General features: G+C 41.3%; 2 protein-coding genes across 2 annotated transcripts in view; one reads left to right on the top strand and one right to left on the bottom strand.

Moving 5' to 3' along the window:
- The first annotated feature begins 40,882 nt into the window (after positions 1-40,882).
- sash3 (SAM and SH3 domain containing 3) lies at positions 40,883-111,287 on the top strand. Its single transcript, XM_072595072.1, has 8 exons — positions 40,883-41,015; positions 84,115-84,213; positions 84,757-84,903; positions 91,230-91,371; positions 97,094-97,251; positions 99,068-99,274; positions 108,126-108,276; positions 110,364-111,287. Exons 1-8 carry the CDS (start codon positions 40,959-40,961, stop codon positions 110,543-110,545), a joined length of 1,143 nt encoding a protein of 380 aa, XP_072451173.1. The 5' UTR covers positions 40,883-40,958; the 3' UTR covers positions 110,546-111,287.
- Positions 111,288-125,241: 13,954 nt separating this feature from the next.
- zdhhc9 (zDHHC palmitoyltransferase 9) overlaps positions 125,242-141,063 on the bottom strand; it is a 115,261-nt gene continuing 99,439 nt past the window's right edge. Inside the window, exons 8-9 of the mRNA XM_072595071.1 lie at positions 140,735-140,822; positions 125,242-138,091 (exon numbers count right to left, since the gene is read on the bottom strand). Of these exons, the coding sequence (XP_072451172.1) occupies positions 137,867-138,091; positions 140,735-140,822 (313 nt within the window). The 3' untranslated portion in view covers positions 125,242-137,866. The remainder of the gene's footprint in view (positions 138,092-140,734; positions 140,823-141,063) is intronic.

The raw sequence follows: 141,063 nt of genomic DNA, 5'->3' as shown, positions 1-141,063 counted from the left end.
GGAGATTCTTCAGCCCATCAAGCCTATGCCAGATAAAAACAAGTACCTAACTTATAATACAATTTTCCAGCACTTGGCTAATAGCCTTGCATGCTTTGGCCTTACTTGTGCACATCTAAATACTTTTTATATGTTATGAGGGTGTCTGCCTCTACCAAGCAGGCAGTGAGTTCCAGATTCCTATCAGTCTCTGGGTGAAATAAAATTTGTTCACATTCCCTCTGAACCATGTGGACCTTACCTCAAATCTCGACCCCTGGTCATTTTATCCCTCCACCAAGGCAAAAAGGCTATCCTCCTCATAACTTTATACATGTCGTCCTCAGTCACCTGTACTCCAAAAAACAAAAAAACAGGCTTTCCACTACAAACAGAAATTGTTGGTGAAACTCAATAGATCTGGAAGCATCAGTAGGAAGAAAACAGAGTTAATGTTTTGAATCAGGTAACTCTTCATCAGCCCATGTGACGACAATGCCTGGGGTCGGGGTTTTGGGGTAAAGATATGGGAAAAGATGCTCAGATCCGAAAATTATTGAACTTCATATTGAGTCCTGAGGCCTGCACTGCCCTCAAGCAGAAAATGAGGTGCTGTTCTTCTAGCTTGTGCTGAGCTTTGCTGGAGCACTGCAGGGAGCCTGAGACAGAGGTGTTGGTCAGGGAACACGGTGGTGTGTTAAAGTGGCAGGCAACAGGAAGCTCAGGGTCATTTTTGTGGTCAGAACATAGATGTTCTGCAAATCAATCACCCAGCCTGTGTTTCATCTCCCCAGTGTAGACAAAATGTGGTCAGTATAGACGACTTGGACAGAAGGGTCTGTTTCTGTGTTGTCTGACTCTATGATTCTATGACCAATTTTCCCAAACTAAACTAGCATTTGGTCTATAACTTTCCTGTTTATGAAACTGTCCAAATGTCTTTTAAATGTTGTTACTGTACCTGCATCTATCACTTTCTCTGGCACTTCATTCCACATATGCTCAATTCTCTGTGTGAAAAAGTTTAAATTGTTCTCCTCTAACCTTAATAATATGATGCTAGTTTTGAATTCCCCTACTCTGGAGAAAGGATCTTTGCCATTCACCTTATCTATGCCCCTCATGGTTTTATAAATCTTTATGAGATCAACCTTCAACCTTCTACACTCTCGTGAGAAAAATCTCAGCCTATCCAGCCTCTCTGTATAACTCAAACCCTCCAGTCTCAGCAACATCCTGGTAAACCTTATTGAACCCTCTCCAATTTAATAAGAGCTTTCCCATTGCAGGACGATCAGAATTGTACACTGTACTCCAAAAGTGGCCTCATCAACATCCTCTACAACCTCAACATGACATCCCAACTCCTATAATCAATTGTCTGAGCCATGCAGGCAAGTGTGCCAAATGCCTTCCTAATTAACCTGTCTACCAGTGACGCTACTTTCAAAGAACCATATATCTGAACCCTGAGGTGTCTCTGTTCAACAGCACTATCCAGGGCACTACCATTAACTGTATAAGACCTGCCTTTATTTGTTTTACCAAAATGCAATAGTTTTCGTTTATCCAAAACAAACTCTATCTGCCACTCCTCAGCCCATTGGCCCAAATACTTCCACTAGAAGACCTCCTCATCCATCACAACTAAATAAAATGTAGCTTTTGTAGCACCAAAATGATGCAAGAACCGATCCTTTTTATGAAGGCTTCTCCTGTTGATCATATATTTTCTCCTCCCTGACACCTTCTCAAGGTTCTTGTTTGCTTTGATATTTCCATCTGTTAAAATGAATGGCAGGAATGGCAGGCTGCTAATTTGCATACGCAGAGAGCAGCAGCCCTCACTCAGGCAGTGGCACATCAATATGGGAGAAAATTTCCTCAACACCACACAGTGAGATTGCTGCCATAAACCAGCCGTCATTGAAACAGTGATGTCCATTAAAAACCAAATCTGTTGGACTAAAATCACATTATTGTTATATCTTTAAGAATTAGTATTTATTCATGTTATGAATAAATAACAGAATATTAGGTAAGATTTATTTTCCTGTTCCTAATGCTGACTGACTGCTAATAACAATGATTTCTTGGATCTGCTCATAATCAGTTGGTTCACTGTTTCCAAATGTTTTCATAGAAAACTGCATTTTCAAGCAACAAATTGCATGATAAATTTCCTCTGCAGAAATGTTTGGTTGTTGTTATACATTAACACATGTTACAAATAGATTTGACCTATTCATGAGTAGCTTCATTTCTGTGAGGTATCTGATTAACATATCTAGATAATTTATACCTCACATTGAGGTTTACCTCTCCATGGCCAAGATCTTTAAGGTCTTGAAATTTCAATTTCAAGCCCCTGAGGATGGTGAACACATTGTTGCTTATACTGGCTGCTCCACAGCCATTTCACACTCCAAGACATCTTCATTGGCTGGAGATGGGAGTTCAGGCCCTCATGCACAAGGAAGACCCACCTCAGAGAGCTATTGGCCAAAGAGATTGTCGCCCTCTTGTCAGCGAACCAGGTCAGGTGTCAGATGTCGCAGTGGAAGAGCATTTCGGCGATAGTGATCACAACTTCCTGACCTTTACTATAGTCATGGAGAGGGATAGGAGCAGACCTTATGGGAAAGTATTTAATTGGGTGAGGGAGAATTACAATGCGATTAGGCGGGAACTGTGGAGCATAACTTGGGAACAAATATTCTCAAAGAAGTGCACAATAGATATGTGGAAGTTGTTTTGGGAGCACTTGTTGCGAGTGCTGGATAGGTTTGTCCCACTGAGGCAAGGAAAGGGTGGTAGGATGAAGGAACCTTGGGTGACAAGAGATGTAGAACAACTAGTCAAGAGGAAGAAGGAAGCTTGCTTAAGGTTGAGGAAGCAAAGATCAGGCAGGGTTCGAGAGGGTTACAAGGTAGCCAGGAAAGAACTGAAGAACAGACTTAAGGGGGCATGAAAAAGCCTTGGCGGGTAGATTTAAGGAAAACCCCAATGTGTTCTACATTTGTAAGGAACAAGAGGATGGCCAAAGTGAGGGTAGGGCCGATAAGGGATAGTGATGGGAACTTGTGCCTGGAGTCGAAGGAGGTCGGGAAGATCCTTAATGAATACCTTGCTTCAGTATTCACCAGTGGGAGGGACCTTGTCATTTGTGAGGACAGCGTGAAACAGACTGATATGCTGAAACAAGTTGATGTTAGGGAGGAGGATGTGCTGGAAAATTTGAAAATCATGAGGAAGATAAGTCCTCTGGGCCAGATGGGATATACCCAGGGTTTCTATGGGATGCAGAAGAAGAGATTGCTGCACTTTTGACGTTGATCTTTGCATCCTCACCGTCCACTGGAGTAGTACTTGATGATTGGAGGTTGGCAAAGGTTATTCCCTTGTTCAAGAAAGGGAGTTGGGATAACCCTGGGAATTACAGACCAGTCAGTCTTACGTTCATGGGAAAAATATTGGAGAGGATTCTGAGAGACAGGATTTATAATTATTTGGAAAAGCATAGCTTGAATAGAGATAGTTAGCATGGCTCTGTGAGGGGCAGATCATGCCTCACAAATCTTACTGAATTCTTTGAGGATGTAACAAAGCATATTAATGAAAGTAGAGCAAAAGATTTGGTGTACTTGGATTTTAGCAAGGTACTTGATAATGTTCCCCATAGTAGGCTCGTTCAGAAAGTAAGGAGGCATAGGATAGAGGGAAATCTAGCTGTCTGGATATAGAATTGGCTGGCCCACAGAAGGCAGAAGGTGGAAAGTATTCAGGCTGTAGCTCGGTGACCTGTGGAATTCTACAGGGAACAATTAGAGTCATAGAGATGTACAGGATGGAAACACACCCTTTAGTCTAACCTGTCCATGCCGACCAGATATCCCAACCCAATCTAGTCCCACCTGCCAGCACCCGGCCCATATCCCTCCAAACCCTTCCTTTTCATATACCCATCCATATGCCTCTTAAATGTTGCAATTGTACCAGCCTCCACCACTTCATCTGGTAGCTCATTCCATACCTGTACCACCTCTGAGTGAAAACGTTGCCCCTTAGGTCTCTTTTATATCTTTCCCCTCTCACCCTAAACCTATGCCCTCTAGTTCTGGACTCCCTGACCCCAGGGAAAAGATTTTGCCTATTTATCCTATCCATGCCCCTCATAATTTTGTAAACTCTATAAGGTCACCCCTCAGCCTCTGATGCTCCAGGGAAAACAGTCCCAGTCTGTACAGCCTCTCCCTACAGCTCAAATCCTCCAACCCTGGCAACATCCTTGTAAATCTTTTAGAACATAGAACATAGAACATAGAACAATACAGCACAGAACAGGCCCTTCGGCCCACGATGTTGTGCCAAACTTCTATCCTAGATTAAGCACCCATCCATGTACCTATCCAAATGCCGCTTAAAGGTCGCCAATGATTCTGACTCTACCACTCCCACGGGCAGCGCATTCCATGCCCTCACCACTCTCTGGGTAAAGAACCCACCCCTGACATCTCCCCTATACCTTCCACCCTTCACCTTAAATTTATGTCCCCTTGTAACACTCTGTTGTACCCGGGGAAAAAGTTTCTGACTGTCTACTCTATCTACTCCTCTGATCATCTTATAAACCTCTATCAAGTCACCCCTCATCCTTCGCCGTTCCAACGAGAAAAGGCCGAGAACTCTCAACCTATCCTCGTACGACCTATTCTCCATTCCAGGCAACATCCTGGTAAATCTTCTCTGCACCCTCTCCAAAGCTTCCACATCTTTCCTAAAGTGAGGCGACCAGAACTGCACACAGTACTCCAAATGTGGCCTAACCAAAGTCCTGTACAGCTGTAACATCACTTCATGACTCTTGAATTCAATCCCTCTGCTAATGAACGATAATACACCATAGGACTTCTTACAAACTCTATCCACCTGAGTGGCAACTTTCAAAGATCTATGTACATAGACCCCAAGATCCCTCTGTTCCTCCACCTGACTAAGAACCCTACCATTAACCCTGTATTCCGCATTCTTATTCTTTTCTGAACCCTTTCAAATTTCACAACATCTTTCCGATAGGAAGGAGGCCAGAATTGCATGCAATATTCCAACAGTGGCCTAACCAATGTCCTGTACAGCCGCAACATGACCTCCCAACTCCTGTACTCAATACTCTGACCAATAAAGGAAGGCATACCAAATGCCTTCTTCACTATCCTATCTACCTGCAACTCCACTTTCACGGAGCTATGAACCTCACTCCAAGTCTCTTTGTTCAGCAACACTCCCTAGGACCTTACCATTAAGTGTATAAGTCCTGCTAAGATTTGCTTTCCCAAAATACAGCACCTCGCATTTATCTAAATTAAACTCCATCTGCCACTTCTCAGCCCATTCGCCCATCTGGTCAAGATCCTGTTGTAATCTGAGGTAACCCTCTTTGCCATCCACTACACCTCCAATTTTGGTGTCATCTGCAAACTTACTAACTGTACCTCTTATGATCACATCTAAATTAATTATGTAAATGGCAAAAAGTAGTGGACCCAGCACCAATCCTTGTGGCACTCCACTGGTCACAGGCCTCCAGTCTGAAAAACAACCCTCCACCACCACCCTCTGTCTTCTATCTTTGAGCCAGTTCTGTATTCAAATGGCTAGTTCTCCCTGTATTCCGTGAGATCTAACCTTGCTAACCAGTGTCCCATGGGGAACCTTGTCGAATGCCTTACTGAAATCCATACAGATCACATCTATCATTCTGCCCTCATCAGTCCTCTTTGTTACTTCCTCAAAAAACTCAATCAAGTTTGTGAGACATGATTTCCCACGCACAAAGCCATGTTGACTATTCCTAATTAGTTCTTGCTTTTCCAAATACATGTACATCCTGTCCCTCAGGATTCCCTCCAACAACTTGCCCACCACCGACATCAGGCTCACTAATCTATAGTTCCCTGGCTTGTCCTTACCACCTTTCTTAAACAGTGGCACCACATTTGCCAACCTCCAGTCTTCTGGCACCTTACCTGTGACTATCGATGTTACAAATATCTCAGCAAGAGGCCCAGCAATCACTTCTCTAGCTTCCCACAGAGGTTTTTGGGTATACCCGATCAGGTCCTGGGGATTGTTTGGAACTTAGGAAAATTCTGGGACCTCTGTGTTTTGTGATTTTTGTAAATGATTTAGATGAGGAAATGTAAGGGTGAGTTATTAAGTTTGTCAATGTCACAAAGATTGGTGAAGTTGTGAATAATGTGGAGGGCTGTTGTAGGTTGCAACAGGACATTGACAGGATGCAGAATTGGGTTGATAAGTGACAGGTGGAGTTCAACCTAGAAAAGTGTGAAGTGATTCAATTTGGAAGGTTGAATTTGAATGCAGAATACAGAGTTAAAGACAGGATTCTTGGCAGTATGGAGGAACAGAGGGATCTTGGGGTTCACGTCCATGGATCCCTCAAAGATGCCACCCAAGTTGATAGGGTCGTTAAGTAGTCTTATGGTGTGTTGGCTTTCATTGGCAGAGGGATTGAATTTCAGAGCCGTGTGGTTATGCTGCAGCCCTGTTTCGACCATACTTGGAACATTGTGTTCAATCTTAGTTGCCTCATTGCAGGAAGGATGTGTAAGCTTTAGAGAGAGTGCAGAGGAGATTTACCAGGATGCTGCCTGGACTGGAGGGCATGTTGTATGAAGAAAGGTTGAGGGAGCTAGGGCTTCTCTCATTGGAGTGAAGAAGGATGGGAGGTGACTTGATAGAGGTATACAAGATGATGGGAGGTATAGATAGAGTGGATAGCCAGAGACATTTTCCCAGGGTAGAACTGGATATCATGAAGGAGCCTAATTTTAAGGTAATTGGAAGAAGGTTTTTAGGGGAGATGTCAGAGGTAGATTCTTTACACAGGGAATGGTGGGTGCGTGGAATGCACTGCCAGCAGTGGTAGTACAGTTAGAAACATTAGGGACATTTAAGTGACTCTTGGATGGACATATGGATGATCATGAAGGGTATGTAGGTTAATTTGATCTTAGAGTAGGATAAAAGGTCGGCACAGCATTGAGGGCTGAAGGGCCTGTAGTGTGCTGTACTTTTCTGTGTTCCAATTGTATCAGAAGCTATAGTGGATATTATTGGGACTGCAGAGTCTAAGTCCAGGACCAGGCCAATGTAGGAATCTCAGTAGAGGAAGGTTTGCCAAAGCATGGAAGAGGGGGTCAGATAGAAGTTGCTGGAAGTGTTTGGTGGTCTGTTTGGGGAGGGGTGGTGGGACTTGTCTTGAGACCAAAATTGGGGACATTTTCAATGTTGAAAGAGGCTGTTATTGGAGACCCCTTTCCTATTCCTGCCGAAGGCCTCAGTAGGGTCACTTGCCAATTTTTCCACCTGCTTCTGTACTTCTGCAAGCCTGAAGATTGGCACCAGATGGAAACACCCTTCCAGTCATCCTTAATTGGTCACTTGAGGGCCTCAATTGGGGCATGGCTGGGCAGGTCAACCTAGTCCTCACACGTCCCACTTTAACACTTTGGAGAGTTCAATGTAAGGGAGGTGAGAAGACCATCTGAGACATTTCACAGGCCATATCCACCTGCGAACCTGAGAGTAAGAGAACATAGTCAACAAGTGTGGCGCTGGGAAAGCACAGCAGGTCAGGCAGCATCTGAGGAGCAGGAGAGTCGACTTTTCGAGCATAAGCTCTTCATCAGGAATTCCTGATGAAATATAGTTGCAAATGTTTATGGTTTACTAAAGTAAAAGAGGTGAAATACATTGAGATCTAGTGGTTTTAATTGTCTGGAGGAGGAAGAGAAAAGTGAGAGAGGTAAGCAGCACACTTCCTCCTTATACTGAAATCGTTACAATGTACGCTATTAATATCCTGATGTACAGGATCTCAGAGACAAGAAAAAGCTGCAGATGCTGGAATCCATGGTAGATAGGCAGGAGGCTGGGAGATCACAGCAAGCCAGGCAGCATCAGGAGGTGGAGAAGTTGACATTTTGGGTGTAACTTTTCTTCAGTCTTGAAGGGTTACACCCCAAACGTCGACTTCTCTACCTCCTGACACTGCCTGGCTTGCTGTGTTCTTCCAGCCTCCTGCCTGTCTACCTTGGATTCCAGCATCTGCAGTATTTTCGTCTCTGAGATCTTGTACAGCAGAATATTAATAGCATACATTGTAACGACTTCAGTACTACGAGGAAGTGTGCTGTTTACCTCTCTCATTTTTCTCTTCCTCCTGCAGACATTTAAAACCACTATATCTTAATGTATTTCACCTCTTTTACTCTAGCAAACTATAAACATTTGCAATTATATTTCACAATAAAAGAAAATTCCCTTAATGTCCATAAACAGAAAAAAAGGTTTGCAATCCAACTGAATAATTTAGTTAGTAATAACTAAATGTCTTAGGAGACATCACTGTTTTAAACTGAAGGAATTAATTCCACTGAAGTTTAATAGGAAGTACACAACAGCTGTTCCTCATGTCAAGAATAATCTCAACGTCATTTTTCACACCCTTTGATTTTTTTTAACACTATTAAAGGAAATTAAAATAGTTCCTGCCTAAGATAAGTTGATTTCTATATTGGGGATTGTCACTTTATGAAGTTTGTATTTTCATAGTTCTCACAGATCAATATGTCAGAACACTGCATCTTCGTGTGGAACCTGAAACAAAGGTATAATACGCAGGGGGTCCATTCGTTCTGAAGCCCACTGAGACTTTGCGTTGTATGATCAATCCCTCTTCAACAGAGGCACATTCAGTTGCAACTGGGTGTGGCTGTGAATTACAATGACTAAATGGAGTGGTTTCCTTAATACCATGCTCATGAGTGATACATGTTGGTGAAAGTTCAATGCTGTCTTTAACCAACGCATAATTTTTATCAGGTTGCAAGAATATCCCAAAGGTCCCCAACTCCACTATCTGCAGAAAGCCACAATGGTAGATCGAGTCTATGATCGTTAAAATCACAGTACCACAGAATTGTTACAGAATTGAAGGAGGCCATTCAGCCCATCATGTCTGCATTGGATTTCTGAGCACTATGATTTGTTGCTACTTTCCAGCCTTTTATTCATTCACTTTCATAACATTTCTGTTTAAATAATCATCCAATGCCATCTTGAATGCCTCAATTGACACTGCCTCCTCTACACTTCTTGGAAGAGTATTCCAAACCTGAACAACTCATTTTATGAAAAAATATATTCTTTGCAACACACTTGCAATGCTCACAAGTCACTTTAAATCTATGGCCTCTTGCTTTCTGTCTTTTTACAAACAGGGTTCTCGCTATCATATCTACAACTCTCTTCATTTTGAAAACTTTTATCAGATCTCCTCTTAGCCTTCTTCCCTTCAAGGAGAACAGTCTCAACTTCGCCAGTCTAACATCATTATTTACATTTCTCATCCCTGAAACCATTTTTTGTAAATTTCTTCTATACTGTCTGCAATGTGTCATAAGATTTCCTTGTGCCTACTGCCAGCAGTCAGACCTCATGCTGAATTGCTGCTATCTGAAATTCTTTACTGAACTGTAATGTAAATCCTTTAACTTTATTAAAACTATCTTATTTCTAACTTATTTTTTAGACACTCTAAGTAATGCTACTACTTTTCTTTTTAATCCACGATTTGTACCCAGGTACTTGCACCTAAGATGGTGCCATTAAAAGCAGCAATTGTAAAAACTTTTCACTGTACTCCTGTACTTCTCTATTGGAGTACATGTGACAATAAAGGATATTCTATTCTATTCTATAAATTTTGTGTCCAGAACTGTACACAATGCACCAGCTAGGATCTAATGAGTAGCTTGCATATATTCTGTATCATCTCCTTGCTTATATACTCTATTCCCCTATTAGTAAAGCCCAGGAGACTACACGTTGTGTTAAATATATGCTCAACTGTCCTGCGATCTATAAATATATACACTCAGATCACTCTGCTCCTGCATCACATAAAGAATGATACCCCTATTTTATATTATCTACCCATATTCTTCCTATTAAAATGCATCATCTTGCTTTTCTCCGCATTGAACTTCATCTGCCACCTATCTGTATGACCACCAACCTGTCTATAGCCTTTTTGACTTCTACACTACCTTCCAAACAGTTTACAATACTTCTAAATGAGTTTTGAGAAGATTTGTAGCTCAGGTTGAGGTTTTGGATGTAGGTTTGCTCGCTGAGCTGGGAGGTTCATTTTCAGACGTTTCATCACCATACTCGGTAACATCTTCAGTGGGCCTCAGGAGAAGCAGTGTACACGATTCCTGCTTTCTATTTATATGTTTGGGTTTCTTTGGGTTGTTGATGTCATTTCCTGTTCTTTTTCTCAGGGGGTGGTAGATGGGGCCTAATTCGATGTGTTTGTTGATAGAGTTCCAGTTGGAATGCCATGCTTCTAGGAATTCTTGTGCATGTCTCTGTTTGGTTTGACCTAAGATGGATTGAAAAAGATTGAAAAAGCAAATGCACTACTTATCTTACTTAGATATCAACACTCACCAACAAGTGGTGATAGATCCAACCCCACAACTAGAGAACCAAATCACAGCCTTACTCAAAAGACTTCAGAAATCTGGAGAAATAAATAAGACCGTCTTCCAAAAAATGAAACCAGATGGATCCAACACACCATACTTCTACGGATTACCCAAAATTCACAAACCAGGAGCCCCCTCAGACCCATAGTCTTGCTACCTGGAACACCAACTTACAGATTAGCCAAAGAGCTACACCAAAGACTAAAACACTCAGTAGAAGACTCTAGCCATTCCATTCACTCCACCCAAGAATTCCTGAAGACCATCAAAGATACTCAGATAGAAGAGGATGAAATAATGGTCTCCTTTAATGAAATAGTCCTGTTTACATGAATCAACATTAACCTGGCCACGGAAACACTGACTACACTATTAGAAGACCCAAATACACATACACCAAACACCACCAACTTCATCAGTAAGGACAGTATCATTAAGCTAGTGGACCTATGCCTTACCACACGCTTCACCTTCAGCAATAAAACCTACAGACAATACTAAAGGAACACCCATGGGATCTCCGATATCAGGGTTCTGAGCAGAGGCAGTAATGCAGAGACTCAAACAAACAGCTCTGCCAACCATCCAACCCAAACTCTGGGTCTGCTATGTGGATGATATCTTTGTAATCACTAAACAAAACAAATTAGAGGAAACCTTCAAGATCATCAATAATCCCCTTACTGGCATAAAATTCACTAAAGAGGAGGAAAACAACAACAAACTGCCATTCCTCGATGTCACAGTAGAGCGAACAGCCAATGGGGAACTTCAAACCGGCGTCTATAGGAAAACAGCACATACGGACCAAATATTGAACTATAGAAACAATCATCCCAACATCCACAAACGAAGCTGCATCAGAACATTATTTCAATGAGCCACAACACACTGCCGCACAGAAGAACTACGCAGAGCAGAGGTAAAGAAAACACCTATACCGTGTATGCAAAAAGAATTGGTACCCATTGAACACAGTCCACCTATTTCTCAGCAACAAACTCAAACAAGCAGAAACCCTAGCCACTCTCCCCTCCATCAAAGACACCTTGGAAATGACTGCCTGACTACTCAGACCCCTTGGCATCATGGTAGCCCACAAACCCACCAACACACTAAAACAGCAGCTAATGAACTTGAACAACAAGCAAAACTAATGTTATCTACAAAATACCGTGCAAGAACTGTAACAAACACTATATTGGACAAACAGGCAGAAGACTAGCCACCAGGATACATGAACATCAACTAGCCACAAAACGACATGACCCTCTCTCACTAGTATCCTTACATACGGATAAGGAAGGACACTACTTCAAATGGGACAACACATCCATCTTAGGACAAACCAAACAAAGGCACGCAGAAGAATTCCTAGAAGCATGGCATTCCAACCGGAACTCTATCAACAAACACATTGAGTTAGACCCCATCTACCACCCCCGAGAAAAAGAATAGGAAATGACACCACCACAGGAAATGACATCACCACAGGAAATTACATCACCAACCCAAAGAAACCCAAATATATGAATAGAAAGCAGGAATCATGCACACTGCTTTGCCTGAGGCCCACTGAAGATGTTACCTAGTAGGGTGACAAAATGTTTGGAAATGAACCTCCCAGCTCAGCAAGCAAACCTACATCCATACTTCTAAATGTCATATTATCCACAAATTTTGAAAAACGTATCAATAAAACCAAGCATCGTAATCCTGACCCTTGGGGAACTCCAATCTAAATCACCTTCCAGTTCAAAATTGACCATTACTTTCTGTTTTCTATTTCTCAGCCAATTTCATGTCCACATCACTGCTGCCCTTTTAATTCCATGATCATAATTCCTTTCTCCCAAGTCTGTTTGACACTATATTGAAGACCTTTTGAAAGTCCATGTCCCCCAGATCAACAGCATTACCCTCACTGGCCCTTTCTGTACCTCTTTAAATAAACTCCAGTAAGTTAGTCAAACACAAGTTTCCCTTTAGAAATCAACGCTGACTCTTCCTAATCAACACACTTTTTTTTCCAGGCAACTACAAACTCAATCCCAAATAATGATTTTTTGACATTTCCCCAAGTTAAATTGACAGTTCTGTAATTGCTAGGCTTATCCTTACAAGCTCTTTGAACAAGGGCATAATATTTGCAATTCTCCAGTCTTCTTGCACCTACTCTGAATCCAGGGAAGACTGGAAGATTATGATGAATGTCCCTGAAATTTCTACTCACTTCTTTCAACATCTAGATCACATCAGGTCCCACTTCCTTGTCAACTTTAAGTATCCAACAATTCCTTCTTATCAATGTTTGCCCCTCTGCTAACAGCTTCCTCCTCTATTTCCTCAGTAAACACATGCAAAATATTCATTCAATATCTCAGTCCTGCCTCTTGCCTTCATGTATAAATCCCCTTGCTGGTCCTGAATCAACTCGATTCTTTTCATCACCTTTTTCCTTTAGATGTGCCCACAGAAGATTTTGAGTTTCCCTTTAAACATCTCTAAGATGTTGGAGTAGGATTCTTGAGCCAGCACTTATCCACCCCACACATTTTATTTTTTTTCTGTCACTTCTTGCATTCCTTTTTATTTTACCTCCTGTGCTCAGGTAGCATCAGACATGGCCAGAATTAATGCCAGCAGGTACTCCTGTCCCCAGCAAGGACTCGATCACCCGTCCGCAGTGTGGACACGATCGGCTGACACCGGCATGGACTCGATCACCCATCCCTGGTGTGACACCCATTCCCGTCCCCGGTGCGGACATGCATTCCCATCCCCGGCGTGTACACGCACTCCCGTCCCCGGTGTGGACACACATTCCCGTCCCCGGTGCGGACACGCACTCCCGTCCCCGGCATGGACACACCCTCCCATCCCCGGCGTGTACACGCACTCCCATCCCCGGCGTGGACACACATTCCTGTTCCCAGCGTGGACACACATTCCCTTCCCCGGCCTGGACAAGCACACATGACCCCGGCCTGGACACGCATTCCTGTCCCCGGCGTGGTGACGCATTCCCGTCCTCGGTGTGGACACACAATCCTGTCCCCGGTGTGGACACGCATTCCCATCCCTGGCCTGGACATGCATTCCCGTCCCCGGAGTGGTCTCCCACTCCCGTCCCCGGCATGGACACACACTCCTGTCCCCGGCATGGACACACACTCCCGTCCCCGGCATGGACACACCCTCCCATTCCCGGTGCGGACATGCACTCCTGTCCCCGGTGTGGACACACATTCCCGTCCCTGGCGTGGACACACACTCCCGTCCCCGGTGTAGACACGCATTCCCATCCCTGGTGTGGACACGCATTCCCATCCCTGGTGTGGACACACATTCCCGTCCCCGGTGTGGACACGCATTCCAATCCCCGGCATGGACACGCACTCGCATCCCGGCGTTGAGTCGCACTCCCGGTCCCGGTGTGGACACACATTCCCGTCACCGGTTTAGACACACACTCACATTCCCAGTGTGGACACAGATTCCCGTCCCCGGCGTGGACACGCACACCCGTCCCCGGCGTGGACATGCACTCCCGTCCCCGGTGTGGACACGCATTCCAATCCCCGGTGTGGACACACATTCCCGTCACCGGTGTAGACACACAGTCCCGGCCCCAGTGCATGAACACAGATTCCCGTCCCCGGCGTGAACACACACTCACGTTCCCAGTATGGACACAGATTCCTGTCCCCGCTGTGGACAAGCACACCCATCCCCGGTGTGGACACAGATTCCTGTCCCCAGCGTGGACACGCACTCCCATCCCCGGTGTCGACACGCATTCCCGTCCCCGGTATGGACACATATTTCTGTCCCCTGCCTGGTCACACATTCCCGTCCCTGGCGTGGACATGCATTCCTGTCCCCGGTGTGGACACACATTCCCGTCCCCGGCGTGGACACACAATCCTGTCCCCAGTGTGGACACACATTCCCCTCCTCGGTGTGGACACACACTCCCATCCCCGGTGTGGTCATGCACTCCCGTCCCCGGCATGGACACCCATTCCCGTCCCCGGTGTGGACACACATTCCCGTCACCGCTGTGGACACCCATTCCCATCCCCGGTGTGGACCCGCACTCCCGTCCCCGGTGTGGACACCCATTGCTGTCCCCGGTGTGGACACGCATTCCCGTCTCCGGTGCGGACACACACTCCTGTCCCCGGTGCGGACACACACTCCCGTCCCCAGTACGGACACACATTCCTGTCCCCGGTGTGGACACGCCTTCCTGTCCCCGGCCTGGACACACATTCCCGTCCCCGGCGTGGACACGCACTCCTGTCCCCGGTGTGGACACCCATTGCCGTCCCCGGTGTGGACACACACTCCAGTCCCCGGTGCGGACACACACTCCCGTCCCCAGTGTGGTCACACATTCCCGTCCTCGGCGTGGACACCCACTCTCGTCCCCAGCATGGACACCCATTCCCGTCCCCGGTGTGGACACCCATTCCCGTCCCAGGTGTGGACACGCATTCCCGTCCCTGGTGTGGACACCCATTCCCGTCCCAGGTGTGGACACGCATTCCCGTCCCTGGTGTGGACACGCATTCCCGTCTCCGGTGTGGACACCCATTCCCGTCCCAGGTGTGGACACGCATTCCCGTCCCTGGTGTGGACACGCATTCCCGTCCCCGGTGTGGACACCCATTCCCGTCCCCGGTGTGGACACCCATTCCCGTCCCAGGTGTGGACACGCATTCCCGTCCCTGGTGTGGACACGCATTCCCGTCCCTGGTGTGGACACACATTCCCGTCACTGGCATGGACATGCACTCCCATCCCCGGCGTTGACACCCACTCTCGTCCCAGGTGTGGACACACATTCCCATCCCCGGTGTGGACCCGCACTCCCGTCCCCGATGTGGACACCCATTCCCGTCCCCGGCGTGGACACACATTCCCATCCCCGGTGTGGACCCGCACTCCCGTCCCCGGTGTGGACACCCATTGCTGTCCCCGGTGTGGACACGCATTCCCGTCTCCGGTGCGGACACACACTCCAGTCCCCAGTGTGGACACACATTCCCATCCCTGGCGTGGACATGCATTCCCGTCCCCGGAGTGGTCTCCCACTCCCGTCCCCGGCATGGACACACACTCCTGTCCCCGGCATGGACACACACTCCTGACCCCGGCATGGACACACCCTCCCATTCCCGGTGCGGGCATGCACTCCCATCCCCGGTGTGGACACACATTCCTGTTCCCAGCGTGGACACACATTCCCTTCCCCGGCCTGGACAAGCACACATGACCCCGGCCTGGACACGCATTCCTGTCCCCGGCGTGGTGACGCATTCCCGTCCTCGGTGTGGACACACAATCCCGTCCCCGGCGTGGACACGCATTCCCTTCCCCGGCCTGGACAAGCACACATGACCCCGGCCTGGACACGCATTCCTGTCCCCGGCGTGGTGACGCATTCCCGTCCTCGGTGTGGACACACAATCCCGTCCCCGGCATGGACACGCATTCCCATCCCTGGTGTGGACACAGATTCCCGTCCCCGGCCTGGACATAGATTCCCGTCCCCGGTGTGGACACACAATCCTGTCCCCGGTGTGGACACGCATTCCCATCCCTGGCGTGGACATGCATTCCCGTCCCCGGAGTGGTCTCCCACTCCCGTCCCCGGCATGGACACACACTCCTGTCCCCGGCATGGACATACACTCCTGTCCCCGGCATGGACACACCCTCCCATTCCCGGTGCGGACATGCACTCCTGTCCCCGGTGTGGACACACATTCCCGTCCCTGGCGTGGACACACACTCCCGTCCCCGGTGTGGACACGCATTCCCATCCCTGGTGTGGACACACATTCCCGTCCCCGGTGTGGACACACATTCCAATCCCCGGCGTGGACACGCACTCGCATCCCCGGCGTTGAGTCGCACTCCCGGCCCCGGTGTGGACACAAATTCCCGTCACCGGTGTAGACACACACTCACATTCCCAGTGTGGACACAGATTCCCGTCCCCGGCGTGGACACGCACACCCGTCCCCGGCGTGGACATGCACTCCCGTCCCCGGTGTGGACACGCATTCCAATCCCTGGTGTGGACACACATTCCCGTCACCGGTGTAGACACACAGTCCCGGCCCCAAGGCATGAACACAGATTCCCGTCCCCGGCGTGAACACACACTCACGTTCCCAGTATGGACACAGATTCCTGTCCCCGCTGTGGACAAGCACACCCGTCCCCGGTGTGGACACAGATTCCTGTCCCCAGCGTGGACACGCACTCCCATCCCCGGTGTCGACACGCATTCCCGTCCCCGGTATGGACACATATTTCTGTCCCCTGCCTGGTCACACATTCCCGTCCCTGCATGGACATGCATTCCTGTCCCCGGTGTGGACACACATTCCCGTCCCCGGCGTGGACACACATTCCCGTCCCCGGCGTGGACACACATTCCTGTCCCCGGCATGGACACACAATCCTGTCCCCGGTGTGGACACACATTCCCGTCCCCGGCGTGGACACACACTCCCATCCCCGGTGTGGTCATGCACTCCCGTCCTCGGCATGGACACCCATTCCTGTCCCCAGTGTGGACACACATTCCCCTCCTCGGTGTGGACACACACTCCCGTCCCCGGTGCGGACACACATTCCCGTCACCGGTGTGGACACCCATTCCCATCCCCGGTGTGGACCCGCACTCCCGTCCCCGGTGTGGACACCCATTGCTGTCCCCGGTGTGGACACGCATTCCCGTCTCCGGTGCGGGCACACATTCCTGTCCCCGGTGTGGACACGCCTTCCTGTCCCCGGCCTGGACACACATTCCCATCCCCGGTGTGGACATGCACTCCTGTCCCCGGCATGGACACACCCTCCCATTCCCGGTGCGGGCATGCACTCCCATCCCCGGTGTGGACACACATTCCCGTCCCTGGCGTGGACATGCATTCCCGTCCCCGGAGTGGTCTCCCACTCCCGTCCCCGGTGTGGACACACACTCCTGTCCCCGGCATGGACACACACTCCTGTCCCCGGCATGGACACACCCTCCCATTCCCGGTGCGGGCATGCACTCCCATCCCCGGTGTGGACACACATTCCCGTCCCTGGCGTGGACATGCATTCCCGTCCCCGGAGTGGTCTCCCACTCCCGTCCCCGGCATGGACACACACTCCTGTCCCCGGCATGGACACACACTCCTGTCCCCGGCATGGACACACCCTCCCATTCCCGGTGCGGGCATGCACTCCCATCCCCGGTGTGGACACACATTCCTGTTCCCAGCGTGGACACACATTCCCTTCCCCGGCCTGGACAAGCACACATGACCCCGGCCTGGACACGCATTCCTGTCCCCGGCGTGGTGACGCATTCCCGTCCTCGGTGTGGACACACAATCCCGTCCCCGGCATGGACACGCATTCCCATCCCTGGTGTGGACACAGATTCCCGTCCCCGGCCTGGACATAGATTCCCGTCCCCGGTGTGGACACACACTCCTGTCCCCGGCATGGACACACACTCCCGTCCCCGGCATGGACACACACTCCCGTCCCCGGCATGGACACACCCTCCCATTCCCGGTGCGGACATGCACTCCTGTCCCCGGTGTGGACACACATTCCCGTCCCTGGCGTGGACACACACTCCCGTCCCCGGTGCGGATACACATTCCCGTCCCCGGTGTGGACACGCACTCCCGTCGACACCCATTGCCGTCCCCGGCATGGACACACATTCCCATCCCTGGTGTGGACACGCACTCCCGCCCCCAGCATGGCCATGCACTCCCGTCCCCGTTGTGGACACCCATTGCCGTCCCCGGCATGGACACACGTTCCCATCCCTGGTGTGGACACGCACTCCCGTCCCCAGCGTGGACACGCACTCCTGTCCCCGGCGTGGTCACACATTCCCGTCCCCGGTGTGGACACACATTCCCGCCCCCAGTACGGACACACATTCCTGTCCCCGGTGTGGTCACGCATTCCCGTCCCCGGCATGGACACGCCTTTCTGTCCCCGGCATGGACACACATACCTGTCCCCGACCTGGACACACATTCCCGTCCCCAGTGTGGACACGCACAACCGTCCCGGCATGGACACACATTCCCGTCCCTGACGAGGACACGCACTCCCATCCCCGGCGTGGAAACGCACTCCTGTCCCCGGTGTGGACACGCATTCCCGTCTCCGGTGTGGACATGCACTCCCGTCCCCGGTGTGGACACACATTCCTGTCCCCGGTGCGGACACACACGCCCGTCCCCGGCATGAATACACATTCCCATTCCCGGTGTGGACATGCACAATCCTCCCCGCCGTGGACACCCATTCCCGTCCCCGGTGCGAACACCCATTCCCGTCCCCGACATGGACACACACTCCAGACCCCAGTCTGGACACGCACTCCCGTCCCCGACGTGGACACGCACTCCCATCCCTGGTGTGGTCACACATTCCCGTCCCCGGCATGAACACGCATTCCCGTCCCCAATGTGGACATGCACTCCTGTCCCCGGTGTGGACACGCACCCCCGTCCCCGGTGTGGACACGCACGCCCGTCCCCGGTGTGGACACGCACTCCCGTCCCCGGTGTGGACACCCATTCCCGTCCCTGGCATGGACACCCCTTCCCGTCCCCCGCGTGGACACAGATACTCGTCCCCGGCTTGGACACACATTCCCGTCCCTGGTGTGGACACACATTCCCAGCCCCGGCGTGGACACTCATTCCCATCCCTGTTGTGGACACGCATTCCCGTCCCAGGTGTGGACACGCATTCCCGTCCCCGGTGTTAACATGCATTCCTGTCCCCGGAGTGGACACACATTCCCATCCCCGGTGCGGATACGCATGCCCGTCTCCGGTGTGGACACGCACTCCCGTCCCCGGTGTGGACACGCATTCCCGTCCCCGGTGTGGACACGCACTCCCGTCTCCGGTGTGGACACGCATTCCCGTCCCCCGCGTGGACACGCACTCGCGTCCCCGGTGTGGACACGCAATCCCGTCTCCGGTGTGGACACGCATTCCCGTCTCCGGTGTGGACACGCATACCCATCCCCGGCGTGGTCACGCACTCCCGTCACCGGCAGACACACATTCCCGTCCCCGGTATGGACACACACTCCTGTCCCCGGCGTGGACGCGCATTCCCGTCCCCGGTGTGGACACACATTCCCGTCCCCGGTGTGGACACGCATTCCCATCCCCGGCGTGGTCACGCACTCCCTTCCCCGGCGTGGACACACATTCCCATTCCCGGTGTGGACACACATTCCCGTCCCCGGTGTGGACAGTCATTCCCGTCCCCGGTGTGGACAGTCATTCCCGTCCCCAACATGGACACACATTCCCGTCCCCGGTATGGACACGCACTGCCGTCCCCAGTGTCGACACACATTCCAGTCCCCGGTGTGGACACACATTCCCGTCCCGGCTGTGGATACACATTCCCGTCCCCGGTGCGGATACGCACTCCCGTCCCCGGCCTGGACACGCACTCCCGTCCCCAACGTGGACACGCACTCCCATCCCTGGTGTGGTCACACATTCCCGTCCCCGGCATGAACACGCATTCCCATCCCCGGTACGGATACGCACTCCCGTCCCCAATGTGGACACGCACCCCCGTCCCCTGTGTGGACACGCACCCCCGTCCCCGGTGTGGACACGCACGCCCGTCCCCGGTGTGGACACGCACGCTCATCCCCAGTGAAGACACGCACTCCCGTCCCCGGTGTGGACACCCATTCCCGTCCCTGGCATGGACACCCCTTCCCGTCCCCCGCGTGGACACAGATACTCGTCCCCGGCTTGGACACTCATTCCCGTCCCTGGTGTGGACACACATTCCCAGCCCCGGCGTGGACACTCATTCCCATCCCTGGTGTGGACACGCATTCCCGTCCCAGGTGTGGACACGCATTCCCGTCCCCGGTGTTAACATGCATTCCTGTCCCCGGAGTGGACACACATTCCCATCCCCGGTGCGGATACGCATGCCCGTCCCCGGCGTGGACACGCATTCCTGTCCCCGAAGTGGACACACATTCCCGTCCCCGGTGTGGACACCCATTGCCGTCCCCGGTGTGGACACGCACTCGCGTCCCCGGCGTGGACACGCACTCCCGTACCCGGCGTGGACGCGCATACCCGTCTCCGGTGTGGACACGCACTCCCGTCCCCCGCGTGGACACGCACTCGCGTTCCCGATGTGGACATCCATTGCCGTCCCCGGTGTGGACACGCACTCCCGTCCCCCGCGTGGACACGCACTCCCGTCCCCGGCGTGGACACGCACTCCCGTCCCCGGTGTGGACACGCACTCCCGTCCCCCGCGTGGACATGCACTCCCGTCCCCGGCGTGGACACGCACTCCCGTCCCCGGTGTGGACATCCATTGCCGTCCCCGGCGTGGACACGCACTCCCGTCCCCCGCGTGGACACGCACTCCCGTCCCCGGCGTGGACACCCATTCCTGTCCCCGGTGCGAACACCCATTCCCGTCCCCGACGTGGACACACACTCCCGTCCCCGGTGTGGTCACACATTCCCGTCCTCGGCGTGGACACACACTCCTGTTCCCGGCGTGGGCACGCACACCCGTCCCCGGCGTGGTCACGCACTCCCGTCCCCAGCGTGGACACACATTCCCGTCCCCGGTATGGACACACATTCCCGTCCCCGGTGTGGACACGCACTCCCGTCCCCAGCGTGGACACACATTCCCGTCCCCGGTATGGACACACACTCCTGTCCCCGGCGTGGACGCGCATTCCTGTTCCCGGTGTGGACACACATTCCCGTCCCCGGTGTGGACACACATTCCCGTCCCCAGTGTGGACACACATTCCCGTCCCCGGTGTGGACACACATTCCCGTCCCCGGTGTGGACACACATTCCCGTCCCCGGTGTGGACACGCATTCCCATCCCCGGCGTGGACACGCATTCCCATCCCCGGCGTGGACACGCACTCGCATCCCCGGTGTGGACACACATTCCCGTCCCCAGTGTGGACACACATTCCCGTCCCCGGTGTGGACACACATTCCCGTCCCCAGTGTGGACACACATTCCCGTCCCCGGTGTGGACACGCATTCCCATCCCCGGCGTGGACACGCATTCCCATCCCCGGCGTGGACACGCACTCGCATCCCCGGTGTGGACACGCACTCCCGTCCCCGGTGTGGACACGCATTCCCGTCCCCGGCGTGGACACGCACTCGCATCCCCGGTGTGGACACGCACTCCCGTCCCCGGTGTGGACACGCATTCCCGTCCCCGATGTGGACACGCAATCCCGTCCCCGATGTGGACACGCAATCCCGTCCCCGGTGTGGACACGCACTCCAGTCCCCGTTGTAGGACACACATTCCCATCCCTGGTGTGGACACACATTCCTGTCCCTGGTGTGGACTCGAGCTCCCGTCCCCGGTGTGGACACACACTCCGGTCCCCAGCATGGACACGCACTCCCATCCCCGGCGTGAACATGCATTCCTGTCCTCGGCGTGGACACGCACTCCTGTTCCCGGTGTGGACACGCACTTCTGTTCCCGGTGTGGGCACGCACTCCCATCCCGGGCATGGACACGCATTCTCGTCCACAGTGTGGACACACACTCCCGTCCCCGGCGTGGACACGCATTCCCGTCTCCGGTGTGGACACGCATTCCCGTCCCTGGTGTGAACACACATTCCCGTCCCCGGTGTGGACACGCATTACCATCCCCGGTGTGGTCACGCACTCCCGTCCCCGGCGTGGACACACATTCCCGTCCCCGGTGTGGACAAACACTCCCGTCCCCGGTGTGGACACACACGCCCGTCCCCGGTGTGGACACACATTCCCGTCACTCGTGTGGACACACATTCACAGTGGGCAGACTGAATTAAAACATGTTCAGTAAAGTTGGACTGCACAAGTCAAGTGAAAACCTTATGCTAACCATTAACGTGCTTCTGTTTAAAGGCCCAGCTTGGAGCTGAGATGCATTGACCAAGTGTTGTTCTTGTAGACTTTGTGCAAGTGCCTTTGTAGGTATTTGGCTGAGTTGCAGGATTTGGACAGAACGTTGAACAAGGAGGTGTTCATAGAGTTCTGCCAAATCCTTCAAAAGGACAAGCAGACTTGGAACAGGGCAAAGATCAGCCTGCAAGTAGCTACCAAAGTCGTCATCACTGCCACCTTATAACAACTGGATCTTTCCAGGCAGGAGCAATCAATATCACAAAAATATCCCATTTACTGTCCATCTCTGCATTCAAGAAGTGACAAAGGATCCATGCACCAGCAGAATTCATTATACCCTCTTTAAATAGAGAGAGGAAGAATGGACAGAAACATGGCTTTGTCAGCCTTGTGGGATACCCAAAAATGGAGAGAAGAACTGTCTAAATGCATTTAGATCTTGTCAACTCCACACACAAATGGGGAGAGGGTTGGGATCCACGAAGTGTTCAACTCTACTACTGTATAGTTGCTGTGCAAAATGCCCATATAATTGTGTTGTTTAATACCGTTTCTATGTCGTGAGATCATAACTGTGTTATAGAGAGAGGTGAGCCTGTCATCAAAATGGTGAATTAATAATTTTTATTAATAATTTACACTATATACACATGTGGGTGGGTGAGTGTATCCTTAAAGTCTTAGCTCAATTCTCGTTCCGAGTCTGTCTCTATGTCAGTGGGCATCATTGATGGCATATATTATTTATGAAATAATAGGAACAGGCCATTATTCTACATTTTCACGAGGTGTTTCATTTGATCCCTTTAAATATTATCCTTTAACCACTAACATATCACATTCCCTCTCATTTTCCCCTGTCCAGATCTTATTTTGCTCTGGCCTCTGCCCATCTTGAGGCAGGATGGAGCTTTGGTGGTTCACTTTCTGCTGGTTAGGAAGGTAGAATCTTCAGCTGGCCAAAGGTGTGATCTGGCACCATCCCTGGTACGTGGAGCTCCCTACCATAACATCCTGAATGTAACTTCATTGAAGAGGGATAAGTGAAGGGAGGTTCAGCAGGCAAACTGTCAACACCTGGAAAGATGATGCAGCTTTGACATTGCAGAATGTAGGAGGCCCTGTATGAGCCCAGTAATGTGTTACCTTCGGGAGAACATCACCAGAGCCTGAAGGATGTGGACCTTCTGTGAACCTTTCAACAGATGTATGATCTGAGTATGTCTTTTGTGCAGATCCCAGAATTGGAGATTGCAAGAGAAGCACTAAGATGTTTTTTAAAAAATCAAAATGGAGCACCTCTGTTGGTGTGTCTAGAGATTCTAGGCTTTCTTCAAGTCAATGGAAATCCAGGAAAAATATTAAAAAAGAGAAAAGGTATCAGCACAATGGGACTCCATAGCATTATAATCTGCTAACATATTTGAAGATAAAGATGGTTTCAGGTGGAACTATTGCTACAGTCCTCTAAGCTTGTAGAGGTAAGGAATTCTGTGGGGTTTCTTTTTGGAAAACCATTGGGGTATCCTAATAAGAGGCATAAGAAACACTGCTCTGTCCTCAAGCACATGGTAAGTGAGAGTTGCAGATTGGTATCGATCATGAGCACCTCCCATGATTAGAAAAGACTGTTAACTATAAACCAGCCAGGCTGCATAGAAATTGAAAACAATGGAAGAGGCTACAATATTAGCCATAGCTTTTTGTTTGTGAGGTGGTTAAAAAAAATTACCCATCGATGGGAAAATTGCACAGTCGTTGATGCAGTGTGCCATCCACTGTTCTGGTTACAGGAAGGAAGTCAAGTGGGACGTCTCTCGAGTCAAGAGGAGTGTAGTATCTGATTGTGGTTGCATGACAGTAGAATGCTCAGTTAGACTGTGAAACAAAGTTTTAGCTGTAACCGTGTAGTCGACAAAAAAACACACTGGTCAAAAGAGACAATAGTGACTGCCAGATGACGAGTGCTCTTTGAGCTGTACCGTGGAAGAGAGGGTGGATGGAGGATCTCCTCCACCAGCGAAACAACAACAATAGTGGCATCTTCCTTTATGCTTGTTCTGTCAACAAAGAGCCAGCACAGATCAAACATGACATCCCATAGCTGGTTTCCATCATGCCCAGTACACTCATATTTTGTTGCATTTATCCTTTCCTGAAAGAGGAATGAAAAAGTTTTTAAAATTCACTTGTGATCACTTATTAGAAGTGTCATTAAGGAAGGATAGGTCATAGTCATCTGCTGTTGCATTTTGGAAGTTCAGGACAAGACAAGCTTCCCCATTCAGTAAAAATGCTGTTGATTAGAAATAATATGCAGACTGTCCATAAACCCATGTCCTAATTGCCTGGTAGAAGATGGTGGCCTCTTGAACCTCACAAATCAGACATTAGAGAGTTGAAGAAGTTGAGGCTTGGACCATACTACAGCACTGAAAAGAATAGACATACCAGCCCCAGTATCCAATTTCAGGTAAGTCTTCCTGTTGCTGACCAGAGGTCTATAGCTTATCCCAGAAGAAAAAAAAATCATAATCTTCACTAACATCTATGCCTCGTTTAGAAATCTGGTGTTGCTGGGGTCTGTTCTGTTGCTTTGGCAGACAAGTCTGAAATGGTTTACTTTGTTTCAGGCATGGCACACTGCATCAATGACTGTGCAATTTTCCCATCGATGGGTAATTTTTTTTAACCACCTCACAAACAAAAAGCTATGGCTAATATTGTAGCCTCTTCCATTGTTTTCAATTTCTATGCAGCCTGGCTGGTTTATAGTTAACAAACCGAACAGATTCAGCTGTAGAATTCCAGGTAAAGTCTTGTCCCTCTGGAAAGGAATTTGCTTCAGATTTCAGCCCACTGGGTCATTTGAACGCTGTTATATAGTAACTCTTGTGGCCTATAAAATACCAGGTGGAGTCTGATCGAGAACAAGAAAAGTCATATGGTCTTAGATAACCTTGTATCACTGGGTCCAATAATCAAAGTGATCTTCCAAATGATACAGGTCTTTGAGAATCTATATTCCTAGCTGTGCCAATTAAAACTAACATAATCAGTATTTGTGTTCCAATTTAGATTGAAGGTGCCATTTCTTCCTCGACCATGAGTTGGGTGAGCATCATTTCAGCAACATCACTAATGGCACATAAAAACACATATCTTTATCAGATTTAGGAGCAAGGCCTGAGGCTGTATTCTACTGGTTAAATTGTTGGTACCAACTTATCCACCAAGAGGCATGGTATGGGCCTAGCCTTTGATCCAAAATCTCAGGTAGGGCTAGGTACTTATCCATTACTAAAGACTCTGCAGTCAAGTGAGCATGTGAACTAATTTTTTTTGTGTTTAATTACCAAGTAGAATCTTTCAACTAATTGCTTGCTTGCGACAGACTGTGGCCAAGACTGCAAAGACTTTTAGCAATTTTCCTGCTGCAAACCTTCTGCTGTTCACTGACTACCAAACTGATTGATTCCAGAATTCATCTCCATCCACAGAATTGATTAAGCTTTTGCTTCAGAACCTCCCCAAGCATTCATGCTGTGTTCCTGACTACTTCAAGTGTTCCTACCATCAATCATGTAAATTGGGAAATTTCACTGAGCAAGTGATCCAAGCATTGCCATCATGCAGTGAGATCAAACTGACGTTGTAGTAGTGTATGGCAAATCTGTCCTCATTCTGAGGGACAACAACCTCTATTAATGAGTTAGATTATATAGATAAGGGTAACAGAGGAAGTTTTCTTAGAATCTTGATGGGTCAGTTCTAGTTCCAATTGTGTCTCTACTTCAGCAGGCATATTGAAGATGTAATCTACTTATTAGCATAAGATGCATGTCATTATCCTGCACTATCCTAGAAATAGCCACAATACCTTTGTTCTGGGGATGTAGAACATAGGACATAGAAAAGTACAGCACAGAACAGGGCCTTTGGACCATGATGTTGAGCCGAGAATTAATCCTAATGTAAATTAAAATAATTTAACCTATGCGCACCTCAATTCACTGCTATCCATGTGCCTGTCCAGCAGTTGCTTAAATGTCCCTAATGACTCTGCTTCACCCACCACCGCTGGCAACGCATTCCATGCATTACAACTCTCTGCGTAAAGAACCTTTCTCTGATGTCCCCTCTATACCTTTCTTCTAATATCTTAAAACTTATGACCCCTTGTGCCAGTCAATCCAGCCCCGGGGAAAAGTCTCTGAGCTATGTTTGCTATTCCAACAGTTTTTGAGCTATTGTGTAAAATACTGAGAATGGCCACTTGAAAATTATGGACACTCTCTGTACACGTAGCTGATGACTTTCTTCCATGTGAGAACAGCGGGCTGAAAATAATAACCATGCTGCCATCAGGAACATCTTGAATTGGTCCATGGACATTCTCAAATAAGGCTCTGCTTCCTGGATGACTGTAGAGGTAATTTTACAACATTCAACAGAGCAAATCTTCAAGTTCACCGTGTGTTCTTCACAATCCTGTCGTCATGACAATGCAGCCATTGTCATCAGGCATATGGATGGTTACCTCAGATGGATGAAGAAGAGGAAGCGGGTTTTGAGAAGATTTGTAGCTCAGGTTGAGGTTTCGGATGTAGGTTTGCTCGCTGAGCTGGAAGGTTCATTTCCAGATGTTTTGTTACCCTACTAGGTAACATCTTCAGTGGGCCTCAGGTGAAGCAATGCTGAAAATTCCTGCTTTCTGTTTATATGTTTGGGTTTCTTTGGGTTGGTGATGTCATTTCCTGTGGTGATTTTATTTCCTGTGGTGAAGTCATTTCCTGTTCCTTTTTTCACAGGGGTGGTGGATGGGGTCTAACTCGATGTGTTTGTTGATAGAGTTTTAGTTTTCTGCCTGTTTGTCCAATGTCGTGTTTGTTACAGTCCTTGCATGGTATTTTGTAAAGGTACCGTGTATTCAAAAAGAATGGGTACCCAATGAACACAGTCCGCTGATTTCTCATCAACAAACCCAAACAAGCAGACAAAACGTCCAGAAACCCTAGCCACTCTCCCCTACATCAAAGACATCTCAGAAATGACTGCCAGACTACTCAGACCCCTTGGCATCATGGTAGCCCACAAACTGCAGCTAATGAACTTGAAAGACCCAAATAGACAATGAGCAAAACTAACGTCATTTACAAAATACCATGCAAGAATTGTAACAAAGACTACATCGGACAAACAGGTAGAAAACTAGTCACCAGGATACATGAACACCAACTATCCACAAAAAGAAAATGACCCTCTCTCACTAGTATCCTCACATACAGATGAGAAAGGACACCACTTCGACTGGGACAACACATCCATCTTAGGACAACCAAATAAAGACATGCACGAGAATTCCTAGAAGCATAGCATTCCAACTGGAACTCTATCAACAAACACATCGAATTAGACCCCATCTACCATCCCCTGAGGAAGTGGCTTCACCACAGGAAATAACATCACCACAGTAAATGACATCACCAACCTAAAGAAACCCAAACATATAATTAGAAAGCAGGAATTTTCAGCATTGCTTCACATGAGGTCCACTGAAGATGTTACCTAGTAGAGTAACAAAACGTCTGGAAATGAACCTTGCAACTCAGCGAGCAAACCTACATCCAGAAGAAGAGGCAGGAAGAAAGATGACATCAGTGACACCTTCACTCTCAACAAGTATCCTTGAGCATATAATGGCTACAGTCTCTTTAGGATGACATCCCTTCACCAGCCTGTCACTCCTTAAATCCCCAACTTCTCATCTGACTTCCCATCACAACAAATCCTGCAATAAAAGCCACCCACAAACATATTTTCATAGCAGCTTTAGCAACAATACATCCAATAATTCAAAAACATTGAACTCTTCCTCTTTGAGCCTGAAATGTGGGTGCCTTTGTACCACTTAGAGCTCCCCTGCATGGACACACCAGTGGCAGCAGCATGGCAGAAGGAAGGCTCCTTTCTTTCATAGAGTCATAGATACCTACAGCACAGAAATAGACTGTTTGGCCCAACTCATCCTAATCTGATCTAGTCCCATTTGCCAGCATTTGGCCCATATCCCTCTAAACCATTCCTATCCATAGATCCATCCAGATGCCTTTTAAATGTTGTAATTGTACCAATCTCCACCACTTCCTCTGGCAACTCATTCCATACACACACCACCCTCTGCATGAAAGAAATTGCCCCTCAAGTACTTGTAAATTTTTCTCCTCTAATCTTAAACCTATGCCCACTAGTTCTGGTCTCCCCTTATTCTGGAAAAAGACCTTAGCCATTCACTTTATCTGTCTTTACTAATTAGCTTCTGTATCACTGACTTTAAAGACAATGTCAATAATTGCTGGCTTGTTGACTCAAAAATTACTGAAAGAGAATAAGTTGCAGCTTTTCATCTTGCATTTATCAAATTCTCTAGGACACTCGCGCCAACCAACCCCATCGTCCCGTGGCTGAACACTTCAACTCCCCCTCCCACTCCGCTGAGGACATGCATGTCCTTGGCCTCCTCCATTGCCACTCCCTTACCACCTGACACCTGGAGGAAGAATGCCTCATCTTCCGCCTCGGGACCCTCCAACCCCAGGGCATCAATGTGGATTTCACCAGTTTCCTCATTTCCCCTCGCTCCGTCTTATCCCAGTTCCAAACTTGCAGTTCAGCACCACCTTCATGACCTGTCCCGCCTGTCCATCTTCTTTTTCACCTGTCCACTCCACCCTCCCCTCCAACCTATTACCTTTACCCCCTCCTCCATCCACTATTGCACTCTCAGCTACCTTCCCCCTAGCCCCACCCCCCCTCCCATTTATCTCTCCATCCCCGCGACTCCCAGCCTCATTCCTGATGAAGGGCTTTTGCCCAAAATGTCAATTTTCCTGATCCTCGTATGCTACCTGACATGCTGTGCTGTTCCAGCACCACACTCTTGACTCTCATCTTCAGCATCTGCAGTCCTCATTTTCGCTTACTTTACATTAACAATGAGTCAGCCAAGAGGAATACAATGGAAGATTCCAATGAGTATAAACTAAATTCAGAACAATCTGAACTGGATTTCTTGGTGGGAGTTCACAACACTACACTGCAGATAAATATCAGGATATCTGTACAGATCACCAAGAAAGTCAGCTAAGAAACAGTAGCACAAAAACAAAAACAGAAAAGGTTGCCCGATCACAGCTAACAAAGGAAATTAGGGATAGGATTAGATCAAAGGAAGGCACATATAACTTGGCCACAATAAAGCAAAACACCCAAGATTTGGGAGCAGTTTAGAATTCAAAGAAAGAAAACAAAGCTACTAATTAAGAGGGGGAAAACAGACTTATTCTAAAACAAACAAAACGATTTCAAATGCATAGGAAGTAAAAAAGATCAGTGGAGACAAATGTAGGTTCCTTATAAATCCTGTTTTGATTGTAATGAGGAACAAAGAGAGAGCAGATCAATTAAATACACACTTAGTTCTGTCTTCACAAAGGATGACATAAATAATGTCCCAAAAATGCTCAGGAACACAGGGTGTAAGATTTGCGGTTTTGAGAAGAATATGTGCGAGGTTTCAGTCCTTTGAGATCCTAAACCATTTTGCTCACAAGTCCATATATCATCCAAGCACTTATTACATCCCTCAGAATCAATCCGTTCTAATTCCTAAAAAAACTCTTCCAAGCATTTTTTTTTCCTCCATCATTATACATTTGTGAATATAGTTACCAATACTCAATCTTCCCCAGTTCTCTGGATTTTTCTTCTTAAGGTCAACGAGGCATGAGCTATAAATGCTGACCCAGGCAGTTCTACCACATCTCATGAATGAAGTTTTTAAAAATTCAGGTGTTCTAGAGATTTCACTGTTCTTCCAGAATACATTCTGCTTAGAAGACTGAAATAACTCCCGATGCTGTAAATCAGAAACAAAAACAGAAGTTGCTAGAAAATCTCAGCAGGTCTGGTAGTATCTGTGAAGAGAAATCAGAGTTAATCATTCCTCAGAGTTTAGAAGACTGGCAGTTTGGGAGGGGGCATGTCATTGACTTTGATTCTCTTTCAAAAAGAATGGGATTTGTAGATTCTTACACGCTCAAGTCCCCCAATGTGGAGCTCATATTTTCTAACCAATCATTCAGACATGTTATGACCCATATCTGGGACAGGTCAGACTTGAACCCAGGTTTTCTGGCCTACAGGTACAGACATTGTGCCACAACATCTCACTGTTTCCCATCATATTCATCCCAATTACTCAGTGCTGGATGATTAACTCTGCTTTAAATAAGGTCCCTGCCATTCCTTCCTGTAGCAGAACAAATAATACTCAATCTGTGCTAACATTTGGCATCTTGAATGATTATGCCTTTTCTGTTCTAATCTTTGATCCACAGTTGTTGCTCTATCCTAAATATGACAACTGTCCTGTAGAATATGGTCTGTTGCACTGAGTAGGACTGCTCTTCATTGTAAACCCTTCAATCTCCCTGTAAGTGTAAATATAGAGTCAATGTCTTTGGTAGAGTGGTGGGCTAAGTCTTCAGTTTCCTACTGAAAATCTGTAGCTCTGAATGTTGTGATGGGTGTATAATTTAGCAATACCATGTCGAAGTCTGTATTCTCCTTCAAGAGTGACTTAAATATCCCAATCCCACAATAGGCTTCCCGATTCATGACATGCTTGTGACATATTCAAATCTAGGATTGGCTACATAAGAACTCATTAGCAAACTGTGGCTCATTTTTTGAAACTATTACATCAGGCATCTGTGGTTGTGGTATCCAACCTCTTAAACACTCTCCTTGGCAGAAATACTCAACGACAATAACCTGTGTGATGACAGATGGATAATTTATACACAGTAATATCATTTTTGAAAGGTAAATTTTAACAGAGAAACAGATAAATGTGCTTCATTCCCCAGCGCCAATTCCAAGCTATTTAAGAATCAAGACCCTGACTCCTATAAGCAGAGCAAATCAATTTTTATTAAGGTATTTTACCACAAAATTGCATAACTGACAAATCAAAACTTGAGAATGATTGCCCATTGTCACAAACTAATGAATTGAACGTAAGCAAAGTTTCACAAACCAAAAAGGATAGATTGGAAGGATTTTAGTGTAGCATATATTATGATCGTATGTTGGATTTTGTGATCACTGCAAAATGAGATCCATAAAGTAGCTAAGTGCATATTTTGTAGTTAGTGATTCAAAACAGAACAGATTTCTGATTTGTCAAAGAATTACCTTGGAAACAGGGCACTATTTTATTGGTCTTTTGAGGATAAATTCTTTGCCTTCATTCATCCAAAATGTTAACCTGACCCATGAAGCAGTTTATATTCTGTTAGGTTACGGATGTTGTTACAGATATTTCTATTAGTCTTATATAGTTCCTTAATAGCATATGAAATCTCATCAGCCAATTTCCATACCATCAGTCAAATCTCAATCAATAGTAAATAGTAATGCTCTGTCTTATCACTTGTACAATAGCATGCTCACCAATGCTCCATTCATTACAGTCGTATTTCTACATAGACAATAACAAACAGATATTAACAAACAGGGAAGACTGTCTGCCCTTAACAAAGCAACATTTAACTTAGTGTGCCTTCAAAGAACCTTAACTCTTAATAAAATTGAAATAAACAGAACGCAACAGGAATGTTCTCTGCCTGTTGAAGTTGCATCTCACTGGTTGTGGTCATTGAAGACTAATCAATCCAGCTCCAGGGTATCATGGCAGGAGTTCCTCAGAGTAGTGCCTATGCTTTAACCACTTTCATCAGCCTCACCTTCCCTCTATCATCATATCAGAATTTGGGGATCTTGCTAACAATTGCAAAGGGTTCCATTTAATCACAATTCCTCAGATGCTGAAGCAATATATTCCTGCATGCAGAAACATGGACAAGATTCAACTTGGGCTTGTCAATAACAAGTAATATTTATGCCAGACAATGACCAACCCCAACAGAAGAGAACGTAACTACTGCCTTTGATGTTCAGTAGTATTACTATTGCTGATTCCACTATTGAAGGAATGCCACAATGTTAGTAATCCAGGATTCAAACTAATAGTCTAGGGACCTAGATTTAAATTTCACTGTGGTGAGTGCTTAACATTGTCATGTTTCTTAATTCCAAAAGCAGATACCCTAATTTGATGATCAAAGTGTGAACAGAATGGATTTCAAATGCAATTTTATTTTTTCTTCATTTCCTATTAATCCAGTTGCTTCAGTTCTCATGTTCTTTTTACATCACTGAGAATTTTCTTTTGATCCTCTCAATAGGAGATATCTGCAATCTGTTTTCTGTGACCCCTTTACTCTTCTAGTTGAAAAATTCTTAATCAGTCTTTTTCCTTGGTAAATTGTAATGCCAGATATCCTTTAATATAATTCCCCGTACCATGAAGTTACTTTAATCTTTTAGTTCAGCAGCAATGATCTGAGAAAAGATAAATTTATTTAATTCCCAATTAGTGTCATTCAATTAATGCATTTTTCTGTTATTCTGTTGGAGTCAAAGATCTGTTATTATTTTCTAGAACACCAGCATCTAGGTAGGTGTGAATGTCTTTTTCAATCAGCTTGCAAAACATTTCAAAACAAATTGAATTCCTAACTGTTAGCACAGCAAGTGAAGTTGGTTTGTTTGGAGCTGCTCAACTATGTTACAATGTGAGCCTATATCTTCAGAGGATGGGGAATAGTATTGGTAAGAGAAAAAATTGTGATGGCAAAAAGAACAATGTGCGAGACCACAGTTATATGTAAATTTATTCAGAAAGACGTGATTATTATGCTGTCTATAATCTACAAGTGTGCGATTTTTGTGCTGTTCTGCTGAATGAGAGAGATGAGTAAAGCTTGAATATATGATCTGAGCATTTACACTTCATTGCCATCAATCCTTTACAGCATGTAATAACTGAGAAAACATACAACAGCACGTTAGTATTAAGTTTTCTAAGAATATGGAATCATACAAGTGACATTACGTTGTTTTAGTAAAGTAATTACAGTAGAATGCAATATCAGGTACATTATTTGTATCGTGTCACTACAAAGTTTCATGCAGTAAGCCATGACTGGGTCAAAGTCATTTGTCTAAAATAGCTGAGAAATTCTATCATTAAAAATAAGAGAAATAAGAAAGGGATGATTACCTTATTGGGATTGTATTATAGACCCCCTAATAGTCAGAGGGAAATTGAGAAACAAATTTGCAAGGAGATCTCTCAGCGGAGCAGGTAACGGCTGTCTGATGGTGTTTTTTCTAAGTCACGGTATAGTCCAGTTATTGATTTTTAAACGGCTAAAATTTAAAGTTTTTTTAAGCGCCTAGCGGACCCGGAAGCTGGTGTCGCGCTAGCTTACCTGGGAAGGTTTTTTTTCTTATAAAAGCGTGTAGGCGAGGAACCCAAGGCACTACAGGGGTAGAGCCCCCCACCCGCCCTCCTCCTCTAACCTAATAATAAGACCCATTGTGACAAGCAGGTAAGTGCTGCATTTTGCTTGTTTGTTTCTTTAGATCTAGTTTTTAGAGTTTCTCTTTTAGAGGGATGGCAGCGAAGGCAGTGCAATGTTCCTCTTGCAACATGTATGAGGTGAGGGAAGCCATTAGCGTCCCTCCTGATTACACTTGCAAGAAGTGCACCCATCTCCAGCTCCTCCAAGACCGTGTTAGGGAACTAGAGCTGGAGTTGGATGAACTGCGGATCGTTCGGGAGGCAGAGGTGGTCATAGATCAGAGCTTTAGGGATGTAGTTACTCCGAAAGTTATAGAGAGATGGGTGACAGTGAGGGGGAGTGGGAGGAAGCAGCCAGTGCAGGGACCCCCTGCGGTCATTCCCCTCAAGAACAAGTATACCGTTTTGGATACTTGTGGGGGGGATGACTTACCAGGGGTAAGCAACGAGGTTCAGGCCTCTGGCACGGAGCCTGTCCCCGTTGCTCAGAAGGGAAGGGTGGAGAAAGGTAGAGCGATAGTTATTGGGGACTCAATAGTGAGGGGCACAGATAGGAGGTTTTGCGGGGGCAACAGAGACTCACGATTGGTATGTTGCCTCCCAGGTGCAAGGGTACGTGATGTCTCTGATCGTGTTTTCTGGGTCCTCAAGGGGGAGGGGGAGCAGCCCCAGATCGTGGTCCACGTTGGCACCAACGACATAGGTAGGAAGAGGGGTGAGGATGTTAGACAGGCTTTCAGGGAGCTAGGTTGGAAGGTCAGAGCTAGAACGAAAAGAGTCGTTGTCTCTGGTTTGTTACCCATGCCACGTGATAGAGAGTCGAGGAATAGGGAGAGAGAAGAGTTAAATGCGTGGCTACAGGAATGGTGCAATAGGGAGGGATTCCGGTTTCTGGACAACTGGGGTTCTTTTGGGGAAGGTGGGACCTCTATAAACAGGATGGTCTACACCTGAACCTGAGGGGCCCCAGAATATTTGGGGGGAGGTTTGCTAGTGCTCCTTGGGAGGGTTTAAACTAACTCTGCAGGGGCATGGGAACCTGGACTGTAGCTTTAAGGTACAGGACCTTGAGTGTAGGGAGGTTAGGAACATGGCATCGATCTCGAAGGAGGGTGCCTGTAAACAGGAAGGTGGCTTGAAGTGTGTATACTTCAATGCCAGAAGTATAAGAAATAAGGTAGGTGAGCTTGCAGCATGGGTTGGTACCTGGGACTTTGATGTTGTGGCCATTACAGAGACGAGGGTGGAACAGGGACAGGAATGGCTGTTGCAGGTTCTAGGGTTTAAATGTTTTAGTAGGGTCAGAGATGGGGGTAAAAGAGGGGGAGGTGTGGCATTGCTTGTCAAGGATAGTATTACAGCAGTAGAAAGGGTGATGGAGGAAGACTTGCCATCTGAGGAAGTGTGGGTGGAGGTTAGAAATAGGAAAGGTGAGGTCACCCTGTTAGGAGTTTTCTACAGGCCTCCTAATAGTCCGAGAGAAGTAGAGGAAAGTATTGCGAGGATGATTCAGGAGAAGAGTGAATGTAGCAGGGTGGTTGTTATGGGGGACTTTAACTTCCCAGATATTGACTGGGAAAGCTATAGCTCGAGTTCGTTAGATGGGTCGGTGTTTGTCCAATGTGTGCAGGAGGGTTTCCTGACACAATATGTAGACAGGCCAACAAGAGGTGAGGCTATACTGGATTTGGTTCTAGGTAATGAACCAGGCCAGGTGTTAGACTTGGAGGTAGGTGAGCACTTCGGGGGCAGTCACCACAACTCGGTGACTTTTACTCTAGTGATGGAGAGGGATAAGTGTGCACTGCAGGGCAAGAGTTATAGCTGGGGGCAGGGAAATTATGGTGCGGTGAGGCATGACTTAGGATGCGTGGATTGGAAAAATAGGCTTCAAAGGAAGAACACAAATGATATGTGGAGATTGTTCAAGGAACAGCTAATGGGTGTCCTTGATAAGTATGTACCAGTCAGGCAGGGAGTAAAGGGTCTTGTGAGGGAGCCATGGTTTAATAAGGAATTGGAATCCCTTGTGAAAGGGAAGAGGGCGGCCTATGTAAAGATGAGGCATGAAGGTTCAGTTGAGGCGATTGAGAGTTATAAGGTAGCCAGGAAGGATCTAAAGAGAGAGCTAAGAGCAGCGAGAAGGGGACATGAAAAGTCCTTAGTTGGTAGGATTAAGGAAAACGTAAAGGCTTTCTATAGGTATGTCAGGAATAAAAGGATGACTCGGGTAGGTATCGGTCCAGTCAAGGATAATAGTGAGAAGTTGTGTGTGGAGGCAGAGGAGATTGGTGAGACACTAAATCAATACTTTTCGTCAGTATTCACTCAGGAACAGGACACTGTTGCTGATGTGAATATTGAGTCACAAGTGATTAGAATGGATGGCCTTGAGGTACGTAGGGAAGAGGTCTGGGGAATACTGGAAAGGATGAAAATAGATAAGTCCCCTGGGCCTGATGGCATTTATCCTAGGATCCTCTGGGAAGCTAGGGAGGAGATAGCGGAGCCATTGGCCTTGATTTTTATGTCGTCGCTGTCTACGGGAATAGTGCCAGAAGACTGGAGGATAGCGAATGTGGTCCCCTTGTTCAAGAAGGGGAGCAGGGATAGCCCGAGTAACTATAGGCCAGTGAGTCTCACTTCTGTTGTGGGCAAAGTCTTAGAGAGAATTGTAAGGTATAGGATTTATGAACATCTGAATAGGAATAATGTGATCAAGGATAGTCAGCATGGTTTTGTGAAGGGCAGGTCGTGCCTCACAAACCTTATTGAATTCTTTGAGAAGGTAACCAAGGAAGTGGACAAGGGTAAAGCAGTAGATGTGGTGTATATGGATTTTAGCAAGGCGTTCGATAAGGTACCCCATGGCAGGCTAATGCAAAAACTACGGAGGTATGGCATTGAGGGTGCATTAGAGGTTTGGATTAGGAATTGGCTGGCTGGAAGGAGACAGAGGGTAGTAGTTGATGGTATAGGTTCATCTTGGAGCGCAGTTACTAGCGGTGCTCTGCAAGGATCTGTTTTGGGACCATTGCTGTTTGTCATTTTTATAAATGATCTGGAGGAGGGGCTTGAAGGCTGGGTGAGCAAGTTTGCGGATGACACAAAAGTCGGTGGAGTTGTGGACAGTGAAGAAGGATGTGGCGGGTTACAGCGCGATATAGATAAGTTGCAGAGCTGGGCAGGAAGGTGGCAAATGGAATTCAATGTAGCTAAGTGTGAAGTCATTCACTTTGGTAGGAGTAACAAGAAGATGGATTACTGGGCTAATGGTAGACTACTTGGTAGTGTGGATGAGCAGAGGGATCTTGGTTTCCATGTACACAGATCTTTGAAAGTTGCCACCCAGGTAAATAGTGCTGTGAAGAAGGCATATGGCGTACTGGGCTTTATTGGTAGAGGAATTGAGTTCCGGAGTCCTGAGGTCATGTTGCAGTTGTATAAGACTCTGGTGCAGCCTCATCTGGAGTATTGTGTACAGTTCTGGTCGCCATACTATAGAAAGGATGTGGAGGCATTGGAACGAGTGCAGAGGAGGTTTACCAGGATGTTGCCTGGCATGGTAGGAAGATCGTATGATGAAAGGCTGAGGCACTTGGGACTTTTCTCATTGGAGAAAAGAAGATTTAGGGGAGATTTGATAGAGGTGTACAAGATGATTAGAGGTTTAGATAGGGTTGACAGTGAGAACCTTTTTCCGTGTATGGAATCAGCTGTTACTAGGCGACACAGCTTTAAATTAAGGGGTGGTAGGTATAGGAGAGATGTTAGGGGTAGATTTTTTACTCAGCGGGTTGGGAGTTCATGGAATGCCCTGCCAGTAGCGGTAGTGGACTCTCCCTCTTTATGGTCATTTAAGCGGGCATTGGACAAGCATATGGAGGTTATTGGGCTAGTGTAGGTTAGGTAGGCTTCGGTCGGCGCAACATCGAGGGCTGAAGGGCCTGTACTGCACTGTATTTTTCTATGTTCTATCTCAACTATCTGTAAGAATAATAGGGTAGTTATGGTAGGAGCTTTTAACATTCCAAACATAGACTGGGACTGCCATAGTGTTAAGGGTTCAGATGGAGAGGAATTTGTTACATGTGTACAAAAAACTTTCTGATTCAGTATGTGGATGTATCTACTAGAGAAGGTGCAAAACTTGACCTACACTTGGGAAATAAGACAGGGCAGGTGACTGAATTGCAGTGGGGGAGCACTTTGAGGTCAGTGACCGTAATTCTATTAGATTTAAAATAGTGATGGAAAAGGATAGACCAGATCTAAAAGTTGAAGTTCTAAATTGGAGAAAGGACAATTTTAACGGTATTAGGCAAGACCTTTCAAAAGCTGATTGGGGGCAAATGTTCACAGGTAAAGGGACGGCTGGAAAATGGGAAGCCTTCAGAAATGAGATAACGAGAGTCCAGAGTAAGTATATTCCTGTTAGGGTGAAAGGAAAGACTGGTAGATATTGGGAATGCTGGATGACTAAAGAATTTGAGAGTTTGGTTTTCTAAAAGAAGGAAGCATATGTCAGGTATAGATCGAGTGAATCCTTAGAAGGGTATAAAGGCAGTAGGAGTATACTTAAGAGGGAAATCATGAGGGCAAAAAGGGGACATGAGATAGCTTTGCCTAATAGTTAAGGTGAATCCAAGGGGTTTTTACAAATACATTAAGGACAAAAGGGTAACTAGGGAGAGAATCAGCCCCTCAAAATTCAGCAAGGCGGCCTTTGTGTGAAGCCATAGAAAATGGGGAAGATATTAAATGAATATTTTGCATCAGTATTGACTGTGGAAAAGGACATGGAAGATATAAGATGTAGGGAAATAGTTGATGACATCTTGAAAATGTCCATATTACAGAGGAGGAAGTGCTTGATGTCTTGAAATGGATAAAGGTGGATAAATCCTCAGGATCTGATCAGGTGTACCCAAGAACTCTGTGGGAAGCTAGAGAAGTGATTGCTGGGCCTCTTGCTGAGATATTTGTATCATCGATAGTCACAGGTGAGGTGCCGGAAGACTGGAGGTTGGCTAATGTGGTGCCACTGTTTAAGAAAGGTGGTAAGGACAAGCCAGGGAACTATAGACCAGTAAGCCTGACCTCAGTGGTGGGCAAGTTGTTGGAGGGAATTCTGAGGGACAGGACTTACATGTATTTGGAAAGGCAAGGACTGATTAGGGATAATCAACATGGCTTTGTGCGTGGGAAATCATGTCTCGCAAACTTGATTGAGTTTTTTGAAGAAGTAACAAAGAGAATTGATGAGGGAAGAGCAGTAGATGTGATTATTATGGACTTCAGTAAGGCATTCAACAAGGTTCCCAATGGGATTCTGGTTAGAAGATTAGATCTCACGGACTAAAGGGAGAATTAGCCACTTGGATACAGAACTGGCTCAATGGTAGAAGACAGAGGGTGGTGGTGGAGGGTTGTTTTTCAGATGGAGGCCTGTGACCAGGGGAGTGCCACAAGGATCAGTGCTGGGTCCACTACTTTTCATAATTTATATAAATGATTTGGATGTGAGCATGAAAGGTGTAGTTAGTTAGTTTGCAGATGACACCAAAATTGGACGTGTAGTGGACAGCGAAGAAGGTTACCTTACATTACAACAGGATCTTGATCAATGGGCGAATGGGCTGAGAAGTGGCAGATGGAATTTAATTTAGATAAATGTGAGGTGCTGTATTTTGGGAAAGCAAATCTTAGCAGGACTTATATACTTAATGGTAAGGTCCTGGGGAGTGTTGCTGAACAAAGAGACCTTGGAGAGCAGACTCATAGCTCCTTGAAAGTAGAATCATAGGTAGATAGGATAGTGAAGAAGGCGTTTGGTATGCTTTCCTTTATCGGTCAGAGTATTGAGTACAGGAATTGGGAGGTCATGTTGTGGCTGTACAGGACATTGCTTAGGCCACTGTTGGAATATTGCGTGCAATTCTGGTCTCCTTCTTATCAGAAAGATGTTGTGACATGAAAGGGCTCAGGGAAGATTTACAAGGATGTTGCCAGGGTTGGAGGATTTGAGCTATATGGAGAGGTTGAATAGGCTGGGGCTGTATTCCCTGGAACGTCAGAGAGTGATGGGTGACTTTATAGAGGTTTACAAAATTATGAGGGCCATGGGTAGGATAAATAGACAAAGTCTTTTCCTTGGGGTGGGTGAGTCCAGAACGAGAGAACATAGGTTTAGAGTGAGAAGGGAAAGATATAAAAGAGACCTACGGGGCAACATTTTCACACAGAGGGTGGTGTGTGTATGGAATGAGTTGCCAGAGGAAGTGCTGGAGGCCGGTACAATTGCAACATTTAAAAGGCATTTGGATGGGTATATGAATAGGATGGATTTGAAGGGATATGGGCCGGGTGTTGGCAGGAGGGACTAGATTGGGTTGGAATATCTGGTCGGCATGGATGGGTTGGACCGAAGGGTTTGTTTCCTTGCTGTTTATCTCTATGACTCTAAAAATAAATTTCCCAATTTTGTTTTGACAATTATGATTGATATGCAATTATTTTTGTGGATCTTTGACTTATCCATTACATACATAAAGTATGCAACTATATAACATATAATTTAACATACATTTTTAATATATTTAATTGGCTGCGATATATAATGCAATGTATTTTTAAAAATAATTGCAACATTCAAAGCTAAAACATTTGTTTTAATATTAATAACTTTGTCATTTTTAACATCTTGATTCTGTTGCTGTGCAAGTGAGCATAGCCCTCAGTAAAACTTGTTATTTCCTTCCTGGTAGAGTTTGAAGACTGACGTCCGAGTTGCAGCCAACACCATTTTGTTGCGGTAAAAATGTGCCATGTGACTCCCCTTCCTGTGACTCAGATTCCTTCAGTTAAGCATAACATCTCTAATATATAACCTTTTCTTATTTTCATTCTCTGAACAAAAAAAATGCTCCGAAGAAAACCATCCAATGCATCAGAGAAGGAACAAAATCGAAAACCAAAGGTAAGGGCATTTAATTAACTAACATTTATGGTGACATTAATTACAATCAACTGAAGATGTTTTACAGTTTGAGGATGAGCTATGTGGTGCTGCACGACTACATTTTGGGCAATCTTTTAGTCACACCACGCAATAACTGTCTACATCACAGATGTTAACAGTGTTTCAACAGTATAGTTGTAAAAAATTCCGATTAGTTCAAGTTATTCATTCACAGTTCAGAGTGGTCTGTGTTCATTGCCTAGTACAAATATCGGTTCCACATGTTGATTGCACATTAACTAAAGTATGCTTTACACATTGGTTGTTTAGCTATTAGACAAATGAGTAGTCGTTGAAGTAGGTTTTTTTTCTGACTTAAGTTAAACCTGTATTGATGTTATTATCGAATTAAGTTTTATAAGATACTTTTATATGATCAAAGTGGTGTATACATTAAATCTGCAGAAAGAACTATTTTCTACTTAAGGCACTCACTGTCAGAAGTGGTCCAACATTCTGTCCTTTGTATCTCAAATCAAGCAACCGTGTAATTTTCCTAAACGTAAAACAATCTCAAGTGCTAACCTATATTATGAATTATGGTAGCAGGGTTGAAACCATAATGTTCTGAGTCAGAGATAAGTATCACTGATAATTGCAAAGAAAAAGCATTTCATATAATGCAAATCTTTCACAGTAACTGAGTTCTGAATTCAAGTTTTGTTTAAACGGGAAAGCACTTGTTACTGAATTACTCGGCTTAAAATGAGGTGTTGCACCAAATGGAAATCACCTGCTGCAGGCTTTTCAAAAACAAGCAACAAATCATCCGTTAACCTTCCTGACTCAATATTAACTTATGATTTAAGATTGATAACTTCTCTTAAAGTATGAGACACATCTGAATATTAAAGACTTAAATACTTGTAGTTATCTAGTATCTTTTAAAGCCACTGTAGGTCTCAAACCACTTTACCACTAATGAAGTACTGAAATATAGTCACAGTTATAATGTAGGAAATGCAGCAGCCAAATTATATACTGTAAGTTCCAACAAACAGGATTGTGATCATGACCAGATAATATGTTTTTGTGATGTTGATTGAGGGATAACACGGGAGAAAATTCCCCTGGTATTCTTTGAAATAATGCAAGGGGATCTTTTATGTCCACCGGAGGGAGCAGGACCTTGGTTTAGTCATATCCAAAAAACAGAACCTCCAAAAACATAGGAACCCCTCAGACTCTTGTTTTGAACACTCAAGAAAATGACCAGCAGAAGAGCTGTGGGACTTTAGTAAATATGCAAAACACGCCCTGATGACATCAGTTCGCCCTATACTCAGAGGCCTGAGTTTATGGAAGTACTATAATCGCTTTCCTGAGAAGTCAAGGCTGCCAGAAGAAGGATTGTGATTCAGAAGGTAATTTTTGACTTTCTTTTGGACCAAGTATAAATAGTACAGCTCTAGTCTCCACCAGAAAACCTTAGCCTCCCTTACCCTGAAGTTTCACAGAAAGTGCAATGGAAGGCCATGCAATAAAATAGTTAATTTCTGCAGGAAGTCTCTGTATCATCTACTAATGTATGTGGATGATCCATAGTATTCCTGATGAAAAATGTGTACATTCAGGACATTTTTTGAGACTTTCCACATACCTCTATGAAAATTAAGAGAACTCACACAGATATCTGTGCCCCGAGTCTGAAATTTCACACTTACTGAGGAGAACTGACTAATTGCATTGATAAAATTAATGCGATTTCATAAAGCTTATGAAAGAGAAAAGGCTTGAAGTTTGAATGTGAGTGAAAAAAGCAATAGATGGCTGTGGTGACCAGGCAAGTTCAGGGGCCCAGAGAAGGCTGCCAACAACAGTGTACTTTCTGAAATGGGGTATTGTCAAGGCTTCATTGATTAGAAGAGGGGAAATGGAGGGAGTGCGACAGAAGCATGGACTTGCCCTGTTTGGTACTGCTTCCCCTTGGCCTCATAAGGAGAGTTTTTAAAAACTTTCCTCAGATGACTATGCTGGCTTTCCAATGCCTTCTCCTGGAGAAAGTGTCACCAGACTACCATGCACATCATTTTGAAGAGGTTGGACATATTATAGGGCTCCCACTAGTTTTAGCACAAGCTTCATCTGCAGCCTAAACTAATGACATGAAAATGAAAAATCCATGAGAATGGAGTGGGAAATTAAGTTACTCCATTTTAACTCAGCTCCCACTACTTTCCTGCTGTCTGGGGAGTGTTAATTTCCCCCACGTTGTTCTGTGTTTTGTTTAAGATTGAGAGATCTTAAAATTTCATAGTTGTACTATGTATATTAAAATCATAGTTTAAAAAAATGTCCCCATGAATCTTCCTCATTGTGTCTTGGTATTAATGCGTCCTTCCATACTACATCAATTTCCAGATAGCGATTTGGTTTGATAGCAGCCATCCTTTAAGTCACAGTTCCTTGGAATTATGGTATGGAGCCTATGAAATCATTCAGTTAAAGAAGATGAACAAAATTAACTTCACAAAAGTGTTTCCAATGTTTGGAGACTATTTTCCTTTTGTCATAAAAGTTTCAAGTTATTTTTGCAAAGTGACAGCATAAATCAGTTTTACAAATGCAGACACAGTACAGAATATCAGAAACTTGGAAAATGTGGCCAATATTTCCAAATATGTTCTCCACATGGATGATTTTTCCTGATACCAATACCATTTCATAAATGTCCACCTTTTTGTGTTCTATTTACTTTCTAACCTATGTATGAGATACACATTAGACAAAGGCAGAAATATAATTACAGAGAATGGATTACTGTGAATTATCATAGTAATCTGAATGAAGAGAATCTCACCTGATCAGTCTATCCAGTGGATTCAAATTCACATCTCAGAATAATAAGAATTGTTTTGTATTTCATTCCTATTTCAACATTTCTTTGGATGAGGTCAGTAATCTCATTGAGAGATCACAAGAAGAGTGAATTACTTTTGCCAAAAAAAAGCACCTCACTTTCATTCTCTTTAACTAATCTGGATTGGAATCGTCCTTCCTCTGAAACGGATACTCTGTGAATTGGAGATCAACCCCTATTCCACATCTATATTCTTCCTTTCCCTGACATTCCCAGGCTGGCCAGGGCTTACCAGCCTTGCCCCAGAAAGAGCCCAGATTTACCTTTGAATCAGGGTTCCATCAGAGCCTCTTCTTACAATCCCCAGTCAGCACTTCTGGTGGTGCAGCTGGACAAGGGAGTTTCCAGCACTCTTCTTGGCCAGCTGCTCTCAGCAGTGAGACTTCCTCTTCAAAAAGGTTTGAAGAGGGCTGGAAACCTGCCTCAAGTCAATTAAGGACGCAACAATTGCTAAATTACCTCAGCAAAGCAGAGACTGGCACACCACTAACTTTTATGTTGTCGTATCCAGACCATACACCCAATGGAAAATTCGATCCTGAAAGGGCTGTTTCCCTTGGGCTGTCTAAATGTTCCTTGTGTTGACCATCCATTTCATGAAGAAGTACCTCAGCAAATTGATCCAAGATTTTGCCCTTTAGAATCTCAATCTGTGCTTCATTATTCTACAAAGTTCTCTTGAAGTAGCTTTCAGATTTGCCTTTTCTGTAGTTTTTACGATTATCCCCTCCAAGTTGCATGAGTGCACATCTGCAAAACATTCAGAAATTAAGCGTTATGCAGAGAATATTTAGTGCACAAGCAACATTCTCTTTAAAATGCCCATGTATGTGGCTGTGCTTCATACAGCACAAAAAGCTAGTTGTACACAACCAACAAAATTTGAACGATAATTTCCACACGCTACTTCATTTTAACTACCCCTAGTTCTCATCTATATGCTGCACTTATAATATGCTGGTATCATCATCCAAAAATGCAGCATTAGTTTTCCATATGTATATTCACAGTCTCTGGTTCTACTCCCCTTCCACCACCCAATCAGATAGCTTGTCCAACATCTAGTGAAGGCCATATTGAATTCTGTCCAATTAAACATCAAAAGACAACGTAGTCTTCTGTTTTCAAAGACTTTGTTCCATCTCTGTTGACTCAATCCTCTTTCTGCTAATTCTCTGAAGCTGAACCAGGTTGTTTGAAACATTTACAGGTGGCATCAAGGGAAGTTTCCTAACATTGCTAAAATCATTATCCATGCTTTTGTTAGCTCCAGACTTGACCTCTAGGTGACCTCCAATGACCTTGGCAAATTTGAGGTTATTAAAGCCTCAGCTGTCCATTTTTGAACTCACACCAAATCCTACAGTCCCATCAGCATACCACCTTGAAAGCTTTCATTCTTAATTTCAAGTCCATCCATAGTCTCACTCCTCCATATCTCTGTGACCTACTCCAGCCTTACAGTACCACTGCTGCAGCTACAGCTCCATCTCCACTCCCACCACCACCATTGAAATTTCAATGCTTCATGAATTCTGGCCTTTTGAGCATTCCCAAATCCACTCACCTCACTTTTGGTGGTTGTGAAGAAAAATAAAAACATTCTATTTATTTCTCTCACCTTTTCCCTTTTGGTTACCCTTTGAAAAGAATGTTGCAACGTCAGCCAACTACACCCAACTCAACTCTCAGCCTACATAACAACCTTCACTGGATGCCAATGGTTTGGATTCCGTCAAAAATCACATGAATTCATGTCCATATCTTTGAGTTTTCAATCATCTTAAATCAACTTTTCCATCTTTTTATTTGATTGTGTGTGTGTGTCTGTCTGTCTGTCTGACTGACTGACTGAATGGTGAAAATCATCCCTGGATACTTGAGTAAATCATACCTTGGAGATAGTGAGGACTGCAAATGCTGGAAAATCAGTCGATAAAATGCAGAACTGGAAAAAGCACAGCAGGTCAAGCAGCATTAGAGGAGTCGGACTGTCAACATTTCAGGCAGAACCCTTCATCAGAACTGGGAAGCGGGAAGGGGCTGAGAAATAAATCAGGGGAGTGGGGTGGCTTGTGAAAAAGGTAGGTGAGATGGCGATAGGTGAATGCAGGTAGTAGCTGCTAGAGATTGTCAGTGGGAAGGGTGGGGCAGATAGGTGGGAAGGAAGATGACAGGTTAGGTCAGGTCAGGGGAGGCTGGGTAGAGAGGGAGGGCTGGACCTGGGACGAGGTGGGGGTGGAGACATTTGCAAGCTGGTGAATTCTATGTTGAGGCCTTAAATTTTTAACTTTAATGCTGAACAGAGTTTGTTGTGTGTCATGTAAAAATTGAACATGACAGAATTTGTGAGAACACATACCACAGCCTAATTTGAAAAGAAAATGAAGGAAGAAAAATTTTAAAATTTAAAAGCATCTAAGCTACCGGACAGAAGAGGAGAAAAATTTTAAAAGTTGAGTTTATTTCTCTCCCCTTTTCCATAACACTGACTCTTCACCTATGATTTGTTCTTTAAGACACTACTTAACATGGCTTCAGTCAAGTGTGGTTTGTGTGGTTTGGAATCAAAATTTTGTTTCATAATTGGGATTTCGTAAACCAATTTGGCAGGTGGGTCGCAACCAGGAGAATTATCAAGGGACACAGAATATTGAAAAAAAAAGATAATGCAAGAACAGGCAATGGTAAATTATTAGGTGGGTTCAGAGTAAGGGAGGAAGTAATAATGTTTAAATTACGATTAATGTGCATCTGTGTGAATGCTCAAAATCTGGCAAATAACATTGGTGAGTTGCGGCAGATTGCTGTGTGGAAACTGGCTGTAAAGATAACCTGACTCAAAGAAGGCTATAAAAACAGAAATTGCTGGAGGAACCCACCAACTCTGGCAGCATCTGTGCAGGGAAAGCAGACTTAACATTTTAAGTCCTGTAAGACTGCTTCAGAACACAGAATCACAGATTTGAAATGTTAACCCTGCTGCCAAACCTACTGAGTTTCTCCAGAAATTTCTGTTTTGTTTCATGTTTCCCACATCTGCAGTCCTTTGCTTTATCTTAAAAGAGCAGCCTGAGTATCAATATTCCTGGACTGAAGTTATTCAGGAAAGATAGAAAAAGAAGGAAGAGGGAAAGACTTAGCAGAGTGATTACATAGAGATTATCATGCTGGCCTAGAGGGGTCAAGGATTGAATCTTTGGCTAGAGCCAAGGAACAAAAAAATGCAATTCCATTCTTTGGTATAGTGTACAGGCTATGAACTAGTACAAGGAAATTACACAAAGTTGCATGAATTGTAATGTGGTAGTTTACTTACATGAATATAGACTGGGATAATAGTAATGTAAAGGGCAGAGAGAGGCAAGAATCTCTATTGTGTGACCAAAAGAATTCAGGACTTTTCACTAATTCAGGAATCGGTGATTTTTTTAAAGACTCATTGGTTTCACTATCAGCAGTGACTCTCCCTAGCTTTCTTTCACTGAAAAGAAACTAAGTGAATTTAACTACATAGACATTTCAATTTGTTCACAAGTATTTCATTTGCACAGGTCTGCAACATCAGTTTATGGTTTTTAGCTTGCATTTAAATAACCTGATTAGGTGCAGTATGCATGCATAAATATTGGCTGCAGGATACAATCTGAATCGACCACAATATGTAGCATTAACATTTCTAATGTGAAAAATAAAAGAGAATTTAATGTTTATTTTTGATGGAACTCAATACCTACAAATGATTTATATTTACCTTTGAAAGTTGCCCATCAAGAGATGCTCTTAACTTGAACTCTTAATACATCTGATTTACCACATTGTTTTACACAAAACAATCCGACAGAAGACTAAGGGAAACGGGAGGAAATCTGAATAACTGTTTAGCTTTAGTACCAATAAAAATGATTTGTATTTGCATTGTATTCAGAGAAGGAGACAGAAAAGAGATTGTTTATTTGAAATTATTTGGCAGCTGAAGGGACTCAGAGGACAGGAGAACAGGTGTGCCAGCCTCTGCAGTTGTCCAACAGGTTGGAGGTTCTCTTTGTTTGGAGGAGAGCAGAGGAGTGGATTGAATGTGCTGAATGATCATGTGATAGAGGGAACCATACAATGGGGGGAACCAGAAGTAGTGGTAGTAGGGGACAGCATAGTCACGGGATTGACACTTCTTTGCAGCAAAGAGTCCAGCCAGCTGTGTTGTTTGCCTGGTGCCAAGATTCTCGTTATCTCCTCTAGACTGAAGAACTTGCAGTGGGAAGCCAAAGATCCAGTTGTTGTGGTCCATATCGGCACAATGACATAGGTGGAACTAGGAAAGAGGTTCTGCATAGCCAGTATGAGGAGTTAGGCAGCAAATCATGAAGCAGAACTTCAGAGGGAATAATCTCTAGTTTATTACCTGAGCCAAATGTAACATGGCATAGAGGAAACAAGGTTAGAGATATGAATGCCTGGCTGAAAGACTAGTCTGGGGGGAGCTGGGTAATAGTTCATGGGGCCCTTGGCGCCAATAGTGGAGAAAGTGAGATCTATACTATTGGGAGGGTCTATACCTGAACCATACTGGGACTGGTGTTCTTGCAAATAGCATAACCAAGGAAGTAGAGTAGATTTTTAACGAAATAGTGGGTGCAAGGGCCAAAATTTGGAAAGTTGTAAAGGGATGTAACTAATCAATATGTGGGGAAAAGGCAACAGAGGAAGGAATTAATGAGGGAAATGATAAACAGACAATGACAAGAAAGGACAGAGTATACAGATCTAAAAACAATTCAGCAAATAAGTCCAGAGGTTACAAAAATAATATATGGGCAAAACTTAAGGCACTGTATTTGAATGCATTCAAATGTACTTTAACATTCAAAACACAACCGATGAACTAGTAATATAAATTGAGATAAATAAACATGATTTAATGGCCATAACTGAAACATGGCTGCAGGATGACTGAGATTGAGACCTGAATATTAAAGGATGTGTAACATTTAGGAAACATAGGAAGCTAGGAAAGGGTGCAAGAGTGATTCTATTAACTAAAGACAATATTACCACAATATAGAAGGATAACCTAAATTCAGGAAACCAGGACAGAGAAGCAGTCTGGGTAGAGATGAGGAATGATAAAGGCAAGAGGTCACCTGTGGGAGTTATCTCCTCATCGTAACCACGTAGTGGAACATGTTATCGAGAGAGGAATAAAGAGGCTTGTCAAAACGGTACTGCCATTATCTTGAGGGATTTTAACTTACATATAGACTGGTAAAAATCAGATGGGAAAAGGTAGTCTAGATTAGGATCCATTGAATGTTTTCACTACAGTTTCTTAGACCTGCATGTTATGGCACCAAATGGAGAACAGGATTTTCTAGACCTGGCTTTGACCAACAAGGTAGAATTAATTGCTGACCTCATAGTAAAAGCACCCCCATGTAGAAGGTGACCAGTTCACTAGGTTTGTATCATATATAGATAGCTTTATGCCGAAACTGTTTCTGAAGCTTGGCTGCTATGAACTGTTGTTCTGAGGTTTGCTCTTCTGTAAATGTACACAGAAATAAACTAAATTTAGTCTAAAAGATCCACCTGTAAAATATACTAACTGTCTAGACTGAGCACCAAATGGCAGTAGTCTTTGTTGTTTTGCATATTGTTATTTTTCTCTCTCAGAATTGGTCGCAGAACCACGTCACAATGAGAAGTCTTTCAGGACAGAAGGGGGATAAAATTTAAAAAGAGAGATTTTCAGCACTAAATGTTTTCACGTCTTATATCAGCAATAAGTTTTCTCTCAAAATCACATCCTAGTCAGATCTTGGCCTTGCCTGGAAGTAGTGCTGTTTCACATCTGAGAGCAGAATTCCTCCTTTGTGTTATTGCAACAGCTCTGTAGTTGAGATTGGAAGGTAATATTAACCTGTTCTATATCATATCACAGGAACTTTCTCTTCAGAATAAAAACTTAAAATTGTGAGTTTTACCCAAAAACAACTCAACAAGATAGCCATTTATCAATATTATAATACTTGCTTTGAGCTTCTTGCACAAACAACGTACATTATTAGTATGAGTAAGAAGCTTCTACTCTCGTATTTGCTCATGATTCATATGCAAAAATATCACTGCTCCAACTGTCAGAACACTGCAACCCTATGAGTGACAACACTTGTTTTTCCCCAATTCAAGTCACATTAAAGGAAGTAAGGCAAGTCAGGAATCTGTTAGACCATAGTTAACTATCAATAAAACAAGCTTCTATTTCAATTGCATTTTATTAAAATTTATATCATTGAAAATTAAAGAAATTATGAAGCAGTTACTGTGAAAATTGAAAATAGGGCGTCTGGCAGGAAGTGGTTAACCTCTTCATCAGACAATTATACTTCTGCCTGCAAGCTTCTTTGCTAAAGTGAAGTGTGAATCAAAGTACTGCGAGTTACACTTGCATCAATAAAAACTTGCACATATACTTAAATAAAATGTCTCCAAATGTCCATACTGGAATTAATTTCTCGATTCAACTAAGGTTCTTTAAATGCTAATTTCAGAGATGATTTTGTGCAGATGATTTGAATTGAAATAAAGAACAAACTGGAAAAACAGAAATTGCATGTATGTCATCATACTTCTAAAGCTATGTGCATTCAAACTGCAGTTCACTGCTTGTACAAAATTAGGATTCTCTGTAAAAAGAGTAAATCAGTTGATTAAGCAGCTTCTTTAACATTAATATGTTCCAGTTAAACCATGATAATAAGCTGTTATAATGTCCATAACTGTTTATAGAGACATTTTCCAACCTCAGGTGGGCTGTGGGCGGGAAGAGATCAAAATAGAGAGGAAAATAGAAATGGAGATCAAATCCACAATGAGGGAAGGTATAACAAAGGGCAAGTGAAACTATCTTTCTCACAATTGGAATAAGTAATGTCGAGATGCCGGTGTTGGATTGGGGTGTACAAAGTTAAAAATCACACAACACCAGGTTATAGTCCAACAGGTTTATTTGGAAGCTCTAGCTTTTGGAATGCTGCTCCTTCGTAAGGTGGTTGTTTTGGGCAGGAGTGCTGAAATAGATATTCTGTGCAGCCTCTTAGTTAAAAGGTAAAGTATTACACAAAAGAGATGAGAAGAAAATGAAATCTGCCAGTTTTTCCAACCACTAATCTGCTACTGGGACATTATATGATGTCTTAATAGAGAAATTAATAGGTCATAACACTACTGTCTGGTTCAGGCAGTCAACTTTTCCATCAGTTGGTGTCTTGCTTGATCATGAACTGTTACCAACACTTGACACTTGATGAGTTGCCTCACCCCTCACCTTGTCATGAATCGGCTGATGGAGGACTCCATCCTGCTCCTTGAATCTCTTCCAGCAACCCAGCAGTTTCAGTGTCTGTTTGGACACTGACTCGATGGTGTGCAGATGATGGATGTTGGGCTGATACCCACATAAATTAATTGAGATAAATGGTAATAGTGACATTACACCTGGCTTTACTTGTTGAACATATTTTGACTCTCACTCATAAGTGTATTGGTGCAGTCCACTGACTCATAGTCTGAATGTCACAGGGAATCAGGGTCAGAATGCTGCCTTTGACTGAAGCATGGCATCAGCTATAATCCTTTCAGTTGAACAAAGGTAAATTCTCTGTTATGGTCAGCCTTCAAATTAAGGGCATCAGCGTTTACATTACTTTTGCCTAACGTGTATTAGATCAGGAATCAAAACTATGCTAGTTCAGTGGCCTATTGGGCCTGTTTTGCTCCTATTTTAGTAGACATTTGAAAGTAGCTAAGTGGGTTGTTGTCTGTAAACACTTCAAATTCTGGACTGGTCAGAATGTCTTTGAACTTCCGGGAAATAGCTTACTTCAAAGCTGGTAGTTCGTGTTTCAAATTGAAGTAATTCTCCATATAAAGACATATGATAAGACATGCTTCTGCTTGAGGGTGAACATGTTGAAGTCTAATTTACTGTGATGCTCAATGGCATATGATGCCTCGTAAACCTTTTCCTAACCATTGCTTCAGCATTCCTTAGCAAATTGTAGAGTGGGGTGACCACCTGTGCATAGCCTTGAACAACCCACTGAACCAGGAAACCATATAGTTTCCTTCCCATCTGCGGTTCAGACCACCCCTCCACCTTTTGGATTTCTCATCATCAAGAGTAATGCCTTCTTTAAGTATCAAAGTGCCCAAGATACTGTACTTTTATCTGAAAGAAGTTGACACTTCTCTGGTTTGACTTCCATGTTAAACTGAATCAAGCTTGCTCACGTGTTGAGTCTTGCAACGGTCTCCTTAAATGTTGAATTGAAGATAATTAATATAGAGATATATAACAAGGGACTGAAAATTAAGGTGCCAAAAGGTTTATCCATCTCACGCATGAAGGTGACAGGGACTTTGCACAGCCCAAACTGCATTCTTCAGCATTGTAAAGTTCAAAATTCACCTTTTCAATGTCTTGTTTAGTGATTAGTAGCTGGTTATAATCATGAGCCAAATCAAGATTACAGAAATACTTCATGTATTTGAGAAGTTGCAACACTTTCTCAATCCTAAGCAAGGGTAAACATCCTGATAGACTTTTGCATTGAGGTGACAGTAATCAAGACAGCTATTCAGTTTTTCAACTTTCTTCCTCACAAGGACTGTGGGGGAGGTATGCAGACTTTATGACCGTCAGATGTCACTTTACACCAAAGAATTCTGCAGTTAGTCCTGGACCTCTTCCCAGCAATGCTGTTGGACATGGCAGTAAGGAATCTTTACTGGATGGTCATCTGCAGTCACAATCCTGAGGTTTACCAGGTCACATTATCTATGCCATTATTGCCTTTACTGGAAGTTGCCCATACTTTATGAGAATACAAACAAGCTGCCTCCTTAGGGTCGCCTCCAACTCGCCAACATCCATCCTTGAAATGAGATTCAAGATAACTCCTCCAGTAAGGCCACATCAATGATAGTGGCAGCTTTAAAGGACATCTATAGGCATTCTGATTGGAGGTAAGCATCTTTGTCATTGACACTGGTGACCTGCATGGGTACCCTATCCTTTTCTCCCAGTGTTACACAAAGTGAGAACTCTGCTATATTTGACACTGTTGCAAGGCTGAGGTTGATCAGTTGGGGATAACTGACATAAGCTTTTGATAACAGTCATGATGCAGGCAGGTAAAAAAGCAGCCTGAAAAGTTCAAGGGTCCTGTGCAGGCTCTGGGGTTCTTTGAACAACTGTACCTTTTCCCAATATTTCCAAATAAGCTCTCCCGCATGTAATGTCAATCATGAATGCTACCTGCTCACTCTAATCCTTTTAGTGCGTGAAATTTGCCATATTTACCTGTTCTGGCCTACTTGTGACTCCAGACCAATAGCAATGTGGTTAACTCTTACTTGCACTCTGGGCAATTAGAGTTGGGCAATGAATGTTGGCTCGGCAGCTCCACCCACATCCTGTGAAAGAATTTTTAAAAACTCATTTTGAAGCAACTGGACACCATCACCAGCTGTGTTCATCAGTCCAATCTTCAATTACTGATCTTTGGGTGTTTCTGAACTTCACCGAATCTGTCCAGCTTCCTACTCATCGGCAAGTAGGATATCCGATCATGAGAAGGCACATAGAGAGCCTCTATCTTGGTTTGCCGAAAGGTCCACTTCATTCTGCTGCTACAAGAGCCTCCAATGGTCCCATAAAAGTTTCAGCCTCCGTCATGAATATTGCCAGTTTTGACTCCTCCATCACTACTCTCAGCCTGGCACCTTTCAACCTCATCAGCCTTGACTCAGTGCTCATGCTTTGGAATCTTGCCAACTGTGCCAGAAACGTAATAAGTGATTTGAATACATAAATGACCCAAACAGCATAAAGCAGGGATTCTTTTTTTTCTGCTGGCATCAGAACATTGCAAACATGAAAAGAAAAAAAGTTTACATGGAATGAAGCCTATGGTTTACACTGGGGTAAGGAATCCTTTGACTATGTCAGTCTTCTTTCCCTCCTTACCCCAACAGCGCCTTCTTTTTTCAGAGAAAATCCTTTTGAGCCCTCCAGCTGCCCTCCCTCACTGTCACCACTTGCTGCTTGGGGTCCTGGCACAACTGTTCATACTCGCATGCTCAGTACTCTCCCCTACAATCACCACCTGCTGCTCCAAGTTCAATTACACACAATAGAAACCAACAACTATTAACTCGCTTGCTTCTCCTGATCTAAAGGTTTATTTTTTAAATGCCTAAAGCATTCAAAAAGTTGTCATGCATATCAAATATTGTTTTATCTCAAAAGGTGGAATTTTACAGGAATTTGAGTAAGATTTGCAGCAGAATCAGACAAGAAATCTGGTGAGCCCCTTTCGATGTCAGGAGTAACTCATTTAATCTTTTCCCAAGCTGTGCAGCATGTTTCGTGTTAGGCAGCGCTAAGTTGCCAAAAAATATTAAGAGGGATTATTGCTTGTTAAACACCTTGTTGACAGCAAATCTTGCCTCATTAATATACAGCTTTCTATCTTACCCAACTCACCAAACAAGCTAGATTTCAAGGAAACTCAGCATGTATTCAAAGCGGGTACCTGGCAGATTCAGCTTGCCACTTGCTCTGAAGATTCACATGTGAGACACTGGGCACCACCAAGTCAGGGCATATTCCATGAGCACCTGAGATGGTACATCCCGTGTCCATAGGTAGTGGTATCTACTGTGCCAGCTTCAAAGAACCCTCACGGCCCATCTCTTATCTAGTTACAAGGCACTACTACACTACAATGTTGCACAAATTGTGTTGCACCAACAATCATCAAAATACTGCTGATGTAAATACACTATGTGCTCAGGGACACAAACACAGTTCATGCACTGGATCAAGCTGCATTTCTGGCTCATTGCTTGCTTTGTCAGCACTCACTCACTCTGAACCTTTCTGAATGTTCACAGAAGGCTTGCTTTGACCTCTTGCGCTTTACTCCCTCAGCCAACGATACCAGGTTTTGCCTTGCCATTCAATGCAGACACATAGCAAGAGATCTTGCTGTAGTTTTCACAGCCCCAGTCAATTCAAGGAGATTAGCCTTTGCTCAGGGGGTCCTGGCAGTGTAAGTCAAGAGCACCATCCAATTTCAGTCCAGCGACTTGGATGCAGTAAGCCAACCGTGCAGCATGGTCAGAGTCATGATACTTGCCATGCAAGGATGAGAGGTTGAATGTTGGGCAGCCATCGCCCATCTTTACTTTTACTGCACTGTTGAAGTCTGTTTTCCTCCTGGAATGAGAGCGAAGCAGGTATGAGGTGAAATGAAAGTGGGTGGCACAGCTTTCGCTTTTGCTGCAGGTGGGGAGGTGACCCGAGTGAGTGGGTAGCCAGGGCAGAGAGCATGCAGGGTTAGCACTCTCGAGGGTTGGGCTAGGTGACAGCAAGTGGGAGTGATAGAGCATGACCCTTGGTGAGAGGTACAGATGCACAGATAGTGAGTGTGAAATGGTGTGGAGAAGATGGAGGCTCTCATGTTAATGGAATGGGGATCATTGTCCATTTTCCTATAGTGGTGAGCATTCCTCCAAATGATAGAAACTACACTGACCTGATTGGTAACCTCAGAGCAACCTGCCATGGTCTGGTGTCATAGCCTTTATGGCGAGTCGTGGAGGAAGAGGAAGTCTGGTTTCTGCACTGCCCTTTCTATCAGGGCCTCCACTCAATGGGCCACAGAATGTGGTGCCCATTTCCCCACCATCTGCCATGTCTGGAGCAAATGTCAGGAACTGTGCAGGGAACCTTCAGACTGACTGCGTTTGTCACAGTGTGCACTGGGTGCCCAGTGAGCTTTCAAAGATGATGCAGCCACAAGGGGTGCCAGTCTTTTGTCAAATATCTGCTGAGTGGTGAGTTGTTCTGGGAACGGCGTGTACTGAGGAAGGTCTGGAATTGGACATCAGAGATGGCATACTGGTGTGGTAGGTAAATAATAAGGCAAGTTTGATAAGATGTAGCAAGAGGATTCACTAGGCCTCACGAATATTACACTTTAAAAGACTTAACACAATTCCAACATAGGGCTGAATCTTATGCTTTTTGGTTATGCTTCTGCTGCAAAGTACTCCCTGCAGAAAAAGAAAGTAGTGCATTTATTTAGTACCATTCACAGTCACTAGCCACATCCTCATGTGCTCCTCATATGTTCACCTAAAGATGCAGACTGGACCTTGGCTTAATCTCACATCTGATAGATGGCACACCTGACAGTGCAGCATTCCCTCAGCACTGAACTGTCAGTTTTAATTTTTGTACTCATGGCCTAGAATGTGTTTAGAATCCATAACCTTTCAATGCAGAAGTGACAGTGCTACCAACAGAGCCACAGTGACATGAATGCCATTGCAAAAAATGCAAGTGAAAATTTGTGAAAAATATTTATAAATATTCTTGTAGAGACACCTGTGTGGATGCACACTTCTATTGGTAACTCTATTGAGCCACAACTCTAAGTGACTTTCTGGGAACAAATTGGACATCTGTACTTGGAACTAGTTTGGTATTGATTCAGAGATATCCAGTGGCTAACTATTACTAATGTTTTTCAGCTGAGGCAACAGATCAACATCTAGTTCCAGCTCACTCTGAAACCTTCTACTGTCTGTCTTATTACAGATAACTCCCTCATCTGTGAGGGTTAACTGAAAATAGATCAGAAATTGAGCAGAATTCATTCAAACATTAACCAAGCCAAAGCTTGCTTTGTGAGCAATGTATTGTTTCATGAGTTCTTTTATTTGCTGAACATCTCCAGAAAGTCTCTTGATCACTCAGAATTAGGAAGACAGCAAACCAACTAACACAATTAAGCAGGCATATTGGTGTTTCCGTATTTATCAAGATTAACTTGTGAAATAGTTTGCTTTCGATATACAGTACAACCTCAATTATCCAAACATTGATTATCAAAATTTCGGATTATCCAAACAAGATTTCAAGATCCCGTTGCTTAGGTAAACTGTGTTATCCTGACATTCGATTGTCCAAACAAAATACTCCCCACCCGTGACATTCAGATAATCGAGGTTGTTCTGTATTTGTTACATTTTCAACTTCTTATTGTCCACCTGCACCCTTATCACATTCCATGTGCTGCTAAAACCATTATTCATTATCCCCTTATCAAACAAAACCCCATTCTGATCCCCTTCTGGCTTGCATTCCATTCATTGCCCTCTGTAAAATTACATTAATGTGAAACTCAGTTTTTCCTATCCTAAGACAAATTCCACTTTTTTACTGCCCTTGTCTTTGCCAAACATTAATTGTGCCTAGTACTCCCAATTATTGCTAATACTCTCTTGTTTAAATCCATCACGGAGTTGTCCTCCTTGTCCCAATAATCTCTTCCATATCTGCAACAGCATTGCACATCCACCCCCCTCTCCTGCTTTATGTGCATGACAACTCACGATGCTGTAGAGCTGCTGCTCATGATGAAAGTTGCTGCCCCCATCCTCTTTAACTACAGGAAATGGCAGGGTCTGCATGTTCTCGTGTGGTAGAGGAAAACCACTTCCTGGTAAAGCAAGAAGAGTGCCTTGGTGTTAACAGGATATCATTTATTGCATCTTAGCTTCACGTTATAGGTCACATTGATATGATGGGCATTGTTACAGAGACTTTGAGAAGGACCATGTGCTCGGTCTAACTCATTTGCGATCCTGACCTGTTCTGCCCACAGCTCCTTATGACATCACCTCCATGGCACCATACCTCAGAATTAACACTTTCAGACCCATTTACAAAAGCCACTATCCCCAAATGCTCTTTTCTCTGACTCCAACTGCTTATATCCCCTTCTCCTTTTGCTCCACAACCGGATTATGAATTTTCAGCTACCTCAGCCCTATACTCTGGAATTTCCTCCCTAACTATCTCTGCATCTAGACATCTATGTCCTGTGAACATCTTTAAATACCGGAGACCCCACTTGCTTTTTTATTCATTCATGGAATGTGGGCACTGCTGGCAGTGCCAGCTGCCAGTCCCCACTTGCCCTCGAGAAAGTGGTGGGAAACTGCTGCCTTAAACTACTGCAGTCCATTCGGTGAATGTAGACCCACTGCCATCTTCTTTAACCAAACATTTATTATCAATTTACTCTGTCTCATTTAAAAATAATGGCTAAGAAGCACAAAGTTACTTTTTCTATACTAAACATGACAAACACAAATCGTCGTTCTCTAAATACGCAGCCAGGAGCTTTGCACGCATGAGACAAAAGAGGAAGTAGCAACTTCAGGGTTTGGATATACATGGCTGGGTGCTTGGTGTTTGCACCCCCACAATTCTCTATATTTATTTGCAGCTGACATTTCTTTAAAGAAATGTCTCAAAATGTTTGCAGAACAACTTTTCATATTAGTCCAAAACAGAAAATATGGGTATGATTTACATGAAATAAAACACCTTTAAAACATGGCTGATATTCATTGATTTTTGCCAAATATGATGCTTCTCAAATGTTTTATTTTGTACAGCATCTCGAAACAGTAAAATTAAATCTGAAATTTTTCAAATCCTTTACTTTCCAAAACCTTTCATTTCCTACATTTCTGGTTTCAGTCAGGAGAAAAACATGGTTTCAGACACATTAAAAACAGTTTAATTAACAATTATTTCACAGTAAAAACAAACATACAGTATTTTTGCTGCTGTCGTCTCTGAGTATGTACATTGATATGGTTACACAGAGGCGATTATAGCTGATCATACCTCTCAGGTGTGGAGAGACATTACTTCTCAGGATACAGCAGCCTGACCGTGTGCTCTGTCGACAATCTCACAGAATTCATCAGGATCACTTTCCCATTATTTTCCTTTGATTATAACTATATTCATATATTTTATTTTTTCAAGGTATTTCAAAATACACTGGATCATTATTTTTATAATCTAGAGAGAGAAGTAGAGCATGCTGAAATATATAAACAGAGCCAACAATGTGTATAAAGGGATCTGGTCGTTGTTTGTCCATACTGATAAATACTTGCAGAAAACATTTTTGCAATACAAAACTTGATCTTCTCCCTCATAATACGACAGAATTTATGCATTTATTTTTCGAAACAACTAGAAATTGGAGGTAAAGTTTAGAAGCTTTTGGAGGTGTAGTAATATTTTTAAATTATCAAACATTAGAATAAAAATAAGAGATTGAGGAAGTACATTTTGTTAAGTTCCCTTTTAAAAGAAAGAAATTGGCTTACATTTTTTTGGTTTTGTACCTGTTATATTATTCATGAAGAGTTTGGAAGCAGTCGTTATGTTGATCTGGGAGCTATTTTCACTGTTGTACTGTGGTGAGTGATAATAGTCTTGATTTTCTGAGGAGTGGTAATTATGGTCTGATTGCTGGTTTCTCATTAGTCCCCCTAACTTGACACAACCGTGCATTTCTTCAGAGACCCAGTCTCTTAAAGAAACACACAGCGTATTGTGCCTCAAGGAAGTCTGTCTGAGTGGAATCGAGCTGGGAGAAGACTGAGGCTTGCCCTTTTTCACAAAAAGGCTCATGAAGATGCGAATTTTACAAATGGCCAGCTTTCAGTATAATCCAAGAAAATGGCAGCGAAGTTGATGCAGTAAAACAGCTAAAGAGAATTGCACACCAGGCAGAGTAAAAGATGTGGAAAAGCTGTGCATAAGCATATGTTCACCAAATCAAAGGAAATATCACTGATACAGATCAAACTATAGGGTTTCTGGGGAGGAAGGTTCCAACTTGGGATAAAGATATTATTCAGTGCAAAGAAATAGATGATAAATGATGACCCAATCAGAGACATAGCACCAGGATACATGAGAAGCCAAAGGAACTAAACATCCATTATATGGAAGCTGATAAAAAGTTTGCTATCATAATGGACATAAAGCTGAATCCTACTTTTTTGACTAAGTTCAGTTGCCGCAAGTTTTTTGGAAGGTTTTTTGCTTTGAGTCCAAGTAAGATTTCTTACTAAACTCGCCTTATTAACAACCTACCTCACTGTTATGGCATTGCTTTTGCCCACGTTCTTGTCGCTCACCATTCTCAGAACAACTTCCAATCAGTGGATAGCCCCTGAAAGACCTGCATCCATTGTGCCTGTACCATCTTTAAAAGCCCAGTATGGACCTGGTCAAGTACTGGCACACTGTTGCCCCTCTCTAACAATGTGGTAGCACAGCAGGCTCAAATCCACACTGCTCATAGCATATGGCTGACACTCCCTGACACATACAACCCCATTCTCTCACCTAGTCACTGTTTAACCATCAGATGACACCATTTACCTGTTCTTAGCTACATTCTACCTAACCACCTTCTGTAAGCCACTATTACTCTGTCTCCAATGTCCAATGCACACCTGCAAATTTTGACATTGTCCAGTAGGGATAAATCATGTAAAATCATGTAAAATTGGACAAGGCTGCTCACCTTCCAATATAGGTATTTGGTTGAATAAAAATATAATGTGTTTGCCTCACAGACAGCTGGCACATGTTGTAGGTGTTAGATTGCTATGCCACGCAAAAAAAATATTTGCCATGCCACCCAGCAAACAAAGCCCCTCCCCAGACAGAACCTGAGTGATGTACATGACCAGCAGACTGTCCCCATATCAACACAAAAGATAATGTCAACACTAACACCCTTTGGCTGAAGTGCCGATGTGCTGACAGACAATTGCAAGGGATGGATGAGGCGCGCAGTCAGTGCTAAATGACTGAACACTAAGAGATTGAGTAAACAGTCCTGAAATGCAGCCTGTTGCAGTTTGTGAGCTGGATATCGAGAATTCTTGCTGCCTCGCTTGTTCAGTATGTTTGTAAGATGGAAGCTGAAGATCAATGACGAAAGTTGTGATGTTAATAAGACATTTAACTGTTGCCGAGTGAGAAACCTACCCAGCCGCTCAGCAAATACATTAATGATGTAGCATGTAACTCCCAACATTGAGATAGGCCTCATCAGACATCTCATATGATTCTGCCACAAATCTAGTCCATGTTGTCAGCCCCTTATACAATTCTGCCTGTGGGAACCACACAGCTGCATTAAACGGCTGCACGTGCCAGTTCCCAGGGAAAGTAAGTTCGCAAAACCATTGAGAACTGGAAGGAGGTTAGAAAAAAGCCAACAACCATAAATCTAAGGCTAAAACTTGATACTGATGCAAAACATCCATCGTCTTGCTCAGTTTATACCAGTGGATCTTTCCTGGAAAGCAGAAAGAAAATAATTACCCAAGGAAAAGTGCTCTGAAACTGAGCAACACAATGTTCATGGCATATGAACTGAGATTTCACAGCTAGGAGAAACCAAGTTCAGAGGGACACACAAAGGGAAAAATGTTAACAGTATGTTCTACATCACTGAAGTAGACATTGCTGTGGTCCTGGAGTTGAGAACTTGTGAAGATGCAGCTCAGTGAACAATGAGCTGAAGCAGGTAGTACTATTGGTTGAAGGTATTACGCTCATTGAGAAGCAATCTCCAATCAGAAGCAAGGAAGACTGGCAGAAATGTACCCAAAGGATTTTGATGATACAGTCAGATGCTTTAGGATTTGGTCTATCAGATCACAATCAAATCAACAGAGACCCTCAAAGAGTACAGAAAATGCAGGGGAGAACGTAAGAGAACAGTTAGGAAAGTGGAGAGGCAACATAAGAAAACAGTGGCAGATAAAATTAGGGAGAAACCCAAGATTTCTGTAAGTACGTTAAGGGGAAGAGGACAACCAGGAAAACATTAAGGCCCATAAAGGACCAAGGGTCAACCTGGGCATGGAGCTGGAGGAACTGGTTGCATGTTAAATGAACACTTCACTTTGGACTTCACTTGGGTGAAGGAGGATGTACATACAGAGTTCAGGGAGAGAGACTGTGAGATTCGTGAACAGATTGACATTCAGAGTGAGGAGGTATTGGAGATTTTGGCGAGCTTAGATGAGGGAAGAGGCCCAGATCCAGATGAGTTATATCACAGGCTGTTCTGGGAGGTGAGTGAGGAAATTACAGGGACTCTGACCTAAATATTTAATTCCTCTCTGGCCACAGGGGAGGTACCAAAGAACTGGAGGACAGCTAATACAGTTCAACTTTTAAAGAAAGGTGGGAGAGATAAACCAAGGACTTAGAGACCAGTGTGTCTCACACCAGTGGTAGGGAGACTATTGGAGAAAATTCATTATCCTTTTCCGACACTGAAAGGAATTGAATCAGCGTGGGCAACACCAAGCATTTGCAGCAAACTTAAGGCCAGAAAATTCAAAGTTCACTGAAGAATCTCCACTGCTGCTAATATTTAATGCAATGTTTGGCCTTAGAGTGGAAAGAAACAGTCAACTTAACTGTGACATTCAAATCTATGATGTAGATGTAAATGATCATGACTATTATCATATGTAGAGAACCAGGAAATATGGGATCAAAGTAAATGCAGACCAATCCATTGTGAAGCTGGTATGAAGAATAGTGTACACACCTGGTGGAGGCAAATCAAGTCACAGCAAATATTTGAGATGAAAACATCAAGAGTCAAGGAGTTGAGAAATTTCCTTGGTTTGATCCAGTGCAGGTGTTCTTTTATACCTCATACATTGGAACACACAACAAATCCACAAGAACTGATGAAAGCAGATGTAGAATACCAGTGGTCAAAGTAACATGAAAGGTGTTTCAACAAGTACATAGAAGTAGTATACATAGAGACAAATCTGTGTCATGCTACAATAGAAAGAAACCTATTATTCTGCAGTTAGATGCTTCTATATAAGAACTGGTCATATCATACAAAGTTTTGGTCATCTTATTTGGGGAAGGATTTAAGTGATTTGGAAGCAGTTTAGACATTGTTTACTAGACTAATACTTGGAATAGGCAGGTTGTCTTATGAAGAATGATTGGACAGCCTAGACTTGTATCTGGGGGAGTTTAGAAGAGTGAGAGGAGACTTGATTGAAACAGAAGATCCAACGGGTCTTGATAGGGCAGATGTGGAAAAGATATTTTCTCTTCTGGAAGAACCCAGAATGAGTGGTTATTGTTTCAAAATGAAGGGACACTCATTTAAAACAGAGATGAGGTTATTTCTTTTTCCTCACAGCATCTTGAATGTATTTAGAACTGCCTTCCAAGACTCTAGGTAAGGAAGAGGATTAAAGGTTTTATTGGGATACATGGGAATGCAAAGGTGATGTTATAATTAGATCATCCATGATCTTATTGAATGACAGAGCAGACAGAAGGGGTTGAGTAGCCTGCTCCTAATTTGTATGTTTGTATGGGAGCAGCCCTAATACACAAGAGAACCTGTCTAGCATTTATAATCAAATGCCCACAAGAGCCGAGACCTGATATGCCAACATTTGGCATTCATGTATGAATGTGAGAAATTCCATATAGGAGAAAGTTCACTCTCTAAATTGAACATTGTCCAGCAGAGTAGATCTCCAAGGAAGGCTTGTATTGAGCTCCAAGTGGTTACTTTTAAGATTGTAGAATTATGATTTCATTGTGAAATAAAAGCCAAAAAGAGGAGTGATGCAGGCAGATGACTATTTCAGTTTTTGTCACAGGGGACACATGAGATAAAAGATCTAGCTATAAAGATCGATCATCTGGTGAATGTAACATACCAATGCTGAGTAAAATCAGAGATGAGACTAGCAAAGATGAGGAATTACAGATGCTCTCTCAAACAGTCAGGTATTACCTCCCAGGATACAGCAAGCATAGTCAATAATATAGCCATACTCTAGCAGAGATGACATCTCAATAGAGGGTGGTGTTCTGTTAGCTGAATCCTAAGTAGTTTTACCCGAAATGATACCAGGAGAAATCCTTTTGAAAGTACATGAAGGCTACACAGGAATGGAGAAAGGGTAAGCTCAGAGTCAGCTCAGTTGTGTACCAGATAGATAACTATAAAGAATGGTGTCTGCATGCAATATATGCCAGCACAACACAAAAGTACACAGTAGACAGTGGATATGACAGCTACTGAAGTACCACCACAGTATGGTATGCTGTGGGAGTTGATTTATTCACACATTCTTCATTTAAAAAAAAACACACTTCAAAATTTGCTTACCATGATATGAAAGCTATAATAAACGTTTCAGCAATATAGGTTGTGAGCAAGTGATTCCTAAAGGTTCAATGTGTGACACTTTCTATATGACAGGTTTCAGCAATTGTTCAGAAAGGACAACCAAGATTAAACACACTTCCATGCCTTAGAACGATGCATCACAGCTGTGTGCCAGACTGCAAGCTAGTTAGACATTCACCATCCACTGATTCATGCAAGAAAATCAAGATGTTACATTTTCACCTATTCTTAACTCTCAAGTTATAAGTAACACTACCGTAAGGAAATTCCAGAACACCTCATTTTTATTTGGTTGGGACATTGTCTTAAAACAAGCAGCAGGATTCTGTTCATAATCCTTGAATCAAATGAAATGATTATGCTTTTTTTTGCAACATTTTTAAAAAATAAAAATTTACTTAAAGTTAGTACAAATGGTAAATATCCAAATTAACTGTCAGGAGACAGTAATCAAACCTTTTTGCATATCTGTGTCCATGGCAAATGTCAGCATTCTTATTGATCATCATTCGGGTAGTTGGCAGTAAAATCAGAAAGTACAATTGACATTCTAGTCAAATTTACTTCAGTTAGCATTTGGCAGAAAAATAGTTTTTATCCCTTTAAAATGAAATACTTCTTAATTCCCACAAACTTTAAGATATCGTGAAGTACAATTCTAAAGGGAATGCTGAGAGATCTGGCAGAAATTTTATTAAACACCCAATAGCTGCCATTATCAAAATCTTAAATGCAATGTGAAATAAATGCTTTTAAAAGAAATGGAAAGACCTGATTCTGCATGACCTTTAACAGTTATTATTCCTTTTGTAGCAGCCGTATTCATAAATATTTTCCATTGCGTTATCTGTGAGATGGACTACATTTGCATAACCCTTCAAAAAAGCAGTGAGGAAATGCGACAGCAAAGCTCAAGGTGTTTCCTTTTCTGTACAAAGCCTGGCATTGGTTAAGATTATGGAATCATGTGATCGTAACCGCAGACCTATGGCCTGGTCCTGATGTAAGATTGACAGCTCAAATGAAGGAACAGTAGGGAACAATTGTTATGTTGTCAAACCAGACAGACAATAACACAAGTAAAGTGCAACTACTGCCCAAAAGGGCCCAACATTTTTGGAGATATTGAATGGGACATGGTTAACTGCAGAGTGATCAAAATTGCAAGCCACTGTATCTGGATCTCCAATGACTTTGCAGCAAACTCACACAATACTAGATTACTGCATAAGAAGGATGAATAAATGCAGTAACTGCACTTTTGTCAGGCCAAGCATTTGGATTGGGTCAGTTATTTAGAAAGGTTTCGGTGGAGTAGTATCACAGCATCTACTCCATTCACAGCTTCCTATTCTTTGCAATCCTATAGATATTGACTATTTCAAATGATCTCTGAACAACACTCTTCTCTTCTATCCCAGACCATTAAAACGACCTGGAGCCACTTATCCAATTCTGACAGGACATAGCACTAGCAAAATGGGGAGATAATTTGAGTGCAACTGCTCCTCGTGAAAATGAAATTAAAATACTAGTATTCAACTTCATGTTTTTCACACTACTTGTTAGGTCACTAGTTTTAGCAGTCTCCTGCCTGCTGCTAGTCCCAAGGATAATCATGGGACAACAGTCCAAGAAGGCATTGTGAAAGCATTTGATTATAATTTAAATAAAAATCACATTCACGGTTATGGGGAAATGGCAGAAATTCAAAATCCTGAAATACTCAGTGTGGACACGATGGGCTGAATGATCTTCTTCTACACCATAGCAATTCTGTGATCCCTGACCTTCCCAGCAATTTTTCTAAAGGTGTGCAAATCAATAATGGTCTCAGCACCAACCACAATGTCAACACCTGCTTTCATACCACCAGGGAAGCTCTTGACATTACACAACAGGGGCAGGCACTCAGATCAATAAGCCTCCAACCATTCTCCTATTCATTATAATCCCCAGCAGCACAAGTCACAAAAATCAATATTTCATTCTGTTAATGTTTTAAATCACAGATGTTTTCAAGAAATTTGGTTGGAATGGAAGAGAACATTGGGAGGTCTTGTGACTTGGTTGACAGTGCCCCTGCCTTTGAGCATAACACTCTGGGCTGAGGACATAGTCAGGGGTGATATAGTGGCTCAGTGGTTAGCACAGTTGCCTCACAGCACCAGGGACCTGGGTTCAATTCCTGCCTCAGGCGACAATCCAAAGATGTGCAGGTTAGGTGAATAGGTGAAATTGCCCATAGTATTCAGAAATGTGTAGGTTAGGTGGACTGGTCTGGGGTAAATGTAGATTAGTGGAATGGGTCTGGGTGGGTTACTCTTGAGAGGGTTGGTGTGGACTTGTTGGGCCGAAGGGCCTGTTTCCACGCTGTTGGGGTTCTATGACACTCCAGAAGTTGTTGACAAGAGATTGAGCATTCGTGACCCTACCACAAAGATTGATAATCAACCTGCTATCCTTTCCAACATGCCTATAGCCAGTGGAATGAAAAGAAGATTTTCATCGTCAAATATGTTTAACGGACAGTGGTGCCCTCAAGCAATAACTATTTCTCTCCATCTCTGTCTATATATTTCTCTCTCTGTGTCTATCTCTCTGGCTCTCTCTATCTATCCCAATCTCTCTACCTCTCTGTCTCTATGGCTAATTATGGGTGATAGACAAAGTGGGTCAATAATAAAAGCATAGATTCAAATTGAGCCTTACATTAATGATGGGTAAATTATTCACGTGGATTCTGAGAGACTGGATTTAGATGAATTTGGAAAGGTATGGACGAATCAAGGATAGTCAACATGGCTTTGTGTGTGGGAAACCATGTCTCACTAACTTGACTGAGTTTTTTTGAAGAGGTGACAGAGGCCTTTCCACATACATGTGCATCCTGTCCCTCAGGATTCCCTCCAATAACTTGCACACCACAGATGTCAGGCTCACCGGTCTATAGTTCCCTGGCTTGTCCTTACTACTCTTCTTAAACAGTGGCACCACGTTTGCCAACCTCCAGTCTTCTGGCACCTCATCTGTGATGATCGATGATACAAATATCTCAGCAAGAGGCCCAGCAATCACTTCTCTAGCTTCCCACAGAGTTCTAGGGTGCACCTGATCAGGTCCTGGGGATTTATCCACCTTTACCCATTTCAAGACATCCAGCACTTCCTCTTCTGTAATCTGGACATTTAGCAAGATGTCACTGTCTATTTCCCTACAGTCTATATCTTTCATATCCTTTTCCATAGTCAATACTGATGCAAAATGCTCATTTAGTATCTCCCCCATTTTCTGCGGCTCCACACAAAGGCCGCCTTGCTGATCTTTGAGGGGCCCTATTCTCTCCCTAGTTACCCTTTTGTCCTTAATGTATTTGTAAAAACTCTTTGGATTCTCCTTAATTCTATTTGCCAAAGCTATCTCATGTCCCCTTTGTGCCATCCTGATTTCCCTCTTAAGTATACTCCTACTTTCTTTATACTCTTCTCAGGATTCACTCTATCTATCCTGTCGAGACCTGACATATGCTTCCTTCTTTTTCTTAACCAAACCCTCAATTTCTTTAGTCATCCAGCATTCCCTACACCTACCAGCCTTTCCTTTCACCCTAACAGGAATATGAAGATTACCTCAGCGTATAACAGGCCTTAATCAGATGTGTCAAGAACTGGCAGATGGAGTTTAATTTAGGTAAATGTGAAGTGTTGCGTCTTGGTAAGGCAAACCAGAGCAGACCTTAAACAGTTAATGGTAGGGCCCTGGAGAGTATGGTGAACAAAGGGGCCTAGGAGTGCCAATGGAGAATTCCTTAAAAGTGGAGTAGCAGGTAGATAGGGAAGTGAAGAAGGCATTTGGTACACTTGCCATCATTGGTCAGAACATTGAGTGAAGGAGTTAGGATATCGTGTTGTGGCAATACAGGACATTGGTGAGGCCTGTTTTAAAATATTGTATTCAGTGCTGGTCACCCTTCTATGGGAAAGACATTCTTAAACTTGAGAGGGTGCAGAAAAGATATACAAGGATGTTGCCTGGATTGGACGGTTTGAGCTCTAAGGAGAGGCTGACTAGGCTGGAATTTTTTCCTGGAGCATCGGGGGCTAAGAAGTGAACTTGTAAAATCATGAGGGGCATGGATAGGGTGAGCAGCCAAGATCTTTCTCCTTGGGTGAGGAAGTCCAAAATTAGTAGACATAGTTTTAGGCTGAGAGGGGAAGCTTTGAAAAGGACCTATCAGGTAACTTTTTCATGTAGAGGACGCTGCCTGTATGGAATGAGCTGCCAGAGGAGGTGGTGGTGGTGGTGGATCCTATTACAAGGCATGTGGATAGATGTATGAATAGGAAGAGTTTAGAAGGATGTGGGCCAAAAGTTGGTAAGTGGGACAAAGTCAGTTTCCATGTTGTAATACTTTGTAAGTTCTCAGAGAAAGGCTTGTCTTAACTTGAGAATATGTTTAATGCTTTAACATCCTGAATACACCTCCCTGCATAGATTGGTGTCACCACCATAGAGAATGGTAACTTTTAAAAATAAATTGAAACCTTCAGTGAAAGAATCACATAAAAAGATTTCCATTTTAGATGTTTTACTGTAACAAACAAGCAAAAAGCAACAATGCTAAGTATCATTTCAATAAGTAAAATATTAATTTACAGAATAAATCCTCTTTCAATTTAAAATGATTGAAAATTTCCCCTATGGTTTTACTTTACTCTGTTCCTTAAGTGGACTGTATTCCGTAGAAATAAATCCAAACTGATTCCTCACTCTCTTTTGCTTTTCACTGGCTCAGTGAATGATAGACTATTTTTAATTTTAAAAAACTTTATTCATAAAAATATCTCTACATCAAAAGCAGTTCAGTTCTGTACATCTGAAGAAACAAATTGTTAAATGGGGGTTTGTTCAGTTATCAAATACCCCCTCACCCAGTGCCTGAAATAAATGTAAATATAATCTTGTAAAAGTAAGAAGTGCCTTTAGTTTGTTTGTTGCACAGTGAATGATAGAGACACACTGCTTTATAATCTCTGCTGTGTTGCGTGCACGGTCACAAAAGTTTATATTCATGTAGAAATGTTAATTAGCCATTCCTTAGATCCCAACTCTCTTCCATTTTAAATAGACAGTTTAAGGTATGACCATTTACAAAACCTGACATTCCTAATAGCTCGCTTGGACCTTGAAAGAATCCATTGTCACATAGCTTTCCTCATCACAGGTATGAATATTTTTCACATTTTTCCCCAGTAAAACAACCTTGGTTTCATCTTTAATTTTCAACAAGTAAACCACCCAGGCTAGTTATGAGCAAAATTCAAAGCAACTCACATTGCTTCTATTCCTTGCCGTAAGTTAAAAACACAGCCCCCAAATTTAATATCATAAAACTTTACATTTGTAACAAAATTCCACAAATATCCCTTCAACTAAACACACAATTAAATCCAATATACCTGGTGCTGTATTTCCTATACGTCTTTAGCATGACCAGTTTCTAAACTTAATATATCATCAGTGCAACCAACATTTTAATAAAACTATACAAGATTATGTGTATTTACCTGCTGTTTGTCTTCAAATGAACATCACCAGAGATGCAATGATAATGTGATTCCACATATTTTGCTGTCATACTTCACCTAACTGGCATGAGCAAGTGTTGTAGCTGTATATGCATAAGATGTTCTATGGTGCACCACCAATGGGATCTGTCTCAAAAGTTAAAGGCTAAATTTGTCCCTGAGTCCTTCTGGTCCAGATGCAACATCACAAAGTATGCAAGAGGTTCCAAATATTTTGCATATTCTTTCAATTCCTAATGCCAGCATATCTTCAGAGATTAAGGTGAGCTGGGCTCTCAGCAGGATTCCTGCCATGAAGAGAAAGATTACTGATGCAACTGAGGGAGGTTATACTGATGCATGTCTCTATAGCATAAAAATGCCTCCGAATGCAAAATCTTTAAAGTCGATAGATGAATCCTAAAAATTGCTACAGCATTTACAGGCAAAACAAACAACAAAGGGGTTGAATTGGAGGAAGAATTGGAGGACTATTTCTCGACCCTCTTACTCCCCATCCTCTCTGTGTTGATTTTTTTAGTTCTTTTCTCAGGTCTACAGCTAGGTTGTTCCTGTCAATCCCAGAACAACAATGAGACAATTTGCTGGGAACCCACGCTCTACTTTCCTATAAAAAACATAACTCTAGTGATGCTGGAAATCGGAAATAAGAACAGATAGTGGTGGAGAAACTCAATAGTTCTGGCAGAGAAACAGAGTTAATGTTTGAGTCCAGGATGATTCTTCATTCATTAAATCTTTCTTTCTCCACAGGTGCTACCAAACCTGTTGGGTTTCTCCAGCATTTTGTTTTTGCTCCACATTCCTGTGACATTTGCATTCAGTAGTTGCAGCAGTAAGACTCACAGTCTAATTTGTGGCAGAATGCTATCAGTAGATCAACATCACAAAGTCAATGAAAGCAAGTACTATATTGTGAAATGCCTGTGTGTTCCGGATTACACATGGCTTAGCTTCCTCTTACAGATCGAAAGAAAGGGAAGAGCTACTATTATGCCATAGCAGATAAACAAAATAGAAATTAATTGTGTTGATGTATTGACAGGTAAAGAGCTTCAACATGCCATTTGTTGCTAACGAATGAATGAAAGGTTAGATAAAAGTAACGACAGGTGAAGTCTTGAATGGACTTTCAGCTGCGGATAGTTCTGGTACATCTCCATCTACACTACCTTTTCTCTGTACTTACACAAAAAGGCTGCAAAATGATATGGATAGATTAAGTGAATGGACAAGGTGGGAAATGGAATACATTTTGGATCAGTGTGAGATGTGAGAGTTGCTTTGGTCAGAAGAGAGAAAAGCAGAATAATTTTTAAAATGCATGAATCTTGGGAAGGTTGATACAAAAATAACAACTGAAATTGTTGGAAAAAATTCAGGTCTGGCAGCATCTGTGGAGAGAAGTCAGAGTTAACATTTTGGGTCCAGTGACCCTTCCTCAGAAATGGTGGTGTTGATGGGACTTAGATGTACCCGCACAAGGAACACAAACTTGCAGATACAAGAAATTTGGAGCCAACATTGGCTTTTATTGTAAGGGGATTGAAGTACAAGAATAAAACAGTCCTGGTACCATGGAACTTTGGTGAGACTACAGTACAGTGTTTTGGTCTCCACATCTAAAGTAATCCACATCTCCACATATTTGTAGTCCAGTAAAATTTCACTTGATTGGTGTCTGCGATGAGAAGATTGACTGACAATGAAGGGGTGGATTAATTGGGTCTTTATTTTCCAGATCTGAGAAGAATCAGAAGTGATCTTTGTGAAATGTAAAATGTTACAAAGCAACTTGGCAGGGTAGACATTGAAAGGCTGTTTCCCCAGATGGTGAATCTAGCAGACAGGGGCACAGTTGCAGGATAAGGAGCCAAGAACTTGATACTGAAATGGGAAGAAATTTCTTCATTCCAAGATCTGTGAATCTTTGACATTCTCTATCCTATAGGATTGTAGATGCTTTTCATTGAATGTATTTAGCACTGAAACAAATTTTTGTCTCAGGGAATATGTGAATTTGGGAACAATCACAAAGTGAAATTAATGATATTAATGATGGAACATGTTTGAGGCCTATTCCTACTCCTATTGTCATATTCTTAAGCATTTGGAGGACATCTACATTTTGGCCAGCGACTGACTATCTGCTTATGTTCTTTGTCTGAGGTGTTCTGTAAATGGAGTATTAAAGTGAAAAGCTCCAACTGTCATTATGACAAATAGTCAAACTCTGATTTCAGCGTACAGTTCACAAAATGCACATAAATAATTTTGTGGATTGTGTTAAATAGGAAGGTATTTTGAGCTGAGTGCATGTCAAAATGTTAGATTTCAGGAGAAGCTTGATAATGCAAAGTTTTATGATGGACATTCATGGTAAGCATGAAAGGTTTGTTTAAAGCCAGTGTTAGCCAATGAGCATACATGCTGAATACACGGCCGCAAGTCAATAGTGGATCATTGTGATGGGTTCTGCTGCAGCAGACCTGGCAAAGTGGTTGTGTGTCTTTTAAAATGTCACATGCTGTTCTGTACAATGCTGTCCCATAGTGTTCATGTAAGGTCCTATGTTTCTCACTGCTGGCACAGAGCTCTCCTTTCCCTGCAATAGAATTTCAATGGTTCCATCATTAGATGGATCATTATTTGTTCTGTTGAACTACTTTCAGGCAGGTCTTTTGCAAACAGGCACCTGCAAAATGAAGAAACTGTAATAGCTGTCCATTTAATGTTTTACAAAGAAAATCAGTAAATGCTGAATGTTAGCAGATTCAATGTTCACCAATTCAAAAATTCCTGACCAAGCATTTGCCTCAAACACATTAAGAGAAAAAAACATATTGGAATTGTCCACTTTTGTTCTGCTACTAAATCTGCTTTAACAGTAGAGTAAAAGTTGGAGAATGTAATGGTTAATCTGTATGGTGCACTAAACAAATCATACTTTTAGTAGTATCCAGTTCTTGTGTCAGAACACAGAAGGCATTACAGACAAGAACAATAAAACTAAGTATAAATGGATTGAGTTATACAATGACCTTTTTCAATCTGGAACAGAAGTTGCAGAGAGACAATCCTGGAAAACTTCAAGAAAATCTAATCTTTACTAATCTTCTTTAGAGAAGGAGATCTTCCTTCCATTTCTATCAAGTCCGATGTGTGACTCCAGACACTCAGCAATATGGTTGAGTAAGCAACAGGACTACATGTGTGCCTAACAGAGCAACATAGAAAGAGTTAAGTGATTCCACAACCACCAATCAGATCAACTCTAAACTCTGCAGTCCTGCCAGTGCAGGAGTGAATGGTTGTGAATAATTAAACAATTCATTGGAAGACGAGGCTCTATAAATCTCCTCATCATTAATGATGGTTGAGCCCAGTACATTAATGCAAAAACACTTGCAAACAATCTTCAGCCGCAAGTGCCAAGTGGATGATCCAGCTCAACCTTCACCAGTGCTCTCCAGCATCACTCCACATGATTTCACAAAATGGCTGGAGGCAGTGGATACAGCAAAGCTTATGGGTCCTGACAACATTCTGGCAATAGTACTGAAGACCTCAACTCCAGAACTTGCCACACCCATAACCAAGCTGTTCCAGTACAGTTACAACACTGGCATCTTCCTGACAATGAAGACAATTGCCCAGGATTGTCCTGTGCACAAGAAACAGGGCAAATACAACACACCAAATTACTGCCTCATTAGTCTATTCTCGATCATCAGTAAAGTGAGGTTGTCATCAGCAGTGCTGTAAAGCTGAACCTGGTTGTTAACAACCTGCTCAGTGATGCCCAGTTTGGGTTCTACCAAAGCTAATCAGCTCCTGAACTCAACGCAGCCTTGGTTCAAACACAGACGAAAGAGCCAAATTCCAGAGGTAAGGTTAGATTGATTGTCGTTGACATAAAGGTCACAAATGACCACATGTGGCATCAAGGAGGTTTGGTAAACTTGGAAACAAAGGGTATTGGGAAAACTTTCTCCACTGTTTGGAGTCATATCTTGCACAAAGGAAGATGGTTGTTTTGTTAAGAGTGAGTCATCTCAGCTCCAGGACATCTCTGTAGGATTTCCTTAGGTTAGTACCCCATGCCCAACAACCTTCAGCTGTTTCATCAATGACCTTCATAAGATCAGAAGTGGGGATATTCATTAATGATTGCACATTGCTCAGCACCAACTATAACTCCTCAGATGCTGAAGCTTTGGGTCTAAATGCAGCATGACCTGGAAAATGTCCAAATGGCAATTAACCTTTGTGCCACACAAGTGTCAGCCAATGACCATCTCCGAAAGTGAGAGAACCTAATCACCACCCCTTGACATTCAATGTCATTACCATCACTGAATCCCTTATTATTAACATCTAACTATTGACCAGAAACTGAATTGGACCAACTTGTATCAAAGTGGCTACAAGACCAGATCAGGAGCTGGGAAAACTGCAGCAGTGGCTTACCTTCTGATTCCCCAAAAACTGCCAACATCAACAAGGCTAAGACAGGAGTGTGTTGGAATACTCCCCACTTGCCTGGATGTAATCTCCAATAACACTCAAAAATCTTGATGCCATCCAAGATAAAGCAGCACACTTTATTGGCACCACATCCCCAAGCATCCATTCCCTTCACCACCAACACACAATAATAGCAATGTGTACCATCTACAAGTTGCAGTGCAGAAATTTACCATGGGTCCTTAGACCGCACCTTTCAAACCCACAATCTCTGTCATCTATAAGGACAAGAGCAGTAGATACACAGGAACATCACCACCTGCAAGTTCCCTCCAAGCCATTCACCACTCTGTCTTGAAAACATATCATTGTTCAGTCATTATCATTGGGTGAAAATCTTGGGACTCCTTCTCCAAGTCCGACCTAAACTAAATGGACTGCAGCAATTCAAATGTGCAGGTCATCACCACCTTCTCAAGACAACTAGAGATGAGCAATAAATGTTGGCCCAGTTGGTGATGCCCAAGCCCATGAATTTGTTTTTGGAAAATGTCATAGCCACCCATTTGGTTCTATTGAATACTGACAGGAAAGTTGAATAGGAATAAAATCGGATGAACCACCAGGCATGAACCTAACGATCTGAACTGGCAATAGCAAAACCTACCAAGATAACATTGCAACAGTGAAGACAGCTTCTCCTCACTGTTATCATACTTATGAATGGACTTCTCATATATTAGAGTTGATCTTTCTCTGCACCTTCTCTTTAGCTGTAACACTACATTCTGCATTCTGTTCTATTACTCTGATGTACTTATATAAGTTATGACTTGTCTGGTTAGCTTTTCTCTGTATCTCAGTATGAGTGACAATAATAATTCAGATCAAATCAAATCAGTGCCCTCCTCAGCAGTATCTGTGGACTGATCCCAAAACTGGGAGAACTGTCCTACCAGTCAGTCAAACATCACAATGCCTCTGGAAAACTCAATCATACCTTTCAGCCAATGTCCCAGATTCATTGATCACCATCCATCAGCATGTGCTGCCTAACAGCAGGACAGATCCACCAGAGATGGCAGCACTGTGGGAATCAATCACGAGAAAGATGCCCTGGGAATCCTCAACAGAGACTGTGCAACCCATGAAGTCTCATGGCACCAAGTGAATCTTTGGCAAAGAAGTGTCCTGCTAATAATAGCTCCCCAATCCCCAACCCCCCTGTCTATCACCAAGATTGCCTTGGTACAGCACCACTACTGACTGAACCAGCCAAGGCCCAAGGTCATATCTGTAAGGCTGGGTTTGCAGCAGGTAGTGAGAGAACCAACAAGAGGTAAAACCTTGCATGACCAAATCATCACCAGTATTTGACCTAATGAATTTGTGTATGTCCATGACAGTACAGTTGAAGTAATCACTTCACCATTCTTGCAGCAACATACTTCAATATTCATACAGAGGCTACTATGCATTGTGTTGTATGGTACTGTTATGCTAAGTGGGATTCACTATCGGACCATAAGCTGTAGAGGCAGAAATAGGTCATTTGGCCCACTGCGTCTACCCTGCCATTCAATGAGATCACGGCTGATCTGATAATCCTCAACTCTACTTTCCTACTTTATCCCCATAACCCTTGCTTCCCTTACTGCTTGACCTCTCCACCTAGCCTTAGAATTGGGATAAATGCCAATTTCATCTGACCTCGATGATGCAAATGCAATGCTGCCACAATTGTTGACCCTTTTATTGTGCTCTCAAATGGATGTCACTAATTTTGTCATAAAGATTTAAAGTGAAAGTTTGACTGAAACTGCATTTACTGGAATGATTTTTTTCAGTCTGCTTTCATTTTTTGTAATTGCTGATTACTAGCTTTTAACTGAAGAATAGGGATATAACTAAATGGAATCCTTCTTCGTTTTACTCAACATAAATGATTTCTCACTTTGAAATTATGACTCCACTTCCCTTTTATCTGAAATATTTTACATTTCAAAATTGATTAACATGTGCTTGCCATTTGATGTTGTAGTTTGTCTTGACAATATAAATCTATCTGTTGCCCTGGCCATAATGGAAACACTTCCATAGCATAAGCTGTGGATCACATGAGTTGTAACAGAGAATTCAAGATGACTTTATCTTCTGTTTTATCAGTCTACTGGGAGCAGTATATCTCAAATTGCAATAGTTTAATGTACATACTCTTTTCATTATTTAACTTGCAATTAAGATGAGCCATAAGTCTCAGCTTTAGCATTCAGCTCCTGAGAAGCATGGTTTCCACTCCAAGCTCTATAACAATACTTCCTTCAGTATTTCAAGCTGCCTCAGTGATAGCTGAAGATGCTGCCCCCTATTGGCATCCTCGGCAGGGCAAGAGCCAGCGCAGCCTCTGGGACATATGTGACAGGAGTCAGCTCCTTGGCAAGAATGAGCCTAGCATTGAGGGAGCAAGGCGTTAGGGAGCTCGCAATGTCAGTGATTGTGGGTCCAGCAGCACGGTGGCTCAATGGTTAGCACTGCTGCCTCACAGCGCCAGGGTTTAATTCCAAGCTCGTACGACTGTCTGGGTGGAGTTTGCTCATTCTCCCCCCATGTCTGCTTGGGCTTCCTCCAGGTGCTGCAGTTTCCTCTCACAATCCAAAGACATGCAGTTTAGGTGAATTGGTCATGCTAAATTACCCATAGTGTTCAGGGATGTGTAGGTTAGATGCATTAATCAGGGTAAAATAATAGGGTAGTGGAATGGATCTGGGTGGGTTGCTCTTCAGAGGGTCAGTATGGACTTGTTGGCCTGTTTCCACACTGTAGGGATTCTAATTCTAAAAAAATTCTAATTCTAGCGATGAGTGATGGCATCAGAGCGGGGTTATCTTTGACGATGATGAGCCCAGTGTTGGACTTGAGGCAGTGGTAGCAGCATTGGTTTTCAAAGGCAGGATGGCTGCTGCAGTCAGTGTCAGTCAGCTGCCGCAGTGTGTAGGCCCAAATCGATATCCTAGGTGGATTGACAGGAGTGGCAGTTGCTTGAGCAGTGGTGTGGTAGGCCCAGTGTGGGATTCCTGGGATAGACTGTGTTGGGAAAACATGACAAAGAGGAAGAGATCAAGCCCCTAAGCATTTTCGAAAGACTGTAATGTTTGACTATTAGCTTTATTTCTTTATTTTCCTACGTAATAGTAAGAGTTACTGTAATGTTTAACTTTTAACTTTGTTCTTTTTTTCTACCTTCTTCTTATGATTCTGTACCTAAGAACTTGTACCTAAGATGGCACCTTGTGTGGCATCATTACACACTTTTCACTTTACTTTTGTACTTCTATACATGTGACAATAAAAATCTAAATCTTATATTAAAAAAAATTCTCTTTCTCCCCATGTCCTAAGTTTCAATCTTCTCTTCTGTTGTTTTACCCCAATCCCACTAGTCATTATATGTTCTTCCTGCTGCCTAAGCATTTGCTTCTGTTCTTCTTTTCTCTCTCTCTCCCTCTCCCTCCCCAGCTGTAGCTCCCACTGCTCTCCTGTTGCCTAGCCTTCCTTTTCCAACTGCCTTTCCTTGTAACCCCCTGTTATATGGACAGGCCAGCTCACTCTACTGTGTGACTGTACATAATGAAAAGTTGCTGCGACAATCCATTTTAAGGGTAAGAGGCAACAGTGTCTGCATAATATAGTAAAGAACGTACACTTCCTTGTTCAACTAGAAGTGTCGTTCGACATGGTATGTTGCATGTTATCAATTTTTACAGGTTATATTGGTATGTGAGGCATTTTTAAAGAGACTTTGAACTGAACCAAATGTTAGATCTCATTCCTTTGAGATCTTAAGCTGTTCTGCCCAGAAGTCCATCTGACATCTTCAGAGAGTGTTGTGTTTATGTCATGCTTCAGTATTAATCTTTTCAAAGCTTTCAGATTCATATACCACATGTTCCCCAATCCATACACCCCAGCCTTTTGCCCCTCATACTATAAAATATATCTGCATCAAGCCTCTGACTTTGCAAGAAACTGGCTTTAAAAAAAGAACTGCAGATGTTGGAAATCAGAAACCAAAATTGAATTTTCTGGAAAACTCTGCAGGTCCAGCAGCATCTAATCCAAAACATTAACTCTGCTTTCTCTCCACAGGTGCTTCCAGACTTACTGAGTGTCTCCAGCAATTTCTGTTTTTGTTTTGGAAAACTGGTCATTTGCTGAGTGGAACACTCTTGTCTTTGATTCCCTTTCTGATAGTCTTGAGGTCCCTTTATACTGAAAGACATTTAATCTCTTGGATTTCATTCATAAAGGACATCTTCCCTACTGAAACAGCATCTAGAATCATTGAGCATTGATCACCCCTTCTCAATGGTGGCTTCCATGGAGTTCTATGCACTTCATCTTTAATCTGTGTCATCAGATTTTTATCCTCTATCTGCCCTGTAGATTTTGTGCTGAAAGGGATTAATTGTTTATTTTGGCATATTGATTTATTTGAAGTTGCTTATTCACTCTCAGTGACTGCACTATTAGTGAAACATGTTTGCTTCCTGAGTTCTGCTATTTGATGATTATATCTGTCTTGGCATGATTTTTGTCACGTTCTGCCATTTGAACAAGTTTGAACATGACCTCCTATACAAGAATGAAAAATCTGATTATGAAGTGTACTGTATACATATAGGTTTTCTACTATTTAGAACCTCAATTTTGGACAGTTGCTTAATTTAAACGTTTCACTTCCTCGACTATTAAATTGCATTGTTGTTGATTATATTCAGTGCTTTCTTAGGTATGGTTCACTGCCTGGTAATATAGAGACAATACTGTCTAATTTGAAATTTGTGGGATAACCCTTGACATATGTATCAGCTTGCCAAAATGTAGGGCCTGAAATCACCTTATTTCCCTTAGGAACACTTTTGGTTGCTCTTCTACTGTACACTCTCCCATTTATTTGACCTCTTTATGTGGATAACTATCTAATATCGTGCCTTTGTGAAATTAGATACCAGTTCTGCAGTTTCTGTAAGTGACCTATAACATGACAAATAAAGCATTCAGTTTTAATAGCTAGATCCTGTCTGTGTCTGTGAAGTTTCTTTGCTGATGATGCTGACAGGGATGTTTCGGGTCTGGTACCTGTCCTACACACAGTATCAGTTGTTCATGTATCATTTCTCATTTTGTACCTTGAGAATTTAAATGGCTCTGCTGATATTCTGTGCCATGTTGATTTTCTCCTCTTAAAATTGATCTGTGATACTTGCAGACTTCTACTTCACTCACCATCTCAATGGCTTTCATTGCAGTTAGGTCTTCTTAGGACTGTTATAAATCAGATTAACGCATCACCAATTCCCATCCTATGAATTCTGCCTTAAGTCAACATAGTCACATTTCTCTACTAATCTGTCGAGGTCATCAATGAAACTGTCCATTGATTCTGCTCTGGGCTAAACTCTTAAGTATTGCTCTGTCAAGAATTTTATTAGTTCGGCAGTTAAATATTTTGTCAAAAGCTTTTGATTTCTATTCAAAAGTATTTGTTGTTCATTTTGCCCCTCAGTGAGCTTCAACACTATTAGCTCCCAATACTCCCAATTGTGTATAAAAATGTATTAACGTGTTCCGCATTGATTTAATATCTATTTTGGAAGTTATTCTATCTTTCAGAAATTGCTTTCTTCAAATTGTCCAATTCACTGTTCTTTTTGTCTGATCTCTGAAATTATATCTTACTAGCAGTATTGTTCCTGATGCCATGTCTTCCAAATATGATTATATATTTTGTTTGATTAAAATGTTTCTATTTTATAGTAACAGCAATTCCATCTGTGGCTCTTTGTTGCTGTACTAGATGTGTTTTCCTGTGTTTTGTGGCTTTTATAGAGGATTTTCACAGTTAAAGTGCAGAACTCCCATCCTTCATTGATGAAATTTAGGTTTCCAGCCATTATTGTATCTTCACTATATGAATCCTGCTGTTTGTGGCTTTGATAAGTGATTCTCACTTTCATTATGATTTACAGAATTACTCCTGTACTTTGGTCCATAGGCAGCACCTTCCAAACTCATGGCTACTGTACCTCTAAACCCAAATCTTATTTTACACTCCCTTAAACATAACCGCCAACTCTCACTGCAAAACTTCCCAACTAACTCCTGACTTAAAATGCACTCTCTCCCATCTAACCCCTAAATCTCATGGCACATCAATGTTCTATAAGGATAAATGGCTCTGAAAGGGTAAATACTGAGGAGTGTCTCAGTAACAATATCTATCACACAAATTTAATTTGTAGCTGATTGCTAACATTCAATAAAGTGTACCTGTTTAATACAGGAGCCTCCTTTCATTAGCAGCTGATTTTTCTGTACCACATTAGACCAAACAGGTCATGTCAATCTTTACTAAGAGAGAGGATGGTGGCAGAAAACCTACTAGATGGATTTTGCAATATCATAAGCAGAGGTGTGGACTCATCTTCCAACTGCCAACATTCTCCAATTTAACTCCTCCTATGTCTTTACATATTTTGAAAATATTTTAGTATTGGCTGGTGCCTTCTACAAGTAGTGAAAATCTTTATATCAATTAAAATATCTAACAATAAGTAGGATCAAAGATTGTGGGAGGTAGAGATAGACTGAGTAATGTTGCCCCACTGCCACTCCAATAACAAATTCCACTTTCGACACGTTATGTAGCAATATGCCTATCGTTAAACCAAGCACAATCGAATTGGTTTATTTTACTATTCACATATAATTTAAATAATTTGAATGAGCATTTATTTTCAAATTATGTATGGCACTTAAACTGAGATGTATTTAGAAATACAAACATTGCAAAAGTTTGAGTACTAACAGAAGAATTGTTAAGACACTGTTTGAGCACACCGTTCTGAATCCATTTCTTAATTGTTATTAATTTGCTAGTATGAACTTAACTGCACAAACCCATTAAGTACCAAACATAAATAGCAATCTGAGCTGGATTTGGTTTCTTGCAACCAGGAAACATTTAGGGATTTCCAGTTAACCTCAGGCTTGGGATATCAGCCAAGGTCATGATCTTTGTGTGATGACATCTGCTGGAAAGTACCAAGTATGGATATTGGGTGTCAACAACATCAGGCTGCAATGTAATGTTGCCCCATATTTGAATAGCCAATGATGATGATTGCTGAAGTTTGTATATGAAAGCAGTCCACTTGAGGAAAATACCACAGATTACTGATACTTGTGAAGCTGTGCTTCAGCAAGAATCAAAGACCTCATCTGGAAAGCTTAATAATAAAATGAAAGAAGTGGTGTATAGTCAGAATAATTGGTAAATAATAAAAAACAGAATTTGAATATATGGCACAGGGAAAAACCATGAAGCACTTGTTTAAATTGTCAAATAATTTTCAGCATTTTCACTTTATAAACATGCCCAGCTGTTATTATTGAAATAGAATAATAACAGCAACTTGGCTTTTTACTAGACCTTCTATTTAGAACAATTCCTTAAGAATCAAAAGACGGTTTAAATTGAGAAAGAGTCCAAAAACTTGTCACCTCGAGGGATCTGGGTGTTCTTGCACATGAAACACAAAAAATTAACATGCTGATACAGTAAAAAATAAAGAAAGCAAATGGAACATTAGCTTTTATTGCTCAGGGATTGGCATTTAAAAATAGAGCAGTCTTGTTACACAGTTAAGGGCACTGGTGAGACCACACCTTGAGTACTGTGTGTAGTTTTGGTGCCAATATTTCAAAAGTTTACGTGGCCATGACAAAAGTAAACTAGCCCTCTCATCCTCCTCAGTGTGTCTACTGCCCTTGATATGGCTCACCACATCTCCCCCTAACACTTCTTCACCAGTTGAATGGCTGCTGGAACTACATTTGCATGGTTCCATTCTACTCAATCTAATTATTACCATAGAATAATTTAGATTCCCTCCCCATTCACATATGGTTACTCCAAGAATGCCTCCTTCTTATTTCCCATATATATGCTGCCCCTCAGCAAAATCACTGGAAAACAATCCACATGTTTTCACATCTTTGTTCCAATATTCAGCTCCACCGCAGCATCACATCTCTGAAACTTCCATTGTCTGGCTTCACCTGACAAAGGAGCAGCGCTCTGAAAGCTTGTGATTTTGAATAAACCTGTTGGACTATAACCTGGTGTCGTGTGACTTCTGACTTTGTTCATCCTAGTCCAACACCAAAACCCCCACTTTGAAATTCTTGTATAGTTTGTTGACACTCAGTACTGGATGAGTAAAAAGCTCCCCCAACTAAACAAATTCAAGATTCAAAGCATTGCCTTCTGTCCTAGCCATTAACACCATTCTTCTTTTTCACAACTGTCTGAGACTGAATATAACTGTTTACAAGACATCATGGCCTATTTGACCCTTAGCCTTACATCGTAAAGGCTACTTATTTCCACCTTGTAACATTGTTGACTCTGTCTCTGCTTCTCTGCTGCTGAAATTCTCATGAATGACTCAGTTACTTTCCAAACCTGACTATTCTAAAGTACTCAAAACATCCCACATTGTACCATCTGCAAATGAGTGGTCATCAAAATTCTGCTAAAATGACCTAACTCACCACCAATTCACAATTCCCAACACATTTGTCATTGTGCTTACCGACTTGTATCCCGTCTCCAGTTAGGTAATGCTTCAACTTCAAAATTCCCATCCTTATTTTCAACCCCTTCCATGGATTCATCCCCATTTATTCTGAATTTTCTCCAACCATTTGACCTCACAGATAACAAAAAGAGAAATTGATAGAGAAACTCAGTAGGTCTGGCAACATCTGTGGAGAGAATGCAGAGTTAATGTTTTGAGCCCAGTGACCCTCTAAGATATCTGCACCGACAGATTCTGGCCTCCTGTAAATATGTGATTTTAGTTCCTCTTTCACTGGAATCTAAGTTCTCATCAACAAGTTTCCTTTCTAAATCTCTCTGCTTCTTCTCCCCTTTTTTCCAACTATCAGACGGTGCATAAAACCTACCTCTATGATCAAGTCTTTGGTCAAATGCCCTCATGTGTCTCACATGCTCAAGTGTCAAATGTTGTTTGATAATTTTCCTGTAAAGTGCTTGCAACATTTTGTTATGTTGAAGGTGCTACTTGAATAGGTATTGTTGACATCTCAAAATGAGGCTTTAACATGCCACCTTTCACAAAATGGCATAAGTAAGACTGACACCAACATGTGCTTATGGAACAATAATGTGTTTACCAATCACAAGGAACACTTTACACTCACATCTTAAATCAACACATGCCACTGTACAGATGTCAACAACAGACAGTTAAGAGTATCTTGCTAATAAACTTCAGTGATTACTTGTTTATTTCTACCAAATAATCAAAGATCATAGTTCTCTTAATTTTCACCTTGGAATACAGGCACACTACAGTTCAATATCTAGCTAAAACATTTCTATTTTAGTAGGGACATGAGTCAATTTAAGGTTGATATTCTACTGCAATAGGAGACAAGAATTTCCTATAAGCTGGTAGCCCATGACTACTTCAGACCAATTGTTTATTGGGTTGATGTTTCAAAATATTTGTTTGAAACATATGTTTTCTATGTTCATCAACAATTGAGGTGGGATTAAAATGCTAAGAATGTAAATTACCAAGCGATGTGGCAGGAATACCAACGGTAAGGCATCAGTTTTCCAGTGGGCTGATGGCAGGCAAGTGGACATGTTTGGGACTTAACATAGCATAAGGTGAGAGAATGAGAATAAACTGGCCATTAGGAGTATAATGTTGGAGCAATGTTAAATTAAACTCAAGGGTTAAGAAAAACCTTGACCGTAATTGCATCAACTAGTTACATGTGTATTCATACTTACGATAACTTTGACTATGCAATATTTATTGATGCTATGTTTATTGAATCAAGGTGAAAATGCCACTGGTTCTCTAAAGTTCAGAAATTTTCTTTAACAGCTCTCTCTACAAAGATCAAGCAGCTTCAAGCACTTTGAACGCTCAAAGCCTCCATCATCACCATTGGTTACTGAACAAGAACTCAATTTTAATGAAAATGTAAGTCCTGTGAATGATTCTGTTAAAGATTGTAACTTGTGATTTTATGTTAACAAAATAGAAGGTAGATTCTCTTGAATATTTCAGGTACAGCAGACTTGCTTTGTCCTTCACCTCACTTTTTTATCTTGTCTCTCTTCCTGCATTTTCTATACACAGCAAAAGGAAGGATTTAAGCCCATTCACAATCCAGATCATTTTATTAGTTGAATACACCGTTTTTATAATAAATATTTTCATAACTAGAAAACTTTTACAAGTGAGTTTCTGTGATGTTGCTGACAGGAGTTATCATATAATACAAATGTTCTCTCTAATGGAAATATTCATAGATGCAAAATGGTTTATGTGACATTAATCATGAACAAATTAACTTTCACATGAAATAAATTTGACTCCGTTTTAAAAGGATGATAATCTATTTGAAACTAAATAGTTTAATGTCTTGTTAAAAATGTAGAAAACGTAATTTAATGTAATTTGCTTATTTGTAATATTAGAATAGAACCACAGCCAGTTGACCAGGCATGGATTTACTTACAGGTGGGAATGACTGACACTAAGGAGCCTAACACAGAAGAAACCCCCAAATCTGGAAACAGACTCGGAAAGAAATGGCGAGCAGTTATTTCACGAACTATGAATAGGAAAACTGGTCGAATGATGGTGAAAGCTTTGGCAGAAGACCGGGTAAGAGCTACTTCAGGGTTCACATTGTCAGCACAAAAGCTCTTTTTTGTGTTGTGATTCTTTCCGTAGAAACTTTGTGAAGTGAAGGAGGCTCTTTGGCCCACCACAGCATGATAGTTAAATGATAACACAGTTGCATTCATTTGAGGTATGAATTTGCAACACCTTGCATCTGAATCAATGAAGTTCCCGAATTGTATATTGTAACCCTTGGGCCAATGAGCTGCAAATTACTGTTGCAGTGTAAGTGGTTCTGTCAGAACTACAGTCCTGGGCCAGACATTAAGCTGGCAAAGACAGCACAACATTTAAGACACTGCACAACAGAGTAATGTTTAAAAAGTAACAACATTTTTATTTGTTCTGCACTTGTTAATATCATGCTGAGTCACTGATCATCATATATCCTTGATGCAAGAACCAGCTGCAACCTCTCTGGCAGCGATAGGGCACTGGGACTGCCTGGATGGTGAGTGCATCCCCTGCAGTTACAATGGCAACAAGCACAGCCTTTTAAAAAAAAATGTGAGACGATCTGGTTAATAGACAACAGAATTTCAAACAAGTGACAATATTCATGCATACTAAGATTCAGACATCTGTTTGTATGAGGGGGCAGAGCTGCAAATTGAGGGGTGATAGATTTAAGACCGATGTTAGAGGCAGGTTCTTCACTCAGAAAGTGGTAAGGGCATGGAACGTCCTGCCTGCCAATATAGTTTTTATTGATGTGCATAGATCTCATTGGAAGTGTCTGATACCTCACATCTATCTTAAACAAGCCTTGCTACTTTAGGGAACACTGCACATATAGTGGCCATTTTTATTGAATCAGAAATGCTAATGCTACAGCTGTCAATTTAGTTGACTTCTGAAGTTTTTAATTGGATTATTCTGAGCAATATCCAGGAACTGAATTTTCTCAATGACTGATTAATAGGAAGATAATGGAATGATTTTCAAGTCTATAAAAGCACTATCACCAACCTGTGGAAATGAGGTGCTAGTGCCTTTAAGTACTGTTTCCAATCTTGCCCCAAATGACTGTGTACTTAGCAGTATTATGTCAGAAGCAGCCGCAATTCAGCTGATTGGTCCATTTCGTGCGAAAATTGAAGTTCTGTGATATACACCCATAATTCAAATTAGATCAACATGACCTATTTTTTAAAGAAGGAATTGCTTCTACAAGCATTGCTTTAACCACAATGAAAATATTTTAAAAACCATCATATTTAGTTTTTGGCATCTAACACTATTATCATCAGATACAATCTTAGTGACTTTGGTTACAGCATTACCAGCAAGGATCCCACTCTGGTTCAGATTTGATTCTGAGTTTCAGTATCATCCCCCACAAGAAAACATCTGGAGAAGATGAACAGATTATTCTGCAGTTTTTCAATTATGTGATGATACTTTATGCATTAATGGCACCCCATAATTTAATGACAAAAGCACGCATAATATCCAACAGGCAGCATACATATTTCCACACTTTGTGAGGGATTTTTCTTGATCAACTGCTCACCACTCTATGAAGCACAAATTTGATTCTCAAATGACTCGTTGAGGCACACATCCAAATGTTGAACATTAGATGTTAAACCAGTGCTTCCCACGTATTTTTCCACCATGATCCCATTATGAGGTTTGAAAATTGTCACAATTCCTCTGGGTGAACTGTCAAAGAGGTGTCAGGTTGTGGGATGATCGTTGAGGGCAAGGGGCAGTAGATCTGTAAGAGCTTGTGTGAGTGAGCAGTGCTACAAGGCAGCCATTGCTGCCTGTGAGCTTGTGGCTGCACTTGGGCTCCAACCCATACATTGGAAGCCCTTACTCCATACATGTATCCACTAACCTTCTGGGATCTGAACATGTGCCACACCAAAACTTTAGACTCTGTGTGGCCACCTGGATGACTATGCCATATAATATTATTATAAGGCATAGTTTCTTTGGAATTGAAATTTGAAGGATTATGGAAAAATTGATTAATTACAAGTTCTGTAGAAATACTTGATTTATTTTAGAAGAGTATCAATTAAAGATCGCATTGAACCTTGTTTTTGTTTTTAAAAAGACACTTCAGGGAATTGACATGACTTCAGATAATGTAGAAATCATCAGCTTGGGTTCTATGGTTGTCGTGTTTGAAGAGTATTTTGCTTGTAGATTGTTGCTGAAAAAGCCTGTTAAGGATACCTATCCAGTTCAACTCTTTCATGTTTCCAAAACACTCTTGTGGTGAATCTATTATTAGACCTGTCCTCATGAAGAGCATCCAGAAGATTTCTTAATTCTATGTTTCCTGAGCAACCTACATCTGCCAGGACTCCACAGTCAACTGCACATGTCTATAAGGTAAAAACAATGACTGCAGATGCTGGAAACCAGATTCTGGATTAATGGAACAGAAAGTGCACATGTCTATAATCTGCCCACATGTTCCAGAATGCCCAATTGACAGCCACCTGAATATTATTCAATTTGTCCTTCGAGAACTAATCATTATTGGCCCCAAATGTTATTCTTCCTTCAATGTGGACACTTGCAGAGAGAAATAATTTCTGTCTCCTTTAGCCATCTATGTTTTGGGTATTGAAATGGGTAAACATTGATATTTTCATATTACAAACTCTGTGACCAGTTTTTCAATTTTATTCAATTAGTTTTGATTTGTAACAAATCTTCATTCTAATATTTATTAAAGAAACCTGTTTGATGAATCTATCTATCTATCTATCTGATGTCTGATAGGGAAAGAATATGGTTGCTTGTATCAGGAACTAGGTAAAGCAATTAATTCATATTATGATCGATGCATGAGTGGGGTGACAGAGAGAGCAAGGCAGCAAGAGAGCATAAGAAGGAGAGAAACATTTCAACCGTTACAATACTGGTCCTCAATTTCACTTAATTCTCATCTATTCTACCATGATCATGGACAAAAATGAAAACTCACTGATTTTGAACATGTGTTACACTCACTTGAGTTTCAATGAGGATTTATATTTGGAAATTTATTTTCATTCTGAGGCCATACAGACTAGTAACACATGAATCTTCTCTTCTGAAAAACCCACAGGAAATAAAAATTGTTTTGAACGTTTCCACTTCACGGTTTGATTACTAGGCATATCAAAATTCAAGGTGACAATGATTATCCCTGTTTTTGCTACTTTTGATGAAGAATCACTGCAATCTAGAAATGTTGGCAGTGAGGCCTTTTTATACTCTCTGAGCAAAGCTGATCTTTGCTGCAATACAAGGCATTTCCAGTCTATAAAATGACCTCACCAACTAGCTGTTTGATCTGAAATCTTTGCTGGACTAAGATTGGATTTACCTCACTTAAATGCACATATATTGATGGAACTTTTGGTGATGATGTAACCATCCTGTCAACTTTCAAGGAGCGATTCAGATGCATGCTTCTCAAAATCAGGCCACACACTGGTCCTCGTTGTATGGTACATTTCATCTTGGTATCTGTGCTTAAGATAATGTCCCTAATCTTCCATTGCTGCACTAGTTTTCATAAAAGCCAAATGCTCTTGCAGCAACAAATTTAATGAGGTCAGATGGGCTGATGTGATAAGTTGAATTCAATCCAGATAAATGTGTGGTAATGCACCTGGGCAGGACAAACAAGGCAAGCAAATACATGATGAATGTTTGGACCCTGGGAAGCACCAAGGATCAGACAGACTTTCGTGTGTATGTCCATTAATCCCTTAGCTCACTGTCTGTAAAGATGGTACAGGCAAAAACCCTCATAAGATTTAATAAGCAGTTAGGCATACACTTGCAGTGGAGAAAGTGAGGACTGCAGATGCTGGAGTCCATTCCTGAAGAAGGGCTCATGCCCGAAATGTCGATTCTCCTGCTCCTTGGATGCTGCCTGGCCTGCTGCGTTTTTCCAGCAACACATTTTCAGCTCATACACTTGCAATGCCAAGGCATGCAAGGCTGTTGTGGGTAAATTACTACAAGTGACCTTAAAGTTGTATATTTCTTAAGAAATTACACAGAAAATCAAATAATGAAAGAATTTAAACCTTATTGCAAGTAGCAACCAAATAAGACCCCTCAAATAAACAAAGTTAAGCCTCACAACCCAAATTAGCTCTTACCTGACAAAAACTATGATTCCAATAAAGAGTCTGTCTCTGAATATGGCTTAGGTTTGATCCTTGTATTGATCCTTGTATTCAAAGTTCTTATGCTGAAGAATCCTGGAGTTGAATTCTAATTCAATCTTCTTTCTTTCAAGTTTGTGATATGACATGATTGATGATCATTTATGTTCTTTCATTCAAAATATTGACTACTCCTCTGAAATTATTATATTCATCATTAACTGTCTGTTTGACGACACGCTTACTGAAATTAAGGCCTTTACTTCATGACATTCTTTCTGCAGGCAGTCTTAAATGCCCATTTGTCATGAGGCAGTATGTTAAGGAGTGTTACCTCCCCTCTCCCAGGAAACAGTTGGTTTGTGTTGCTTTGACTCCTTCCCAGGGATCACTAATTACCATGTTGCTTTTAATTCTTTTATAACAGTTTGTCCTTGCCCCTTAACAATTTATTTCAGAAAGTTATTGCTGAATCTTTCAATCCATAAGCAGTTGTTAATGTTCTGAAGTTTACACTATCACAGGTCTATGAAACAATTCTTAGAAAATGGATTAGAACAGGTAGGTAAATACTTTTGACTGGTGCAGACTTGATGGGCTGAAGAGCCTTTTCCTGTGCTAGAGACCTCTGACTGTCTGACTATTAACTCACTCTTCATTCTTTCTGCCATTTCTGTTCACTATGCATAGTTAGTGTTGTGTTGGCTTGTCTTAAAAACCCTTGCATCATTTTGGCAACTTGGCCCATATTGCTTACATGATGCTACATGCTGAGTTATGAAAATAAGTTAAACATTGAATTCTGAGGTGAAAAATTGAGGTTGACTCCTCTTGCACATCTGGTACACTTTAAAGAAAAGTTGAGGTGTTGGTTTGCTGATAGACTTGTATGCCAATATAGGCACAATCACGATTTTTCAATGACAAAAAGATGGAGTTGCCTTAAATGGCATCGTCTACAGCACTTAATATAATGCTTATGATTAGACTTCTGTAAATGTAAAAAGACCTAATGCCAGCTAAAAGGCACATTACTTCAAAGATGACTTTCACTTAGGAGTTGATTAAACTCAACAATATTGCATTTTAATTACCCATAATCCACTTCTACAACCTTCTGATCTTTTCAAGAACAAAGAGACATTGGAGAGCAAGCTCATAGCTCCTTGAAAGTAGAGTCACAGGTAGATAGGATAGTGAAGGTGGCGTTTGGTATGCTTTCCTTTATTGGTCAGAGTATTGAGTATAGGTGTTGGGAGATCATGTTGCGGCTGTACAGGACATTGGTTAGGCCACTGTTGGAATATTGCGTGCAGTTTTGGTCTCCTTCCTATCAGAAAGATGTTGTGAAATTTGAAAGGGTTCAGAAAAGATTTACAAGGATGTTGCCAGGGTTGGAGGATTTGAGCTATAGGGAGAGGTTGAACAGGCTGGGGCTATTTTCCTTGGAGCATCAGAGGCTAAGGGGTGACCTTATAAAGGTTTATAAAATCAAGAGGGGCATGGATAGGGTAAATAGACAAAGGTCTTTTCCCTGGGCTGGGGGACTTCAGAACTAGAGGGCATAGGTTAAGGTGAGAGGGGAAAGACATAAAAGAGACCTAAGGAGTAATTTTTTCATGCAGAGGGTGGTGCCTGGGCTGCCAGAGGAAGCGGTGGAGGCTGGTACAATTGCAACATTCAAAAGACATCTGGATGGGTATATGAATAGGAAGGTTTGGAGGGATAAGGGCCAGGTGCTGGCAGGTGGGACTATATTGGGCTGGGATATCTGGCCAGCATGGACAAGTTGGACCAAAGGGTTTGTTTCTGTGTGTACATCTCGATGACTCTGACTGTATAAAAACAGCCTAAACTGATAACAGTTAGGCCGATCATTGCTGACTTTCTCTGCTGTAGTACTTGATGGTGAAGTTCGATGGATGAAAGGAACATAGGTTGAAGCCACTTAAAGGAGGATTTAAATATTTCAGAAAGTTCTGCAAACAAAAAGTGATCAACAATTGTAGTGGAGTTCAGGATAGCAGGCAGAGGCAAAACAATTAGGTAAAATTAAGAGTTAGTTATAGGCAACAATGGGTTGTAAATTTGATCACAAAATAACAAATCAATAATATCATTCAAAAAGTATTCAAATATAAGGTATGGTTTATTTGTTGATCTTTGTCTCATTTTCTCCTTCAGAATGAAAGTGGTGAAGAAAGCCCCATGTCTCCAATGACACCTGATGAGCTTATGTATCTGCGACTTGGGGATAGTACCTCACACTCACCCAGTGAGTCAGAAGAGAATCTCAACAGTCCACTCAGCAGACAGGCTTCGAGCAGTAAGTAACAGCAGTAAAACGTACAGACCACAGACTGGGAACTGTAGAATTGTGTGAAAGAGATTTATGAATATTTCTTTCAAGTCATATTGGACTGTTGTTTAGAAAGGATGCTATACTGAAAAAATCACTGAACCTAACTTTCCTAAAACGGAGTCAAAAATGAAAATTGCAATTTGCTCTTAAGACAAAGACATTAGAAATTGTTAATAATTTTAAATGGAAGCAAACAAATGTTTCATATGTATGATCAAGGTCCAATATCAAATTAATAATTGTAAGACCGACCTCAATTGATCCTAAGCTTTTCCATAACACTTTAAAAATTTGTTTGAAATTATAAGTTGCCGATGTTCTTTATCTGTTTCAAAATATGATAAATTGTTGAGATTCAATCACATTAATAACAAACAAGCGGTCTCAGGAAGATGTGATAACCTTACTACCCTCAAACATTTACATGAGAGGAGATCCTGGCCTACTGCATGTAAACATCAGGAGAGTTGATTCTAAAGTACATTCTGTGACACTATAAATGATAAGAATTGAAGTTTTGAATTGTTAAATTTGATTTTTTTAAATTATAAATTTGATTATATTTTGATTTTTCTTCAAAGATTTTTCTTCAATGTAAGTTTAGGGTCTTGCCTTCAAAACTGTCAGATATGGCAGTTCCAAAATAAACTCCTCTAAGTAGTCTGCACATCTTAATTGCAAGATGCTCCGACTCAATATCTCGCAATATAAGAAGTGTGTGACTGAAGTGACGATTTACGTGAACCTATATGTCACGTCTCCCACATTTTCATGCACACAGATAGGAAGCAAAATTAGCCAATGTAACCCACCCACTGCACATTTGACTTCTTGGCAGGCATCCACTGGATGAGTTAACTTCCAGCTTTGAGAGGCTGTGGGTGTATAAATTGTCCCCACCCCTGTAACTTTCTGTTCTATGTCTCTCGTAAGGAAATAAATTATTTATTTGTATTTATATCCGTATGTCTATGACTTAAAGACATTGGAATGAATCTTAACAATAACCCAGGAGACAGCAACTAGTAAAATTGTAGGGACTCAAATTAAATTAAGGGGATCCACTCTGAAGGAGCAAAACAGAAAATGTTGGAGAAGAACAGGTCTGGCAGCATTTGGGAAAAAAGAAACAGTTAATACTGAATCTGGTATGATTCTTCTTCAGAATGGAAATGTGTTGGAAAACAGATTTTTAAAAATCATTTTGACAGAGGCAGAGAAGGAGCAAGAGGACAGATGATATAAAGGCCTGGTGCAAAGGTGAAAGTCAGTGTTAACAGGGAGAAAGAAAATGATGTAAAATGAGTATAAATGAAGATGTGAATGGGAGAGAATCAGTTCTTCGGATCTGGTGCAAAATAAGCAAGACACAAACATAACATGACTGTGGTGGGGTGGGGGGTGCGGGGGAGCGGCGGGGAGGAGGGCAAGAATGTATGAAAAATGGGGAACAGATATAATGTAGTCAGTTTCTGAATTTAATGAATTCAATACTGAAATCTCAAGACTAAAGTGTCTAAGTGTAAAATGAGCTATTAGTCTTTGAGCTTATGTTATGCTTTGTTGGAACATTGCGGTTGGCCCATCAGAGCATGGTAATTTATCGAAACAGCAAGTTAATGGGGGGGTGGTGGGGGAGCAGGTTATTGCTATGGACAGAATGGAGGTGTTCCAGAAAACAGTTACCCAATCTTCATTTGATCTCTCAACATAAAGGAGATTGAAATGTAAAGTGGTTAACATAATAGACCAAATTGAAAGAGGTACATGTGAAGCATTGCTTCACCTAGGTGGTGCTGGATAGTAAAGAGGGAGGAGGGGAATGGGCAAGTGTTACACCTCCTGGGATTGAATTAGAAGGTGCGATGGGAGAGTGAGGAAGTATTAGGAGTGAGGGAGTGTTGGACCAAGGTGTCACAGAGGAAATGGTCCCAGCAGTGGTGATGGCATCCTGCTGAATGTAGCAGGAATGGCAGAGGATTATCCTTGGAATGTGGGAGTAGTGGGGTGGAAAGTGAGGACAAACTGGAACCTGGGAAGGAGAGGAGGGGTGAGAGGAGAAATGTGGAAGATGAATTGAAATGGTAGAAGGCCCTGTCAACCACAATTTTGGGGAATTCCTCTGTTGAGGTAAGAGGCTGTCATGTCAGAAATTGGCATCATCAGAATAGTAATGGAGACAGATTTCTTCTCACCATCTGCAGAGGACACATTTTTAATTAACTTTTTTATTAATTCACTTGTTGGATTTGGGCATTGCTGACTGGCTGTCAATTATTAGCCATTCCTAGTTGCCTTTGACAGATAAGCTATCTTTTTGAACTGCTGCAATTCATATGCTGTAGGATGACCCACAACGCTGCTGGGGAGGGAATTCCAGGACTTTGACTCAGTAATAGTGAAGGAACAGCAATATATTTCTAAGTCAGGCTGTTGAGTGGCATTGCAAGTGGTGGCATTCCCATGCATCTGCTGCCCCTGTCCTTCTAGGTGGTAGTGGTTGAGGTTTTAGAGGGTGCTGTCTAAGGATCTTTGGTGAATTTCTGCAGTGCATCTTGTAATAGGTTTATACTGTTCTGAACACTATTAGAGCTAGATGGAGTGGATGCTTGTGGACGTGGTGCTAATCAAGCCTGCATTGGCCTGGATGGTGTCAAGCCTCTTCAATGTTATGGGAGATGCACCCATCCAGGCAGGTGGGGAGTATTCCATTATGTTCCTAACTTGTGCCTTGTAGATGGTAGATAGGCTCTGGGGAGTCAGGAGATGAGTTACTCACCATGGTATTTCGAGCCTCTGACCTACTGTTGTTACTATTGTATTTATATGGCAACTCCAGTTGAGTTTATAGTCAACAATAACATCAGGATGGTGAGAGTGAGAGTTTCTGTGATGGTAACACTGCTGAAGGTTAAGGGGCAATGGTTAAATTGACTCTTACTGAAGATGGCCATTGCCTGGTCTTTGTGTAGTATGAGTGTTACTTGCCATTAACACTGCTGCAAGACCTGCTGAGTCGCTCCAGCAATTTGTTTTTGTTGCAAACTTCTCAAAGGTCTTTCTTCTCTGAGGTTTGATCCCATATAACTTCTTGAAAATTCACTATCCGTTGTAGACCCAAGCTCCAGCGTAGTGATTACTCCTCCAACTGGCACTGCTGAGATTTTAGAGTTGCCAGCTCATAAATAGACAGCAGGGTGACAGGTGGCCAACCAGGAGAGAGTCTGCAGTAAAATTGCTGAGCAGATTCTGCTAGCAGCATTTTTCTCTGCAGTTTTGACATCCCACTCAGACCATTGCATGGCTCTAGACTTGATAATACACAACAAAAAGAAAGCCAGCTTGCAACCAAGCACCTGAAGGCATGAGAGGGAAATGGTGCAGAAAAGATTCACAAGAATGGTTAAAGTTATGTGGATATTTTAGAGAAGCCAGCACTGTCCTGTTTAAGATAAGGATGAAGATGAGAATCCATGGTAATGTTGAAAATCACAAGGTGGGGGTGGGGGTGGGTAGGAACTAGATTGTATCATGTTAATATACTTTAATGATTGCCAAAAACTACAGTGAAAGGCTGTAGAAATGGTGCAATGACTGCACAGAAACAGGGTCTTGTCGTTCCAAAATCACAGAATGGCAGCTAACGCAAACAAAATTGATGCAAACGGTGAATGACAGTGGTCCTAGCAATTTTCCTCCTAGAACACCATTTCCCAATTGTTACTTGCAGCTGCTCTGAAAATTCTGTAGAGGGAGAGGGAGGCAGAACCTGCAATTGATTAGTTTTATCTTCTGTTTGCCAACTAGTGCAGTCTGTCTGATCTACAGGGTGCATGGCTCTCCCCCCACAACAAGTGATGAATAATCTGTGCCAGTCAGCAATGCCCACACCCAACTAGTGAATTAATAAAAATTTGCTATGGAAATGTGACATCAGTTGCACACACTCTGAAAGTGAAAACACTTCGGCAAGGCAAAGGTCACATGACCATGACAAGTACACTAGGGACAAATGCATTTCTCCATGGACAAAGTAGGTGAAAGACACTGTTCCTTTTGGTAGAATGAACTAGAAGCAAACTATCAATTGTAGGCAGGAATAGGTGGAAAAGCTGTTCCACTCAGCGAATGGTTAGGATTCAGTACCCAATGTTAGTGTGGTGGAGGCAGATTTAATGATGGCTTTCAAATAGGAATTGGATTGTTTGCCAATGAGAAAAAGTAGTGCAGAACTGAGGAAAAGGCAAAGAAAAAGTGGCACTAAGTGAATTGCTTTTGCAGGGAGCTGGCGTAGACATTACAAACTGAATGGACTTTCTGTACCACAACCATTCCATGGTATTTTTGAAAAATGGCAGAATAAGTCGGTGCTATATAGCTTGTCTGGTGCACCTTCCTTATTCTAATGGCCTGGAATTTGCAAATCAGTGGCAAAGCAAGCATGCTCACTGTTGACCTGGAATTTAGCTACCACTGTGGTGAGATTATAGAGCACACCATGAGATTGGCTCCCCGTAATGATACAGAATAAGATGCAACCCTCTTTCAGTTCAGGGCTGGTTGATGTTGCATTAAAATTTCACCATCTTTCAGAAGCTGGTAAAAGCAACAAAAAATAGAAGCATTCTGTGTGAAGTTTTAAATCATCTTACATTAATTACTAGATTTGTAGATAATCTTAACACTGAAATGTAATAGTCAAGAGCATGGTGCTGGAAAAGCACAGCAGGTCAGGCAGCAACTGAGGAGCAGGAGAGTCGATGTTTTGGGCAAAAGCCCTTCATCAGGAAGGCCTTAGCTTGAAACTTAGACTCTTCTGCTCCTCAGATGCTGCCTGACCTGCTGTGCTTTTCCAGCACCATGCTCTTGACTCTGATCTCCAGCATCCGCAGTCCTCACTTTCTTCTAACTGAAATATAACACTCTATCCCTCAAACTACTTGTTGGTAGTCTGATCTGTTTGTCAGGAAATTAAATCTCGTTGCACTTCACTGAAGAAATACTGTTTCCTAATAGTAATGTGAAACTGAAAAAGAAAGCAAGTTCTAGCAATCATTGAAAAGAATGGTTGCGATGAGTTCTGGAGGATGAGAATGGGTTCAAGTACATTCTGTACCAGCAGAGAATAACACATTTTGTCAGAATTGCCCTGTTAATCTGTACTTGCATTAAATCAGTGGTTGTAGTTAACTTCAGTAGGACAATTATGGCGCAGACAGCTTGGCATCTAATCATCCTGTGGCCCCAAGAATCCAGACCAATGTTTTGTGATCATTTTCTTGTCCTCAAAGGGCAACATCTGATTCCTTGCCCTGTCCATCATCTTGCTCTTGGATGGATGTTGAACGGGAATGGCTGAATTAGGCTTTTGCCCGAAACGTCGATTTTCCTGCTCCTCAGATGCCGCCTGACCTGCTGTGCTTTTCCAGCACCACCCTAATCTTGAGCCTAATCTCCAGCATCCGCAGTACCCACTTCTACATGGCAGAATTACTGACAGGCCTGTGCTGCAAGCCAGCATTACATAGTGCTTTTTCCTCAAAACATTTTGATTACGACCCACTAAATGCATTTGTAGAGACTTTCATTAACTGATAAGAACGATTGGAGGCAGACAAATAACAATTCTTTTGTCATTGATTTGTATTGTGTTGATACAAGATTGAAATGTATGCTTCTGAAACAGGTGGCGAGCCTTGCACCCCAGACTCTGAATCCTGCAACAGGGACAGTGTGCAGTTGGACAACCCACCTCCTCCTTACCTTGGACCATTCTGCGGTCGGGCCAGAGTCCATACGGATTTCACCCCAAGTCCATATGATGTTGAGTCCTTAAAACTCAAGGTAAAACTGCAACTTATCTGCTTCTCTGTGTAGCTCAATGTCCAGGATGTCAATACACACTAAAATCATAATGCAGGAGAATACATCAATGTCTCTGGGCTAAATAAAAATAACGCAAAGGTTGTATCCAGCACAATTGATTAATCCTGCTGCTATGTAGTCAATGCCTTACTAATTGCTTACACAAATAATGTGAAACATAACAGACAATGTGAAAAGTAATTTGAAAAAGCTCAAATCTTGGGAGCCAATGTCACAAAGAATAAAAATAGATTTACTTCTCTGCTCTTGCTTTTTATTATGCACCATTATAATCAGAATAATGTTTAATTGACAATAATGGCAGCAGTGTCACGCAGCACAACAGCAGCAAAAACCATTCTGCTGGTACTTGAAATATGAGGTTACTCTTAGATAGGCTCATCAAGGCTCCTTTCCTCTTGGCAAACCCAATGTCCTTTCACCCTTCCCTAGGCAGTTGTATCGTGGTCTTTCATGTCCCAGATGTACATTCTAGTTAATATGTTATTCATTGCCTTGCTAGCTTTCCTAACCAACTTTGTCAAGGTTGATGAGGGCAGATACAGCTGGGAACATTCTGATATTCATATTGCAATATGCAGAACCACATCTTCAAGAATAACATACTTTGCTTAGGGCACTAATACACTGAGCTAATGTTCTCCTAACTAAAAGGATTACATCAGGGTTATACAGTACCATAAGTTGGAGATGCAAAATAGACATGGATCTTGTCAGCGCAGTGTGACACACCTCTTAATGGCTGACTCAAAGCAATTGATGGCATAGTGACAAACAGACTTTGTAAAAGGTAATGCGTAAAGACAGAATTGGAAATAGTAAGAATTAAAAGTGATCTTTGGAAGAATGCATCAAGCAATTACTTAGAAGCACGTCTTGACAACAAGAGCTGACTTAGAAGTTTGATTTATTTCTTAGGGCTAAAGGGATTAAGGGATTAGGGTGAAAGTGGGCTCATGATATTGAGCTGGATGATCAATCATGTTCATACTGAAGAGCAGAGCAAGTGCAAAAGGACCAAATGTCTGAGTCTTGCATTATACTCTACGTTTCTGTGATTCATTATCTAGAATCAGCAACAGAAGGGTCACTAATGACCAAATACTGGACTTGCACTTGCTTTGATGAGTTTAGTAGGGACAAGAGAGTGTGGGTGAAGTAGGGTAAAATAGTAAGGGAAAATACTAAATCCACAGGGTTGTCAAAACTCAGCTACTGCAGCACAAGTTCACAGTGCAATGGTTACTTTGTTGCCCCTCTGCTCATAATTGATGTTACCACCTTATCTGGGAAAGTACTTCAAAGTGTCATGGACTTGATTTCTTGATAGAGGTATTTTTCAATCCTTCAAGAAGTCCCACAACCCAGGGATTAGCAGCTGACAAATGCAGTAAAGGCAAGTGCTGTTCTGAAATGATGAATTAAGAAACATTTTTGAAAAATTCACAATTTTAATCTAATAGCTCAAAACATTTAGAGCACGTGTCTCCTCCCTGCAACTGTCTAGCATATCATTGTTTGCTACTGTGTGCCTTTCTGATGCACAGAAATAGAAGGCCACCTAACCAGAACAATTTCAAGGTTCTAAATTGTATTTGACTGTTTTGATAATAATGCAGAATCACAAAGACAAAAGGAAGGGTAGAAACATTATCATTTACACAGTCATAGGTTCATAGATGAGGAAACAATAGACATCAATTGCAAGATTCTGAAATGGTACACATGATCTTTGGGTTTTCAATTATTTAACCTATTTTCTCTTTACTAACAGAAAGGAGATATCATAGACATTATTGAGAAACCACCAGTAGGAACATGGACTGGCATGCTCAAAAACAAAGTAGGATCCTTTAAATTTATCTACGTCAATGTTCTACCAAATGAAGTGGAACAACCTAGGAAATCAAAGTTATTCACCAAGAACAAACGGCCCAAACCAAAGACTCTGCAAGAATTATTAGACAGAATTAATCTACAGGTGAGATATTAATATTTGCTTTTTTGTATTAATATTTAAAAGGGGAAGTTTAACACTGAAGAGTAATTAAATTGGTTAAATTAGTATCAGCACATCTGGACATGCCTTAGACATGTTGACTTCAGGGTTTAACTCAGGCATAGTGCGTGTAACTCTCGTCACTTACATGGTATTTAAAAACCCAAGGCAAAAGGAATGAAAGACAATTCATGAACATCATTAAAAATTAGGCAAAGGACATCAACAAATACTCAGTGGTTATAGTTACATTCTTACCACCCACAGAGAAAGAGTTATTGAAAGTTATTGTGCCGAGAGGGTAATGTGTGCTTTTCGGAATTATTGTGACTCAAGATTAGGATTTGTGGCACCATGGCTGCCTTCAGCTGAATCTCAGAGGGGTAAGATGACCATCAGTTGTAACAAAAACTCGCTAGAGATACCTGCTGTTGATCAGCAGGGTGGGCAGTCGTAGGTCGAGAATAACAGCAGTGAGTTGGGAAGATAGGAAACATTACCTGCTTATCTTTTTTTAATAGATATTTTTATTAGAAATTTAACATTTTTACAAGTTTACAAAAATAAACAAAACTCAAGTACAAACATTGATATACAATTAAATCTTAAATATATAATAACCAAAATTTAACAAAAGAAAAATACCGAGAAAAATAAACAAAACTCAACTAACTACTAATCTAACCTACAACTAACCAGAGTGTATATTTAAGTCTCTTACATTATTCAAATAAGAGAAAGAGAAAAAAAAAAGCAGATAACATAGAAATTGGGTCGTGAGATACATGCTCGGAATGTGTTAACATCAAATGTAACAAAACCCATATTCATGTGGGATTCCTCTCCCAAGGGGCCCCAGATCAGCCAGGTTCGTAATCTCAATTAAATAAAAGCCCTTGTTAGGATAGCCGAAATATCTGTATTCATAGAATTCAAGAAGGGCTGCCATATTTTATAAAATAATTCGGTCTTTCGGTGCACCATATTTGTAAGGAAGTCAAGGGGAATACATTCCATAATTAATCTGTGCCAATTTGAAAGTCCAGGGGGGCCCTCAGCCACCCAGTTTACCAAAACATTTTTCCTTGCACAGAAAGAGAGAATAGAAAATAGTCTCTTCCCATGCATGTCCAGGGAGGATAAGTTTGAAAAGCCCAAAAGGAGAGATACGGGGCCCACTTTAATTTCCGTTCCTAAAATTTCTGTCAGGGCACAGTATCTACGGATCTTATGACAGGTCCATAGGCAATGTACAAGAGTGCCCACCTCTATTTTACATTTGGGACACATTGGAGATGCCCCTGCCTTAAATTTTGCCAATGGATCCGGTGCTCTATGGGCCCGATGAAGTATCTTCAGCTGGATAGCCTGAGTTCTGTTACAGATGGTGATTCTTCTGGCGTTTTCCCAAACGTCATTCCACGTTTCTATAGATTTCTAGCCCCAATTCCTGATCCCATGTTTTAAGCAGATTGTCCATATCTCCCATTATCATACTTCATCATGTAGTAAATGATAAATGGTTACTGATGGAGGATACCCCCATTGGTCGTAGTACTCTACATTCTCTATCTGATTTATAAAGACTATCTAATAACACAGTCTTCTTCTGTATACAGTCTAGAATTTGGAAGTATCAATAGAGGTCTTTATTAGGTAATCCGAATTTCTGACGCAGCTGTTCAAAAGACATCAGGACCCCATCTTTAAATAGGTCCCCTAGACATGAGATACCCCTGGATTTCCAGAGTTTAAAAGTGGCATCTGTAAACCCCAGTTGGAATCCCCATGCTCCCACTATCGGCGCATAGGGGGATGTTTTATGTGAGTTGCCCTCATTTTGCTGCATTATATTCCAAGCTTTAATTGTATTTAGCATTATAGGGTTTTTACAGTAATCCGTAATGATTTTCCTCTTGTCTGAAAATAAAAGGTTAATAAGTGGGCATTTTACTTGAGAAGCCTCGATGTCCAGCCAGATTGATTGTGGATCAAACAAGACCCAATCAGCTATGTAACTTAATAAGGAACTTAACTGATATTTCCTAAAATCTGGGAAGTCCACTCCTCCCCTTGCCTGTGGAAGCTGTAGCTTCTTCAGCTTAATGAGGGGCCATCTATGATTCCAGATAAAGGAACCCAACCAGCCATATAATTTACGTAGTGCCAGCCTTGGCAGCATCACCAGAAGCATTCTCATGGGTATAGGAGACGGGGCAGGACATTCATTTTAATTAGTGCTATTCTACCTAGCCAGGAAATTGGAAGGTCTCCCCATCGCTGAAGGTCCTCCCTTATCCTTTCCAGTAAATGCACAAAGTTAGCCTTGTATAACTGACCAAATACTGGGGTAATAAAAATGCCTAAATATAAGAAACCCTCCAGGGACCAACGAAAGGGGAAATGGGATCCATCCACTAAGTGGGGTATCATAGCAAGGCCACCCATTGGCATAGCCTCCGATTTTGTGAAATTAATTTTATAGCCTGAGAATGCGCTAAATGTATTAATAACTTGGATTAAGCGAGGTACAGGCATCAGAGGATTACTGAGGAATAGGAGAACATCATCTGCATACAGGGTAATTTTATGTTTACCTGTACCAATCCTCAGGGCCGTTATATTAGGATCAGCCCGTATAGCTTCTGCTAGTGGCTCAATTATTAGCGTAAATAACAATGGCGAGAGCGGACATCCCTGAAGGCAGCCCCTACCCACACTGAAGCTATCCGAGCCTAATCCATTGGTAACCACAACTGCTTTGGGATCACTATACAATGTTGAGACCCATTTGGTAAACACCTGTCCAATGCCAAAGCTTTCCAATGTGTAAAACAAATATGACCATTCAACCCTATCGAATGCCTTTTCCGCGTCTAATGAGACTACTACTCCTGGTATCTTTTCCTGATGGCAGGCTTGAATCATATTCAAAACCCTTCTAATATTATTGGATGATCTACGGCCCTTAATAAACCCCATCTGATCCTCCTTTATGATATGTGGCAGTACCCTTTCTAGTCTCAATGCTAATGTTTTAGAAAGGATTTTAAAATCTACATTTAGCAAGGATACTGGTCTGTATGACGCACAATCTTCTGGGTCCTTTCCTTTTGCCTCTTTCAGCGAAGGCGGGAGACAGCCCTGATTGTATGAGTAGTTATACATGTCCATAAATGGACCAGCCAATATTCCTGTAAATTCTTTATAGAATTCAGCTTGAAAACCATCTGGGCCAAGTGCCTTACCGCTCTGAAGTTGCCTGATTGCATCAAGTATTTCTTGGACTGTTAGGGGAGCATTTAAGACCGATACCAGTTCCAGAGTTAGGCCCAGAAAGGTCAAATTTTAAAAAAATGATTGCATCCTCCTAGTCCTGTCTTCACAATCCTGCGATCTATATAAATCAGAATAAAATTTTCTAAAGATTGCGTTAATCTTTTTCTAATCATGAGTCAAAATACCCGTACTTTCCTTGATAGACGTGATAGTTTGAGGGGCCTTTTTTTTTTCTTTGCAAGAAATGCTAAGTATCTACCCGGTTTGTCGCCAAATTCATATAACCTTTGTTTTGCAAATAATATTTCCTGCTTAGTCGTTTGGGTAAGCGTAGTGTTTAGAACTGTGCCAAGGGCCATAATCCTTTGCAATTTAATAATAGAAGGTCTATCAGCGTATGCAGTTTCAGCTGCTTTTAAGCGAGCTTCAAGCAGATGCTGTTGTTCTCCCTTTAATTTTTTCTGGGTCGCTGAGTAGGAGATGATCAAACCTCGCACATAAGCTTTGATGGTCTCCCACATCATTTATGGGTTGCTAGCCGTACCTAAATTAATTTCTAAAAAAGTTTTAAATTCTTGAGAGAAGTACTTTACAAATTTACTGTCTTTCATCAGGAAGGGGTCCATACGCTAATGTCGGGGGGATGTCTCATTGTTCCTCACCTTGATTTCCATATGTACAGCAGCATGGTCGGAAATTACTATACTACCTATTTTACAGGATGATATGGAATTTATAAAAATCGAGGGGGCAAAGAACATAGCAATTCTGGTATGGCGTTTATGTGGATTGGAGTAAAAAGAAAATCTCTGCCCTGTGGGTGAAGGCATCTCCATACATCTACTAATCCTAATTCTTTGTTCAGATCCACCAATTGTCTAGATCTGGGACATACTCCTGCAGTACTTTTACGAATCCTATCTATTTCTGGATCCATAATACAATTAAAGTCTCCCCCTAGAATTGTATGACGGGTACCAAGAGCCATCAATTTTGAGAAGGCTTCCGTTATAAATTTAAAGGGGTGTGCCAGGGGGCAGTACAAATTTAAAATCCCATATTCTTCTCCATTTATAAGGGCTTTAATCAGAATATATTGTCCAGATTCGTCTTTTATCTGATTTAGGATTTTGAATGGGAAATTCTTCCGAATAAGAATAACAACTCCCCTACTTTTTGAGCTAAAAGAAGAAAAAAAGGCCTGATCAAATCCACCCTGTCGTAATTTCAAGGGTTCTTTATCCAACAGATGTGTCTCCTGTAGGAGAGCTATATCAACTCTTTCTTTCTTAAGATTTGATAATATTTTCTTCCTTTTGACTGGCGAATTACTCCCCTTGACATTCCAGGTGCACCACTTAACCGACTGATCAACCATAATTGTCCAGGCAAATCCGAGACCCCTCAGGAGGGGAAACTCTATCCAGAACATCCCGAGCACAGAGCATATAAAATTCACAAAAATAAAGGCTCTCTAATACACTCACAGCAGTATAACAAAAAACTATTTCTAAAAATAATAAAAAAAATAAAACGTATAAAACGTATTTAAATGGAGATTTTCCCCCTTGTTCCCAGGGGGTGTCACTTCCTTTCCAAAGGTCCATCGTATCCTCTCCCAACCAATGCTCCACCCTTGACCCAGGCGCTCCTCAATAGGATGAGGAGAATTCAGATATAATACAAAGCTAGAGTTAACAGTGAGCACCCTACTCCCACCACCTCCCCCCCCCCCCCCCCCCCCCCCCACCCACACCTGGATATATTTGGTAATGTTTATACCATGTATAAACATATATAACTATAAAAATTACAACCTCAGCAAATAATAATTAAATATAATAATACAAAATAGCAAGGGAAAAACAACCCTGCTCCTAGAGACAGAGGTAAAATAGAATAAGGTAACCACCTCCCCTCACCAACATGAACCAAACCCCCCAGCTTACACACACACACACACACACACACACACACACACACACACACACACACATATACATATATACATAGTTAAATAGAGAACAAATAAATAAATCCCTCTCCCCACCCCCCAAGATAATATTAAACAGTAAGGTAAGAAAAAAGAAAAAGGGGGGGGAATATAAACCGGAGTGTCTCTTACAATTTATCTAAGAGAGTCCAAGAATTCCTTAGCCTTTTCTGGCGATCCGAAGTTATACACGGATCCTTCATGGTTAAAGCGTAGCGTCGCTGGGTAGCGTAAGGAGTACTGAATATTTAAGTCCCTTAAACACTTCTTCGCCTCATCGAATGCCTTCCTCTTTCGGACCAGAACTGGGGAAAAGTCCTGGAATAACATGATCTTGGATCCTTTATAGATCATGGCTTGGGAATCTTTTCCAAGATTTCTAGAGGCTTCTAGGAGTATCTGCCTCTCCCTATAGCTCTGCAGCCGGAACAGGAACAGTGTGGGCGCTGGTTCAAGCCAGGCCTGCGTATTGCAACCCGGTAGGCCCATTCTACCCTTACCTGGCCTGATCCAGCTTCCAGATTTAAAAGCTGTGGCAGCCACTGCTCGAGAAACGCTGTAAGCTGGCCTTCCTCTTCCCGTTCGGGAAGGCCCAGCAAATGAATATTTTTTCAACGACCTTGATTATTGAGGTCATCAATATGATTCTGTAAGATCCGGACTCCGATCCACAGCCGATTGTGCTGTAGTTTCGGAGGTCGCGGCCCTTAGCTCCGCCCCTCCGACTTGGCGCTCGATTTCTTTAATGTCTCGGTCGTGCTTTTGCAGCGCGGCCGGGAGTGAGTCCCATCGCCTTCGGGATTCTTCAATGAAAGCGTCAATCTTCGCATCGAGTTTAGAGATCATTTCCACGAGGCTTGCCACCGTAGGTAAGTCCCCCGGGGTGGCTGCGGATGCCTCTGCTGCAGCTGGAGAGGGTGGGGGAGGGGTTCCTACTTGCTGAGAGCTGCGGGCTCCCTTCCCTTTAGTCATTTTTGCTGAAGATTAAATTGTTTAAGTTCAACACTGAGCAACGAATTAAATTAAACAGTTATTTTAAATGATATGGAGAGTGTGGTGGGAGTGGGTGACCCACTTTGCCCAAGTCTTGGGAGGAGCACTGTAGACTCAGACTTGCTGGGTCGCCGCCATCTTGGATCCCCCCATTACCTGCTTATCAAGGTGTACAAGACAACTCACTGGACTCAAAATGTTAACTCTGCTTTCTCCCATAGATGCTACCAGACATGCTGAGTTTCTCCAGCATTTTGTTTTTGTTTCAGATTTCTAGTTTGTTATTTTATATTTGGGGAGAGTCAGCTTTATCCCTTTGAGCAGTCTGGCAGTGCTTATGAAGGCTCAATTTGTCACATTAGGTGATAATAGAGCTTTGACTTCTGCTGAATTTGGTGCCCATGCATTCCACTAGCTGTACAAATGATATGCACCTCAAATTTCTTGTGTCTTGGAGGTTCAATGGAGATATCCAATATTTCCCTAATCAGAGATAAATAATTGCATTAGACAAGCCATTTGATGGATTCTTGCTCATGACCAGTAATTATGTCAAATTTCACCTATGATGTTACGCAAAATGCATAGGCTCTTGGATCTGCATCTCTGACTGGTGTCCAAATTGACCCGACAAATCCACAGAACAACCAACTCCAATTGCAACTGCCACTGGACAGATGTAACCATTATCTCCAGTGGCCACTGTCCCCACCCCATCCTGTTCTCCCCCAATCTAACTGTATCTAAGCTGTCCTGTAAACAGCCTGTCACTCCATTGCACATCTCATGATTGGAAAGAAAGTAATCTACAGGGACCTGCTGATATGAATCAGCAGGGAACGTGCAACTGAAAAGGTATTTGCCACCCAGCAACCGACCGGTAACTCAGGAAAGTGCTGCAAAATAATGAAGTTTGAGGGATTTTTTATGAAAGGAAATTTCACAACTTTTCATTTTGTCAAACATGGTCTAAGTTTGTTATAAGCACAGGTGGAAGAACACAGAAGTAAATGGGTAGTGTTAAACTTATTCACTCTTTTTAAAAACATTAAGCAAAACAAAAGCAAAGTTCAGCAGGCAATATCTTCACAAATTGAAAAGTGTATACTTCCTGTAACATCCTTTTAAATGTTTCAAAAATCATTCATTAGACATGCAGAAACCAATTATATAAAACAGGACATTGAACCCATCATTTCTGGGCAAATGAGAATTTTTCACAATATGAATGGGGCACAAAGCTCAATTCATTTAAAAGAGAATTTGGTACAACTTTGAGAAGGTAAAACATAGCGTATGAAGCAAAGGTACGGAAAAAGGATTAAAGGAGGTTGCTGCAATTGAAAAAAAGAACTGGCACATGTAATAAAGTTTCTCTTACTTTAAATTCTATATATGATTAATGCAAACAATAAGTTAAAAAAAATTGAGGATTGGGGGTGACAGCAGCAGAGTAATTTAAGGCAGGAGACCAGGAGAGATTACTTGGCTTCTTTGAAGAGTAACATTTATATGAAACACTGGAACTAATAGATTTAGCACTTCATTAAAAAGAGAGTCTTCAAGAACACAGCACTCCCTCAGTGTGGCATTGAAGTGTCAGTTTAAAATTATTTGCTGAAAACCTTAGTGTGATTTGAATCCATAAATGACAGCCAAAGTAATTCTTAGGTGCAAATCTTTGAAATAAAATCAATGTTGAATCATCTCATTGAAGAATGTTCTTGAACTCTTCAGGTTGTCAAATGTATCCTTTGACATTGAGACGTTAAATACAGTATAGGCATTAGGATATAGAACTGCACAGCTTCTCATCACAATGCAACATGGCTTACCTTCCAGGTTTTGACACTTTTGTTTGATTTCAGCAACTTGCAAGGGTACCTGTGAAATTAGCACTTCTTTTAAAATTATACTCATGGAATTTTGATTATTTTTCCTCAATGATAGGATTTGGAAAAATAAAATGTTGCCTTAAAAAGGTTAGTTTAAATAAATGTACAAATTTTTAAAAGAATCATGTCATTAAATAGCTTGTAAATAAGCTTTGATGTTGCCTTCTCGAAATGCAAATAAGCAATTCGCTCAATTTTTGGAATCAAGAGGGGAACAGCAAAGTGTACTTGAAGTTACAGGGGAGTATGTTTTTAATAAAAATGTCCAGTATCACAACATATTACAACTCAAAAGTACTAAGGATATGACATTCTGAAATAAAAAAGCTGGAAAAACTCAACAGATTAGATAGCATTTGTGGAGTATGTCAATATTTCAGATCAAATATCTCTTCTTCAGAACCATTTTTATTCTTGAAAAACTTTTATGGCCAATGGTAGCATATTCATTCATTTACAATGGCTTTGATTTTATCAATAGCTGATTGGAAGAAATTTCTGTTGACTCATTACCAGATGCCACTTAACTGGTCCAAGGCTTATTTAACAGCAGTTTAATTACTTGTAAATAGTAATGTACTTTTATTCAATTAAACCAAATCTGTTTTGGATGTTTGGTCTCGAGTGCCTTTGATGTTAAAATTCAATGTTGCTTTTTGCTTCTCTGGAGCAGGAGCATACATCCACTCTGCTGCTTAATGGCTACCAGACTCTTGATGACTTCAAAGAGCTGAAAGAGACACATTTGAATGAACTCAATATCCTAGACCCTGAGCAGAGAGCCAAATTGCTGACAGCTGCTGAACTCCTCATGGACTATGACAGTAAGTGGGTTTCTTTGGTTGTAGATACAACACAAGCAGTTGAAGAAAAACCATAACTCATGGCATAATACATAACAGATACTATTGCTAGATTGTATATATATTGTGCAGCAGAACAATGGTTATTCCCCACAACAAAAATTGGCAAAAAATCCTGAGCCCCCTTGTGCAGTGTTATAGGAAGCTTTTAGGTTCTGCTTGATCTACATGTACATTAAATAATACCAATAACTGCTAATAAAGGATCATATTTTGCATATCTGAGATATTTTGAAAACAACATTAGTGGATCAGTTGTCATTGGGATCACAAACTTAAATGCTAGACTCCCTCCCACCCTCTGAGGTAAAAACAATGACTGCAGATGCTGGAAAGCAAATACTGGATTAGTGGTGCTGGAAGAGCACAGCTCTTCCAGCACCACTAATCCAGTATTTGCTTCCCTCCCACCCTCTGCTGGTTCTTATACTCAACTAATAAATCTGACCAGATATTATACCCATGTATCAATGACATTCCCTTGGAATAAAAGCTAACAGGGACAATAAAAAGTAAACACACATGTAAAATGAAGCCTTTGTCATCCTTAAAAATTGAGCATATGGAGTAATAGTCATACAGAAGAGAATCAGACCCTTTGGTCCTACTCATCCATGCCGACCACATTTCCCCAACTAAACCAGTCCCATCTTCTTGCATATGGCACATATTCCCCTCAATATTTCCTATACATGTACCTATCCAAATGCATTTTAATTGTAACTGTATTTGCATCTACCACTTTCTCTGGTAGATCATTCCACATATAAACCACCCTCTGTGGAAAACGTTGCCCTTCCAGTCCCTTTTAAATCTTTCTCCTCTCACCTTAAAAATACCCCCAGTTTTGCACTCTACCACCCCAGGGAAAAAGACCTTTGCTAGTTTTTGTACTAAAATCAGAAAGTGAAGTTTAAACCCATAAACTTTTGACTCAGAGGCAATAGACAAGCAGTTTAGCTAAGCTCATGCTTTACATTATAACTGTATCATTCACAGAATTAAGTTTTAATCCAATTTAAATCAGGCACAAATTTTTAATTTTGAAGTAAAACCGATGCATTATCTGCTACTGAACCAGTTTTGCTTTTGAAGTGAATTCATTTTGTTTTTCTGCTGAATTGTGTGTGAACCTGTACACTTCAATATTAAAGAACAAATTCATATTTCCTTCTGGCTCTGACCCATTAAATACATTTGAACTGTAGCAATATTTCCCAGCTGCTGACTGATGGAGGAATAGAATTACAGCACAGAAAAGCATTCCGAAAAGGAGTCACATTGCTAAGGAGGGTGGGAGAGAGAGCGCGAGAGGTAACACTTACAGTCTAGAGATGGAGCCAGACCGGAGTTTCTTCAGTTATTTTATTTTAGGATGACAATCTGCTCATTTTGTCTGCTGTAATTAGGCACACCATTCTGCATTTACTGTGAATTAACCCTAAATAATGCAGTAATAAACAAATGACTGAAAAATCATTGGTATTTAAATATCTTTAATTATGAAAGCAGAATCTAATATTTTAGTGCCTAGCTTCCAAATATAAAGTATTCCAAGTAATTTCGAAAAACGCTCTTTTTGAATGAAATCTTATGTTGTATAGGTTGAGTTGGAAGTATAAAAAATGCAAAACCAATGGTGCAATGCTTTATTAATTTAAATTGGGATGTATTGATCCATTCCACATTCTTGTTTAACACCATGATCCAATCCAGATTTTGTATCTAGAATTTCAGGTACTGTATTGATGTGCACTTTGTTTTATGACTGACACCAGCATTTTGTGTAAGGACGTTGGATAAAAAGCTAAAGCTTGCAGAAGAGAATCTGTTTCGATTGATTAGAAAATTTATATTTAGCTTGGCCCCTCAAACTAAGGTAATGAGGGAAATAGAGAACCTCTGGGAAACCATATTATCTTGGTCAAATATGTTGCAAGGATACATTTGCGCTATCGAAATGACAGGTCTGAAGTCTCCTGTACTAATATCTCAGAAGTGCCACATATCTATTTATCAATATTAATTGGGTGCGTTTTTTTAAACAGCAGGAAGTGAGACAGAAGAGCAAGGAGATAACACTGATGCACAACTCTCAAGCTCAGCTCCTCTGTGTGATATTCCACGGGATTCAGGCTGCTATGAAAGTTCAGAGAATTTGGAGAACGTGCAGGAACATTCTGAATTAAGTACCACTGAGGAACAAACGCAGAACGTTTCTGAAGACTGAGCTAGAGCAGTCGATTTGTTGTTTAAAAAAAGGACCCTAATGCTGACATCTAGTGGCTTAAAAATACAAAACAATGTGGCTTTAACCATAAGGCCTCTTTGCACCAAGCTAATTATTCGAGGGGAATTTGTAAAGGATTTGAAGAATACTGCAGTTTCAAAGTCTGTTCTTGAATGACATTTATCATAAATTTTCTTGGATATTTAGTTTTAGCAATTTATAGAAAGGAACATTAGCCATAGAAATGGTCTGCAGGTTCAAGGATCCAAAGAGGACTCCATTCTATTGGTTACAGAACTATGTCTTTCTTGCCAGGAGATGCGGTGTCTGCACATATTTGCCATTTATTACAACTTTTGGTTATATTTTATTAATGCATGCAGGTAGGATAGAATAGCAGAGATAGTAGGGTCATTTTTATTTTTAAAAAGGCACATGCTAATTGAGATCTCCTATTCACTCTCCACAAAATCAGGAAACTGTGGGCAAGCTTCCCATAAAGTTTTGTTGCCAATGGCTAGCAGGTAATAGCTGCCAGGATACTGATGTTGCTATTTTGATTTTTCTATCCCCTGAAGGCTGTTGTTGCATGATTAACATAGATTTAATTATGAAAACGATCTTCTTAGTGGTGAATGTGATTGTCCAAAATGATGGGCTGCAATTTTTTTTAATAGGTTGCGTATATTTTTTGCATATTTTTGAAATTTAATTAGATTCTGCAGGATGACTTTATTCTCATGGAGACATAACTTTGAAATTTGTTTTTAAAAATGAAAATTGCAATTTCTTTATTTTTCTATTTGATTTTAAAAGTTTTGTACTTCAGTTTAAATAAAGCATTTCTTTGCTTAAATATCAATTTCCTTTTAAATTACATTTTTTTTTACCTAGTTCTGTCAAACCAGGCAACATTGCAAACTTAATTCCTTTGATTTTCAGCATTTTTAATCTGGTTAGTCTGAATCTAAAGTACAAAATATAAACGCCAGCTGTAATAGAACTTGTGAAATTTTAGAGGTGAAATAAATTAATGTTTCTGTGAAGATCTGTACCTCAGGCTGTAGTTGAATTTGTTGGTTGGTTCGTCGAGCCAGTTGACTTTTCTGCAAACATTCCATCTCCTGACTAGGTGACATCCTCTGGATAAGGATGAAGCCTTCAGATGAAGCGCTTTTGTTGTGATCTGCCCAGAATTTATACAGTTCTGTCAAGATGGGTGGCTGTATTACCAGTTTTGTGCTGTTGTGGTCTGTACATGAGGTCTCTTTCAATAAACTCAGGAATTTCTGGAGGCTTGGTATTCATCCATTGGTTCCATAAACAGATATGTTGAAATAGATCCTATCTACAGACCACTACAACACAAAATCAGAATTAGAATCAGACAGACAGAATTGTATAAATCACAATGACAGTGCTTCATCCAGCACTGAAGATGACGTAAACCACTCAGAAGACAAAGTTTGTAAAACAATCAACTGACTTGGTCAACCCAATAACTTCAAAATAAATTTAACGTGTGGAATTCCAGACGTTATGCTGGAATAACCTACCTAACAGTGCCAATGCCTATTTTCACTTTTAAAATGTCTCCGCTTTGCTTCAAGCTGTCCCATAAACCAACTTTCCAACTATTACTTGTGCGACCAATGCGGCCACTTTTGTTCTCTCCATGGCATGTTTGATTGCTACACACAATCACGCACCCACACATCTCAGAAGCATGACCGCTTAAACCCTCAATACCACAAGATTCATTTTTTAGGGTTGCCCCTCATTTTCCAACATGTAAAAACTCCAACATCTTGAAAATGCTGCTGTTTCTATGTCAGCTCCGATTCAATCACAATCTTTGTCCTTTGTGACGTAAGTTATTCCAAGTCTCCCTACAAACAAAAAATGTAAACTTTCCTCATGATCAAATTTTTTCATGTCTACATCACTCTCCACCCTTAAACTCTAGGGGGTGGCACGGTAGCTCAGTGGTGAGCACTGCTGCCTCACAGCACCAGGGACCCAGGTTCCATTCCAGCCTCGGGCGACTGTCCATATGCAGTTTGCACATTCAGCCCATGTCTGCGTGGGTTTCCTCCCACAGTCAAAAGATGTGCAGGTTAGATGAATTGACTATGCTAAATTGCCCATCATGTCAGAGGGAAATGGGTCTGGGTGGGTTACTCTTCGGGGGGGTTAGCGTGGACATGTTGGGCCGAAGGGCCTGTTTCCATACTGTCGGGAATCTAATCTAATCTAATCTTCCAACTACTTCATTCAATTCACAAAAAGCAGGACAAATCCAATCTAGGCAATTATAGCCTGGAAAATTTACTCGCAAATCATAAAAAGATTATTAACACTGGTATGTCAAGAAGCATCTATTCACCAATGCCTTCTCTCTGGTCATCAAAAAAGTGCCATTGTTCAAAATGTGGCTGTTACCATAGTGTGTACAAAAGATAGATAGAGTCAGTTGTTGAAGGCCAATTACCTCAGTGACAGGATATCACTTGCAGGAGTTCCTTTGTTGGATTGAGGAAACAACTTTATTTTCAGTTGCCTCAACAGTAACCTTTCCTCAATATGGTCAGCAGTCCAGGGACGCGAATTGTTTCAGGTGCTCTAACTATTACAATGTTCAGTTCCATCCCGAACTCCTCAGATAAGAAAGCAGGCCATGATTCAGGCTTAGAATAAAGGGACAAATAATTATACTGAAATGTAGAGAATGACCACACTTAATAAGTGAGAATCTTACTGTCAACCCTTAAATTTTAACAGCCATGACCATTGCTCAAACCCCTCAACATACTGGGGATTACTACTGACCAGAAACAGGACAAGCCACATAAATACTCTGCTCATAACAACAGATCAGGAGTCCACTATGTACTGAGTAACTCACCTTCTGACTTCCCATATAGTCTTCCTAACATCTAGAAGTCAGAATGAACCCAAGACATCCTACACTTATGTAAGGAGAGTAGGACCAATCAGTAGAGGGAACCTGTGCCTGAAAACGGAGGTGGTAGGGGAGGTCCTTAATGAATGTTTTGCTTCAGTATTCACAAGTGAGAAGGACCTTGTTATTTGTGAGGACAGCATTAAACAGGCTGACATACTCAAACAGGTTGATGTTAAGGAGGATGTGCTGGAAATCTTGAAAAACATGATTTGGAGATGCCGGTGTTGGACTGGGGTGTACAAAGTTAAAAATCACACAACACCAAATTATAGTCCAACAGATTTAATTGGAAGCACACTAGCTTTCGGAGCGACGCTCCTTCATCAAGTGATTGTGGAGGGCTCGATCGTAACAGAGTTTATAGCAAAACTTTGCAGTGTGATGTAACTGAAATTATACATTGAAAAATTGATTGTCTGTTAAGCCTTTCATCTGTTAGAATACAGTGATAGTTTCACTTCTTTAATGTGTAAATCACAAAACCCTTTTTTTTAAAACTTGCATCCTCAGGTTAGCTGTTAACAATGGTGATAACTAGACAATATGTTGAAGGTGTTAGCCCCCTGTGTTCTCTGTCTATGACCTGATGTTTAGATTGATTCTCATCTATAAAGTGAGATAACAAGAGTTTTACATAAATTCATGCAGTTTTTGAGCTCAGAGTTCTACATGAATGTATGCAGTTTTTGAGCAAAGTGCAATGTAACTCTGCAAGTACAAATTCACCACACAAAATATATGTGCGCCTTTGTCTGTATGTGTGTGTGTGTCTGTCTGTCTGTCTGGGGTGGGGGGGGGGGGGGGGTGAGTGTGAGAAAGTGTGTGTGTGTGTGTGTGTGTGTGTAGTGAGTGCAGAGTGTCTTAAGTCTGTCTGTGTGTGTGTGTGTAGTGCAATGGTGGTCACCTGTAATGTGACATGAACCCAAGGTCCCGGTTGAGGCCCTCCCTATGGGTACCGAACTTAACTATCAGCCTCTGCTCAGCCACTTTCCTCTGCTGCCTGTCCCGAAGTCCACCTTGGAGGATGGTCACCCGAAGGTCTGAGGCTGAATGTCCTGGACCTCCACTAATTGCTTTCAAACAACCGCCAAACCTCAAACAGATCGTTGTTCGTAGCAAACTGCCTGGCTCTCAGGACAACTCCATACAACCCTGTCACGGTGGACGCTGCAAGACGTGTCAAATTGTGGACATAGGTACCACTATTACACGTGGGAACACCTCCCACCTTGTACATGGCAGGTACTCATGTGACTCAGCCAACGTTGTCTATCTTATACATTGCAGGCAAGGATGCCCGGAGGCATGGTACATTGGGGAAACCAAGCAAAGGCTACGACAACAGATGAATGGGCAGCGCACAACAATCAACAGACAGGAGGGTTCCCTCCCAGTTGGGGAACACTTCAGTGGTTCAGGACATTCAGCCTCGGACCTTCGGGTGACCATCCTCCAAGGTGGACTTCGGGTCAGGCAGCAGAGGAAAGTGGCCGAGCAGAGGCTGATAGCTAAGTTCGGTACCCATAGGGAGGGCCTCAACTGGGACCTTGGGTTCATGTCACATTACAGGTGATCACCATTGCACTACACACACACGCACGCACACGCACCCTTATAGATACACACTCACACATGCACCCCTCACAGACTTAAGACACTCTTGCACTCACCACACACACACACACACACACACACACACACACACACTTTCTCACACTCACCACCCCCACCCCAGACAGACAGACACACAGACAGACAAAGACCCACATGCGCACATATATTTTGTGTGGTGAATTTGTACTTGCAGAGTTACATTGCACTTTGCTCAAAAACTGCATACATTCATGTAGAACTCTGAGCTCAAAAACTGCACGAATTTATGTAAAACTCTTGTTATCTCACTTTGATTCTAATCTATAATCTAAACATCAGGTCATAGACAGAGAACACAGAGGGCTAACACCTTCAACATATTGTCTAGCTATCACCATTGTTAACAGCTAACCCGAGGATGCAAGTTTAAAAAAAAAAGGGTTTTGTGATTTATACATGAAAGAAGTGAAACTATCACTGTATTCTAACAGATGAAAGGCTTAACAGACAATCAATTTTTCAATGTATAATTTCAGTTACATCACACTGTAAATTTTTGCTTTAAATTCTGTGTTACGATCGAGCCCTCCACAATCACCTGATGAAGGAGCGTCGCTCCGAAAGCTAGTGTGCTTCCAATTAAACCTGTTGGACTATAATTTGGTGTTGTGTGATTTTTAAGTTTGAAAAACATGAGAATAGATAAGTCCCCTGGGCCAGTTGGACCCAAGATTACTACAGGAAGCAAGGGAAGAGATTGCTGCGCCTTTGGCAATGATCTTTGCATCCTCACTGTCCACTGGAGTAGTACCAGATGATAGGAGGGTGGCAAATGTTATTCCCTTGTCCAAGAAAGGAAATAGGGATAACCCTGGGAATCACAGACCTGTCAGCCTTACGTCAGTAGTGGGCAAATTATTGGAGTGGATTCTGAGAGACAAGATTGATGATTACTTGGAAAAGCATAGCTTGATTAGAGATAGTCAGCATGGCTTTGTGAGGGGCAAGTCATGCCTCACAAGCCTTACTGAGTTATTTGAGGATGTGCCAAAATACATTATTGAAAGTAGAGCAACAATGTAGTTTAAATGGATTTTAGCAAAGTATTTGATAAGGTTCCCCATAACAGGCTCATTCAGAAAGTAAGGAGGCATGGGATAGAGGGAAATCTAGCTGACTGGATATAGATATGGCTGGCCCATAGAAGACAGGGGGTGATAGTAGATGGAAAGTATGCAGCCTGGAACTTAGTGACCAGTGGTGTTCACGGGGATCTGTTCTGGGACCTCTACTCTTTGTGATATTTATGAAAGACTTGGATCATGAATTGGAAGGTTGGTTAGTAAGTTTGCCAATGTTACGAAGGTTGGTGGAGTTGTGGATAGTGTGGCGGGCTGTTGTGGGTTGCAATGGAATATTGACAGGATACAGAGCTGGGCTGAGAATTGGCAGATGGAGTTCAACCTGGAAAAGTCTAAAGTGATTAATTTTAGAAGGTCAAATTTGAATGCAGATTACACAGGGTTCTTGGCAGTGTGGAAGAACAGAGGGATCTTGGGACCCACATCCATAGATCCATCATGGTTGCCACCCAAGTTGATAGGGTTGTTAAGGCGGCTTCTGGTGTTTTGGCTTTCATTGGCAGGGAGATTGAGTTTAAGAGACACAAGGTTATTCTGCAGCTCTGTAAAACCCTGGTTAGACCACACTTGCAATATTGTGTTCAGTTCTGGTCACCTCATTATAGGATGTGGAAGCTTTAGAGAGGGTGCAGAGGAGATTTACCAGGATTAACCTGGACAGGAGGTTATGTCTTATTAAGAAACATTGAGGGAGCTAGGGCTTTACTCATTGGAGAAAAGAAGGATGAGAGGTAACTTGATAGAGGTGTACAAGATATTGGGAGGCATAGATAAAGTGGATAGCCAGAGACTTTTTCCCAGAGCAGAAATGGATCATGAGGGGTCATAATTTTAAGATGATTGGAAGAAGGTTTATAGGAGATGTCAGGGGTAGGTTCTTTACAGAGTGGAGAGTGCAAGGAATGCACTGGCAACGGTGGTAGTAGGGTCAGATACATTAGGGACATTTAAGCGACTCTTGGATAGGCACATTGAAGTTAGTACAATGAAGGGTTTGTAGGTTATTCTGATCTTAGAGTAGGATAAAAGATTGGCACAATATCAAGGGCCAAAGGGAGTGTACTGTGCTGTTCTGTTCCATGTTCTGTGAAAACCCTCCACTTCTTTCCAAGTCCATGTCTAACAACACTCAAGCATTCTATCATAGCACAAAGTCAACCACTTGATTGGCCTCTCATCCAACACCTTAAATATTCACTCACTCTATGATTGTGCTGAGTGGCTGCATTGCGTATGTTTTACAAGATGCATGGTAGCAATGTATCAAGCTTCATAGAGCGTAATCCGCAGCCTCCAACATCCAGAAAAGACAAGAGCACCATGCAGTAGACTGATGGGATTGGTAATTAGACAGATTCGATTTCACCTGCTTTTTCTTCTGGATACTACTTAGCTGGACAATTCTCCTCGAAGAGTCAGTCAGACAGATACTAGTGTCTATGAAAGGCAATTTCTAATGCAGAATAAATACTCATTTTGTTTCTCTGAAAAGGTTCCCACCTAAGGCAGCCCAGAGTCAAAAATCAGAATGTTTTCTGCTCTTGTGGTGCAAAAGTCTCATGTGACTGTGTTGGCAATCTTCCCATAACTTAGGTAAGCAATGCTTGTTGCATTCCTCAAATGTCTACTGGTGCAGTCTAGCTTTGTCCCAATGCCACTTGCATGAATGCCTGGCATGTGTGTTGTATCTCACACCTGCATTTGTGCAGATGGTTTCTAGCCATCACTTTTAAAAAATAATTCAAAGGATACGACTGTTGCTAACAAGGTAAGTATTTATTGTAAATTTCCAGTTGACCACAATGTATTGCTAGTTGAGAAGTACAGATCCTGGAATTCCATCCAGGGATCAGCAGAATGTTTGACCTAATAGCAGTTATATACTAAAATGGCTGTAGAATCAAATTGCATCTTTGGATATGTTAACTGCTAGTTAGAGCATTTAATTGCTATCCCTCATACATGTCGCTTTTAAATTAGTTCAAAGCCAAAGGCAATATCATCCCAATAATCTCCACTGAAACATCACGTATGCACATCCATTCTTCAAGGTTTGAAATATTCTCATGCCCAGTGACTTGCGCACAGCCAAACTTCAAAGTACACCCAGATGAAAGTGTCTAATGCAATGGATAAGCGGATGATAAGGAAATTTGATCAGAGGAATATTAGTCATCATCCTCTGTCCTGTCTACTTCCTTGCACCTGTAATCTTTCAATGGAATTATACAAATTTCTGCTGCAAGAACATCAAGCATAAGTCTCAATTTACACAAAGTGTGCCTCTCAAATAGCTTGAGACAACTAATAGCATCATGCAAAACAGATGGATGTGATTTGTAGGTTGTAAATCAAGTTACCAGAGATAGCACTAAACATGGAATAATGAATCTTCCAATCACAAGTTAAAGTGAAGTACTTTATTGACTAGTTTATCCCCACTAATTGGGGGGGGGTAATATCTGCCTTACAGACATTTCTGTCAACATAGGACAAGGCACTCATTTACCTTTCTTTGCACTGAAGGTATTTCTTGCCATTACTGTGCTTTACTTTGGATAAGGTGTTAAAACCAAATTAATGTCCTGCCTTGCTTCCTCAGATGTCTCACTTGTTACTTCACATCAATGCAATCTTGGGATGCACAAAATCACACATGAACCATTTATAATTGGTAGCTAGATGAAACTGACACTTGCAAAAAAATGTTTTAATTAACTGCTGTTCCACAAACCAGTTGCAGAAATATTCAGTTGATTCCAGGCAATTAAAGGCTGCCGGTTTGTGAATGACTATTGCCAACCAAATATTTCAGGAGAACAGATCCATGCTGGGAATCCTACCTAGTCTTTATGGATTTCTTTAGCTAGAAACAATGACTCTGGGAAGATCAAATAGTTAAGATTCTCAGCAGTACAAAGTACTGCTAGCATTATAATTTTATCTATTTAAAATGTTATTCACAATCATTTTATTGCAAACATTATCTTTTAGCATCTGTTACTACAGCAGTTGGAAATAGCACATAAGACAAGCTTTCAGAAGACTAAACAGCTAGAGCAGCAGCACTGGCACTTATCCAGTGGTAGGTATAAATCAAACCTATTAATGATTTTATACTTAGGTTATGAAATTTTTTTTTAAACTTGCTTCAGACTTATTAAAAAGCATGCAAAAATTGCTGGTAAGTGCAATATTTCTTTTTCTACACTAGAACATTTGAGTGTTGCAGTGGTTACATTTGGATTAAAAACCTCAACATAGTTGAAGTTTTCTTTTGTAAGCATTAAGTCTCTTCAGAGGACAGCAGCCTTAAAAGTAGGCATGTGCAGAAGTTACATCTTCATATTAATTATAAATAAACCACATTATACTCAGTTCTGTAAAGAAAAATTCATCTTGGGACAGTGATTTGGTTTTAGAAATAGAGTTTACAATTCAGGAAAAGATCATTTAGTTCAATTGGGGGTATGTGCAAGCCAGATGAAGAGGCATCATTAAAGAGTAGTACAATAAACTTACTTTTAGCATAAACATTCAGCAATAGGTGTGTTCCATCCAAAATATATCATTCCTCAACTCATTGACTTAAAGCACAAGATACAACAACAAAACTGCTACTTATATTTTGAGATACTAGTCTGGAATATACCAGTGAGGATATCTGCATGCTCCTCATCTCCAGGTAGGCTTGACTCCTTCTGTGATGTAGCACTAATATATTTAATTCCGTAAATAGGTCAGCAAGCACAGTTCTCTGGTGTAGTGTTTAAGACAACTCACTTCACATTTTCATTATAGGCTGATGTTTTGTCCCTTACCACAATTGACATTACACCTATAATTCCTTTCCAAATCTAAATATAGAGTTGGGACTGAACATGGGAGTTTCCACAATTATAAATGCTTGTGGAGGTTGAAGAACCCTATTTTGAGGATTGATGGCAGTAATGTTGTGCGTTAGCAAATGTGAACTCCCCTGGTTATCTACTCAGCATTCAATGTCTGCCATTAGACATTATAGCCTAGAAATACCCTCATATTATACTCAGTTAACAGATAAATGGGAACCTAAGAGTTAAACATTGTATAAGGTGTGCACAACCTCATTTTGTATAGTATGCTGAAGAGACTTAATACTGCTTGCAGAAGAAAACTCTTAAATATGTTGAGGTCTTTAATATTGGAATTTAGTTCCAAAGCACATGCAGGAAACATTAAAATGTCTCAGTAAAATAGTCTCATACTTCTTATTGGACTGATTCTTGAAATTGATCTGCTTCAGCATCTGATCTGCCACGAAGTTACTCAGCAACTAACAGCAAAGAGAAATGGGAGGCAATGGCCTAGTGGTATTATTGCTGGACTGTTAATCCAGGGACCCAGGTAATGTACTGCAGACTTGGTTCGAATCCTGTGACATCAGATGGTGGAATTTGAACTCGGTAAGAGAATCAAAATCTGGAATTAAGAGTCTCATGATGACCATGAAACTAATGCTGACTGTTAGGAAAAACTTACCTGGTTCACTAATGTCTTTCAGGGAAGGAATCTACCATCCTTACTTAGTATGGGACTCCAGGCCTACAGCAATGTGGCTGACTCTCAACTGCTTTCTAGGTGAAAGTCAGGACTGCTTTCTGGGCATTTAGGAATGGACAATAAATGTGCCTAGCCAGTGATATTCATGGGGTGAGGACGAATATATATGACCTTTATGTAGCATTGTTAAACTTGATGTAGAAATGGTCTACTTTTCACTTTATGTAGCATTGCCTTCAAAAAGGGCTTGCCATATAAAGGAGAAAAAAAAGCAGTAAAATGTGGAAATGACTGATATTGGTCCACATTGGTTTTATGTGCTTCAAAATAGAACTCTAATTCAGACCAGTACCCATCATTTCCAAGCTTCACTGGATTTTCCTTCTTTACGAGTCCATTTAGAGACACAAGGTGCCTATTCTTGTGAAAGGTGAAAAGGTAGACCATTTCTATATCAAGTTTAACAAGTAGTTGGAGAAATTTGAAAGATAGAGGTGGGGTCTGCTGGATTGTTTTTTAAAATGGACTTGTTCCTAAAGTACATAATTTGTGGAATTATTAAAGAATTCAATTACCTATAACCAAAACACATTCTCAAGTCTGTTTCTTCAAAGTGAGTGTTATAAGCAGAAACTATTTTTTTCAATTAAGAATTTGAGAATCACGATACTTTAAATTTAAAAAGTCAATATTTTTGGATGTACCATAATAATACAAAGAAAATAAGAAATAGGAGTAGGAGTCATTCATTTGACCCCCTCAAGCAATAAGATCATAGCAGATCTGGCCCAAGCCTCAACTCAGTTATACAGCATGGAAACAAACCCTTCAGTCCAACTCTTGCATATTGATCAGATATCCTAAATTAATCTAATCCCATTTGCCCAGCATTTGGCCCACATCCCTCTAAACCCTTCCTATTTATATACCTATCCAGATGCCTTTTAAATGCTGTAATTGTACCAGCCTCCACCACTTCCTCTGGCAGCTCATTCCACACACCATCTGCGTGAAAATGTTGCCCCTTAGGTGCCTTCTATATAGAGTCAGAGATGTACAGCATGGAAACAGACCCTTCAGTCCAACCCATCTATGCCGACCAGATATCCCAACCCAATCTAGTCCCACCTGCCAGCACCTGGCCCATATCCCTCCAAACCCTTCCTATTCATATACCCATCCAAATGCCTCTTAAATGTTGCAATTGTACCAGCCTCCACCACATCCTCTGGCAGCTCATTCCATACACGTACCATCCTCTGAGTGAAAACGTTGTCCCTTAGTCTCTTTCATCTCTTTCCCCTCTCACCCTAAACCTATGCCCTCTAGTTCTGGACTCCCCGACCCAGGGAAAAGACTTTGTCTATTTATCCTATCCATGCTCCTCATAATTTTGTAAACCTCTATAAAGTCACCCCTCAGCCTCTGACGCTCCAGGGAAAACAGCCCCAGCCTGTTCAGTCTCTCCCTGTAACTCAGATCCTCCAACCCTGGCAACATCCTTGTAAATCTTTTCTGAACACTTTCAAGTTTCACAACATCTTTCTGATAAGAAGGAGACCAGAATTGCACGCAGTATTCCAACAGTGGCCTAACCAATGTCCTGTACAGCCACAACATGACCTCCCAACTCCTATACTCAATACCCTGACCAATAAAGGAAAGCATACCAAACGCCGCCTTCACTATCCTACCTACCTGCAACTCCACTTTCAAGGAGCTAAGAACCTGCACTCCAAGGTCTCTTTGTTCAGCAACACTCCCTAGGACCTTACCATTAAGTATATAAATCCTGCTAATACTTGCTTTCCCAAAATGCAGCACCTCGCATTTATCTGAATTAAGCTCCATCTGCCACTTCTCAGCCAATTGGCCCATCTGGTCAAGAATCTGTTGTAATCTGAAGTAACCCTCCTCGCTGTCCACTACACCTCCAATTTTGGTGTCATCTGCAAACTTACTAACTGTACCTCTTATGCTCACATAAATGATTTGGATGCAAATGACAAAAAGTAGAGGGCCCAGCACCGATCCTTGTGGCACTTCACTGGTCACAACCCTCCACCACCACCCTCTGTCTTCTACCTTTGAGCCAGTTCTGTATCCAAATGGCTAGTTCTCCCTGTATTCCATGAGATCTAACCTTGCTAATCAGTCTCCCATGGGGAACCTTGTCGAACACCTTACTGAAGTCCATATAGGTCATATCCTCTGCTCAGCCCTCAATCTTCTTTGTTACTTCTTCAAAAAACAAAATCTTTCCCATTTCACCATAAACCCATGCCCTCCAGCTTTGGACTCACCTTACCCCAGGGAAAAGACTTGTCTATTCACCTTATCCATGCCCTTGATGATTTTATAATCTCTATAAAAGGTCACCCCTCAGCCTCCAACACTCCAGGGAAAATAGCTCCAGCCTATTTATCTTCTCCCTATATCGATCAAACCCTCCAATCTTGGCAACATCCTTGAAAATCGTTTCTGGGCCCTTTCAACTTTCATAAACTCCTTGCTATAGCAGAATTGCATGCAGCATTCAAACGTGGCCTAACTAATGTCCTGTACAGCAGCAACATGATCTCCCAACTCCTAAACTCATCTTCCATGTCAGGTCATCATAGTCCTCAACTCCCCAATATTTCACCCCACCCCCCCCAAAAAGAAAAACACCCTCCCCACTACAAATGCTTTCAGTGAGCTAACTCCACAACATTCTTGAGTAGAGAATTCTGCATATGCAATACCCTCTAGGAGAAATCCCTTCTTCATTCCAGAATAAGGCTTCGCTCATTATTTCCATGTACCTTAAATCAAGAATCTCCCATCTTTGGAAGCATCTTCAACATCTACCCTATCAAGCCCCCTCAAAATCTTGTATTTCTTAATATGATCACTCATCCTTCTAAGCTCTATTATACTGGAACCATTAGTCCAACAAATCTCAAATTACAGTGATCTCTAATTTCACACCTACATGGGAAACATAATTCATACCAATGCAAATGACTGAATGAACAACATAATTAGGAGACCATTTTTACAATTCTGTATCAATTAGACCCAGCTAATTAAATAAGCTATATTTAAACTTACTTTGCCAAAACTTCCATTTTGTGCAGCTTTGATTCTAACTCATTACTTGGACATAATTCTAAGAATTTCTGAAGATTGCAATATTGTTAGTAAGTATAGAAAGGTCATTTATTCAAAGGGTTTGACTGCCGTGCACTTTGGTTTTAAATTGGCATTAACAAAATAAACATATTGCCAATAGTAATACTTGATGGTACAGAACTTAGTGCTTGGGGAAATAAATACAGAGTAATAATCAGGACAAGACAGAAGTCAGTCAAATTTCAAAGAGCAATAATTCATACCTTTTGTCATGCAGCAAAAAATTGATGCTCCCTTTGAAATTTGGCATTCTTGCATCCATGCTGATAAGTGCAGGATGAAAGGTTTTACATGCACGTTGTTCTTTTTCAGCAATCTTGCAATAATTAGCAATGGTGAAAATCGCTACGATCGTTACATAAGAAAGATGATAATTCAAACTAAGATACTACAGATGCTGAACATCTGAAATACAAACTACTACCCCCACAAATGTTCACATGTATTATCCACTAGTGTATTCAATATGCTTGCTCCTCCCTTCTTTGCCTCACAAATATCAAACAGAAGATTCAGAAGCTTGAACACACGCACCTACAAGTTCAGAACAGCCTTTTCCCTGCCTTTATTAGTTAGAGTCTATTCATCAGTCTAACTTCAAATAGTGTTGACCTTGCTTCTTGCACCTGCTGTGCAGTGTAACCTGTATGCCTCACTCTACCTAAACATCCTATGATCTGTATGTGCTTGTTTACTATGATCTGCCTATACTGCTCACAAAAAAAGCTTTTTACTGTACCTAGGTACACGTGACAACAATAAATCAAATTAAATTAAGGAATTTACTTTGTAAAGGCAGTCAGGAAACAACAAAAAAGTCAGCCATAGACAAGACAACGAATCAGTAACTAAAATTTTCAGAGCTTAACTAAATTAAAAGTTTAAATATTAGTATTAGTGGGACTAGATCACTCGCCTTGAAGTAAACTCTAACAAGAATTCACAAAAAAGTGAACAGTTTAAAATCGACCAAAATCACCTCAAAAGATAAAAACATTTCACAGTACTCTGATATCACCATTTGTTTAGACTTCCTTCATAATGAGGTTTTGAACCATCATGAACCATGTATATAGGTCAGATACTCTTTGGAAACGGATTATTACAACAGATGGGAGTGCCAGGCATTATTTGAGTGTGAAGCGAGTGGACAGTAGTCCTCTTACATAACACAAATTGCTGCAAGACAATGGAAGCACACATGAAATAAATTAAGTACAATAATTATATTCATATACACATAATTTACAGTTAAAGATACATTAATTTAATTGCAAAGAAATACATGACAAATGAAATAAAGGAATCATAAATTAACAGTCAATATTGAAAAGGTGTAGAACAATTTTCTAAAAGTTATTATAAATGATGAATATAAATTTTTTTTTGCATTTAGTTTAACATTTCATTCAGACAGTGGGACATAATTTTACCAACTGAACCAAAAAGGCAAACCTGAGGTAAAAGGCTTTTGAAGTCACACTGAATGATAAAGGGAATTGGTAAATTCCCCTTTAGTGCTTGTGGAGCACAACAAATGAACCAAACTTTTGGGACAGATGCCTTTTGATATCTAGATGATCAAACTTGCCATGCTCTGCAATAGCTGAGTTTTGATTCCCTGACACTACCCCTTTAAACAGATCGACAGATGCTCCCACGGAATACAATGGGGTACGAATAATATTTGTAATCCATAATTTGGAAACTGTGCTAAAATAGCAAGAGTTTTTGAAACAGTGACCATTGATGAATAGCAATAAGACAAGACATATGTAAGGCTACCAAATGATCAAGATTCAGCTTTATTAACTAACGACAGCTTCAAGTGACTGCATGTCAGCCACAGCACAAACTGAAAGAAATAGCAAATGTGCATTATTTGCTTACTCTTCCCCCATTTTATTCTGGATTAGATCCTGCTAAGAAACTATCAGCAACAAATTGTACAAACAGACCCCTTCCAATTGGTACAGAACACAAGATTCAATTTTACTTGTTTTATTTGTAAATAGAATTCAGGAGTTATCTTCTTGTCTTAGGTTTAAACTATGTTGTTTAATATTTGCCTCTGATCAAAAATATAACTTCACACCGGATTCAAAGAAAGTTCAAGTAACAGCAATATGAATGGCACATAAATTTATGAACTAGATAGAAAGGTTAGGAATTAGGTGCTCTACAGGTATCACTTAAAGACCTTGAGCTGCTCTCATAGCACTTCATAAAACCTGAAGCAATAGCAATTTCAAATCAAGTTTACATCCTACATTGATCCAAAGCCAATACCTTTCCTCTCAAAATCTTAACGAGCCTAGGATATCTCATCATAAGAAATAGAGATGAAATAAAGTGCAATAAATAGTCATAGTCATTCCAACATCACAATATTCCAATAAACTTTGCATGGATCTAAAATATTAACAAATTTGATATCAAATCATCCAGGCTTTTTTTTAAATTGGAACACAAATGGGAAAATCTTGGATAAATTCTCACTCATTTTCTTGAAATGCACGATTACTTTGAGGAACTTTAAACTTATGCTTGCCAAATAAAAGGTTTTTCCCACAAGATGGTAGAATATTTATTACTGTTAATTCTTGGCCTACAACTGGTTTACTTCAGATCAGTTTTGCTTTCCTACTTATATAAATCTTAGAAATACCAACCTCACCTCATGTACTCTCACACCTCCCCCCCCCACCCCACCCCACCAAAAAAACCTAATTTGCCAACTAATTGTACACTAAGTGTTCACCCCCACGTTTGAATAATTGACTTTAAAAAGTTAAAGGCTCAAAATTCATTAAGAGTATGGTCCTCATTGTTCGGGTTCTGGAACAATAAAACATGTATAACAGTGGTTCTATGGCATGGAACAAAAAAAACTTGGTGCAGTATGACTTCCAATTATAGTTTTTTCATAATACTTGCAAAAAAGAAACATAAAACTGGGGGCAAACAAAGTGAATTAGGAAGAGGAATAACCATTTATTGGAAACATGTTGTTTTATTTGAGGGTGAGAAAAAGATTTACAAGGATGTTGCCATGACTGGAAGATTTGAGTTATAGGGAGAGGCTGGAACATTTCCCCTAGAACGTCAGAGGTTAAGGGGTGACCAGATAGAAATTTATAAAATCATGATGGGCATGGATAGGGTGAATAGCCAAGGTCCTTTTCCTGGGATGGATGAGTCCAAAACTAGATGGCATAGGTTTAATGCGAGGGGGACAAGATTTAAAAGGGTCTTAAGGGGCAATTAATTTACACAGAGGGTGGTGCGTGCCTGAAACGGGCTGTCAGAGGAAGTAATGGTGGCTGGTACAATTACAACATTTAAAAAGGCATCTGGATGGGTACATGATTAGGAAGGGTTTAAGCCAAATGATGTCAAATGAGTCAGATTGGGATGTCTAGTCAGCACAGCCAAGTCGGACTGAATGGTCTGTTTTTATTTCATCCATTGAAGCAGGTTTAGTTTTGGAAAAAATATTTTTCCTTAACAGAGAGGTTTGTTAGATTGTTCTTTCAGCATAGAATGAGAAGCTGTACTTCAAAAGGAAGTCTCAATCAGGATTATGCTTCCATTGGCCTCTGCCGCTAAGTCTACATGACAGCAATGGACAAGGAAAAGATCAGATTAAGCTAAAATGCCCTCCCTCCTTCAATATCAATCAGGGCTCACTAATGATACTTATATGAAGAACAGTCATACAGATAAGATGTTGGAAAGCTGCCAGCTGTTCTAAAATTGTACTTCAATGAGAATCAATCGGGAGATACAAAAAAAAACAGGTAACAGAGGATGTGTGTTCCAATTTTAAATCACCTCTCATTCGTGCTTTGAAGACACTCGACAATATTCTTAGCTGCAGACAACTTAGGAAAATGCTGCTTTTGAAAATTCTCTAGAGTGATACAAGGACCACATTTTCTTCCCTAGATATTTAAAATTTGCTACTTAGATTCATTTAACATATTTCAATCAATCATTCTCAAGAAAAAAAATCAGATCCAATTTTGTTCAGAAAATCAGAACAATAGGGATGGTGATTTCTAATGGTCAGCACAGGACTTTGAGCATTACCCAAAGGTCACTAAATTGTCAAAATAAATACTCCATAAAGAAACAATTTGGATTTATGAACACTGTTTATGGCCAAAAAAGTCCAATGAGCATATCATAAGCTTTCTGAAACAGCTATGTTTCAATTACAAAATACCCCATAATAGCACATAGATTTAAAAATAAAAATTGACCTGGAGAGATGTTCCTTGCTCTTTTCAAAATTGCATGAGATCATTCACATCCAACTTGAACAGGTTCGAATCTGAACATATTTCAACAATGTCATTTCAGAGGATGCAATTCTCCCACAGTACTGCCAAGACTGATAACAGTACCTGGTGGCGGTAAAAAAAATGCATGTTGTCTAGTATGATTTAGAAATGAATAATGAGCTTTTAGCATCCTGTATACTCTGACTTCAGGCATTGCCTTTTCTTCTGAACAGTACCTGACATGTAATCTAACTCCTAACCAAACGACCACGCCCAACCATATTCTCGCAATGAATCCACAGATCATCAGGAAGATCGCCTTAGCCTTGCTCATCCAGATTCATTAATCAGGATCTAAAAGGAAGTATTTGTCTGAGATATGCATTGTGCAGATAAACGGTAGCCTCAGTTCAAATTATGCTTCCTTATAGCTTCTCCAGGCATTCTAAGAGGAGGTGCTCCTCCTTACTAACAGCACAAAGGGATCCACTCATCTCAAAGCTTGTCGGTGGTTAGCAGCTGTGGTATCCATAGGTCTGTTTGGATCCAAGAGGAAAATGGCCAATGATGTCTTTGCACCACCGGGTTGAAGAGGGTTGTGGTGGGTTGGTGGGAGGAGAGAAGAACAAATGAGAAAGCTCAGAAAATATGCATTATGAGGCACATGTGCACTGGGATGAGAAGGTGCAGACTTTGCTTTTAATATTGTAAACATGAAGGGGGAAACAAATTATCCCATGCATTTCACACTGGATTTTAAAGTAACATTGCTAAAATTCCTGTTCATAATAGGCAACAACATTGACATTACCTCCCTGCCACTTTCCATTCTATGCAGCCTTCCTCTTCCAAACTGCTGGTATTTCAGGCTTCCTGCCATACTATTCATTCCCAGTTATGTTCACTGATCCCTTGGCTAGCATTAAATTCCACCTTGAACAATTTTGTTGAAGACTACAATAGGCTTTACAAACCAACTGCACATGATCTCTAATTAATCTGGATTACACTTCCTGATATTACTTACTACCAACACCCTCATCTACAGTTTTGCACACCTTAAGGGAACATTCAAAAGCCTTTAGCTAATATGATAGCAGACAACGATTTTCCAAAGCACTTCATCGACTGAATTGAAAAGCACTACATGAATCAGGTCCTTTCATTCATTAATACACATTTAGAACTTCATAAAGAAAACATTCAACAGACTCAAGATGTCTTTGAGAGTATTACCTAGAACACAGTGCACATCATGACACAATTTTAATTCTAACTACAGATAATAACACAATCCTGATTTTTAAAATGACCTGAAAAATAATCAGATATACAAGATGCTATCTGCCAATATTCCTAAACTGAAATTTTCCAGAAGTCTTCAGTTATCTTTCAGAGATCTATCAAAGGTAAGACTACAAAGAATTAGTCAATGACAAAAATTTAATACATAAAAAAACCAAAAACACCTCTTGAAGTTTGAACACTGTTCTTGCTACATTTCAAATAAACACTTTCTCTAGAAAACATTCACTTTATTTACACATTATAACAGAAATGAATACCAGTAACATCTTTTAAACAATTTAAGTTACATTATAACTTACCAGAATAATGAGTGACAAAAACAGAACTGAAATGCAATGCATTGTCCAATTTGTTAAAACTTCCCCATCTCCTCCCCACCTCGCAGTACTCAAACCAGCAAAGAATATGTATCTACAGTAGTGAGAAGAGTCAATAGGCAACTGTAATGAGTGATCTAGAAAGGGATCATGAAAGCCACAGAACATCCTATTTTCAGACATGTAAAGCTGTGAAAACTAATTAAAATTAACAGAGAAACTATCTAGGGAGGTGATAAATACAATTTGCATATTTCATTACTCTGATCTCCAGATACCATAGACAGGTATGCAAAAAAAAGCTATTAAATAAATCTGCATTTGCTTTGCATGAGATTATGCAAACAAAATGCAGCAAGTGTTGAATTATATGGAGGGTTGTATACAGATTGTAAATCTTTTCACTGCAGCAAAAGCGAATACAGGGTGCTGTATAACTACCAACTAATCTGAAGGAATAGGGTCAGTCTCTGCCAATGACTGGTCTTCTGTTCCTCATTTTCTTGGAGCACACAAAAACACAGTGAAAGTGGAGTGGCTCTACATTTGCAGTCTGAAGTCTGCTGTATCAGTGTTTTGAAAACATTGCTGGAATATAATGAAGAAGTGAAAAAATAATGTCAACTGCTCCTCTGGGGCTCTCCACCAACAATTCTGAGGGGGGTGTCCTACCTGGGATTTCAGCTGATGCCTTACAACATTGACTGACCTGCTGTGTATTTTTATTCACATTTCCAGCAGTTTTGAAATTTATCTTTATTTCTTCCTTATTGATGTCTTTTTTATATATAAAAATATTTCGATTAGATAAACCCAATGTTTATAAAACATACAATCCAAAAGTCAGCTTTCATAAAAACATACGCTAAAAGTAGTTGCTCCCTTTAAAGGAGATTTTAAAATTAACTAAAAGAACAAAAAATATCAACAATGCGCATTATGAGATGACTTAATATTTCCAGTCAAACGTTTGACAAGGACAAATCCTTCATTAGATTTAGTAAAACTCAATGGAGCCCTTTTCAGCATAGCTGACATAGTCTTTAAGTTCAATATTAAAATAGTTTAAATCTGTGTGGGATAAAATATTTTAAATTCTCACTTTACAACAGGTGTCTGAATGTATTTAGTATAACGTTGATCTCTTAAACTCAAAGCCTGTGCATTTCCTTCAAATAATTTTGTTCTGATTGCGCAAGAAAAGAGTCAATCCATAAAAACAAAATCTTAAAGACAGTTCAGTACCACTGGAACAATAAATTAGAGAGGAGGCAAAACTAACCATTTATTTCTATGAAGTTTCACATTGAAAGTATTGACAACTCCAGAAGACTTCAAGATTCTCATTTGGCCATACACAAATCTGATGAAAAATAGTTAAATAAGAAATCATATGAAGACCTCAAAAGTGCAGTCCATCTCTTTCCTAATGCATTGCTGCCCCCAGATTGACACCTTCTTCCTCCCCTATTTCAATGAACTTCAAAGCCAGTGTATTGTAATTCCAAAGAGGCTGCCAAGCATGTTGTAAAATAGAATTAGCAGCTTTACCTAAAGTACTCTTTTTACTACAATTCAATGAGTTAAAGAGCAAACGGGAGTTGACTGTAAACTTCTGCACATATTGACAGTCAGAATTTTCTATTTATTTCATGGGTGAATAGGAGTGTCCCTCCAGCTTTCACCCTCAGTTTCACTCTAAACAATTTCTAAACTGCTGTACTTTGCAACAGGAATTGAAACACTATTTCCAACCAGAACGTTCCTTTCTCAGAGCAGAATGTAGAAGATCTTGTGTTGCACTTTGTGCAAAATTGGGAAGAGAATGCCAGCAAGGCCTGAAGATGGAAAAACTAACTAAAACCAGGAGAGATATGCAATAGAGATAAACTGCCCTTAAAATAGAAAGAGACCATATGAAAGATATGGTCTTAAAATCTGGCATGAGAAAAATGCTGGATTCTATTATTAAAGAGATCTTTAATCAAGCATGAATTGCCCCTTCACAAAACCATGTTGGCTCTGCCAGACTGCAGAGTTTTTTTTTAAAATAGTTTTTTTTTTTAAATATTAGAGTTGTTTGAAGAAGAAACAAGTGAAATGGATAAAGGAATACTTGTGGATCTGGTGTACTTGATTTCCAGAAGACATTTGAAAGGGTGCCACAAAGGTTACAATGCTAAATAAGAACTTATGATGTAGGGGATAATATAGAATTGGATAGTGAATTGTTTAACTAAAAGGAAACAAAAAAAAGTAAGCAGAAAATGAATAGTTTTTTTGGTTGGCAAGATTTGGAATTTACAGGGATCAGTGCAGCCCTCTCAACTATATAAAAAGCGATAAAGATGATTTGGATGAAGGAACTGAGACATATGGTTGCTGAATTTGCTGATGATAGATAAGAATTCCAAACTGTGAAGAGGACACAACAACCCTGCAGATGGATACAGATTGGTTAAACAATTAGCAAATAAAAAGCAACTACTGAGGGAATAATGTGGGAAAATGTGAACATGATTACATTCGCAGGATGAATAGAAAAAATATTTAAATACACAGATTGGATACACTAAATCATGTATGGAAATTGATCAGAAAAACATGAAATGTTGTCTACTCGAACGAAATATTAAAAAAGTTAGGAATTTGTGCTTCAGTCATACATGATGCTGGTAAGACCACACCTGGAATACAGTGTATGATTTTGGTCCCCTTGTTTATGGAACGGCATAAATGCCTTAAAAGTCAGCACTTGACTGACTTCTGGCAAGAAAAAGAGTTGTCTTATGAGCAATAGCTGGAGAGGTTGGCCCTGTATGCAGAGGAATTAAGGAGGAGAGGTGGTCATATTGAAGAATTTAAGATCTTACAGCAACTTAACAGGGTGGATTCTGAAAAACCATTTATCCTATGAGAATGACTAGAGAATGGAGGTTTCCTATCAAGACAGTGAAGGGGAAAAAAGAGAACTGAGGGTTACAAGTCTCTGGGATTTTCCTCCCCACAGGAAGGTCACTGCATATTTTTAGTGTAGAAGTGGTTAATTTCTGACTCCCTTATTTGTCAAGAGTCTGTCAGGGATCACCCCAGTCCAACACCAGCATCTCCAAATCCTGTCAGGGATAGATAGGGACATGGAGCTGAAGTCACAATCAGATGATTCATGATTTTATCAAACCTTAGAACAGCCTTGGTCAGCTGAATAGTCTACTCCTGCTCCAAATTTGTCCATTTATAGGTTTAGATGTTTGATCCACAAAAGGAAAGAATGGGAAAACCTCTGAATGAGTGTCAGCAAGGAGGCGTAGGAGATTTTAAGTTTGAGGATCTTGTGCACCCCTGAACGGTGATGATGTGGAACAGCTAAGAGGAAAAGAGGATAACTTTATAAATGGGAAAGGACATGATCAGGTGGGATGAAGGATGCACAATCATGGCTGGGAGTGAACAAAAAAGGTTATTCAAGGTAGCTTTTAGAGAGATAATTTGAATGGGCAACTAAAAACAAGAATATTGCTGTCATTTTTCGTTAAAACAGAAAAACAAAACAAATTTAAATTAATCAGATTTCAGTACTTGAAGAAAAATATTTGGAAAGAAGGTATACAATTTTAGCTAATAGATTCCAATCATGATTCTAAATTCTTCATTTGTCATCAAGATTTTGTTAAAATTAAAATTTTTCCGCACTACTGCATTCATGGTTACTGAGAAAATGGAAGTCTAATTCCCAAATGGCTAAACACAAGTATATTTTGCCAGAAAATAGACTTACCCTTTCCTTATTCAATTTAAAAAAGCATTAGAGTATGCTCTAAAATAAGGAACTGTATCAAATAAAATATGTATTTACATTTTCTAATGGAGTATACTGTACATCAATTTACCTTGCAATTTAATTTGAGATCAAATTAGTCAGTAGGTCCTTAAAAAATTAAAACAAAATCATGCTGAAGTGGTACAGGACATCAGTGAGGCCTCTTCTGGAGTACTGTGCGCCGTTCTGATCGTCCTGCTGTAGGAAGGAAATTATTAAATTGGAGAGGGTTCAGAAAAGAGTTACCAGGAGGTTGCTGGGAATAGAAGGTTTGAGTTATGAAAATGGACACTTTTTTCCCATTGCAGCATAGGAGGTTGAGGTGATCATAAAATCATGAGGGACATTGATAAAAATTCAATAGCAAGGGTCTTTTCTCTAGGATGGGGGAGTTCAAAACTAGGATTTTTTTTAAAAGAAAAGGTGGGTGGAGACAGTTTTAAAAAGGACATGTGGCAATTTTTTTTTCTATTAAATGGCTCGTGTGGGGAATGAGCTGCCAGAGGAAGTGATGAATGCAGGTACAGTTACAACATTTAAAAGACATTTGGATAAATACATGAATAGGAAAAGTTTGGAGGGATACGAGCCAAACTCAGACAAGTGAGACTAGTTTAGTTTGGGAACATGGTTGGCCTGGACTAGTTGAAGCAAAGGGTCTGTCTTCATGTTGTATGACTCTAAATTCTGAACTGTTCAGTTATGAAGTACTGAAACTTCAAAACATATCTGCTCAATTAAAGTTGAATATTTAAAACTTCCTTCTTAAAAAGGTGCAATGCCAATATACATCTTACACTGGAGTGTTATTCCACAATGAAAGATATTCCAACAGGTCACATAGCATTATGAAATAGCCAAGGCATCCTACAAAATTTGAAATAAGTGACTATATGCCCACAACTGTACTATATTTAACCTTCAAATTTTACTTTAAAATGGTCTAATTTCAAGAATTCCCAGAAAAGATTTCACACAAAATATTACAGGATGAGAGGAGGGAAGATGAATTCGCATCAGCTATTTGTGCCCGAGCACTCCATTAAAGCATGGATTCTTCTCCTTTCACTGAAATGTATTCTCTCTCCAATTTCATTGGCTCCATCCAAATGTTGATCTAAAGATTATTTTGGACACTGATTGAACAAATGGCAAGAGCAAAGGATGGAAAGAAGGTCCAATATTAAAGATTATTTGGATTACACTTCATCATGACAAAAACATCAAATTCCCTAAATAAAAAAAGGTAACCTCTCAAACACTTTTTAATTGCACTCAAACTAGGTCAATATGCAAATGGTTATTTAGCTAATTTCAAATTAATCTTCATTGATACCAACATACGAAACTGACCGAGAGAGAACTTCAATTCCAAAGAGTTTCCCCACTGTTTGGCCAGAAGAGTATTTTAGAAAAAGTAATGGAGTAATAATCAGATTAGGTTCTTGTTCAAGAAAAACAGCCTCACAAACAGCTAAAGATAACCACAAATTTGGTTTGCGTTTTGAGAATGGAAACTACATTTTTTAAGACATTAATTCAAATTATTATATTCTTCAATTGTCTGGGATTTGTTTAGGTCGCAAACATTGAAAGAACCAGCTACAAAATAGTACAAAACAGTTTTCTGACATGTAACATTCATAAATTTCATTCTTCAAATCAAAATTTGTCGTTGAAAACATGGCAAGCAAGAAAGGTTGATGTTCCTCCTAATCTTTGCAAGGTGCACTTAGAAATGTTGTTTCATTTAACAGATTACATTGCATCTCCTACGTAACCAAGTACAGTATAAAAAGTCATCTTGCTGAAATTATAGAATAGTGAAAAACAACATTCAGTTGATCAACTAGAATTTGATTTTTTTTTAAAAAAAACAAAAGCTGGTCACTTTCAACAAGCTAAGAACAGTAGGTCATAAATCTGAAGTGTTCCTACACTGTCCTTGAAAATTATTGGGTCAGTTTTGGTATTGAACCTGAACAAAAAGATAAACCACACGGTAACTGCCAAAAAGGTTGACAGCCTTTTCTTTCTACCTGAACACCCACCCCCCACCCCAGCCCACAACCCTGCCAAAGAAATGCCAGGTGGAATGTCTTGATGTCAATCTAGTTTTCAATCATTAGAATTTTATTGAAACCTTGCTGTGCTAGGGCTTTTGACTGCCCAGCTGCTTCCCCTCTCCCCTCAAAGATTGAAAAGCATCTGCTGTTATGCTCGGAGTAATGAACCTCACCAAACAGCGTTTAATTAATTGGCATCACCCATTCTCCCAGCATATCAAGTAACAGCTTACTGTACTCCATAAATGCTTAATACTTCAACAATACTGTTTTAGGCATCTGATCATTTGTAGGAGAGATCTTTTAAACAGAAAAATCTAAATTTTGGTTCCACAAATTTGGTTTACACTTGGAACAAAAGTCACATACAAGAATATCAAATTCTTGTTGGAGTCAGTGTGGCTTCAGCACTACAGTTCTTTCAGTACGTCATGGTGAACTACAGAATAGAATCACTTTATTAAAACCATTGCAGCACACAGCAGTACTTAAATATGTGCAAAAATGTAAAGCTAATTGAATTCTGTACAAGAGAATGACTGAAATAAACTAAATGAATTACCACTTTCACTGATGCTACAGTTCTATTCTTATTACCATTAACTCATATAGTCACATTTTCAAAAGATAATAAATTTCAAATGGTTGGATCCAGTATCATGAAAGGCACTGTTGTCTGCTCAGAAGAGATTAGGAGCACAAGCATTTGTGTCTCAATCTTTTGTGTTTATGCCTCAGTTAGAAGCTTTTACATTTAAAAAAAAATCAGAGTTGCAGAGTTCCAACACAGCTTGGAGTTCAGGGACTTCAGCCTTTGAGCAAGGCCACTGCTTCCTCTTGGGTCTAGTTTAAAATTTGGTAGTCTTAAGAAACCACAATAGTCATCTTTGGACAATAGAAAGACTGGCTAATTAGCAACAATTAAAAGGGAAAACCTAATTTTCTATGCATACCATAACTGTTGTTGCACTTTTTTAATTAAATTATAAATGGCACCAAACTATATATACTTCTCCATAAGTCAAAATAGTCCCTCATAGGAAGTACTTCCAAATAGAATAGATTTGCTAATTGAGAACAAGTGATTTTGGTAACACAAACTTGAACCATAAGATTCTGTTTCTAACTTCGCTTTTGTCAGCTCTGTCTTGCACCTGAGCATTCAATATCATTTATAATTACATGGCAGAATGACTTGTGAAACTATGGCTCCATCTTATAAATCACACAGGAATGTCGAGGTTTAACTCTGTCAGCAACTATTCCTCCTAGCTAGGTTATTTAAGCCACATCTATTTCACATACTATCGCAGCATGAGTGGCCCCAGATCACAATCCACAAGAAAAAGCAACACACACCATAAGTGTCAGACTGTAATTTGAAAACATCCGATGGCAGCATTAGTTCACAATTTGGTTTTTAAAAAGTTTGTATCACTCTACCTGGAATAATTTTAAGTTCAATGTTACTTAACCTACGTATTAAGTTCATAAACCCAGGGAGACTCCCATTTACACACATACACACACAAGCACGCACATTCTGTAAGACAACTTTCTCACAACCACTTAAATTTGACAGCTTATCGCTCATAACATGCCTGGAATCAGTGACATTTAAAGTTAAACTGGTCAGCTATAAACATAGACATGTTTTGCATAGTACCCACCTGAAACTCAGCACAAAACGAGGTATTCACATGATATTTACCTGCCAGTCATTTTCATGATGTTACAATATATTATGTGGGTAATAAATAGACACTTGATTAGTGAAATCTTTTGCAAACTTCATCTGTCACATGTTTTTGTATTTTGAATTAAAGTAATAAATGCGATTTATGAAGAGACAGATTTGGCCAGGAATGGGTAAATTAGCCTCGAAAGGGTCAAAACACTCAAAAGCCTATCTTCGACATTCCTTGTCTGATATTACTGCTCATTAGTCACGCCCCTAAAAATTCCTTCACAAAATAAATGTACAATACTGATCAGATGGAAATTGCAGTATCAAACCAATTTCATTTGTAGTTTAGCTAGATGAACTGTCTTCCAACTTCCTTTTTGTGCATCAAGTCTTTTTTGCACTTAGTTCAGGAACAAATTTACTAGAAGGCATGCCCCTGGTATGAAGTTTCTTTTGTAACTGCATTCCTTTGCAGGGCTTTAGTGCCAGACTGCATATTTAAGTCCACTGGTTGTGGAGATGGAAGTTGTTTGTGCATGCCAGGTGATGGTACTGTCTCTTTTGCATCTGGTTCAGTTTGCCCAGGTACCACTGGATTTTCTTTTACTGGTGCCTGTTCGTTGGGTATCAATGGAGTTCTACTTGCCTAATGAAAGAGAAATAGTAGGAAAATTTACCATTGCAGTCTTGAATCAAATTCATTCAACTATCTACATAGATGGAAAGGAAACAAAATTATTACAACCATGAAAATTGTGCTAATAAAATGCCATGATTTGGCGATGCCGGTGTTGGACTGGGGTGCACAAAGTTAAAAAAAATCACAACACCAACTTATACTCCAACAGGTTAATTTGGAAGTACAAGCTTTCGGAGCGTTGCTCCTTCATCAGGTAGCTGTGCAGTAGAAGATCATAAGACACAGAATTTATAGCAAAAGTTTACAGTATGATGTAACTGAAATTATACATTGAAAAAGACCTGGATTGTTTGTTAAGTTTCTCATCTTTTAGAATGACCATGTTGGTTTCAGTTCTTTCATATGTAAATCCCAGAACTTTAAGAAAGTTACATCCTCAAGTGAACTTAAACAATAAGTGCCATGTCAGCCCAGATAACTCATTGAAGGAGTGAGGCTGTCTATGCCCCAATATTCAGACTGGTCAGACTTGAGAATGTAACTTTAAGAAAGTTCTGGGATATACATATGAAAGAACTAAAAACCAACATGGTCATTCTACAAGATGAGAGATTTTACAAACAATCCAGGTCTTTTGCAATATATAATTTCAGATACATCACACTGTAAACTTATGCTATAAATTCTGTGTCCTACAATCTTATACTTCACAACCACCTGATGAAGGAGCGGTGCTCCGAAAGCTAGTGCTTTCAAATAAACCTGGTGGACTATAATCTGGTGTTGTGTGATTTTTAACCTAATAAAATGTGGCTTTTTAAAAAATGCACATGTTAAGCAACACAGTTGCCTGGGACAATGATTATGAATTCCAGAGTCAAAGTCAATAGTCCTTGGTATCCCAAAGCAAAGGAGATACAAAAAGTGGTGTGTGCACGCACATGTACGTACGTGTGCGTGTGCGTGCGCATGCAGACAAATGGTCGGAATGTAGAGCCAATTAAGAGACTTATAGTTGCCGGCCTAGAAGGCTGACACCAACATCTAATTTGCTTTGTAAGGTAATCAGAAGCTGTGTTCAGACCATTCTGCGCACCAACATATCTGACAGTGCCAAGCTATATTGCACTGGATTATTTCTTAAATTTCTAAATGCAATTTGAAAACTTCATCCTGCTTAATATTACTTTGATAGTTCTGACTTGCTCTTCAGCTTTCACCAATAGATTTGGGATATTGATGGGAACTTGCAAAACATCCAAACACAGAGTTTTCTGATAAGTATTTGACATAATATCCAACAAATTGTGGACATTTAATCAGAGATAATCTGATCAAGAATGCTACATTTGCAAAGGTGTCCTTTAAAGCCCAAACTACTGTCTTGGCTATTGTCCAGTGTAAACTTTGACCTCAAATCAACCTGGAAAAAGAATCAATGACAAACAAGTAGGTTTTTCCAGTAAGTGTGAATAGATCCAATTAGAGATGTTTCCATAATTTGGATAGAAATCGAGTTGTGATATACAGTTCCCTTCATTCTGATCTGTGCATTGTATATGTCTGACATCAAGAAATTGATATTTAACAAAACCCCATGCTTGGCACATTTTGTGATACCCTTACAGCCTGGTGTGAATTTTCTGAGATCTCTTCTCAAAGAGAGAGGGGAAGGTCAGTGTCTCTGCTTATGCCAGCAAATCACCCACAACAGTAAAGTGCTTCTCATGCAGAAAAGGCAAATTTCATCACTGCACCACTGGGATGTTGCGGTGGATAATCTTGTATGCAGAAGTCAGGAGTTAACTGGCTCTGGCAGAGGAAAAACAGTGTCAGCGAATAGATGATTGTTGAACAAGTTTTGTTTAACAGCACTGTTGACAATGCCTTCTATCACTTTACTGATGATTGAGGGTAGACTGACAGGGTTGTATTTGGCAGAGTTAAATTTATTTTGCTTTTCACAGACAGGACCCAGCTAAACAATTTTCCACTTTGACAGGTAGTTGTTAGAGTAGTTTTACCACAGGCTTAGAACAGATTGGCTAGGCATGCAGCAAGTTCTAGACTAATCTTCTGTACTGTTGCTGGAATTTTATCGGGGCCCATGGCTTGTGCAATATCCAGTGCTTTTAAAGCGAACTAATGTTTGAAGGCAAGATCAAAAGTAGAGTAAAGTTACCAGCAAACAACTGACTGTCAATTTATTTAGGTGTAGATTGCGGCAGGAATCACAATCAGATTTCCTTTCTAAAAAGAAGATCTTTAAGCCCAAATCAGAGCCAAAGCTCAGAACCTCAAAATGCCAGTAATAAGCATCGTAGATGCTCTTCAGTAAGGCATTGAAATGATAAACTAGCTTGTGCTCAAGTTACACTCAATGCAGTTGAAAGCCCCTCAAATCTCATTGCTTGGGTGCAGAAACAGGCAATGAAATCAAACAAACCTGACCCTTCCCACTAAGTCTCTTCAACAATTTTCTCCCACAGGAACGGACACAATCGATTCTTTAATCAGCTTTGTGCCTTTATCTAGTAACTTGCTCCAAAGAATGAAAATGATTTTCACAATGTTTCTTCTTAGTTCATATTTTAGTCTTTAAATGGAGTATCAAGTATCCAAAATACAGAAATGTCACCTGAGTCTTACCGTAATTTGTGGCGCTGTACTTGCAATTTGATTAGCAGTGACTGAAACACCAGTCTCATCCTGAATAAGTCCCCTCCTGTCAAGAACACTGAAAAAGAAATGAGCTTGGTATTGATTCCTAATTAAGTAAAACCTTTTATTCCCTTGTAATGGTATGAACATGTGGTATGGGTAGGAATTGGAATGAGACAGACACACACACAGATACAATAGACAATAGTTGCAGGACTAGGCCGTTTGGCCCTTCGAGGCAGCACCACCATTCATTATGATCACATCTGATCATCCACAATCAGTATCCTGTTCCTGCCTTATCCCCATAACCCTTG

The sequence above is a fragment of the Chiloscyllium punctatum genome, chromosome 25, assembly GCF_047496795.1.
Source record: "Chiloscyllium punctatum isolate Juve2018m chromosome 25, sChiPun1.3, whole genome shotgun sequence".
Lineage (NCBI taxonomy): Eukaryota > Metazoa > Chordata > Chondrichthyes > Orectolobiformes > Hemiscylliidae > Chiloscyllium > Chiloscyllium punctatum.
Note: the sequence above shows the minus strand (reverse complement) of the source record. Positions and strands in the feature narration are given on the sequence as shown.

Coding starts and splice junctions, on each gene's coding strand:
- sash3 (XM_072595072.1), top strand. CDS start 40,959: ATGCTCCGAAGAAAACCATCCAATGCATCAGAGAAGGAACAAAATCGA. Junction 41,016..84,114: donor AACAAAATCGAAAACCAAAG/GTAAGGGCATTT, acceptor TTTCTTTAACAG/CTCTCTCTACAAAGATCAAG. Junction 99,275..108,125: donor TAGACAGAATTAATCTACAG/GTGAGATATTAA, acceptor TCTCTGGAGCAG/GAGCATACATCCACTCTGCT.